Here is a 144,179-nt window from a genome sequence, read left to right on the forward strand (position 1 = left end):
GTCTCTGGTTTGATTTCCAAGTCTTTGATCCATCTTGAATTGACTCTTGTGCAGGGTGAGAACGTGGGATTAATTTCCAATTTTCTGAATATGGTTAACCAGTTTGCCAACACCATTTGTTGAACACCTATGTTTTTTTCAATGTATGTTTTTGGCCCCTTGTCAAAAATCAATTGGCTGTAAGTGTGTGGATTTGTTTCTGCGTCTTCTATTCTGCTCCATTGGTCTATGTATCTGTTTTTGTGCCGGTACCATGCTGTTTTTATTACTATGGCTTTGTAGTATAGTTTAAATTCAGATATTATGATTCCTCCTGGATGGTTTTTGTTGCTGAGAAGTTCTTTGGCTATTCTGGGTTTTTTGTTGTTCCAAATGAATTTAAGGACCAAGTTTTCTATGTCTGTGAGGAATAATCTTGGTAATTTAAGGGGCATTGTGTTAAATCTGTAGATCACTTTTGGAAGGATGGCCATTTTAATGATATTTATTCTGCCTATTCATGAACATGGCAGATCTTTCCATCTTCTAAGATCTTCGATTTATTTTTTCAATGTTTTATAATTTTCTTTATAGAGATCTTTTATGTTCTTGGTTAAGTTTATTCCTACATATTTTATGTGTGTGTGGGGAATCTTGAGTGGAAGTGTTTTCTGAATTTCTTTTTCAGTGGATTTATGGTTGGTTTACAGAAAAGCTTCTGATTTTTTTAGATTGCTTTTGTATCCAGATACTGCTGAATTTGTTGATCAGTTCTATAAGCCTTTTGGTTGAGTTTGTTAGGTTTTCTAAATATAGTATGTCATCTGCAAATAGTGAAAGTTTGAGTTCTTCTTTTCCTATTTATACTCCATTGATTTCCTTTTTGCTCTGGCTAGAGTCTCTAGTACTATACTGAGGAGAAGTGGTGATAATGGACATCCTTGACTTATTCCTGTTTTCAGGGGGAATTCTCAAAGATTTTCCCCATTTAATATGATGTTGGCTTTCGGATTATTGTAGATTACCTTTATGATGTTGAGATATGTTCCTTCTATTCCAATTCTCTGCAGTGCTTTTATCATAAATGGATGTTGGATTTTATCAAATGCTTTTTCAGCATCTATTGAAATGATCATGTGATTTTTGTCTTTGATTCTGTTTATATGATGAATTACATAGGTTGATTTTCATATGTTGAACCAGCCTTGTACCCCTGGGATGAACCCTACCTGGACATGGTGTATGATTTTCTTTATGTGGTTTTGAATGTGTGTTGTTAGTATTTTGTTTAGTAGTTTTGCATCCAAGTTCATCAGAGATATAGGCCTGTAGTTTTCCTTCCTTGAACTATCTTTATTTGGTTTGGTTATTAATGTAATGTTGGCTTCATATAATGTATTTGGGAGCGTCCCACTTTTGTCTATTTCATGAAATAGAAATAGTATGAGTAGTATTGGGGTTAGCTCTTCTATAAAGGTTTTATAGAATTCACTTTGGAAACCATCTGGTCTGGCTTTTTTTTGATGGTAAGCTCTTTATTCCTGTTTCATTCTCTTTGATTGCTATTGGTTGGTTTAAATTTTTTATATCTTCTTGACTCAGTTTAGGAAATTTATATTTATCTAGAAAGTTGTCAGTTTACTCCAGATTTTCCATTTTGTTGAAGTATAGTTTTTCAAAGTAGTTTCTAATAATCCTCTGGATTTCTACACTGTCATTAGTAATGTCTCCTTTTTCATCTCATATCTTCATAATTTGGTTTGATTCTCTCTCTTTTTTTTTTAATTAGGTTGTATCTCTATTTTTGTTTGTTTCTAGAAATTTCTTGATTTCACCTGTTACGTCTTCTATGACCCATTCTTCATTCAGAAGTGTGGTGTTCAGTCTCCACATGTTTATGTGGTTTCTCTGGGTCTTCTTATAGTTGATTTCTTTTTTTTTTTTTTGGTGGTACTGGGGTTCCTGGAAGCCCTTCTACCTCCGGTATACACTCCCACGGGCTACACTCCCAGACCTATTTTTTAACATTTTTATGTGGAAACAGAGTCTCTTAAGCCAGCGAGGCTGGCTCCGAACCAGCGCGATCCTCCTGTCTCCGCCTCCCAAGCGCGGGATTACAAGCGTGCGCCATCACGCCTGGCCTTATAGTTGATTTCTAGTTTCATTCCATTATGGTCTGAAAAGACACAGGGAAGTATGTAATGTTTTTTTTAATTTGCTAGTGATCATTTATTTTGTGGCCCAGGATGTGATCTATTTTGGAGAAAGTTCCATGAGCAGCGGAGAAAAATGTAAACTCCACTGTAGTTGGGTGGAATATTCTTTATGCATCCAACAGGTCCATTTGATTAATGGCATTCTTTAGTTCTGAGGAATCTTTACTGACCTTTTGTCTGGAAGATCAGTGTAATGGTGTGAGAGAGAAGTTGAAGTCTCCTAATATTATTGTACTGGGACTTATGTGTGACTTAATGTCACAAAGGGTTTGTTTTATGAAAGTAGCTGCACCTAGGTTTGGGGCATAGATATTGATTATTGTTATTTCCTCTTACTGGATTGTTCCTTTTACCAGTAAAATATGACCTTCTTTGTCTCTTCTAATAAGTTTGGGCTTGAAGTCTAATTTGTCTGATATCATAGTTGCTTCTCCTGCTTGCCTTCAAGTTCCATTAGCATGGATTACCTTGCTCCAGCCCTTTACCTTAAGTTTGTTATTATCTTTACTTGTAAGGTGTGTTTCTTGCAAGCAGCAGATAAATGGATTCTGTTTTTTAATCCATTTTGCCACTTTATGTCTTCTTATTGGGGAGTTGAGGCCATTTATAGTAAGTGTGATTATTGAGAGAAGATTTTGAATTCCTAACATGTTAATATTTTATTTCTGTTTGAAATACTGTTTATTATTCTTTGCTTAGTTGTCTGCTGGATGGAAATTCTTGTTTCTCTGGTTCTGGCATGTATTATTGCTTCCTTGTGGTTAATCTCTTTGAGTATTTTCTCTAGCACTGGTTTTGAAAACATAATTTCCTTCAGTTTCTCTTTGTCATGGAAGCTTCTTATTTCCCCATCTAATTTGATAGTTTTTCTGGGTAGAAAATTTTTAGCTGGAATTTTTTTTTTTTTCTTTCAGAATTTGGAATATGTTACTCCAAGCCCTGCTGGCTTTCATGACTTGTTTTGGGAAGTCTGGAGTGATTCTAATTGGTTTGCCTCTGAATATCACTTGGCCTTTTGGTTTTGTTGACTTTAAGATTCTCTCCTTGGCTTTTACATTGGTAATTTAATTATTATGTGGCGTGGGGAACCTTTCCTCTGATCCTGTCTAAAGGGAGTTCTATAAGTTTCCTGGACCTGTGTATCGACCTCTTGCTCTATGTTTGGAAATTTTTCTGCTATTACTTCTTTGAAAGATTATTGATCCCTTTGGTTTCACCTTCTTTTCCCTCCTCTATTCCAATTATTCTTAGGTTAGCTTTCTTAAAATAGGCCCATATTTCTTCAATGTCCAATTCCTGCTGTCGAATTGGTTTTTTTCTATGTTATAAACTATGTGTTTATTTTTGGAGTGATCATTTTTTAGGAGCGAGATTCTATTCTCCGTGTGGTCTAATTGATTGTTTATAGTTTGAATTGATGCCTTTACTTCAATGATTGCATCCTTTATTTCTTTTCAGACTCTCTCTAAATTCTTTTTGAAAGTCCTGTATTATTTCTACAGTTACATTCCTGATTTGATCTTCTGGGGAGTCTCTGCATTTCCGTGTTAGCAGGTTCTGATATTGTGATATTGTGGGGTTGTGGGTGCTCATTGCTCCATTGTTTTTCCTACTTCCCGTGATTTCTGAAGTTTGTTCCTTCTCTGGGTTCTTCTCCAGGTCACCACGACTTAACTTATGGTGCTTTGGATCTCTGGGGTTTGTGGTAATCTCAGCCCCCACTACCCCTTTACTGGGTTGTATCACAAAGTCTCAGACCCAGTGAGTTAGCCAAGGCTGCGTGAGACCCTGAGGGGCGCTAGGCTGGGTGTTTTTCCATGGGGAGCTATGACTAGAGTGTGGTATCTCTACCACCACTACTCATTCAGTGGGTTGAACTGTAATATCTCAGACCCAGGGAGTTTTATCAAAGCTGTGCAAGTCCCTGGGGGTGCAGCACTGGGATTTCTCCTGGATGGGCCACAATTTCACTTACGTTTTTAGTGCTCTCTGGTCTGGAATTCTCCACGCATGGTGAACTCACCACCGCTGCTGGCTATTTGGCACTGCCGCCACACCTTTGGCTGTGAGGGTGGCGTATTTCTTTTCTGGGTTTGAGCTCCGCTCTGAATCCCTTGAGGGCGTGATGAGCTTGGTTGCTGTAAGTTTTAGACGGTCTTTGCACTGAAATAACTGCTGAGTTACAACTGACTGATCTGCAGCTACTCACTTCAGCTCCTTTTTTACCTTTTCCTCTCTGAAGCCTGGTACTGTGAGGTAAGATGGCACCGGCATGGCTCTGGCTGCCACAGAGTGGGCCAGTTTCTTTTCTGCTCTCTGGTTGTCCTTCTAGTTTTCTTTTTCTCTTATAGTTTTTATTTCTCTTATAGTTTTTATTTCTCTTATAGTTTTTATTTCTTTACTGATAGTGTTTTCTGGGTATGTAAAGTGCTGATTTTGTGGCAGAAGAGATCGAGTGTTAACAGGACTCGTCAACGCTGCTTTTCTCGGTTGCCTTCTTCCCAAAGTCCCTTGTTTTCCTTATTTAGCTGCAAGATATGTATGCCCTTTAGAAATGTTATGGAATTCACTGAATAATAGTTTCACTTTACATTTGTGAAGCATCATGTAGTTTATCACATTTTATTGTAAGAACTTTGTTATTTAGAAATTATCTCCATTTTATATATGAGCTTACAGGTTTAGGCCAAGTAAGTGACTTTTCCAAAAATCATCAATAATAGGTAGCCAGACTTTGAGTTGAATTTGGAGCTCATCCTATTTCTTAGTTCATCATTCTTTGTACTATACCTTCCTACTTTATTGATAAATTAGTCTTTGACCTCCTTGGGAAGTTGGGACTAGTTAGAGCTGTTTAAAAAGCATCTTAGTGAAAGGTTCGACCCTGTGGTATTCAATGAAGTATCATGGGAATTGTAAAATGAACCATACTAATGATAACAGTAATATCAGCTAACATTGCACACTTTCTATATACCCAGCATTATACTACATATATTACCTTCTGGAAGCTTCCTATATTTTTAAATTAATCTTAATTACTTTCTGTAAGCTTCCTATATTTTGAAATAATTTTATTAGCCACATTTTACATAGGAAATTAAAATTATCAAAGTTAAATATCATGCCAGAGCCTGTCAAACTAACAGAACAGTGCCAGATCCTAGATTAAACTTGATCCAAACTCTTCACCTCTACCTGAAATTACTTTCCAGGGACAACTGAAGTAATCTTGTCTTACTTCGGGATATTCTGATCTTAAGGAGAAATAAAAGTAGCATTCTCTGGAATAGAACCTCCCGATACTGTCTTTCTCAGTGTTGACAAATAAGGCTCCATTTAAAGGGAACACATTCTCAGACCCCTGGGTTGACTTAAAATGTTTTTATTATACTGTTTATAAACAGAAATCTAGGTATAAACTCTTTGTGCATAGAGCTCCTATTCAGCCATTAAATCAAAATAGGTACAAATACAACCACAAAACCAATAAAACTCAAAGTAACAGCATTATAGTGTGACTGCTAATGTTTTACTGAAGCTAAATTGCCTCTCATGATAAACAAGGCAATGACCATCACCAACAGCTTCTTTTGACTTCAGCCCATCTGTGCTGTTGTGTGCTGTGTGTCTGCTCAATTCCCTCACCGCTTCTCTCTATTCAGAATACTGCAGGACCTTTTTTTACTGTGTGCTGTATCCTCAGATGCATCATTTACACATTACATCTGTGCTGCTTGTTGCCAACAAGATCATAAATGCAAACACAGGCACTAAGACCACGTAGCAGTTATACCTGTGCTCCTGTTCATTTCATTTTTAGTTTATGATCATAATAAAAACACAATTAAAAAAAAACTGTCAGAGGACCGTAGTTTGACAAGCCCCGTTTTAAGAGATGTATCCAGTAGGGGACTGTTGCAGAAGCACAAGGGATGATGATTTTTCACATTGACCTGAAGAAAACTGAAATGGGGTGGTGAATGGGAGCCCATAGTTTAGCTTTTGTCAGTGCCAAATGTTTCTCTTCCAAGTGTTTGTGGCATTGTGATTTCAGTCTAGCTGTAAGAGCCTCTCATTCAGAAGCTGTATTTCCTTCTCATTGTTATAGTGTTACTGCTTTTGTTACTAGGAGACATAGGTTAGCAAATAAACTCAGAAGGTCCAATTACTAACCAGTCCTGCCTATCTGTCCCCCTCCCCTTGTTTCAGTTAAACCCAGCATAGGCTTACTTCATGGTCTTCAGTTAAATTTTTCCTCAATTCCACCTGCCCAAAACCCCATAATTTTCTGTCAACCAATTTAGAGCCAATCTAGGTCAACCAAATTATATTTTTGTCCCTAAATTACCAAGTGGTAGAAAGAATTAAGAAAGTTTTTCAGATAGGTTGCTTTTGGTTGCAGAAAATTTAGACTGCTTTATACAGTTAAGGTACTATATTTGCTCAATAACTGGAATAAAAAAAAAAAAAACAGAGGTAGGACTGGTTCAAGTAATTTAATCCACCTTAACAACAACAGGACATAACTTCTTTTTATCTTCCAGATTTCTTTCCTTATAATTGGCTTCATCCAAAATGTGTGCTCTGCCATCCTGAGGCCAAGACCACTCCTGACTCTGGGATGTTTCTTATTATGGACTGATGTGTCCTTTCAAAAGCCCCAACTTCCAATGTGACTGTATTTGGAGGTAGAGCTTCATGGAAGTAATAAGGGTTAAGGAAGGTCATAAGAATGGGGCCCTAACTGAATAGACCTGGTGCCCTTTGAAAAGAAGAGAAACTAGGCATGATGGCACACACCTGTAATCCAGGCTGTTCAGGAGGCTCAGATGGGATGATCATGAGTTGGAGGCCTGCTGGGCAATTTATTAATTCCCTGTCTCAAAAAAGATGGAGAGAGAGGAAAAAGAAGAGATATCAGACCGACCTCTCTTCCTCTCTCCTTCCCTCCCTCTCTCTCTCCCCCACCCTAACACAGAGAGAAAAGACCACATGAAGACATGATGATACAAAGAGAAGGCAGCTATGTACACACCACCAAGAGAGACCTCCCCAGTGACCAACTCAGTACCATAATCTGGGGCTTTGAGCCTCCAGACCTATGAGAAATTTTTTGTTATTTGAGCCATCTAGTCAATGATATTTTGTTATGGCAGCCTGAGATGACTAATACTGTTTTTAAAATATATCATAATCAGATTTCTAGACTTACCTCAATTGAACTCAGAAGATATACAAGACCTAAACCAACGAGCAGCAAGCAAAGAGATAGAAACAGCAATAAAAGAAAAATCCAGGTCCAGACAGATTCCCAGCTGAATTCTACAAAACTTTACGGAAGAACTAAACCCAAGACTTCACAAGTTATTTCATAAATTTGAAAGAGATGGAATCTTTCCATACTCTTCTATGAGGCCAGTATCACTTTAATACCGAAACCTAGTAAAGATTCCTCAAGAAGAGAAAATTACAGACCAATATCCTTGATAAAGATAGATGCAAAAATTTTAAACAAAACACTAGTGATGCACATTCAAAACCACATCAAGAAAATTGTACACCATGACCAAGTTGGTTTTACCCCTGGGGTGCCAGGCTGTTTCAACATATATAAATCAATATACATAATTCACCACATAAATAGAACTAAGGACAAAAATGACATGATCCTCTCAATAGGTGCTGAAAAAAGCATTTGACAAAATTCAGCACTCATGTTAAAAATACTGCAGGAAATCAAAACAGAAGGAACTTACCTCAATATCTTTAAGGTGATATGCAATAAACCCAAAGCCAGCATCATAGTGAATGGGGATAAACTGCAGAAATCCCTTTTACAATCAGGAACAAGCCAGGCGTGGTGGCGCACGCTTGTAATCCCTGCGCTTGGGAGGCTGAGACAGGAGGATCGCGCATGTTCGAAGCCAGCCTCAGTTACTGAGTGAGGCTCTCAGCAACTTAGTAAGACCCTGTTTCCAAATAAAATAAGAAATAGGTCTGGGAGTACAGCCCAGAGGTAGAAAGCCTCTGGGTTCCACCCCCAGGACCACCAAAAAAATAAAAAATAAAATAAAATAAAATAAAATCAGGAACAAGACAAGGGTACCTACTATCACCACTCCTTTTCAATGTAGTCCTTGAGATTCTTGCCAGAGCAACAGGCAAGAAAAGGATACCAAAGGAATCCAAATAAGAGAAGAACTGAAATAGTCTCTTTTTGCAGATAATACAATCCTATATTTAGAATACCCCAAACACTCAACCAAAAGACTTCTAGAGCTGATTAACAAATTCAGCAATGTGTCAGTATACAAAATCAATCCAGAATTGTCAGTAACTTTTTTATATGCCAACCATGAATCCACTGAGAATGAAATCCAGAAAACAATTTTATTAACAATTTCAAAACCAATAAAATACCTAGGAATAAACCTAACCACGGAGGTAATAGACTTCTACAATGAAAATTATAAAACTCTAAAGAAAGAAATTGAAGAAGATCATAGAAGACAGAAAGATCTCCCTTGATCTTGGACAGGCAGAATATATATTATCAAAATGGGCATTCTACCAAAAGTGATACACAGAGTCAGTGCAATTTTTATCAAAATATCAATGTCATTCTTCACAGACCTAGAAAAATAATCATAAATTTCATATGGAGAAACAAAAGACCCAGGGTAGCCAGAGCAATTATCAGTAATAAGAACCATTCAGGAGGTGCCACAATACCTGAACTCAAATTATACTACAGAGCTACCATAGTAAAAACAGCATGGTATTGGCACAAAAAAAATACACATAGAACGATGGAACAGAATAGAAGATACAGAAACAAATCCACACACTTATTGCCAGTTGATTTCAACAAAGGTACCAAACACATTGGAGAAAGGACAGCCTTTTCTTCAAATGGTTCTGGGGAAACTAATTATCCCTTTGTAGAAAAATGGAATTAAATCCTTACCTCTTGTCCTGAATAAGAGTCAACTTGAGATGGATCAAAGACCTGGAAATTAGACCAAAGAACTTGAAGTTACTAGAAGAGGGTATAAGTTCAACAGTTTAATATATAGGTGTAGTGGATAGTGTTGATGTTGAATGATTGAAGTTTCTCAGCCAGGCGTGGTGGCGCATGCTTGTAATTCCAGCATTTCTGAGGCTGAGACAGGAGGGTTGCAATTTGTGGACAGTCTCAGCTATTTAGTGAGGCCCTTTGCAACTCAGTGAGACCCTGTTTCAAAATAATTAAAAAAATAGGCCTGGGGGTGTAGCTTGGAGGTAGAATGCCCCTGGGTTCCATCTCTAATACCTCAAAAAAAAAAAAAAGTCTCTCACATGAATGACAGTGGAGTCATAGTGATATTTAGAGAAAGAAGGCAGCTAGGGAGGAGAAATATCTCTCCTACCTCTCCTTCTACCAGCACTTTGCTTTTATTGAGAGTTTTAACCAAAACATTGTATTTATAGAAGACAGCAAAAAAGTCATGGGGTGAGTCAGGGAAAAACATCAAGGTAATCACAGATGAATCAGGAAATGGAAGGATAAAATTCTGAGAAATAAGGAAGTTGTCAAGGTCTCAGCTTGTCATTAGGAAACCTACTTATCAGTCTCATTTGGTCCTTGAGTGGACAGTTTATGCCTCTCCCAGGCCAACCAAGGTGACCTCAAAGCTGATGACTAAGAAGATTCCCAACATATAGACACAGGTAGAAACTTCCTCAACAAGACCTCCAAAGCTCAGAAAATAAAAAAAATAAAAATAAATGGGATGACATTAAATTCAAAAGTTTCTGCTCATCAATGGAAACCATCAAGGGTCTAAAGAGAGCCTACAGAATGAGAGAAGATCTTTGCCAGCTATTCCTCTGATAGAGGTCTGATAGCTAGAATAAACAAAGAACTTAAAAGACTTTACACTAAAAAAAAAAAAATCAAGAAATGGGCAATTGAATTGAACAGACACTTCACAAAAGAAGAGATACAAATGGCAAATAAATACATGAAAAACTGTTCAACATCATTAGCCATCAGGGAGATGCAAATCAAAACTACATTGGGAGTCCATCTAACCCCAATCAGAATGACAATCATAAAGAAGCCAAACAATAAATGCTGGTGAGGATATAGGGAAATAGGAACTCTTCTACACTGTTGGTTGGATTGCAAATTAGTGCAGCTGCTATGAAAATCAGTGTGGAGATTTCCCAGAAAATTGGAAATGGAGCCACCATATATATAATCCAGCTGTACCACTCCTGGGTATCTTTCCAAAGGGAATGAAATCATGAAATTGGGGTAATATATGCATATCCATGTCCATAGCAGCATAATCTAGGTGTTACAAAATTATGGGAGCCAGGCGTGGTGGCACATGCTTGTAATCCCAGCACTTGGGAGGCTGAGACAGGAGGATTGCACAGGTTCGAAGCCAGCCTTAGCTACTTCATGAGGCTCTCAGCAACTTAGTGAGAGCCTGTTTCTAAATAAAGTATAAAAAATGTCTGGGAGTATAGCCCAGAGGTAAAAAAAAAAAAAAAAGCCCCTGGGTTCCACCCTCAGTAACACACACACACACACACACACACACACACACACACACACACACACATTACCCTTGATTCAAAATTAAGGTATATCTACACAATAGAATTCTACTCGACATTTTCAGGAAAATGGATGGACCTGGAGAACATGGTTAAGTGAGATTAAGGATCATATGTTTTTTCTCATATGTGGAAACTAGGGAATAATTGGGATACAAGAGGGACCTTAGATAGTGGAGGAGAAACTCCAGTGGAGTGAGGAAGGTGGTCTAGGGGAAGGGGTCGGAGAGAAGGAGGCTCACTGCAGGATACCAATGTCAGTATCTTGAATGGGGAAGAGGGGGTAGAGAGGGAGCCCGGAGAAAACTCACCAAGTGTTGTGTGTATGTGTGTCACCATTACCATGAACTGCATTATGATGTGGGACGATGATGCACCAATAAAAGTAAAATAAAATATGGCATCAGATCGTAGATTTCACTTGGCTCAGTCACTTTCTGAGACATTTCTTCTTTTTGATGATCTTTACAGTTTTGAAAAACTAATCAGGTAAGCCGGGCGTGGTGGCGCACGCTTGTAATCCCCGTGCTTGGGAGGCAGAGACAGGAGGATCGCGCAGGTTCGAAACCAGCCATGCGCGCTGGCTTAGGAGACCCTGTTTCCAAATAAAAATGTAAAAATAGGCCTGGGAGTGTAGCCCGGAGGTAGAAGGGCTTCCAGGAACCCCAGTACCACCAAAAAAAAAAAAAAAGAAAAAAGAAAAACTAATCAGATATTATACAGAATGTCCCTCAATTGGGGTTGAATCCAGAATATCTACATAAAACATCTGTAATTCTTTAGCATGGAAGATTTATCTCTTCTTCCTCATTTACTGGTTTGTATCTTTATTTAAATTAGTATGGATACTAGATCTTTATGTTTTTTCTTATAATTCAAAACTGCTTTTTGTTGCTCAAAATGTCCTACTTTGGTTATTGGTAGCTCTTTCAGCTGGTGTGTGTGTGTGTGTGTGTGTGTGTGTGTGTGTGTGTGTGTGTGTATGTGTATGTTTCTGGAGATTGAACCTAGGGATGTTCTATTTCCGAGCATCAACCCTGAGCCCTTTTTTATTTTGGTGGTACTGGGGGTGGAACCCAGAGGCTTTCTACCTCTGGGGTATACTCCCAGACCTATTTTTAGATTTTACTTGGAAACGGGTCTCACTAAGTTGCTGAGAGCCTCACTAAGTAGCTGAGGCTGGCTTCCAACCTGTGCGATCCTCCTGTCTCAGCCTCCCAAGCGCGGGGATTACAATCGTGAGCCACCACGCCCGGCTGCCCTTTTTTATTTTGAAGCAGGGTTTCACTAAGCTGCTAAGGGACTTGCCAAGTTGCAGAGGCTGGCCTCGAACCTGCCACATGTAGTTTTCTCCTCACTTGTCTGTAACTTCTCACTTCAACAATGAGAGAACTGACTACTGCCATCTAATATCTATTTATTAATTGTTCAATTCTAGTTTACGTATATAATGGTTTCAGAATTTATAATATTTTGTCAACTAGAGCACAGATCTTATTACAGTATCTATTACCTTTAGTCCAACAAACTATTCATATCCAGTTACTTAGGTCAGCATCTTTTTCCAAATATTTTTTAAATTTTTCTGAATATTCCATATGTGTTCATACCTCTTTGTCCATATTTGTGCTAATCTCTCTGACATAGAAACTCATTTTTCACCGGGCGTGGTGGTGCACGCTTGTAATCCCCGCACTTGGAAGGTTGAGACAGGAGGATCGCACAGGTTGGAAGCCAGCCTCAGCTACTTAGTGAGGCTCTCAGCAACTTAGTGAGACCCTGTTTCCAAGTAAAATCTAAAAATAGGTCTGGGAGTATACCCCAGAGGTAGAAAGCCTCTGGGTTCCACCCCCAGTATCACAAAAAAAAAAAAGAAAGAAAGAAAGAAACTCATTTTTCTATACCCAGCACCAACATTGTCTCTACCAAAAAGCTTTTCTGAACCATACATCATCCAAAATGCTATAGAATTTGATAGTACTTCCTTAAAAACTTTCACTGTGTCTGTTCTTATGTCGACATTGTACCCTTCCGATGAACTTTACTTTTTCTTTTCTGATTCTTTTCTGGTAATGTGTTGCCTATGATGTGGCAATCAAAAATTTACCTGATGGTACAGTTTGCTTTTTAATTTTTTAAATTATGACTTATTGTAGTTCTTTAAGATAACCTCTGCTTTCCCAAATCCCGTATTATCTTAAGATTATGGAAATATACTTACTTGGGTGCTTTTATTCACTGATGATGTAGTCCTAACATTTTACGTTTAACATCTCTATTTGATTTGAATGTGTCATAATAACCCATTCTCACCCAGGGTAGCCTAGTTGATAACATTAGTTCAAACTCAGCTCAATCCTGCATACAGGTACAATCACCTCCTGCCACCAGTGTACCTAGGGATAGCAGTCTGCAATGAATAGAAAAACAGAAGTTTCAGCAAGGGGAGGACTCCATTTATCTCATCCACGTGAGCTTTTCACCATACTTTTAAGGACTGATAACACGTAAAGTATGAATATAACATAATACCCTTTATTAGCCCATCAAATTTGGTTAATGCCTTCAAAAGTTAGTATTTCACAGGCATATGTAAAATGCCAGGAGGAACCCAGCATGGTGGTGCCTGTCTGTAATCCCAGTACTTGTGAGGCAGAGACAAAAGGATCTCAGGTTCAAAGTCAACCTCAACAACTTACTGAGTCCCTCTGCAACTTAGTAAGACTCTGATTCAAAATAAAAATAATAAAAAGGGCTAGGGGTATAGCTCAGAGGTAGAATTCCCCAGGGTTCAATCCCTAGGAACACAGAGAGAGACAGACACATCAGGAAGATGAGTTAAAACCAATTTCACTGAGGTCCAGCATAATGTATTTGGGGACAACTTCCAAAGTAGAATAATATACCTTTCCTATACTTTGTATTGAGGTGACTTTGAGATGGCCTTACAGGAAATACCCTAAGGAAATAATTTCAGAGTCCCAGTAGCTTCTTTCTGTGTGAGCGTTTTGCAGGGCAGAGCCGCCTTCCAGGGCGGTCCTGGAAAGCAACACTAAGCATGAGATTCCCATTTTGAAGCTGCAGAGTGACTGACGTAATAGTGTGATCAAAGTGCTCTGCAAATACTTACTGTAATTATTGTTGTTGTTCTGTTCTTGCTAATAACCTTATTTATACCCTGAAATTATAATCATCCAAAGACAGATTAAAACAAGATGTGTGAGTTGCCAGAACTGTTTATATCACAGATGGTCACCCTTGGAGTTCTCTGAAATTGCTAGGGTTAATTGAAGCTTCCCTGTTCACTGCAGTGTAGTTGATACTTAAATGTTTCTTACCTGTCCGCTTTCACTCTCCAAAACAGTACAACAATAGCACTTTAATTTGTTCTCATTAATGCTAGCCTCTCAGGTAATGTTTAGTGCAGCTTTATCTAGGTGATGTTTGCTCCTCTGAATGAAACCTTTGTACCAGCTTCCCAGCTGAGAAAAAGAGCTAAACAGTTACAAAAGTAAAGACTTAAGTATCTCACTAATTTATTTATATAAGGATGCTCTGGAGCCAGGAAACACTGAAGGGGAGTTAACTTTTAACTGGTGGGCAAGCATTTAGCATACGATTAACAACATTTTCTTTCCCGGGGACTTCAGTGAGTTGAGACAACTGGGAATCATTCTTAGGGAGTCTTACAAATAGCTTTTGCCCAGAACCAACTAAGTGCTCCAAGAAAGATGGTTGCAGATTCTCACAAACAGCAGCACCACTTGCTCAGGTTTTGGGGTGCTCCGCTAATAGCATTGAAATATAAGAAAACAATCTTAGGATCAAACTTTTTCCAAAAGCAAGGAGCATAAGAAGCCTTCTTTGCATCTACTCCTTGGCTGTCTAAAGACAGCCCAGTGAAAAAGGGATGAGTATGTAAAATATCATATTATTTGGATGATGCAAGAGCCCTTTAGGCCTATATCTTGAAATTCAAGTACTGGAAAGAAAAGGACTGGTACCTCCCAGTGGCATTGCATACTGTTTGATTATGGCCCAAGAGGAAAACAGTGGAGAGAGATGGAGGCAGAGAAGGAATTCTGGGAAACAAATTAGCAACCTCAGTGAAAACTGGAGAATCATTGCTATGATCCCTCTTGTATGTATGGTATACATTAATAGTAGGCAAATGAATGAATTATATGTATGTGAGCAATAAAACTGTTCCATAAAAAAAAAAGGGAGGGAGGGAAGGAGGACTCTTCAGGAAACTATTTGTATTCAAATTGAGGCCTCATCAGTTTTTAGTACACATAGTCTACACATCTGCCTGACCATACCAACAAATGATCCTATCTTCTACTGGAATGGTTAAAATATGTTACACACATGAAAAATGCTTTTTATGTGTGGTATTGGAGATTGAACCTAGGGTTATTCTACCCCTGAGCTATACCCCAGCCCTATTTTTTATTCTTTATTTTGAAACAGGGTCTCACTAAGTTGTGGTGGGCCTCACTGATAAGCTGAGGATGTCCTGGAACTTGTGATCCTCCTGTCTCAGACTCCCAAGTACTGGGATTACAAGCTTGTGCCACCATGCCCAGCTCTTAACTACCTTTTTTAGTAAGGATTTTCTAAAGGAAATATTCCTCAAATATTTTACAAATTAAAAAAATGTAGGAAGTAAAGTGCCAATTTAAATTTTTCTTTCATGTAAATCTCAACTTCATCTTTTATAGATTTTCCCCAAAATAATATTTCTGGACAGGGAAATGGAAGCTAATTAAGATAATATAGTTGGTTTTCCATATCTGCAAGTTTTGCATCCATGGAGTCAACCAACTGCTGATTTAAAGTATTTGTAGAAAAATGTATCTGTACATAACACGTATAAACATTATTTCTTGTCATTATTCCCAAAACAATATAGTATGGCAAATATTTACATAACATTTACATTATATTAGATCCTAGTAATCTAGAGATTGTTTTGGCAGTACTGCAGATTGAACCCAGGGACATTGTAACTCCAAGCTACACCCTCAGCCCTATTTTATTTTATTTTATTTTATTTTATTTTATTTTATTTTATTTTATTTTATTTTATTTTTGGTGGTACTGGGGTTCCTGGAAGGCCTTCAAACTCCGGGCTACACTCCCAGACCTATTTTATACTTTTTTTTTTTTTTTTTGGAAACAGGGTCTCTTAAGCCAGCGGGGCTGGCTTTGAACCAGCGTGATCCTCCTGTCTCTGCCTCCCAAGCATGGGGATTACAAGCGTGCGCCACCACGCCTGGCAGCCCTATTTTTTATTCTTTATTTTGGTAACAGGGTCTCACCAAGTTTCAGAGGGCCTCACTAAGTAACTGAGGCTGTATGTAAACCCTAGATCCTCCTGTCTTGCCTCCCAACTACTGGGATTACAAGCATGTGCCACCAATCCGGCTTAAAGATCGTTTCAGGTATAGAGAAGGATATGCATAAGATATATGGAAATACTATATTTTATATAAAGGGTTTGAGCATCCATGGACTTTGGTATCTACAGGTTTCCTGAAACCAATCCCTCATGCGTTCTAAGGAACAGCAATTCAAAGGTAATAAATACTTTAAAAAATTGAGATTTACATGAAAGATAAATTCAAATTGGCACTTTACTTCCTACATTTTTTATTTGTAAAATATTTGAGGAGCATTTCCTTTAAAAAAAATTCTTATTAAAAAAGGTAGTTAAGAGCTGGGTATGGTGTCACATGCTTGTAATCCCAGTACTTGGGAAGCTGAGATAGGAGGATCGCAAGTTTGAGGACAGCCTTAGGTATTTAGTGAGGCCCACAACTTAGTGAGACCCTGTTTCAAAACAAAGAATAAAAAATAGGGCTGGGGGTATAGCAGGGGGGTAGAATGCCCCTGGGTTAAACCTCCAGTATCATACACAAAAAGTCATTTTTCATGCATGTAACATATTTTACCATTCCAGTAGAAGATAGGATCATTTGTTGGTATGGTCAGGCAGATGTATAGACTATTGTATAAAGGGCAAAGGAACTAAACTGTACAATGCAAAGCAACTAAGCCACGTTTGCAATTTGCTGGTGAGGCAGCGATCTCTTCCTGTAAGCTGTCCTTCTGATGAAGACCTCTTCTTTGCTGCTGAGTTGTGGGGGTTGGCCCTGAAAACTGAGAAGTGTTAAAACCATCTTCTCCTTGTCTTGTCATTCTGTATACTAAAACCAGGTCTTTTCATGCTGCTCTTTCCTTTGCATGCTGAAACAGGCACATACCCACCTACATGTAGAGCCAGCAGAAGGCCTGTCAGCTCTTCACAGCACACCTGTTTACTTGGTAGCATAACAAATACTATTGATAAAGACAGCCTGGCGGTCTGATTCTCGTATGAGTATCAGTTCCTTAGAGACTGCTGCAGCCAATTGACGATTCATGACTGAGTCTTGGCATGGAGATCTGAAAGGGCCATAGCCCTCTACTCATTCTTACTCTGTTTCATTTCGAGCTACTCCTCCAGGATTCAAGAGTCAAACCTTGAATCCTTCCCAGGATTCAAGAGGAGAACCACCGTAGGATGGCGAGGTAGAAGTGGGAACCTTTGGCAAAGGACGTAAAAGGAATAACCACTTGCCTACACAGACTACAGTTAAATAGGACAGAATTAGTTTGAGTCAAGCAAAAGGTCCAGATCACATTTCTCAGGTGTTTGTAATAGTAAATATAAACTCAAGAACCTCACCAGGATCTGTGGAAATTTTTATTGCCTTCTTCATATTTTTCTTCACTGAAACAAAGTAATGCAATATAAAGACAGTCACGTGTCACTTAACAATGGCGATATGTTCTGAGAAAGGTGTCGTTAGGCAGTTTTGTCGTTGTGCAAAATTCATACAGTACTTACACACATCTAGGCGGTACAGCCTGCTCTACACCTAGACTCTATATTGTAGCTTATTGCTCCTATGCTCTAAACTTGGGCAGGTTGTTATTGTACTGATAACTGTAGCCAATAGAAAGCATTCTGTAGTTAAACATAGCAATGATATGGTAAAAATACTAGGCAATAGGAAGTCTTCAGCTCTACTATAATCTTATGGGACTACCATCACTTATACAGTTCATCTTTAACCAGAACATTTCCTACTCAGTGTGTGACTGTATCAATCTTAGCAGTTAAAATATATCAAGACATGCCTTGAAAACTCGTACCACATTTTCTCCTTTTAGAACTCCTCAAATTGTATTCCTGACAAATACTTGATCATTTGAAACTGCAATGGGAAGCACAAAGTCTTTGGGGAAACCTCAACATAAGAAAATGGCCAGAGCCAGGTGTGCTGGCACATGCTTATAATCCTAGTACCTGGGAGGCTGAGACTGGAGGATCACAGTTGACAACCAGCCTCAGCTACATAGTGAGGCACTCCACAACTTAGTAAGAACCTGTTTCAAAATAAAGAATTAAAAATAGGGCTGGAGGGGTAGCTCGGAGGTAGAATGACCCTGGGTTCAATCTCTGGTACCACAAAAAAAAAAAAAAAAAAAATGTGGCTAGACCTGGTTTGTGGCACAGTCCTGTAATTCCAGTTCTTGGGAGGCTGAGATAAGAGGGCTGCAGATTCAAGGCTAGCTTGTGGTAATTTAGAAACACTGTGTTTTGTTTGTTTTTGTGCTACTGGGGATGGGACCCAGGTGCCTTCTACCTCCAGGCTACATTCCCAGACCTCTTTTTATATTTTATTTGGAAGCAGGGTCTTACTAAAGTTGCTGAGAGCCTTACTAAGTTGCCAAGGCTGGCTTCGAACCTGTGCAATCCTCCTGTCTCAGCTATGTTTCAAAATAAAATCAGGCTGGGGGATAGCTCAGAAGTAGAATGCTTCTGGGCCCAATCCCAGGAAGAAAGGAAGAGAAGAAGGAAGGGGGCGAGAGAGAGGGAGAGAAAATGACCAGCACTCAAATCTTTTTTTCACAAAATATACTACTTATCCCAATTAGGACTAGCTTCATAAAAGAAGTTGAGAAGTATTCTCTCTTCTGTTTTAAGATTGTATAAGATTGGTACTGTTTTCTTCCTTAAATGTTTGATTCACTAGTGAGGACATCTGGGCCTGCAGTTTTCTTTGTGGGAAGTTTTTTTGTATGTGTGGTGAAATTTACCATTTGAATCCTTTTTAAGTATGCAGTTCAGTGGTATTCAGTGTGTGCACATTGTTGTGCAAATATCACCACCAGTTTATCTCCAGAATTTTTCCATCTTCCCCAACTGAAACTCGGTACCCGATTTTTTGTCTGTTTGTTTTTGCTTCTTTCTAAATTTGTATATATTAAAGTACAATATGTTTTCCCATCACTGTATGTACACAGTGAGATAGTTACTGTAGTCAAGCAAGTTAACCAAGCCATCATCCCACAGTTACTCTTTTTCTGTATGTGTCAAGAGTGCCTGCTTTTTAAAGGAAAATCTCAAATAAAGCATTATTTCATGTTGTACATTAGATCTCTAGACTTGTCCATCCTACATATATGCAGCTTTATACCACTGACCTACATCTTCCCATTTCCTCTACCACAATCTTTCCCCATTAAACACATTCGCTCCCCATTTTCCTCCACTGGAAACCATCACTCTGCTTTCTTTCTTTCTTTTTTTTCTTTTTGTGGGTGAGGGTTGGAACCCACGGGCATTCGACCTCTGAGCTACACCCCCTGCCCTATTTTTTATTCTTTATTTTGAAAACATGTCACACTGAGTTGCAGAGGGCCTCACTAAGTAGCTGAGGCTGTCGGCGATCCGCCGTCCTCCGGTCTCAGCCTCCTGAATGCTGGGATTACAAGCGTGTGCCACCACGCCCGGCTCCACTCTACTTTCTGTCTCTGTGAATTTATCTTCTCTAGTAACTTCATATAAGAGGAACCATACAATGTTTGTCTTTTTATGAATGACTTAGCACAATGTCTTTAAAATTCATCCATATTGTAGCCTGTGTCAACATTTCCTTCTTAGGGTGGAGATATAACTGAGTGGTAGAGTACTTACCTCATGAAACAAGGCCCTGGGTTCAATCTCCATCACTGAAGGAAAAAAATCATTTTTAAGAGTGAATAATGCCCTTTTATATGTATATATGGTTTCATTGTGTATTCATTCATCTTTTGATGGACACTTGAGTTACTTTTACTTTTTGTCTTTTGTGAATAATACTATTATTAATATGAATATACAAATAACTCAAGTCCCTGCTTTCACTTCTTTTGAATATATACCCAAAAGTGGAATTGATGAATCATGCTAATTCTATGTTTAATTTTTTTTAGGGTTCCCTACTTTTTGTTTTCCACGGCAGCTGCATCATTTTCATTCTGTCAGTAATGTGTACATATTGCAACTGCTCCACATCCTTGCCAACACTTGCGTTTTAATTAGCTTTTTCTTTGCTATGACCAAAATATCTGGCAAGAACAACTTGGAGGTTCACAATGTCAAAGGTTCAGACCATGGCCGACTCCAAGGCAGAAATATCATGGTTTCAGGATGTGACAGAGGAGAGGTGTTCAGCCACAGAAGATAGAAGGAATGGGGACGGGGAGAAAGGGGCCAAGCACAGTATGGTCTTCATTGGCTACACCCTAGTGACCCACCTCCTCCAGCCATATCCCACCTCTGAACCCAGCTATAATGCCTAACACATGAGGTTTGGGGGGGATGTTAAAAATCCCAACCACAACAACTTGTTATTTTCTGTTTTGTTATTATGGTTGTTCTGTACTAGCCATCCTAATGGATATGTTTGTTTTAATTTAAATTACAAATTTAACTAAATAAATTTAGTCCTATTTATATTTCTTTTTTTTTCTTTTTTTTCATTGGTGCACTGTATTCATACATCATAATGGTATAAAGAAAATACTTTTGTAGACATACATGCACACATCATCCAGTTAGCCCCTACCCGATCCCCACCTGAGTCTCTCCCCATCCCTCCTTCCCATGCTTGGCTTAGTGGTTGACATCTAGTTTTATAGCAATTTATCCAATATTAATGATGATAATCTCACATAACAGTTTCATTTGTCTGATACCAAACTTTTGATGACTTAAAGATAACATTTCAATATTTCTTTTTGCTTTCTTACCAGAGAATATTTTTTCTTTTTTTTTTTTTTTAGGTGAAACTATCATACATTTATTTATTTATTTTTCAGAAAAAATCTATCCTGATATGGAATATGGACTCTAGATACCCAAAACAATCTCGAAGAAGAACAAAGCTAGAAGATATATATTTTCTGATTTCAAACCATATAAAGCTACAATAATTGAAACAGTGTAGTACTGTTATAAAGGCAGATATATAAACCATTGGAGTTATATACAAGCCTAGAGATAAATTCTTCCATATATTGTCAAGTTATTTTTGACAAGGTTTCCACGAATATTTGGTAGAGGAAATACTAATCTTTTAACTAAATATTGTTGAAAAATAATAATTACATGGAAAAGAATAAAATTGGACCCTTACCTAACACCATATACAAATATTAACTCAAAATAGATAAAAGACCTAAATATAAATCTTAATACTATAAACTTTTAGAAGAAAATCAGGGTCATATAACCTCACAACCTTGAAATTGGCAGTGATTTCCTGGATATGATTTCAATGGCACAGGCAACAAAAGGGTAAACAAACTCCCTAAAAAAAAAAATAAATAAATATTGTATATCCAAAGACTATGTAAACAGAGTTAAAAGTTACTAATAGAATGGGATAAAATATTTCCAAATGCTATATCTGAAGGTATATTAATATTCCAACTAGAAATACTAAAAATTAGCAACAATAAAAGCAAACAATACAATTTAGAGATAGGCAAAAGACTAAGATAAATAATGAATCTCAGCCGGGCGTGGTGGCGCACGCTTGTAATCCCCGTGCTTGGAAGGCAGAGACAGGAGGAGCGCGCAGGTTCGAAGCCAGCCGCGTGCTGGCTTAGGAGACCCTGTTTCCAAATAAAAATGTAAAAATAGGCCTGGGAGTGTAGCCCGGAGGTAGAAGGGCTTCCAGGAACCCCAGTACCACCAAAAATAATAATAATAACAATAATGAATCTCCACAGATAACCAATCTTAGGTTAGCTCTCTTAAAATGGGCCTATATTTCTTCAATGTCAGATTCCTGCTGTCGGATATTTTTTTTTAAATTAGAAACTATGCATTCTTTTTTTGAATGATCATCTTCTAAGAGTGAGATTCTATTCTCCATGTGGTCTAATTGGTTGTTTGTACTTTGAATTGAGGCCTTTACTTCAATCATTGCATCCTTTATCTCTTTTTGGCTTTCTCTGAATTCTTTTCGAAACACCTCTATTATTTCTACAGTTATTTTCCTGATTTGATCTTCTAGAAATCTCTGAATTTTTGTTTTATCAGGTTCTGATGTTGTGGGGTTGTGGGCATTCACTGCTCCATTGTTATTTCTCTTTCCCATGATTTTGGAAGTTTGTGCCTTCTCTGGGTTCTTCCCTTGGGTCACTATGACTTCACTTAAGGTGCTCTGGCTCTCGAGTCTGTGGTATCTCGGTCCCCTCTACTCCTTTACTGGGTTGTATCACAGAGTCTCAGACCCTGGCAGTCAATCAAGGCTGCTTTAGACCATGGGGGGATGCCAGGTTGGGCGTTCTCCTATGGTGTGACATCTCTGCCACCGCCACTACCCCACTGGGTCACGTTCCTGGGAGTACAGTACTGGGATTTCTCCTCTAGGGGCCACAATTTGACTCACTGTTGTTGAGTGCGCAGATAGAGCTGTAGTGGACTCGGTGAATTCGCTGCTGCTGCCGCCAGTGGCAATATGGCACCGCTGCCACACCCTCTGCCGTGAGGCTGGCGTATTTCTTTTCTGTTTTTGAGCTCTGCTCTGAGTCCCTGCAGGGTGTGCTGAGCCCTGCCTCTGGGAGCTTTAGATGCTCCCTGTGCCGAGAAATCTGCCGAATTCCTCCCAGCTCATCCGCAGCAGCTCGCCTCTGCTCGCTGTCCGCCGCTCCTCTCTGGAGCCTGGTGGGCTGTTGAGTGCGTTGGTCTGGTGCCGTCTGGTGAAGTTGCCACTGCCGCCGGCAGTAAGGTTTTGCTGCCATGTCCTCGGGCGTTAGGCCGGCGCATCTCCTCTCTGGTTCTGAGCTCTGTTATGAGTTCCCCTCCTCTCTGGAGCCTGGTGCTGCAAGGGAAAATGGCGCCCGCTTCTTCGCTCCACAGCTCCGGCTGCAGCACTGCGGTCTGGTTTCTTTCTGGTGTCTCGTTTTTCCAGCCCTCTTTTTCTCTGTCCCTTGTAATTACATTTTTTTGTTTCTCTGCTGATGGTGTTTTCTGGCTATGAAAGGTGCTGATTTTGTGGTAATAGAGACTGGTTGTTAGCGGGGCTCATAAGCCCCGCTTTCCTCCGTCACCATCTTCCCGGAAGTCCCTATTTATATTTCTGTGTTGCTTGTATATGTTATGATTTTATTTATTTTAGTAAAATAAAAATTGTCCACAATGTCCTTTTTTTTTTTGGTGGTACCAGGGATGGAACACAGCGGATTAAACCTCCAAACTACACCTCCGGACCTATTTTTAAGTATTTTTATTTTTGAAACAGGGTCTCACTGAGTTGCAAAGGTCCTTGCTAAGTAGCTGAGGCTGCCTGTGAACCGCGATCCTCCAGTCTTCACCTCCTGAATTCTGGGATTACAAGTGTGAGCCACCACGCCTGACTCAGAATATCTTCTGAATGGCTTTTCAGTAGACGTGGAGTCTTATGGTGGCATACTCTTCTGTTCCTATTGTTATTGATTTGTTTTCTGAAACACAAATGTTTGAGATCTGTCTTCTCAGAAATTTATAGTTTTATTAAACATTTCAAAAAATAAACCTTTGGCCGGGCGTGGTGGCACACGCTTGTAATCCCCGCGCTTGGGAGGCAGAGACAGGAGGATTGCGCAGGTTCGAAGCCAGCCGCGCGCGCTGGCTTAGGAGACCCTGTTTCCAAATAATAAAAAAATGTAAAAATAGGTCTGGGAGTGTAGCCCGGAGGTAGAAGGGCTTCCAGGAACCCCAGTACCACCAAAAATAAAAATAAATAAATAAATAAACCTTTGTCTTTGGTTTTTCCCTATTTTGCCCATTTTCTATTTCATTGCTTCTTGTTTTATTATTTTCTTTCTCTTACTTCTTACAGATCCTGAGCTCATTGATTTAGGATTTTTATCCTTTCTAACAGAGGCATTTGAAAGTATAAATTTCTCTCTAAATACTGCTTTAGTTTTACCCCACTAACTTTAATATTCTGAGATTTCATTATCATTCATTCAGCATATATTTAAAATTTTCCTTAAGACTTAGTCTTAACAAATAGGTTATTTTCAAACATGTTGCTTAGTTTCTAAATATTGGGGAATTTTTCTAGATACTGTTATGGTCAGAAAACATACTCTGTATGATGATTCAAATAATTTTTTATTTTTTAATAAATTTTCAAATATTTTTTTCAATAAAAATTATCATTTTTTTAATTGAAATTGTTTCATAGCCTAGCATGTGTTGCCTATCTTGGTGAATGTTCCAAGTTCACATAATGAAAAGATAATGTCCAAATCTTCTAAATTCTTTTTTTTTTTTTTTTTTTTTTTGCGGTGCTGGAAATGAAACCTGGGGCATCCAACATCTGAGCTATATCCCCCACCCTATTTTTTATTCTTTATCTTTGAAACAGGATCTCACTGAGTTGCAGAGGGCCTCACTAAGTAGCCAAGGCCGTCAGCTAACCACGATCCTCCTGTCTCAGCCTCCCAAATGCTAGGATTACAAGTGTGCACCACCATGCCCAGCTCCCCAGCCCTATTTCTTTTTCCAGTATTGAGGATGGAAGCCAGGGGCATTCTACCTCCAAGCTACACCCTGAGTCCTGTTTTTTGTGGGTTTTTTGGTCTTTTTTTTTTTTCTTCTTTTTATGTGGATCATATTGAAAACGGCATACATTCAGATTGTGCATGATGCCCCCACCCCATTTCCTCTTTCCCCTTCTCTCAACAGTGAGTGTCCAGGTTGACCATGCTACATTTATACTTTTACAAATATATATATATGTATATATATATATATATATATATTTTTTTTTTTTTTTTTTTTTTTTTTTGGTGGTACTGGGGTTCCTGGAAGCCCTTCTACCTCCGGGCTACACTCCCAGACCCATTTTTACATTTTTTTTTTATTTGGAAACAGGGTCTCCTAAGCCAGCGCCCGCGGCTGGCTTCGAACCTGCGCGATCCTCCTGTCTCTGCCTCCCAAGCGCGGGGATTACAAGCGTGCGCCACCACGCCCGGCTACTTTTACAAATATTTGAATGTAGCTCCTCCATTAATCAACCTCAGCCTTCTTCCTCTCCTACTGTTGTTCCATTCTAGCTTTGCTGAGGTTTCCCCTCCATTATCTGGAGTCCCTCTGGTATGCTCAATACTTCCTAGCTTGGGCATATTAGAGAAAACATATGTCTCTTCTCTTTCTGTTCTTGACTGATCTCACTTAACGTAATGTTCTCCAGGTCTTTCCATCTTGCGAATGCCATGATTTTGTTCTTCTTTATTGCTGAGTAGAATTCCATTGTGTGTATTTCCCATAATTTTGCAATCCATTCATCTGTTGATGGAGACCTAGATTGGTTCCATATTTTGGCTATTACAAATTGTGCTGCTATGAACATGGGTATGCATGTGTTACTGTAGTTCTTTGATTTTAACCCCTTTGGAAAAATACCACGGAGTGGTAGAGCTGGATCATATGGAGGATCCATTCCCAGTTTTCTAAGGAATCTTTACACTGATCCCCATAGTGGCTGAACTAGTTTGCACTCCCACCAACAGTGTAAAAGAGTTCCTCTTTCCCCACGTCCTCGCCAGCATTTGTTATTTGATTTCTTATGCTTGCTAGTCTGATTGGGGTTAGATAGAATCTCAGTGTAGTTTTGATTTGCATCTCCCTGATGGCTAATGATGTTGAACATCTTTTCATGTATCTCTTGGCCATTTGTTTCTCTTTTTTTTGTGAAGTGTCTGTTCAGTTCAGTTGCCCATTTCTTGATTGGGTTATTTGTTTTGCTAGTGTAGAGTCTTTTGAGCTCTTTGTATATTCTGGATATTAGTCCTCTATCAGAGTGGTGGCTGGTAAAGATCTTCTCCCATTCTGTAGGCTTTCACTTTAGGTTCTTGATGGTTTCCTTTGATGAGAAGAAACTTTTTAGTTTGATACCATCCCACTTATTAATTCTTGCTTTAATTTCCTGCTCTTTGGAGGTCTTGTTGAGAAAGTTACTGCCTATAGGAGTGTTGAGCCTATGCCCTCCTCTAATAACTTCATAGTCTCTGGCCTAGTTTCTATGTCTTTGATCTGTCTTGAATTGATTCCTGTGCATGGTGAGAGGTAAAGATTTAGTTCCATCTTTCTACAAATGGATAGCCAGTTCTCCCAGCACCATTTGTTGAAATGCTATCTTTTTCCAGCATATGAGTTTGGCCCCTTTATCAAAGATCAATTGACTATAGATGTTGGGTTTGTTTCTGAATCTTCTATTCTGTTCCATTGGTCTGTATGCCTGTTGTTGTGCTAATACCATGCTGCTTTTACTACAGTTGCTCTGTAGTATAATTTGAAGTCAGGGATTGTGATGCCTCCTGCATGGTTCATATTGCTGAGGATTGCTTTGATTATTCTGGGTCATTTCTTTTTCCATATAAAATTCATGACTGATTTTTCTAGGTCTATGAAGAATGTAGTCTTTTTCTTTTTTTTTTTTTTTTTTTTTTAGAAACAGGGTCTCACTGAGTTGCAAAGGGCCTCACTAAGTAGCTTAGGCTGTCCGCAAACTGTGATACTCTGGTATCAGCCTCCCAAATGCTGGGATTATAAGGGTACGCCACCATACCCAGCTGCTGCTGCTGCTGCTACTGCTGTTTCTTCTCTTCCTCCTCCTTTACTTCTTCTTCTTCTTCTTCTTTTTGATAGCTGATTGTTTTGTTGCTGATTGTTTTTCTGTTTATTACTGAGAGAAGTCTATTAAAATCTTCCATATATTACTGTGAGGTTGTTAATTTCTTATTTTAGCAAGTTCTGTTCATTTTTGCTTCATGGACTTTGAAGTTTTATTCAGTTCATATACATTCCAGATTGGTGTATCTCCTTTATAAATTGGCTCTTATCATTAAATACTCCTCTTTAAGTTATGATCTTTTGCTTCAGATCTAATCTGTCTATTAATATAGCTCCATCAGCTTTCTCATGCAGTGTTTTCATGGTATATATTTTTATTTTAATGTATTTCTGTGTTTATGTTTAAAGTACTTCTATTTTAGTCAGTAAATTATTGGTTTTTTTTTATCCAAATTGATAACCTATGTCTTTTTATTGCAGTCCATTTACATTTAATATTATTGATTTAGTGGCTTCAAATATGCCATTTGAAGCCAGGCATGGTGGTGCATGCTTGTAATCCCTGCACTTGAGAGGCGGAGACAGGAGGATTGTGTAGGTTCGAAGCCAGCCTCACTGGCTTAAGAGACCCTGTTTCCAAATAAAAAATATATATAAAAAAAAATAGGTCTGAGATTGTGGCCCTGAGGTATTAGGGGTTTCCAGGAACCCCAGTATCACCAAACAAAAAAAAAAAAAAACCCAAATAAACAAATATGCCATTTTGGAGCTAGGGGAGTAAGTCAGTGGTAGAACTTTTGTTTAGCATGCATGAGGTTTTTTTCTATCTCAAACTCCATTTGGGGCTGGCCCTGCCCTTCTTTCCTTTTTCCATCTCAAAATGGAGCTGTGGCCATGTAAACCGTAAGCTAACGACATAAAGCACATATTTGTAAATGATTGTAATTGGTATAACCAGAGAGCCGCCTGTATGCCAGCACACTCTTCTGTCTCTTCCTTTTCCCGCACCATAAGGACTTTAGGAACCCCCTATGAAATATAAAATAATTTCAAATTAAATTTGTCAGACAATTCTGTTTTTCTATAATCAGTTAATTCATGAGCAGTGTGGTACTGCCTCTAGAATCTTGCAGTTTAATTGAGAAGGCATTTTTATAATTTTATTATGTATTACCTATATTATATATGCTCTATGTAAATTATTATGTACTTTTATAATTAAAAAGTTAAATAGCAACACAATGCCATGTGTGAGTGTTAAAGATAGTAAATAAAGAAATAGATAAAGATGTTTGATTAATGAGAGAAACAGCTGTCTAAGCAAGGAAATTCCGTTAGTAGCTGGCCCCACAGCATTCTCTTCAGCTGCAAGCACACGCTTCTCTGATGTTTCCTAAATTTTTTAATATCTAGCCTGATTATATCGTTTTGTCTCTGACTATCTACAGAGGTGCTTGGTCATTTCTACTGAGAGAAACACTGGCCTTTTTTCCTCTTCTCTCTAGAGATAGATATAGATAAGTATCACATGATTATTTGAAGGATTGAAATTTCCTTTCAATTTCACTTTCCTTGGGTGGGAAACATTTACATCATTTTATACTTTTGAGCATGAATTGCCTCTCTTTCTGGGTGCAATCAGTTTCTACTCTTCAGCATACAGAACATTTTATGCATGACATTCAGTACAGAAAGAGATCTAAAAATAATTTGGCGGGTAGGGTTTTGTTAGTCTTCCGTGAAACACTGGCTAGCAAAAAGAACAAAGGCACATCAGGGTAAAGGTAGCAGTAGGCGGAGCACTGCGTCTCCTTTGCTCCACTAAAGAACATGCATTTGGTGGAGAAAGGAAAACAAATGAGGAGCAGGAGCATCTGCACAAGCAATTGAGTGCTTCTTCTCTCACATTTTGTCGCGTTTGAATGGAACCATTGCAGTCTTTTTTGGTATGCGTAACTAAGCTCCCCCTTTTTCTTCCAAAAGGCAAAATCTTGAATTTTACGTTTTAAGGCAGAGTGAGAGGTTTTTGACATTCTGTGGTTCGTGTGGAATTCGGTCTTAAAGCCCATTCATTTTTAGTAAGGTGGTAAAGGATGTGCCCATGTTGCATTTTTATGCCTAATAGCACCTCCAGTAGCCCCTGTTGCATACTGTGTACACATACCTTTCAGCATCTGTTTCTACCTGACAGCTTACAGTATTCAGCTGAATGTTGTGATGAACAACTTGAAATGCAAACAAAAAGTAAGCTCTTTAGAGCTCCCCTTGTTCCCCATACTGGGTATTGAAACCAGGGTCACTCTACCACTGAGCTATATCCCTAGCCCTTTTTAAAAGATTTTATGTTGAGACAGGGTCTCACTAGGGTGCCCAAGCTGGCTTCAATCTCCCAAGTTGCTGGGACTATAGGTGTGTGCCACCACACCCTGCAATTTTAGCTTTTTTTTTTTTTTTTTTGGTGGTACTGGGGTTCCTGGAAACCCCTTCTACCTCCGGGGTACACTCCCAGACCTAATATATATATATATATATATATATATATATATATATATATATATATATATATATATATTTAAAAAAATTTTTTTTTGGAAACAGAGTCTCTTAAGCCAGAGAGGCTGGCTCCGAACCTGCACGATCCTCCTGTCTCTGCCTGCCAAGCACGGGGATTACAAGCGTGCGCCACCACGCCCGGCAAAATATGTATTTTAAACTAGTGCACCCAACTACCGATTTGAGGCCAGGTCTCAAAATATCACAGGTTTGAGGCCAGCCACAGCAACTTAGCCAGACCTTCAGCAAGTTAGTGAGAACCTGTTTCAAATAAAAACTTTTTTTAAAGGGGCTAGGGATCAGAGGTAGGATCCCCAGAGCTCAATCACTACTACTATTACTACTATTACTACTACTACTACTACTACTACTACTACCACTACTACTAAAATAAACATATATTTATTTATTACTAGTAAAAATTACCAGGATCCTGTCTTAATATAGTATTTTTTTTACTGATTTTTATATTATTCAGTTAGCATGAATGATGAGATTTAATAAAGGCTTATTTTCTTATTCTGTTACTTGGGTTTATTGGTTTAGTGGTTATGAAATATTCTCCAGAAAAATATCACCTAGAATTCCCGAAATGAAACAATAAAACCTGTTTGTTTGTTTGTTTGTTTGTTTGTTTGTTTAAAAAACACTGTCTTTAGCTGGGTGTGGTGGCACACAATTGTAATCCCAGCATTTGGGAGGCTGAGACAGGAGGTTCCGGGTTCACAGCCAGCCTCAGCTATTTAGTGAGGCCCTCCGCAACTTGGTGAGACCCTGTTTCAAAGTAAAGAATTTAAAAAAAAATAGGGCTGGGGGTGTGGCTTGGAGGTAGAATGCCCCTAGATTCCATCTCCAGTACTGCAAAAACAAACAAAAAACCCACTGTCTTTAGTACACAAAATTCAGATTCAGGGCTGGTATTATTTAGCCATCTACTAAAAATTAAATAAGCACATACCCAAGAAAGCAAAGTTGGTCAAGTTGTTTTTTGGGGTTTTTTTTTTGTTTTTTTGGTAGTACTGGGGTTCCTGGAAGCCCTTATACTTCTGGGCTACACTCCCAGACCTATTTTTTTTATTTGGAAACAGGGTCTCCTAAGCCAGCGAGGCTGGCTCCGAACCAGCGCGATCCTCCTGTCTCAGCCTCCCAAGCACGGGGATTACAAGCGTACACCACCACGCCCGGCTAAGACTGTAGTTTGTAAAGAATAGCCAGCCAATGTTTCTGTTAAGATAAAATATGTTACAGTGAAATATGGTTTTGTGGGGAAACTGTTCCCGGGGACCCCTGTTAGGGTCCCAGACACAATTTCCCTCAAACCACAACAAAACCCAAAAAAAACAGAAAACAGAAAAACCGCAGGTTCTTGTCCTGAGCTAAGAATAAGTATACATATCTCCGATACTTGCTGAAGATTTAAAGAAGTTTATTAAAAAGATAGAAATACAGAAGATAGTTACAGCCCCATGCAAATGGCATGGGGGGGGAGGGGTTGGTTCGAGCCAATTCACCACCCAAAGATACAGCACTTGGACCAGACTTTTTATACCCATGACTTCCATCTTGTTTAAGTAATTCTGACATAGTAAATGTCCCTGTAAGGTTCCTCCCCCAGCAAGGTGTGGCAAGGTGTCTCCTTTCATGAAGTTTGACCCCTCCTCCCGTCCTAGCTAGCTTATCTAATCATGTAGATCTGTCTTTAGACAGAGAAAGTCCTAGTTCTCCCCTCTCCTATCGACTTGCTAATTACTTTTAGCTAAGTCAATCTAAGTTTCAATAGCTGTTTGCTTCCTGACCAAAGCCAAGCCTTTCTCTCTCCAGGTCTGCCATTTTGACACAATTATTTCTGAAATATATCTATTAATAATCAGAGCTTTCTCAAATCTTCCTAAGCCATTCCCAATACTGGTACAGTTGCCTGCCCCAAATATTTCTTTCTCTTCTCTCGGTCTGAAAATATTTCAGGAGAGAAACTATCATACCCATTTTCTTTTCTTTTTTATTTTGTGTGTGTGTGGTACTGAGGATTAAACCCAGGTGTGTTCTGCCTCTGAGCTACTCTCCAAGCTCTCTTGTACTCTTTATTTTGAAACAGAGTTTTGCCAAGCTGCTGTGCTTTGGCCTTGAACCTGGGATCCTCCTGTCTCAGCCTTCCAGGTACTGAGATTACAGGCATGCCCCAGGTGCCCTGCTTCATCCCCATCTTTCATTTAAAAATGTTTGGTTTCCATGCTGTTTCTCTGGTTGTAAACATTTTGGAACCAGTTCTATTAAACACCAATATACTTTTTAACCCACATTAGCTACTTAATTATTTTTTATTTTGCAGGTACTGCTTAGGATGAATGTGATTTGGAGAAATTGGATTTGCTGTCTAAGGTTAGGTAAGATGCCACGCAGATGCCAAAGTGGTTACCACCCAATGGCCCCTCTGGGATCGAGGATTTTAACTGACCCAAGCAAAGTTTTTGAACACAACATGTGGTGAGTTTTCTTCCTTAGGTCTGATAATTATGTATATTAAATATCACCAGTGATATTATTTTCATTTAGTACCAAGAAAGTATTTTTAAAGCAGATGACCTTAGATTGTAATGGGTCAAAATCAAGGGTATCCAGTCCTGTCTTAAGTGTTGCCAGTTCTGAATTTCTTTGTAGATGGAATTAGAAAAGCTGAACTTCCCTAGTGATTTTAACTGCTGATTTATTTATTGGTACTAGAGATTGAACCCAGGGTCATTCTACCTCTGAGATACACCCCCAGTCCTTTTTATTATTTTGATACAGGGTCTTGTTAAATTACTGAACACTGGCCTTTAACCTGTGATCCTTCCAGCTCATTTTCCCACATACTGAGATTATAGGTGTGCAGTATTGTGCATAGATTCCTGTTGTGGGGTGTGTGTGTGTGTGTGTGTGTGTGTGTGTGTGTGTGTGGTGCTGGGCATTGAACTCAGGGGCATTCTACCTCTATGCTACATCTCCATCTCTTTTTATTTTTGTGTTTTGTTTTTGTTTTTGTTTTTTTTGTGGTACTGGGGTTCCTGGAAACCCTTCTACCTCCGGGTTTGGAAACAGGGTCTCTTAAGCCAGCGAGGCTGGCTTCGAACCTGCGTGATCCTCCTGTCTCCGCCTCCCAAGCGCTGGATTATAAGCATGCGCCACCATGCTTGGCCTTTATTTTTGTTTTTTAAAACAGAGTCTCCCCTGGCGTGGTGGCATGATGGGGTGTGTCTATACAGCGCCTAAGAAGATTCGGCCTGAGCGGCCTACGGCCTAAGGCAAAACTTTAAGTAAAGTGATTCAGCAAAAAAACGGTCAAGATGGTGCCTGGAGGAAGCTAGGAAGGCGTGGTTTCCCCATTCATTATGGGTGGGGAGACTGAGCGGTTTTTCCCTTTCTACCTTTAAAGGAGCTTTCCGCACACATGAATGGCTCATGTACTGGCCTGGGATTGGCTGTAAACTACGTGCTAGTGATCTTTATCCCGGATAGGCTAGGCTATTTCTCATGGAAATTCCCCTCATGGCTTGGTACTATATAAAGGATGGCTTGGAGGGAGATAAATGAGATCTCGCTTGACTTGACTCCCGGCTCGTGGGTTTGTGTTCGAGTCGTCCGGTACTCATCATCTCGCCAAGCCCCGTCAGCTGTCAGGCTGGATTCCCAACAGTGGCACACTCTTGTAATCCTCTTGCTTGGGAGGCGGAGACAGGAGGATCACGCAGGTTCGAAGCCAGCCTCGCTGGCTTAAGAGACCCTGTTTCCAAACCCGGAGGTAGAAGGGTTTCCAGGAACCCCAGTACCACCAAAAAATAAAAAAAATAAGTAAATAAAAATAAAACAGAGTCTCACTAAGTTACTGAGTTATGTTGCTGAGCCTGTTCTCTAACCTGTGATCCTCCTGTCTCAACCTCCCAAGTACTGAGAGCCCAGGTGTGCCCCATCACACCCAGCTCTCTATTACCTATTATTAGCTTTGGCATTCTTGCAGGCCCTTCCGGCTTACCTCTAATCCTGACTTGCTAGTGTCCTGCTGGGTGAAGGTTGGGAGGCTCTTTTCCAGGTGTGCATGGGGCCCTCCTTGTACCTTACAGGTCCTTCTGCCTTAACAGATAGTTGTCAATGCATGTGTCTTCAATATCTGCTCTTATTGAACATCAGGGAGAATAATTGGTATGACACTAGTCCATGCTTTTGGGAAACTCACACTATTTTGGAAGATAGATATATGGATATTTAGAGGAAACATTGATAATTAGCAATACAAAACAGCAACATTTTAGGGCCTACTGAATGTTACAGACTATATCTTTCAAGAACAATTCAGAAATGTAAAATCACTTCTTTATGAGCACAGTCAAGATTTCTTAAAGTGGGCAAACTAAGAAAGAGACTTTTGGACTTTTAATTTTATTGCAACAAAATATCAGTTTAAAAAGGCAATATATTGATATTTTATTAATTAGGCCTGTACTGTCCAATATGGTAGGTACCAGGTGCTCCAGGGATTTTTTTACTTGAAAAGGATTTAGTAATTTTGATGAGCAGCCAAATTGAGGAACCCTTGATCTAGTCTAGTGACTTTTAGACTCTTTTTTTTTTTTCATCCCAGTGTTGGAAATCAAACCCAAGGATCTACCACTGAGCTATTCCCTGGCTCTTTTCAATTTTATTTCGAGCCAGGGTCTTGCTAAATTACCCAGGCTGGCCTCAAACTTGCAATCCTTCTGTCTCAGCTTTCTGAGTAGCTGAGATTACAGGTGCAACCACAACCAGCTCAGACTTTTCCTTAGCAGCAGAACTTTCTTCAAGTGACATTTTTACATGAAATTTCAATATTTGAAAAGTAAAAGCAAACTCACCTTGAATGAAGCAGAAAAGAAGTGGTGATAATGGACATCCTTGTCTTGTTCCTACTCTATTTATTTTGAAACAGGGTCTCACTGAGTCTCAGAAGGCCTCACTAAGTAGTTGAGGCTTTCCTCAAACCGCGATTCTCCTGTCTCAGCCTCCCGAATGCTGGGATTACAAGCGTTCACCATCATGCCTGGCTCTTATTTTTTATTTTTTAAATTTTACCTTATTCCTTTTTATGGCTGAATAATATTTTATTGGTTATAATATTTGATTTAATTTTTATAATATTTTTATAATATTTATATATATAAACCAAAATTGGTTTTTTCATTCATGTGCTAAAGGACATTAGCAAATGAATGAAAAAACTTTTTGGTTTCAACCTTTTTAGTTTTTGTGCATATTGCTATGAACATGTATGTTACATGAATTCTCAATTTGGAGGGAATATAATTGTAAGGTCATATGGTAATTCTAAATTTAAGTTTTTGAGAAGTTGTCAAAGTTTTTTCAATGGAAGTTAAATTACTTAACATTGAATATTTTAATTACACTTACTATATTTAATCAGTGTAGGGGAGTATTGACCAGAAATGATACTCAAAATGCTTTGGAGACATGACCCAGAGGTCTGTCTATATCAAACAGCTTGCACAGTTACTTGGAAAAAGACTATTCCTCATTCCACACTGTTCTTGGTTTAATTGTATTCTTAGGGGATGCAAGAATTTTTAAGAAGGCAATAAACATTTGTATCATCTCATGAACAAGTCAGCCAGGTTTGTGGCATGAACCACAATAGGAAATACTCTTTACTTTATGGACCAGCACATGTAGACATACTATATATGCCTAGTAAAATAGGAGCAAAAGTTGCCCATACAGTTTTTTACCTTGTGAGATGTGCTCCCTGCTTTCTATCTTTTCAGTTCTACTCTGTTTCTATTTCTTTCTCTTTTTAAGTTGTTTAGATTAAATTGATTTCATGATTCAATAAAAGGTTATAACCTTTAGTTTAAAAAACACTGAGCAAAGCCATTCTCTGTAGCCCCAAGGTAAGACCTGGACATTGCAACATGACTTCTGTTATATAAGCCACTTAAATAATAGACTATCCAGAATCGCGATAGGGTTCTGATGCTAAGAATTCTTTTTAACCATTGTATTTACCATTGATTCTTCTTGCCATGTTTTATATATACTCTGTCAATACAGTTAACCAATAGGTATCTTGTGTGGCTGACTGTACGTGCTGAGAGCACATGCTTAATAGTTACCCTGCCTTGGAAGTCACTTAGCCACTCCCTCATGTTTAAAAATTTATATAACATAATACCATTTTTTAAATGAAAAAGTCAACCAGGCATGGTGGTACACACTTTAATCCCCGTGCTTGGGAGGCTGAGACAGGAGGATTGCCCAGGTTCAAAGTCAGCCTCAGCTACTTAGTGAGGCTCTCAGTAACTTAGTGAGACCCTTTTTCCAAATAAGTATAAAAATAAGTCTGGAAGTATAGCCCAGAGGTAGAAAAAGTCCCTGGGTTCCACCCCTAGTACCACAAAAATAAAAAATAAAAATAAAATGAACAAGTCAGTGGTGTTAATTACATTGCCAATTTTACCTAACCTTGAGATGTTGTTCAGTCCCTTCATGGCTCAGTTTCCTGCTCTGTAAGACTGGATGTAGTAATATCTACCTTATAGGGTGTTGTGAAGATTCAGATATTTAAAATATCAAGTGTCTATATGTAGTAAATAAGCAATATACAGTATTAGAATTAGCTATCTTATTGGCTGGGCGTGGTGGCGCACGATTGTAATCCCCACGCTTGGGAGGCGGAGACAGGAGGATCGCGCAGGTTTGAAGCCAGCCTTGCTGGCTTAAGAGACCCTGTTTCCAAATAAAAATATAAAATAGGTCTGGGAGTGTAGCCCAGAAAAGGGTTTCCAGGAACCCCAGTACCACACACACACACAAAATTAGCTATCTTATTATTACTGTTATTTTATAATTTGTACTTTAGTTATTTATTTATCTGTTTTGTCTTCATTATTAGGCTATTTGATTCTGTAGAGAATAACTTAGTTCATGTCTGTTTCATTGCTATACTCTGTAAAATTATTAATATATATATATATATATATATATATCTGAGTAAGTGACACAATATAGAGAAATATAAGATTCAGTTGCAATCTACTAGAGGTCAACAACTAGACTAAAAATTAATATGATGACTAACTATGGATTTTGAATACAAAAAAGTCCAAATTAAAGCTGGCATCTATCCATGTCCAAGCTATATAAACTTGAGCAAGTTCCTTCATAGGAGTCTTATAAATACTAAAGGAGGTAATACAGAAAGTTTATAATAGTAATAAGTGCTTACTAAAAGGCATTATTACCATTATTAGATGGAGAACGGAGATGCATACTCATGAATAAATACACAGCATAGAGGAGTGTGCAGATCACAGTAGGTGATAAAAATAGAAAAGGTCATAGGAACTCAGAAGAGGGAAAGATTCCAGAGATGGAGCTGAAAGGACAAGAAAGAACTTAATCTGAGCTTCGAAGGAAATGAGTACTTGATAGTGAAGATTATTTGTTTTCTTCAGGTGGCAGTATGAACATCTGGATTTGGGAATAAACACATGAGGTCTATGCTAAAGGATGCGAACAGACTTGCTGGGTTAGAAGTTAGGTTTTATACTTTGAAACTGATGAGTCGCGTCATGAAAGTACTTAGGAGAATTAATTTGGCACTGTTGTCCAGGATACTTAGAGTTAACCATTGTGGAATATAGGATGATGTCCATTCTGCCCAGCAGTTTCTTTTTTAAACAAAATTTTTATTGAACATAAATGGTATACATTTAAACTATATTTGGTGCCCTCTCCCCCCCACCCCCGTCTTTCCTTCCCCCCTCCCACCAATGGTTGTCCAGGTTAACCATGTCATATTCGTAATTTTACACATACTCTGATGTAGACCCTCAATAATCAAGATCAGCCTTCCTCCTCTCCTATCTTTCCATTCAAACTTTGCTGATATTTTCCCTCCATTATCTGGAGATGCCCAGCAGTGTTTGTATGTTGACTTGTGCCTGGTGCTCAGCTAGGTTCTGTGGAGTACCCGAGAGAGGACTGGGAAATGATCAGTGCTCCAGTCTGTTTCATAAAGAAACCAGAGCCTTCCAGGAAAACAAGATGGGATGAATCTGGAGAGTAGAACATTCCTTCTCCAACAAAATGGATAATCAGCAAAAGCAAGCAAACCTGTATCAACAGCCACTTCAAAGAAGGCCATGAGCATGGGCAGCAAAGGAAAGCTGGTTGCCACGTCGTCGGATAGACCCAGCCGCACCCCTCTGAGTGGCACTGAGGAGGAGCTCAGCTAGCAGATGGCAGGATGGCAGGACTTCTCCCAGTATTCATAAGGCAGCAGTTTGGAAATGAATTCTTGAAAAGAGTACCTATCACCACAGACTCAGGGGTCTCAGCAAGGCAGGGAAGCCAGAGGGGCCATTTTTTTCCAAGACGTCATGCTGAATTGAGAGAACTATCCAAAGCCCAAGAGACTCCCTTAGGAATAGAACATATCCTAACTTGGTAAGTAAAACCCAGCACTGGACTTAACCTTTAAAAAAAGAAAAGAAGCCGGGCATTGTGGCACACGCTTGTAATCCCAGCATTTGGGAGGCTGAGACAGGAGGATCGCGGTTCTCCAACAGCCTCAGCTACTTAGTGAGGCCCTCTGCAACTCAGTGAGACCCTGTTTCAAAATAAAGAATAGAAAAAAAAAAATAGGGCTGGGTTGTAGCTCGGAGGTTGAATGCCCCTGGGTTTTATCCCCAGACCCGCCAAAAAAAAAAAAAAAAAAAAAGCCAGGCATGGCGGCACATCTTGTAATTCCCGCCTTTGGGAGGCTGAGAGAGGATCCAGGTTTGTGGACAGACTCAGCTACTTAGTGAAGCCCTTTGCAACTCAGTGGGACCCTGTTTCAAAATAAAGAATAGAAAATAGGGCTGGGGGTGTACCTCGGAGGTTGAATGTCCCTGGGTTCCATCCCCAGTGCCGCTAAATAAATAAATAGAAGAAGGGAGGCTCCATTTTCTTCATTTTTTGGCTATCAGTATGGAGAAGCCCAAGGTACAACTTTCTGCACTTGCACATCCAGGTACAATTGACATCAGCCACCTCTGCTGGGCGTTCCATGATCAACCCGAAGGGAATGAAGCAGAAAGCCTAGGTGCGTCTGCCCTGGATTCCCCAAATCATTTCTGTTGGTCTGCAGAAAAAGCCGATGAGGACATCACCAAGGCAACTAGTGACTGAGAGCCCCTAAAGATTAGTGAAATTGACAGGCCCAGCAGGCCCAGATGAGGCGTGCCCTCTGCCTCCACCCTGATCATCAAGGCCCTCAAGGAACCACTCAGAGACAGGAAAAACAGACAGACAAACAAACAAAAGTAGAAAAACATCAAGCACAACTGAAATATCACTTCTAATTAGATTTTCAACAGATATTTTGCTGATATGCATGACACATAGGTCACCGATTTTTAGCCATAGAGTTTCTTGGAACTATTAAAGCAATCCAAGAGACTGCCTAGTCTTGGGGTGCAGTGTTGAACATTGCCACCCTCTTGACTTTATAAATGACATCAACAGTGGTACACTGGAATGACCACCTACTTAAGAACTATAAAAAATAATTCCAATAACAGATCATTTGACACAGCTATATGAAAGCAAACCCAACTCTTATAAAGGCCACCTACTACTCGGTGAAGTCCATCAGCACCCCTTTTCCTCCCCAGGTTACAGAAACATGAGGAAATACATAACACCCAACATTTGAAATGCTGCTTACAGAGACAGATGAAAAGGTCCCTAGAAAGGCAGAGTGTCATGGCAGTATAAGAGAAAAGAAAGGCCGGGCGTGGTGGTGCACACTTGTAATCCCTGCGCTTGGGAGGCGGAGACAGGAGGATCGCGCAGGTTCAAAGCCAGCTGCCCGCGCTGGCTTAGGAGACCCTGTTTCCAAAATAAAAATGTAAAAATAGGTCTGGGAGTGTAGCCCGGAGGTAGAAGGGCTTTCAGGAACCCCAGTACCACCAAAAACAGAAAAAAAAAAAAAAAAAAAAAGAGAGAGAGAGAAAAGAAAGGAGATAGAAGAATGTGGAGTGCCTTGTGGATTTATTTTTATTTTTCCAAAATCTTAAGTAAAGGGAGCCAAATAACATATATTTTCTTTTTGTTTATGCTCTTTCATTCAGAATAATTATTTTGAGGTTTATCCATGTCATGGAATGTATCAATAGTTTATTCTTTTTGTTGCTAATAATGGCCATTCTGCCGAAACTCATCTACAGATTCATTGCAATTCCTATCAAAATACCAATGGTATTCTTCATAGACCTAGAAAAATCAGTCATGAATTTTATATGGAGAATGAAAAGATCCAATAGCCAAAGCAATCCTCAGCAATAAGAACCATGCAGGAGGCATCACAATCCCTGACTTCAAATTACACTACAGAACAACAGTAATAAAGACAGAATGGTATTGGCACAACAGGCACACAGACCAATGGAACAGAATACAAGATTCAGAAACAAACCCACACACCTGTAGTCAATTGATCTTTGACAAAGGGGCCAAACTCACACACTGGAGAAAAGACAGCTTTTTCAACAAAAGGTGCTGGGAGAACTGGCTATTCATTTGTAGAAAGATGGATCTAAATCTTTACCTCTCACTGTACACAAGAATCAACTTGAGTTGGATCAAAGACATAGAAATTAGGCCAGAGACTGTGTTATTAGAGGAGGGCACAGGCTCAACGTCCCAACATATAGGCACAGGCAGTAACTTTCTCAACAAGACCTTCAAAGCACAGGAAATTAAAGCAAGAATTAACAAGTGGGATGGCATCAAACCAAAAAGTTTCTTCTCATCAAAGGAAACCATCAAGAACCTAAAGAAAAAGCCTACAGAATGGGAGATCTTTACCAGTCACCACTCTGATAGAGGGCTAATATCCAGAATATACAAAGAGCTCAAAAGACTACACTAGCAAAACAACCCAGTCAAGAAATGGGCAATTGAATTGAATAGACACTTCACAAAAGAGATACAAATGGCCAATAGATATATGAAAAAATGTTTAACATCGTTAGCCATCAGGGAGATGCAAATCAAAACTACGCTGAGATTCCATCTAACCCAAATCAGAGTGGCAAGCATAAAGAAATCAAATAACAACAAATGCTGGCAAGGATGTGGGGAAAGAGTAACTCTTTTACACTGTTGGTGGGAGTGCAAAGTAGTTCAGCCACTATGGAGATCAGTGTAGAGATTGCTTAGGAAACTGGGAATGGATCCACCCTATAATCCAGCTGTACCACTCCTGGATATTTTTCCAAAGGGGTTGAAATCAGAGAACTACAGTAACATATGCATACTCATGTTCATAGCAGCACAATTCGGAATAGCCAAAATATGGAACCAACCTAGGTCTCCATTAACAGATGAATGGGGGAAGATGGCGACCAAGAAAAGCGGGGCTTAAGAGCCCCGCTAACAACCAATCTTCATTACCACAAAATCAGCGCCTTTCATAGCCAGAAAACACCATCACCAGAGAAACAAAAAAATCACCAGGCTCCAGAGAGAAAGCGGTCTGAGAACAGAGCTCAGAGCCACAGAGGAGATACACCGGCCTCACGCCCAAGGACGTGGCAGCAGCGCCATATTGCCTGCGGCAGCAGCGAGTTCACCGGACGGCTACAGCAAGCCGAGGTGAGCCGCTGCGGAACAGCCAGGCAGGATTTTTCAGCGCAGGGAACATCTAAAGCTCCCAGTGGCTGAGCTCAGCACACGCTTCGAGGACTCAGAGTGGAATTCAAAACCAAGAAGAAAAAAGCCAGCCTGACGGCTGAGGGCATACCAGCAGCGCCATATTGCCACCGGCGGCAGCAGCAGCAGTGAATTCACCGAGTCCAGTACAGCTACATCTGCGAACTCAAGAACAGTGAGTCAAATTGCAGGCCACAGAGGAGAAATCCCAGTACTGTACTTCCTGGGACTTGACCCAGTGGGGGAGTGGCAGTGGCATGATATCACACCATAGGAGAATGTGCAACCTGGCACCCCCCCATAGTTTAAAGCAGCCTCTATCGACTCCCTGGGTCGGAGACTCTGTGATACAACCCAGTAAAGGAGTAGTGGGGTCTGAGATACTATAGACTCGAGATCCAGAGCACCTTAAGTGAAGTCATAGTGACCCAAGGGAAGAATCCAGAGAAGGCACAAACTTCTGAAATCCTGGGAAAGAGGAATAACAATGGAGCAATGAATGCCCACAACCCCACAACATCAGAACCCGATAAAACAGAAAATCAGAGATTTCTAGAAGATCAAATCAGGAAAATAACTGTAGAAATAATAGAGGTGCTTCGAAAAGAACTCAGAGAGAGCCAAAAAGAGATAAAGGATGCAATTAATGAAGTAAAGGCCTCAATTCAAAGCACGAACAACCGATTAGACCACATGGAGAACAGAATCTCACTCTTAGAAGATGATCATTCTAAAAATGAATGCATAGTTTCTAATCTAGGAAAAAATATCTGACAGCAGGAATCTGACATTGAAGAAATATGGGCCCATTTTAAGAGAGCTAACCTAAGAATAATTGGAATAGAGGAGGGAAAAGAAAGTGATACCAAAGGGATCAACAATCTCTTCAAGGAAATAATAGCAGAAAATTTTCCAAACATAGAGCAAGAGGTTGATACACAGGTCCAAGAAACTTATAGAACTCCCTTTAGACAGGATCGGAGAAGAGGATCCCCACGCCACATAATTGTCAAAATGACCAATGTGGAAGCCAAGCAGAGAATCTTAAAGGCAACAAAAACAAAGGGCCAAGTGACATTCAGAGGCAAACCAATTAGAATCACTCCAGACTTCCCAAACCAAGTCATGAGAGCCAGAAGGGCTTGGAGTAACATATTCCAAACTCTGAAAGAAAACAACTTCCAGCCAAAAATTTCCTATCCAGCAAAACTTTCTATCAAATTAGATGGAGAAATAAGAAGCTTCCATGACAAACAGAAACTGAAGGAATTTATGTCTTCAAAACCAGCGCTAGAGAAAATACTCAAAGAGATTAACTACAAAGAAGAAATAGGTAACACACACCAGAACCAGAGAAACAAGATTTTCCATACAACAGATAACTAAGATTGGTTATCTGTGGAGATTCATTATTTATGTTAGTCTTTTACCTATCTCTAAATTGTATTGTTTGCCTTTATTGTTGTTAATTTTTAGGATTTCTAGTTGGAATATTAATATACCTTCAGATATAGCATTTGGAAATATTTTATCCAATTCTATTAGTAACTTTTAACTCTGTTTACATTGTCTTTGGATATACAATATTTTTTTATTTTTTAGGGAGTTTGTATACTTTTCTGTTGCCTGTGCCATTGAAATCATATCCAAGAAATCACTGCCAATTTCAATGTTGTGAGGTTTTATGACCCAGATTTTCTCCTAAAAGTTTATAGTCTTAAGATTTATATTTAGGTCTTTTATCTATTTTGAGTTAATACTTGTATATGGGATTAGGTAAGGGTCCAATTTTAATATTTTCCATGTAATTATTATTTTTCAACAATATTTAGTTAAAAGAATATTATTTCTACCGCCAAATGTTCGTGGAAACCTTGTCAAAAATAACTTGATAATATAGGGAAGAATTTATCTCTAGGCTTTTATTTAACTCCAATGGTTTATATATCTGCCTTTAGAACAGTACTACACTGTTTCAATTATTGTAGCTTTATATGGTTTGAAATCAGAAAATATATATCTTCTAGCTTTGTTCTTTTTCAAGATCGTTTTGGGTATCTAGAATCCATATTCCATATTAGGATAGATTTTTTTCTGAAAAATAAATATATAAATATATGATAGTTTCACCTAAAAAAAATAGAAAAAAAATATTCTCTGGTAAGAAAGAAAGCAAAAAGAAATATTGAAATGTTATCTTTAAGTCATCAAAAGCTTGGTATCAGACAAATGAAACTGTTATGTGAGATTATCATTTTTAATTTTGGATAAATTGCTATAATACTAGATGTCAACCACTAAGCCAAGCATGGGAAGGAGGGATGGGGAGGGAATGGGGTGGGGATCGGGTGGGGGCTGACTGGGCGATGTGTGCATGTATGTCTACGAAAGTTTGTATCCCACTATGATGTATGAATACAGTGCACCAATAAAATAAATAAATAAATAAATAAAATAAATAAATAAATAAATAAAAAACAGATGAATGGATTGCAAAATTATGGAAAATGCACACAATGGAATTCTACTCAGCCATAAAGAAGAACAAAATCATGTCATATGCAAGAAAATGGAAAGAACTGGAGAACATTATGTTAAGGTGAGATCAGCCAAGCACAGAAAGAGAAGGGACATATGTTTTCTCTAATATGCCCAAACTAGGGAGTATTCAGAGTACCAGAGGGACTCCAGATAATAGAGGGGAAACCTCAGCAGAGCTAGAATGGAAGGATAGGAGAGGAAGAAGGCTGAGGTTGACTAATGGAGGAGCTACATTTGATTATGTGTAAAAGTATGATTGTAGCATGGTCAACCTGGACACTCATTGTTGGAAGGGGGGCAAGGGCACCAAGCACAGTCTGAATATATGCCATTTTCAATATGTTCCACATAAAAATAAAAGATTTATAGTGCTGAGCATGGTGGTTCTTGTTTGTAAACAGAGCATTTGGGAGGCTGAGACCAGAAGATAGCAGTTTTCAGACAGCCTCAGCTACTTAGCAAGGCCCTTCACAACTACATGAGACCCTGTTTCAAAAAGGAAAAAGATGCCAAGTGCGGTGGCGCATGAGGCAGAGACAGAAGGATCACACAGGTTCGAAGCCAGCCTCGCTGGCTTAAGAGACCCTGTTTCCAAATTAAAAATATAAAAAATAGGTCTGGGAGTGTAGCCCAGAGGTAGAAGGGTTTCTAGGAACCCCAGTACTGCAATAGAATGCCCCTGAGTTCCAGCCCCAATACTGCAAAAGAAAGAAAAAAGATTCATAGTCAGAATACATAAAAAAGAACTCTCAAAACTCAATAAGAAAATCTAGTAACAATGAACAAAAGATATCCAAACACTTCACCAAAGAAGTTACACAAAGCGCCATGCATGGTGGCACAGGCTTATAATCCCCGTGCTTGGGAAGCAGAGACAGGAGGATCACGCTGGTTCAGAGCCAGCCTCGCTGGCTTAAGAGACCCTGTTTCCAAATAAAAAAATATAAAATAGGTCTTGTAGCCTGGAGGTAGAAGGGCTTCCAGGAACCCCAGTACCACCAAAGAAAAAAACAAAAGGTACACAAAGATAAATAAGCACTTAAAAAGGTGATCTACATCAATAATCATTAATGAAATGCACATTAAAGTCACAATAAAATTCCACTTCACCCTAACTAGAATAGCTAGAATTCAAAATACTGAGAATACCAAGTGTCGCCAAAGATATGGAACTTTATAAACTGTTAGTGGGAATATAAAGTGACAAAAGCACTTTGGAACACAGCTTGGCAGCTTCTTACAAAGTTAAACATATAGCTACTATTGATATATACAATGACATGGAGGAATTTCGAAATTAAGCAGAGTGAAAGGAACTAGGAATAAAGAATACAGCAAGTCGGACGTGGTGGTGCACGCTTGCAATCCCAGCATTTGGGAAGCTGAGACAAGAGCATCACAGTTCCGGGACAGCCTCAGCTACTTAGTGAAGCCCTGTTTCAAAGTAAAGAATAAAAAATGGGGTTGCAGTGAAGCTCAGAGGTAGAATACCCGAGGGTTCCAACCCCAGTACTTAAAAAAAAATAAAAGAATATAGTGGTCTCCCCTCATCCATAATTTCAGTTAGCCATGGTCAATTGTGATCTAAAATATATGTTTATGCATGTATCATATATATATGTAGTAGGTGTGTATGTATTAATCTTGCAGTGCCATTAAAAAAAAATCTTCCTTAGTAAAAGGATCATTTCTTTACATCTGTGGCCATGTGTATCTCAAGAAAAGTAAATAATTTATTAATTATCTGGTTATAGTTTTCTGTTTAGCAAATATTTATAAAAATACCAACTAACACTTTGTATAACTAAGTTTAAAAATGTACATTCAAAATTAAATTAAAGAAACTTAATAATATTTTGTGATCTAATAAACCTCATACCTAATCAGATTTATTCTTCATTTAAAAAATTATACCTCAAAAGCTATTATAGTTATATCCATACATTGGAAACTAATGTAGCAGTTAGTGAAATTAAGATATCTTTGCACAAGGACCACGTCAGTCTTCTCTGTATCATCCCTTTTTTTTTTTTTTTTCCCCTCAGTATATGTGCTGCTTGGGAAGCAAAGACAGGAGGATTGCAGATTTGAGGCCAGACTCAGCAACTTAGCAAGAATCTATTTCAAAATAAAAAATAAAGTAGGGCTGGGATATAGGTTAGACATAGAACATTTCTGGGTTCAATCCTCAGTACCCCCCCACACACTCAGACACACTCAAAAGAGATCTTTGTATACTAGTATGATGAGGTGGCTATGATATGTCATTATACAGAAAGCCTCTAAGTTGCAAAGAAGTATCTCTAGTAAAACATATTTTTGTTTTGTATATACATAGAGAAAATTCTGGAAAGTTCCACATTATCTAGATAACTGTGCTTATTTCATGGATAGGAATGGGGAGAAGAGAAGCAGGATAGAGATTAAACTATGGGTTTTTTTGTGTGTGTGTGGTACTGGGGTTCCTGGAAGCCCCTCTACCTCCGGGCTACACTCCCAGACCCATTTTTTTTAATATATATTTTTATTTGGAAACAGGGTCTCTTCAGCCAGCGCGGCTGGCTTCGAACCTGCCCGATCCTCCTGTCTCCGCCTCCCAAGCGCGGGGATTACAAGAGTGCGCCACCACATGCGGCTAAACTATGTTCTATATACACTGGTATTTGAAATTTTTTGTGGTACTGGGATTGAACCCAGGGGATTCTACCTCTGGGCTATACTCCCAGCCTATTTTATTTTTTATTTGGAAACAGGGTCTTGCTAAGTCGTTGAGGCTGACTTCAAACCTATGGTCCTCCTGTCTCAGCTTCCGAAGTACTGGGATTACAGGAATATGTCACCACACCTGGGTGTATTGCTTGAATTTTAATTTAAAAAAAGTGATGTCCTTCTTCCTCCTTCCTTACATGTTAGTCACCCTGCTATCTATCTGATAATAAGTTGTATTCTCTAGTATGGATTATAGCTCCTCAGTTTTTAGTCCTCCCAAATCTTCATCTTTGTGACTCCAATTCAAAGCTCAGTGCCTGATCTATAATAAAGGTTCCCAATGAATGCTTAATGAGGGAGGTGGACATTGTTTTCGCTTAGCAGCTGTGATGCCCCATTCCATTGTGTGAAGAAGTGTGAAGGCATTGATTCTTCCTGTCTTTGTGTCTTTTGTTAGTCACTCTTTTCCCAAGAAACTGATTTACTAATAACAATAATCAACAGAAATATTCATTGCTGTCCCCCCCAAAAAAACCCTGGACAACCAGAAGTCAGAAATATACACTGGCATCAAATAGATTGAGCCAGGTGCGGTGGCATACCTGTAACCGCTGATACTCAGGAGGCTGAGGCAGGAGGATCCCAAATTTGAGACCAGCCTGAGCAACTTATTGAGAACCTGTCTCAAAAAAAACAAAAAATTAAAGGGCTGGGGAAGTAGATCAGTGGCAGCATGCCAGTGGTTCAATCTCAAGTACCAAAACAAAAAAAGATTGGATTTTAGTTCAATTATTAGTTGATATTCCTGTAACAACTATATTTCATCCATTGTGAGACTCACATTTTTCACCAATTAACATCTCTAAAACCAACCATGACACTTCTTACAATTGATGACATTTTAAAATTGTAATTGGAATTTTTCTCTTAACTGGTACAGAAATTAATGGCATCTTAGATTTAATGAAATAGGATAATTATAATTTCAGAGCACTTAATCTTAATTTGTACATTGTTTTGAGAACTGTTACTCTTATTTGACTAACATAAAAGCAGAGAGACACAAAATTTAAATTATTTTCCACTGCCATACATCAAGGTTAACATATAGAGTATTTGTTATATTGTTTGAAAAGCATTAAAACCTTTTGCTCTTTGGGTACATGGACAATGTATAGACAGAAAGTGCAACCAAGAGGAACATGCATGTGATTACCAGGGGAAATAGTCAACAATAAAAAAGCACAAGTTAAGCCAGGCATGGTGGCGCACGCTTGTAATCCCTGCGCTTGGGAGGCTGAGACAGGAGGATCACACAGGTTCGAAGCCAGCCTCGGCTACTTAGTGAGGCTCTCAGCAACTTAGTGAGACCCTGTTTCCAAATAAAAAATTATAAAATAGGTCTGGGAGTATAGCCTGGAGGTAGAAAGCCTCTGGGTTCCACCCCCAGTACCACCAAAATAAATAAATAAATAAATTAATTAATTAAAAAGTACAAGTTAAAACAGTGAGGCACCTTTGGAGATCTATTAGATTAACACCAAAAAAGGGGGGGGAGGGGAGGAAGAAGAGAAGAAAGGAGGAGTCTATGGCCATACCACCCTGATCGTACCCAACCTCAGCTGATCTTGGAACCTAAGCAGGGCAGGCCTGGTTAGTACTTGGATGAGAGAAGAAAGGAGGAAGGAAAGAGAAAAAGGAAGGGAAGAGTGGGGGTGGGAGGGGGAAGGAGTATCACACACAGTCCATTCCTGCAAATTAATATGATTTTGTTTGACAAACTTGCTTGCTTGCTTTCTCCTCTCTTTTTTTCCAATCTCTTTTGGATAAATTGGATTTTTAAAATTCCATCCTATTTTCTCTACTGGCTTTGTAGCTGTACAGCTGTACATTATTATTTGTACTGGGAATTGAACCAGGGACATTCTACCTCCGAGCTACACCCTCAGCCATATTTATGTATGTGTGTATTTCTGTGGTACTGGAGATTGAACCCAAGGATGTTCTACCTCTGAGCTACACCTCAGCCCTATTTTATTTTTTATTTTGAAACAGAGTCTCACTAAATTGCTGAAGATGGTCTTGAACCTGCCATCTTTTTTTTGAGCCTCCTGTGTACTCTTTTCTATTTTTTAATCTTAGCATTCCTAAGTTGGTGAGACTGGCCTCAAATCTGCAATCCTCCTGTCTCACCCTCCCACGTACTAGGATTACAGCCATGCACACCAGGCCATGCTCTTTGCATTATCTGTAGTGGTCATTCTAGAGCAATATTTTTTTGTTGTTGTTGTTTGGTTCTTTTGTTTGTTTTGTTTTTTGTTTTGCAGGTCTGGGGATGGAACCCAGGGGCATTTGATCTCCGAGCTACACCCCCTGCCCTATTTTTTATTCTTTATTTTGAAACAGGGTCTCACTAAGTTGCAGAGGGCTTCACTAAGTAGCTGAGGCTGTCCTCGAACAGAGATCCTCAGGTCTCAGCCTCCCGAATGCTGGGATTACAAGCGTGCACAACCATGCCCAGCTTAGAGCAATAGTTTTAAATGTTTTAGTCATAGGATTCCTTTGTACTCTTAAATCACTGAGGACCCCAAAGACCTTTTATTTATGTGGATTATGTCTATTAATATTTTTCATATTAAAAATTAAAACACATTATAGGTAACATATTTAATGAAAATATATATTTCTAAAAAAATGGTGCAAAGAATGGCATTGTTTTAAGTGTTTTTAAGTCTCTCTATAGTATCTGGCTGAATGAATGAAGCTATATTCTCATCTGTGTCTACGTTCAATTTTTATAACGTGTGTTTAAGTTGAATTATATGAAAAATTCAGTCTCACAAATATGTTATTTTAAAAGAGGGGAGTTTTAAACAGCCTTTTCAGAAAATTGTGAAAATTTTTCTTGATATGCAGTTCCTTAGTTGCAGTATGGAATACTGCATAAGTTCATAAAACTTATAAATAGTTAGGCATGGTCATACACACTTGTAATCCCAGTACTTGGGAGGCTAAAATTGGAGGATGCTTCATGGCCAGCCTTAGCAATTTAGTGAGACACTGGTGGGTTTTTTTTTTTGGTTGTTGTTATTACTGTTGTTGTTGTTTATTTATTTTATTATTATTATTATTATTGGTGTTACAGGGTTCCTGGAAACCCTTCTACCTCTGGGCTACACTCCCAGACCTATTTTTTATACTTTTTTGATTTGGAAACAGGGTCTCTTAAGCCAGCGCGGCTGGCTTCGAACCTGCGCAATCCTCCTGTCTCTGCCTCCCAAGCGCGAGGATTATAAGCGTGCACCACCATGCCTGGCTTTGTTGGGGGTTTTTTTGTTTGTTTGTTTTTGCGGTACTGGTAATGGAACCCAGGGCATTCTACCACTGAGCTACACCTCAAGCCTTATTTTTTATTCTTTATTCTTTCTTTCCTTATTTATTTATTTTTATTTTATTGATTGATTGATTGATTTTGGTGTTACTGGGGTTCCTGGAAGCCCTTCTACCTCCAGGCTACACTCCCAGACCTATTCTATATTTTTATTTGGAAACAGGGTCTCTTAAGCCAGCATGGCTGGCTTTGAACCTGCACGATCCTCCTGTCTCGCCTCACAAGCACAGGGATTACAAGCGTGCGCCACCACTCCCGGCTTTTATTCTTTATTTTGAAACAGGGTCTCACTGAGTTGCAAAGGACCTCACTAAGTAGCTGAGTCTGTCTGCAAACCACGATCCTCCTGTCTCAGCCTCCCGAATGCTTCCAGATATACAACCGTATGCCACCATGCCGGACATAGTGAGACCCTGTTTTAAAATAAAATAATAAAATAGGGCCGAAGAATGTAGCACAGAGGCTGAATGCTCTAGAGTTCAATCCTCAATACCCCCCAAAAAAGTATGAATGAGCTTTTCATATTTTGTTATATTATGATACATTGGTGCACCTTGCACTTTTGATGAATCCTTTATCTACATAATATCATGCAAGAGTAATTTGGAAGAGATTGGTTCTGTTTTATGTAGATCTTTCAAATGTTGACACATTTCATTATACAATGTTTAAAAATCATGTTTGTTAATACCACCACTGGTCTCATCAAAAAAATCTGTAACTATTATCAAACTCATGGTGGCAGACACAACTTTTCCAAAGTTGTAATTTTTCTGCGAAAGCCCCAGATTTATCTTTGGCAACAAATACTGTCATTTGTTTTTCTTGAAATGATAGGCTTTTTCATTTACTTTTGAGAAAATATGTGTCAAATACCGAAGTTTAAATAACTATAGTCTTATCTGCATTTCTCCTTTCTATTTAAAGCAGCATTCTATGAGGCCAGTATGTTGGTACATGCCTGTAATCACAGTACTTAGAAGTCCAAGACTGGAGGATCGTAGGTTTCAACACAGTCTCAACAATTTAGGGATAACCTGTTTCAAAATAAAAAAATAAAATAGAGCTAGTGATATAGCTCAGAGGTAGAACGTCTGTGGGTTCAGTATTCAGTGACACACACACACATACACTCATACACAGCATTTCATGAAAAAAGCAAGTTCAGTTAACCATTCATGCACAGAAGAAAACAACTGGCTCACTTCACAATACATAGGAGTGCTTTTTCTCAAGTCAGCTTTACTTCAGAATGCAGCAAAAGTGCTTTGTGTATTCTGATATGTACCCACATATGTATCACCTCTTGTTTCTTTATTCCACCCCGTAGATCTCTGAGTCTCTATCTGGTACAATTTTCTTTTAGCTTGTAGAATTTCAACCAACCTACATTTCTCTCTCTCTCTCTCTCTCTCTCTCTCTCTCTCTCTCTCTCTCTCTCTCTCTCTCTCTCCTTTCTTTTTGTGTTTTACTGGGGATTGAACCTCGGACTACCTCCGAGCTACACTCCCAGCTCTGTTTTATTTATATTTTGAAACAGGATCTTGCTCGGTTGGTGAGAGTCTCACTACTCATTGAGGCTGTCCTTGAAACTGCAGTCCTCCTGCTCAACCTCCAAAGTACTAGAATTAAAGGCGTGCCCCACCACACCTGGCTTCAACATTTCCTATAGTTTATGTTTAGCTGTTTGGTAACAAATTCTCTCAGATTTTGTTCTCTAAATTTATATTGTATGAATTTTGGTATGTTTCCTGAATCTGTTAATCATTTCTTTTTTTTATTTCAATCAAATTGGGAAGAGTTTTAGCCTTTATTTATTTATTTATTTACTTACTTATTTATTTATTGTGTATGTGCGTGTTACCGGGGAGTGAACCCAAGGGTGTTCCGCCACTGAGCAACACTCCTGTCTCTATTATTATTTTTTTTATTTTGAAACAGTCTTGCTAAGTTACTGCACTGCTAGCCTTGAACCTGTGATCCTTCTAAGTCTCCCATGCACTGGAATTGTAGGTGTACAACACCACACCTGGCTTTCTTGTTTGTTTTTCTTTTGTTTGCAGTGCTGGTGATAAAACCCAGGTCCTTGTGCATGCATGCCTTGTGCCTAAGTCATTCTCTCCCTCACTCTCTCTCCTCTATTTCTGGGACTTCAAATTATATGTTTTATAGACAGATTGGTATTTGTATTCATCTGTTTTTCACTACTATAATGACATGTCTGAGGCTGAGTAATTTTATATAGAAAAGAGGTTTATTTACCACACAGTTTTTAAGGTTCAAAAGCCTGGCACTGGCCTCAGCTTGGCTGTGATAAAGGCCTCATGATAGATGGCCGGAGCACATAGATCACATGGCCAGAGGAAGCCAGAGAGGAGGTTGGGGACAGGCTCACCTTTATGGCAACTCACTCGTATGAGATCTCACTCACTGTGTCATGAGGAAGACTTTAATCCCTTCTGAGTGCAGTGATTAACTCCCACTTGGCCCCACCTCTTAAGGTCTGCTGCCTCCCCAAACCACACCCAAATATAGCAGTATTATCCCACAGGTTCCCAAGACTCATGCTTTTTCCCCCCAGTCTCCTTTCTTTCTGTTCTTCAGTTTGAATAGTTTCTATACCTGTCTTTAAGTTTATTGACCCTTCTGCAATATTCATTAGCTTTTAAGTCTACCTAATGATTTTTTAATTTCAGGTTTATGTATGAGTTTGTTGTAGAATTTCCTTTTAATTTTTAATTATTTCTTTATTGTTGGTACTGGGGATTGAAGTCAGGGGCATTCTACCTTCGAGCTACACCTCCAGCCCTATTTATTTGATCTTGAAACAAGGTCTCACTAACTTACTGAGAGTCTCACTAAGTTGCTGAGGTTAGCCCCAAACCTGCAATTCTCTTATTTCAGCCTCCTAAATACTGGAATTACAGGTATGCATCACCATGCCTGGCAGAATTTCCTTTTTTAAAAAAATAGCTCGTCGGGCGTGGTAGCACACGCTTGTAATCCCTGCACTTGAGAGGTGGAGACAGGTGGATCATGTAGGTTCAAAGCCAGCCTTGCTGACTTAAGAGACCCTGTTTCCAAATAAAATATATATATAAAATAGGTCTGGGAGTGTAGCCCGGAGTTAGAAGGGTTTCTAGGAACCCCAGTGCCACCAAAAAAAAAAAAAAATAGCTCCAATTTCTTTGCTGAAATAGCCTGATATTCAGTCCATTCACCTTTTTCTTTAAAATCTTTAAATATACTTTTTAGAGCTGTTTTAAAGGCCTTATGTATATTTGGTTTTCTCAAAGACTATATTTATTGACTTTTTATCTTGATTTTTAAAATTATATGATAGATATTATGGATATTATCTTGTATGGAGTCTAGATACTAGCTACTATTTATAAGATATACTAAAAGATTATAGAGTCTTACTCTATGTTGCCTTCCTTTATTTATGTATTTATTTATTTTTGGTGGTACTGGGGTTCCTGGAAACCCTTCTAACTCTGGGCTACACTCCCAGATCTATTTTATATTTTTATTTGGAAACAGGGTCTTTTAAGCCAGCAAGGCTGGCTTCGAACTTGCAAGATCATCCTGTCTCCGCCTCCCAAGCACAGGGATTACAAGCGCCACCACGCCTGGCTGTTGCCTTCCTTTAAAGATGTTGGGGTTTTTTGTTTGTTTTTCCCTGGCAAGTGATTAATTTACTTCTGGATCTTGCTTGGGATTGAGTTAATTTTAGGTTATTAGTATGGGGCTGTTTGATATTGTCTTGAGTCTAATATGGTTCCTATTCCCATGGCATGGCACTTCTAGGGTTCAGGGAGATCTCTCAACTCCAGTGTCTCCAAGCACCAGCACCACCTATTTGCAGTGAATTCTTTTGGCAGTACCCTCATCTCCAAAATTGTGTTTCTACTAGTTTTTCTGGGGTCTCACCCTGTGAATGAGCTGCAAGCATTCACTAAAACCCTGGGAAAACTGTCCTAAGGCTTCAGGGGTGCTCCTCTGTGTCCAACACTCTCTTCCATATTCTGCTACACAAACCCTCACCATCTCAGCAATGCTCAGCACTAATCTTTGCCTTTTTAACTCACAGAACCACCATTCAGTGAGACACCACTTTCCTTGGGTTCCACTTCTCTGTGCCACAGTCTAGCAATATGTCCCCAGACAAAAAGATTGATCTTTTGTGTTTCTCTTCTCCTAAGGATCACAGTCCTGCACTGTCTGAATTGTTGTTCAGTGCCTAAAAGGAGCTTCTTCATATATTGTATCCATTTCCATAATTTTTTTTTTTTTTTTTTTTTTTGCGGGTCTAGGGCTGGAACCCAGAGGCATTTGACCTCTGAATTACAACCCCTGCCCATTTTTTTTTTTTTTTTGAAACAGGGTCTCACTGAGTTGCGGAGAGCCTCACTAAGTAGCTGAGGTTGCCCGTGAACTGTGATCCTCCTGTCTCAGCCTCCCTAATGCTGGGATTACAAGCGTGTGCCACCACGCCCGGCTTCCATAATATTTTATAGTAGAAAGCTAAGGCCATTACCCAGTACTCTGTTGTGCCAAAGCCAAGTCCTGTGTAGCACTTTTAAGTCATAATTATGATGATTTTGTAGCTATATAGAAAAATATTTTTGTATATACTAATAAATATATGACTTTGTTATGTGATTAGGATTTACTGAAATGGTTTTAAGCCCAAACTAGTAAACACTATTTCTTTCTCTAACCTAACAATAAATATTTTATTTTTAATTCCTTAGCCACCTAATATATTTGTCATATTTGTCTTTAAATTATGTTCTGGGCTATGGCTGTAACTCAGTGGTAAGACTGCCTGCATAGCATGTGTGAGCCTCTGGGCTCAATCCCCAGTACCACCAACTAGATAAATATGTACATACATACATACATTTGTACTGTGGGGTGACTTTACACACATAGTAAATAACAAAGATAGGAAAACAGTTCATCCACATGCTTTACACTGGGTGCTTTGGTTTATATCTGATTATTTAAAGTTAAAGCATGAAACAGTACCATATTCAGCAGAATTTTCTACCATTAGAACTTCCAAAAACCTTATTACCCAAGTTAAACAGTTGGAGTGTATGCATTTTAACTTTTCCAAACCAAACCAAATTGACAATTAGACTATCATTGTCATCAGCTGATAGCTAAAACAAAGAATCATCTGTCAATTGTACTATAAGATATAGATGAGATGGGAAATATTTTCATGTAAAATATGTATATGAACTGAGAAAGTAGGACTGAGGACTACCACAGAATTATAAGATAAATTCTACTATTCCATGTTGTGATTTTTGTCTTCCTCAAAAATTCTTTTGAGTGTTCTTTTTCTCAATTCAGATTTTTATAAAAGTTTCAGTATATTTTGCATTTTATTTATTTCTCTTTTTGACTTTTGTCTTTTTCTAAGCAAATATAATTTCCTTTTTATCCTAAGGATTATGCCCCTCTCAAGGGATCTGCTTTTTTTAGCCTCATGTTACTTCCCAAATACTTTTTCATATTGTTACATAGTAGTGACATTTTTATTTTAAATGTCTGCATAATATTCCTTTGAGTTACTATAATTTTTTTCATTCCCCTATCACTGAGTTTGCTTCCAATTTTTTGCTATTTAGTGTTCCAGTGAATATCTTTGTACAGGTTTTTTTCTGAAGCACCTCATTGTTAAGTCAGGTGTGGTGGTGCGTGCTTATAATCTCAGTCCTTGGGAGGCTGAAACAGGAGGATTGCAAATCCATGGCCAGTCTCAGCCTCTTAGTGAAGCTCTCTATAACTTAGCAAGACCCTCTTTTAAAAAAATAAAACTGGGATGTAGCTCAGGTGTAGAATGCCCCTGAGTTCAATCCCCAAAATCATGCACACAAAAAAAGAACCTCATTGTTCTTTTAAGTTACTTTGTTAAAATAAATTCCAGGAAGGACAATTCACAAGCCAAACAGTATAATCATTTTTTCCTTTTTAAAAAAAAATTTTTGTTGCTGGGTGTGGTGGTGCAGGTTTGTAATCCCAGCACTTGGGAGACTGAGACAGGAGGATCACAGGTTCAAAGCCAGCCTCAGCTACTGAGTGAGGCCCTCAGCAACTTAGTGAGACCCTGTTTCCAAATAAAGTATAAAATAAGTCTGGGAGTATAGCCCAGAGGTAGAAAAGCCCCTGGGTTCCACCCCCAGTACCACATACACACAAAAAAAAATTATTGTTGAAGCCGGGCATGGTGGCGCACGCTTGTAATCCCAACATTTGGGAGGCTGAGAGAGGATCCAGGTTTGTGGACAGCCTCAGCTACTTAGTGAGGCCCTTTGCAACTCAGTAAGACCCTGTCTCAAAATAAAGAATAAAAAATAGGGCTGGGGCTGTAGCTCGGAGATAGAATCCCCCTGGGCTCCATCCCCAGTACTGCAAAAAAAAAAAAAAAAAAAAAAAAAATGTTGCTGTTAAATGCCTAATCATTTTCAGTGTGTTTATTAGATATTTGTCTCTGTGCTTAAATTCTATTGTTATATTTATTACTTTAAAAAATGTAAAAAAATGTAAATGATTTTTAGTACTGACTGTTGAGTTTTGGTATATGTGAGCCAGACTTCAGAGCTGCCGTAAAGCAACAGGTCTGGAGGAAGTCCCCATAAATACAGTAGGAACATTTTATAGGTTTCTGTGGGGGTTCTGTAACTGTATAGTGGAAAAATCTGTTCTTTGGGAGCTTAGGGTATAATATTCCTTTGGCAGTTAAAAAAATGAAGCAATACAATGAATAGTATAAGGAAGTTAAGGCAATTTAAGAAATAACCAAATCTACTAAATACTTAAGAAGTAGGAAGTTAAACTAACATTAAAGCACATGCTAAAAGCTGAGACCACATGTTTTCATTGTCTCATACTTGCCTCTGTACAGAGAAATAAATTGTTCTATTTTCTTTCCTATATGTGTAAAAATTTGTAGATGAAAAACTTATCTCCAGCCTTAGTTATCTTAGTAATACTGTGTGTGTGTGTGTGTGTGTGTGTGTGTGTGTGTGTGTGTGTGTGTGTGTGTTTACTGGAGATGGGACCCAGGGGCTTTCAACCTCTGGGCTATACTCCCAGACCTATTTTATATTTTATTTGGAAACAGGGTCTCATTAAGTTGCTGAGAGCCTCACTAAGTACCTGAGGATGACTTCGAACCTGTGCGATCCTCCTGTCTCAGCCTCCCAAGCACTGGGATTACATGCATGCACCACCACCCCTGGCCTTAGTAATACTATTTTTAAATAAATTACTTCTTGCTTTTAGTGTCATAACTTTCATGTAATAGTATCTATATATTTATATTTATAAAACAAAGTATAATTGCCAGCCCCAGTTCATATGTGATTACCCTCATATATTAAAATAAGTCATAACAAAAATCTATTCTAATTTATTAATTAAAGCAAATGACAAAGTTGTTTATTTGGTTAATTGGGTTGTGGTTGGGGTTTACTTAATATTGGTGGTTAAGTTTCCATCTTATAAAACTCTGATTTTTACATTCTCACTTGCATTTCCTAGAGATCCAAAATACCAGTTTTAAGAGAAACCTTTTTTTAATTGTGAAACAGGTCTCACTGAGTTGCAAAGGGCCTCGCTAAGTAGTAGCTGAGGCTGTCCACAAACCACAATCCTCCTCTTCCAGCCTCCCAAATGCTGGGATTACAAGCATGCGCCACCACGCACGGCTTACCTTTTTAGAAGTTTCTTACCTTTCAGTGGTATATTTATAGCTAGGTCACTGGAATATACTTGCTCATATCTGATTGCATAAACATGACTTAAACCAACCTACTCATATTTCCACTCAAAACAATACCTTACTCCGTCATATTACGCCTACTTTCCTAAATACTCAGAGTTAAGACCCTGGAACCACTTCTGGCTCGTGTTCTTCTGCTCCATCGTGTAGTTCATCTCCAGGTCACCAGTGTGATTGTGTGTCTCCCCCTCCACTCTTCCTTTCTGCTGTCCATCGTCACTGCCATGGTCCTGGGACTTATTAGTCCTAGACCACTACTACAAGAGCCTAATTGGCCTTTTCCCAATCCCTCTCCAAGTCATTGTATCTTGCACACTACTTAAAATCTTCTGAAATCTGGCCATTACCCAGCTCCCAACTTCAACTGCAGTTACCCGAGAGAATCAATCAGAATGTGTTTTTGTTTTCTGGATATGCTGTCTGTATTTCCAGCTTCCTAATGACAAGAGTAATTACCCTACTACCTTTCCCCCAACCTCACCCCGAACCCCAGTTTAACTAGCCCAAGCTAGTTAATTTGGTACACTCTCACTCATGTATGCACCATTGTATTATCTTTTTTTTTACCTGCCTGTATTGAGAGAATATATGCCCTGATGGGCAAGGATTGAGTTTTCAATTCCTTAGCACCCCACCACCACCACTGTGTTGATAGACGACAGTAGGTTAATGGGTGAGAAAATTGACCTTGACATGACACAAACCTGGATTTTAATTCTGGTTCTGCCACTTTGGCTATAGGACCTGGAGTAAGTAACTAAACTTCTATTTCCTCATATGCAAAATGAGCATAATTATAACTCCTTCATAGGATTTTGAATGGACTAAATAAGATGAATATATATATATATATATATATATATATATATATATATGAAATATGCTTAGCACAGTACCTGATATGTAATAATAATAAATGGTAGTAGTTATTATAGTAATTATGATCAAACTAACTGCCCAGTTAATGTTTGTCAGGCACTATAATGATATACCTCCAAGAATTTTATAATTCACCCTTCTCATCAGTAATAAGGCTACAAATATCATATAATAACTCTGTCATCTGGGCATGGTGGCACATGCCTGTAATCCCAGTACTCGGAAGGCTGAAACAGGAGAATCACAGTTTTTCAAAATAAAATAGGGCTGAGCTGAGGGGTATAGTTCAGAGGTAGAATGCCCCTGGGTTGAATCCCCAGTACTGGAAAAAAAATTAAAAAAGCTAAAGTGTAGCTCAGAAGTAGACACCCCTAGGTTCAATCCCTAGTGCCATACACACATACACACATAAACAACAACAACATGGAAACAGTGAGGGTCTTTTTTATAGTTATCAATAGGCAATATGGAACTTTGGGGGTTTTTCTTTTGTTGTTTAGAAAAAAATGTCTTATTTCAAAAAATTATTTCACTCACTCATAGTCCAAAAAGGAAATGCAAATTTGTAGAAACCAAAATCACATCACCTTTTTTATATATAGATGACATTTCCATTTTAAGAAAACTCCCCCACCCCCTCAGTGCTGGGGATTGAACTAGGGCCCCAGGCATGCTATGCAACAAGAAAGACATTTTTATAGTACCAATTAGTATCTTCTCATATAGAGAGAATAAAATCTGACACTAAAAGTACTTATAGAAAGTGCCAGATCTTAGAAAAATAACCTTTTGTATGCTTTATTAAGTAGTCTGTCATTTAAATGTAGGTGAATCGATTTTCAGAAATTAAGGCCGATTAAAAAAAAACAACCTGAAGTTGCTACAAAAATTACAGGGTAGACTGGCATGGTGGTGCATACTTACAATCCTACTACTTGGGAGGCTGAGATATGCGACTCACTGGTTCACAGCCAGTCTTAGCAACTTAGGCTCTTCACATCTTAGTGAGACTGTTACAAAATAAAATAAGACTAGGGTAGCCCAAAGGTAGAATGCCCCTGGGTTCAATCCCCATTCCCACAAAAATAAAAATAAAATAACAACAACAGAATTACAGCATAAGTACTACATATTTTAAAACTTGAATCTCTGGCAGTAGAGTAACAGAATATATGTTGTAAAAGGAGCATTAAAATACTATTAAAGGCCGGGCATGGCAGCACATGCTTGTAATCCCAGCACTTGGGAGGCTGAGACAGGAGGATTACAGTTCGAGGACAGTCTAAGCTATTACATAATGAGGCCCTTTACAACTCAGTGGCACCCTGTTTCAAAATAAGGAATAAAAAATAGGGCCACGGGTGTAGATCAGAGGTAGAATATCCCTGGATTCCATTCCCAGTACTGGGGGGGGGGGGAGCTGTCAAGGCTGGGTGTGGTGGCACAGGCTTGTAATCCCAACATTTGGGAGGCTAAGACAGGAGGATCTGGGTTCAAGGACAGCCTCAGCTACTTAGTGGGACCCTTTGCAACTCAGTGAGACCCTGTTTCAAAATAAAGAATAAAAAAAATTAGGGCTAGGTGGTGTCTCTCAGAGGTAGAATGCCTCTGGGTTCCATCCATAGTACCGCCAAAAAAAAAAAAAAAAAAAAATTCCCTATTCATAAATTAGCAAAAAGGTACAAATAAACTTAGTCATAGAGTAAAAAACACAAACCATCTCAGTACCCTATAGTCATGCACCAGAGTGTTCTGGGGACAGGACTTCAGCAATCATTTCCCAAAGGTGGCTGAGGCTGGCAGCAGGGCCAGATTGAAGCAGAAGAACCGTAGGAGGTGCAAGGTCGCACCAACACCATCAGAAGGAGCATCTGACACAGAACTTACTCATTCAACATGGAATTAGACTGCATCACTGGCGCTTGCCTAATTTAGAATGATAGATGGAGTCCCTGGTTGCCTTTTTACTGCTGCTTTAATCAGAAAGCCTGGTTTATAATCTTTTTGTTTTTAACAGGGATCACATGCAGTGGTCTAAAGAAGAAGAAGCAGCCGCTAGAAAAAAAGTAGAGGAAAACTCAGCCGTGCGAGTCATTCTGGAGGAGCAAGGTAGCTAGGACCTGTGGCCCCTGGAGCCTGGCTTCTAGGTTGGACCCTCCCGTGGCTCAGTGCACATCTTTCCTCCTCTTTGTGTCATTGCTTTTGAGATTTCTTAGCTTCTACCTACGCCAGTCAATCCACTCGCTCCCTTTGGTAGAATTCCCAGTTCTTCCAGCATAGTGGGACCCAAATTAATGAAATAAATTATGTATTCACCCTATAATTGGTCTTTTGGTAGTCATATTACTTTTTCTGGGAGATACACATATGGGTGGCATTTTAAACAAGATATGAAAATATAACTTTAAAATTTTCCTCTTACTGTGCCGCTTTCAGCATGCTATTGCACATTTATTTCACTTGCTAGGAGCTTTGAACAAGTTTCTTGAACTTTGAGTAAAGAAGATAAAATCTTATCAAAATGTTACTGATCTTTTAAGGTAAAGTCTTATTAAAGATCAAAAGCACTTTTCTTGGAGGTCTTTGTATATAGTTTTATTTAGGTAAGGCTTTGTCAACCTTCATAGCTTTTTAAAAGTTACTCTGTGCCACTGTCAAAAAACAGAAAATGATAATTATTGACAAAGATGTAGAAAAAATAGTAGCCCTTGTATACTACTGGTGGGATAGGAAAATGGTGTGTACACTGGGGAAAACAATGTGAAGATTCCTCAAAAAATTACAAATAGACATCCCATATGACCCAGCAGTTTACTTCTGGGTTATCCAAAAAAAAAAAAAATTAGAAGAATAATCTCAGAGATATTTACATTTCTCTGTTTATAGCAGCATTATTAATGATAGATAGGCAAAAGGTGGAAGCAGCATGAATATCCACCCCTGGTGGGATGGAATAAAATATATGGTATATTTATAAAGTAAAATATTATTCTACCTTAAAAAGGAAAGAAATCCTTTTGCATACTATACCATGGATGAGCCTTGAGGACAACATGTTAAATGAAATAACCAATCACAAATAGATAAATATTATAAGCTTCTCCCCACCCAAGATATCTAAAGTAGCCAGAGTCATAGAAACAGGAGAATGGTGGTTACCAAGGGCTGGGAGAGGAGGGCAAGGGTACTTATTTATTGGGATTATGTTATAGTTTGGCAAAAAGGAAACATTCCAGAGATCTCTTTCATAGCAATGTGAATATATGTTATACTGCTGAACTATATATACACTTAATAATGGTTAAAAATTTGCATGCTTGTAATCCCTGTGCTGGGAGGCTGAGACAGGAGGATCACGCAGGTTCGAAGCCAGCCACGCTGGCTTAAGAGACCCTGTTTCCAAATAAAAAGTGTAAACTAGGTCTGGGAGTGTAGCCCGGAAGTAGAAGGGTTTCCAGAACCCCAGTACCACCAAAAATATATATATATTTTTACATTTTATATTATGTGTTTTTATATTACATTTTTTTAAAGCATGCCAAAAGAAAAAAAGAAAAGAAATTATCTTATGTCCTTCTCCTTGAGTACCTGGGGATCCATATACACTTGACCTAACGCCTACATTACCTATATGGGATTTTCCACTCTATTTTTCTTAAAAATTACTTCTTCTTTAAAATATATTGTTTTTAATAGTATATTAAGATATCAGAAAGATACAGAAATGTATATAATTTATAAATGAATTTTCACAAAGTTCAGTGAATTTCCAAAAAGTGAATTCATTTATGTAAACAGTACCCACATCAAGAAACATGATATTGAGCTGGGCGTGGTGGCGCACGCTTGTAATCCCAGCATTTGTGAGGCTGAGACAGGAGGATCACAGTTCGTGGCCAGCCTCAGCTACTACTTAGTGAAGCCCTTTGCAACTCAGACCCTGTTTCAAAATAAAGAATTAAAAAGTAATGGGGCTTGGGGTGTAGCTCGGAGGTCGAATGCCCATGGGTTCCATCCCCAGTACCAAAGAAAAGAAAAGAAACATGATATTGCCAGACATGGTGGCGCATGCTTGTAATCCCAGTATTTGGGAGGCGGAGACAGGAGGATTGCAGTTCATGGACAGCCTCAGCTACTTAGGCCCTTTGCAACTCAATGAGACCCTGTTTCAAAAATAAAGAACAAAAAAATAGGGCTGGGGGCATAGCTCGGAGGTAGAATACTTCTGGCTTCCACCCCCAGTACTGCAAGAGAGAGAGAGAGAGAGAGAGAGAGAGAGAGAGAGAGAGAGAGAGAGAGAGAGAGAGAAGGAGAGAGAAACAGAATAGTACTATCAACTTAGCAGCTTCCTCATGCTCCCAATTACAGTATTCCCTGCAACCCCTCGCACCTCACAAAGACCAACTAGTATTCTAGCTCTAATACCTTGTAGTAGTTTTGCCAGAACACCTTGCTCTGGTCATCGTGCTTTCTTGGTCACTTTTATAGCAACATCAGTACAACTCAGTGGTAGAGCAAGAGTCAGGAAACTGTGGCCTATAGGCCAAACGCAGCCCTCTGTCTGTTTTTATGAATAAAGTTTTATTAGAACACAGATACACTCATCTGTTGACGTATTGTCTATGGCTGCTTTTGAGCTATAATTAGAGTTGAGTTGTTGCAACAGAGACTGTAAATGTCTCACAAAGACTAAAAGATTATCTGGTCCTTTATAGAAAATATTCTCCAAACTCTAGGGTAAAATTTTGCTCCTAGATTGAGCAGCTTTTCTGAAATTCCCAGAGAAAAATATCTGTATTTCTTTGGTTAAGCTAAGCATAGTGAAAATCACCAATCCTGTTATAGTTAACCATTATTGTACTGACCTTAGTCTACAGTCGAGGCCCGAGTTTGAAGCAAAGGTAGTTATGTAGACTAGTGAGACAGCCCTCACTAGCTGCCCTTAATCAGTGCTGGGGGCAATGCTAATGCCCCCTGCCCTCTGGCAACTTTATAACCTATTTTACCTTGGCATTGGTTACTGTGCCTTATGGGTAGATCTTCCTTCTTTTAAGTATTAATGTGTCCTGGGGGATGGACAAGAAAGAAGAACACCTGACCCATAGTGGAATTGTTCTATTTTTATAAGTTTCAACTGTGGAACCCCAGAGTGGAATATGGCCAGGACTGTCAGGGTTAGATTTGAGGGTGCCTACCGGTGGCCATGCTGCCCACAAACTAGCCAACATTGCATCCCTTCGCAGGAACTCTGTCACGCTGTTTCTGAGGACGTATAACTGCTTCTTTGCCAGCAGCTGCACAGACATATTTTCCACATTACTCAAGCTTCTGCTAGTGGCCGCCTGGATGTGACAGCGTCAAGCCCAAACTGAATGAAAAGTTACCAGTCATTTTAATCCATTTCCAGGAAGTTACAAATTATTCACAGTATATTTCCTGATAATATGAAAAACCAAGAATTTTTTTCACTCTCTTTTGAATATATCTTTTCAGAACATAAAGAGATGAGCAGGGCTGATAATGTCCCCTTAACGTGCTCTGTACACGGCCGCCTATTTTGTCCTATTTATGTTAACAATGAACTTGAGTGAAGCTAATGAGGTTATTTTAGGGCCTCAGAAACTGCAGTAAAGGAAAATGACAGCTCCCACAGAACCATAGCGTGACCAAAATAGAAAGGTGGTGACTGGCCTCCCTCTAGGAACAGGAAAGGCAGGCAGGAGAGGGCTGATGGTCCACTTTGAGGCATTTGATTTGCTTATTAGTATGTCCAGTCTCTTTCTGAGGAAGTTTTCTGGCTGCTGTGGAGACACAGAACAAAAGATTCAGTTTCAGAATGACTCAAAGAGGTATGTAGGTTTCTGCTGGGTCCCCTCTGTGCACCCCTCGTAGCATTACTCAGTGCAGTGGGCTTCATATATGTCAAGGGAGCACTACAGGGAGGAACGCATTCGAGGTGACTTTATCACACGTAAAGCAAGTTTGCACAGAACAGCAGCTAAGGCTGCCAGGAGGATAGCAAAGGAGGACGACTTGAGTTCTGAGGAACTGTATTGAGTGACAGGACTTTATAATGAGAGCCACCCAGTGCAGTTTCTGCTAGAGATCACAGACCTGCCAGTCTGGGTGAGTCTTCTGATTATATTCTCTGATGAATATGGGTCAATGTGAACAGATTGTTTTAAAGCTCAGTTCCCAAACTTTGTGAGAACCCCAAAGAAGTCTTGACCTGACTCTTCTACCAGTTCCTTTGTTAACCTTTTTTTTTTTTTTTTTTTTTTTTTTTGTCCTTCCTACATGCATGCCTGCCTGCCTGCCTGGCTCCCTTTCTTCTTCTCCTTCTCTTTCTCCTCCTCTTCACCTGCTCCTCGTCCTCCTCCTTCTCCTCCTCTTTCTCTTCATCCTCCTCCTTCTCCTCCTCCTTCTCTTCCTCCTTTTGTGTGTATGTATGTTATATTACGGATTGAACCAAAGCAATATTCCCAGCCCTATATTTATTTACTTTTTGTTTTGAAACAGGGGCTTGCTAGATTGCAGAAGCTGGTCTTGAAACTGCAATCCTCCTGTCTCAGCTTCCCATGTACTAGGATTACAGGTGTGTACCACCATGCCAGGCGAACCATGATTTTTTTTTTAACCTACTAGAGTCTCAAGTCTGTGGAAAAGCCAATTTTCTCCCATTATAAATTATTTCATATGCAGATCATTATACAGCAGGAACACTATCTGTTGATCTTATCTCACTTTATTTATGCCACTGAGAGGAAATACTGGTTGTTCTCCCATGCTGGCCAACGCTGGCACATTTCTTTTGGTCTCTGTGTGTCACCTTCTTCTGTCACTCCCATCTCCCATTTCTCACCTATCATCTCCCCTGTTGCTGAGAATTAATGTCAGGAAACACCTTCACAATCTGAAAATAGTAACTTATGCATCAAAAAAAATTTTTTTATGTAGGATGGCTGATGAGCTCATTTCTGTGATTAAAATGTATAGCATAGCATCCAGGCTTTCATTAGCAATATTTCTTTCAATTAGATTTCCCAGATTAATGTTTTTTAATTCCACATTTGCTTTTGTAATTACTTTTCAATTTTATTATAGCTCATATTTCTTTTAAAAGCAGGTTAACGTGGAGAAATGAGAAAGATACATTTGGCAGTTTTTGAGTTAACATGATTATATTTTATAATTTCCTAAAAAGATCTCCAGTGTGTTATATCTCAGCTGGTTATATAGCAAATGTAATGGGTTTTTAAAACTTAATAACAAAAGCCAGCTGCTATTCCCACTTTAAAATATCTTTGTAAATAACTACTTACCTAGGGTAAGTTATCTATGTCAAATAAAATAATAAGTCTCACTATACCTTACCCTGTGATTACCTTACCTTAAGAAAATGTTGTGTATGAACAAAGAAATAGAGTAACTGAAAGTTTTATGCTGGTAAATATAGGGCACTTATTTTATAAGATGGTTTCGGCTGTTTAAAATTTCATGCAGTGCTCTCAGATATACACTTTTAATTTTGTAATTTTAAGAGTTCGCTTTTATTAGACAATGAACTTCATCAGTGACATGTGGAAATTTCCAACTTTGAGAGCTCAGGTATTTGCGTAATTGATGTGCAAAAATAACTTTAAATTGCTTTTTGTTACATGGCAACTTAGAATAAATTTTCATAATTCATATTAATTATATCATACATGCCAAATGCATAAATGGTTTAATTCAGTTTTTTAGTTATGATGTTCAGGGTGATTCAGAGTGAATTCTGAATATTTAAGTAGAGCTAGTATGCCATATCCCTTCTTCCCCTCAGCAGTATTGAATTTAATAAGTGAATAATTGAGAAGTTGCTTCATCTGGCTGTGTTAAATAGATCACTATATCCCTTTTACTGCCATTGGCAGAGAGCAATTATCTCTGAATTGGCAACTTAGAAAAGCAAAAAGAAAAAATGTTCCTCCAAGAACATCAATTAATGATTCATACACCAGTTAGGAGACCTTTAGACAAGATCAAGACAGTGCATATTTCTCCCCACGATACTGTCTTATTGACCCGGAGATGCAGTGAGATAACAGCAGGCTGAGACTAAGTTTTTGACTCATGGTCAGAGAGTAACTCCTCCAATTCCCCTGTTAGCACAGTTATTCGTGCCCTTCAGGAAATTAAATCATACACCAAAGGTGTTTGTTGTCTCATGCTTATCATTATGGTGAGTTTTATTAAGCTTCTCTGGGGTCTCAGAAGCTGTCACATATTACTGGGAACTCTGGAGTTGCCGACATTGATTGGAGATATTGCTGAAAGCACAGATTTAAAAGGCCAAGCATGTTCAAGCCCATTGGTGCCTGTTTTGCTTCCGTCTCGCAAACCCATCTATTCTTACAGAGCATTTTATGTGCCTATTGCTCATCATAATTTTATCATGCAACCTTGCATGATTTATATTTTACATAATTCAAAGAATATAATTTTAATTAATTCTGTTCTTCTGATCTATTTTAATGAAGGTTAACTCCAGCATGAATTATTTTTATAATTTTCTTATAACTGACTATAAGTCACATGAGGTTTTCATTTTATCTTGATATTTTATAGTAGAGAGGAAAGCAAGAGCCACAAAAACATTATTTTCAGAGACATTTTGGAGGGGATTGATACTGATGGTGCTGTGTAACAGTTAAAAGTGCAGGATTCAGAGCTTAACAGATTTGGTTTAAGGCCTGACTGCTCGGTGGGTGATCTCGGGGAACATTTGTATCCCCTCTGACCTTGAATCTTCTTATCCAAAAATTGTCTGATAGATATTATTAGAATTAAATGAGGAGGAGTCCAAGTAAAATATTTGATACAATGCCTAACATTATAAACACCCATACTTGTTGTTATTTTGTGTAGTCATTCATATTTCAATTCATAAATATATTAATTTGACCTCAGACATTTGTTCAGTATATTACAGATAGTAGGAAACCCAAACCAACATGAATCTCTCTAAGGACATCTATGTTCATCTGTAATTCATTCATTCAAAAACATGACTGGCTAACTGGAAACTCCACTGTCTACTTGAAAATGGTGGGAAAAGTCAAGTAACTTCTTAGTGTCATTATGACAAATTTTGACTTTATAGGCCCTTTGAAAAGTCTCTGGTGTATCTTCTTCTTTGGGGGTAGGAGGTATTGCCAATTGAACCCAAGACTTCTGAAATATACCCCAGTCCTCTTAAAGGCCTTACATTCTTAATAGAATTGTCTACGTCTAATGCCTTCTTGAATTCCCTGTAAATTTAAATGGACACCTGCCCAAGTTAATAACCTGTTAGGTCACAGGCTATGGTGTGAATCTGGGGTAAAATGAGAATTTTCATTTCTAACCAATTCTCACATGATTTCAGAATCTCTTTTATTTAAATGACAATTTTTTAAGAAAACAAATGCACCCAAATATATGCCAAAGAGTTTCAAACCCTCTGTTCAAAAAATTTTTCAATCAGTCTTATCAATTCTCTCTACTAATTAAAGGGCTACAAATTAAGTATTAGATCAATGGCCAAAAGACAAGTATGGCTCCTCTTTGCTCCCCAAATAAATGTTATTTGGAATCTTGAGTGAATTCAAAGTGAAGTAGAGAGCCGGGCGTGGTGGCGTACACTTGTAATCCCAGCATTTGGGAGGCTGAGACCAGAGGATCACGGTTCGCAGACAGCCTCAGCTACTTAGTGAGACTCTCTGTAACTTAGTGAGACCCTGTTTCAAAATAAAGAATAAAAAATTGGGCAGGGGGTGTAGCTCGGAGGTCAATTGCCTTTGGGTTCCATCTCCAGACCTTAAAAAAACAAAAACAAAAAACAAAGTGAAGTAGAGAAAAGTAGTAGCTTTTCTCCAAAAGTTATTATTGTGTTTAGTGCTGCTGTTATTGGTGTAAAAATTTATGTAACTGCTTTATTTTTCTTAAATTTTGAGTTGGAAATACTTGAAAAAAAGGTTGAAATTATAGATATACTAGCAAACCTTGATTGTCCTAATAGTAATCAAGTCCTTGTTAAAGATTGCATTACCTGTAATACCATTGCTGGGGAGGCTGAGAGAAGGAAGATTATAGGTTTAAAGCCAGCCTCAGCAAATTAGTGAGACCGTCAATAACCTAGTGAGAACCTATTTTAAAAGAACATAAAAAGGGCTGGTGATATAGCCCAGTGATAGAATGCTCCTGGATTCAAATAAGAGAGGGAGGGAGGAAAAGAGGGAAACAAGAAGAAGGAGGAGGAGGAGGGAGAAAGAAAAGAGAGAGAGAGGGAGGGAGGGAGAGAAGGAAGGAAGGAAGGAAGGGGGGGCTAGGGTTAAATTTAAATGCCTGATATGTTGTTGTTATCTGAACCAGATTGCAATAACATCACTCCAGACTGAAATTATTAAAACTAAAGAACGGCAATCAGATTCAAGATTGTGTAATTTGTGGAACTGATATTGTTTGTTCTTCATAAATTCATGGGGTTTAATAGAAAAATACACTGAATTTTTACAGCTTAAACAGATTTTATTCTTTATTTTGTGGTACCGGGGGTGGAACCCAGGGGCTTTTCTACCTCTGGACTATACTCCCAGACCTATTTTTTATACTTTATTTGGAAACAGGGTCTAAGTTGCTGAGAGCCTCACTAAGTAGCTGAGGCTGGCTTCAAACCTGTGTGATCCTCTTATCTCAGCCTCCCAATCGAGCCCGGCTTAAACAGACTTTAGAGGACTCTAATTCAGCCACCTCCCAGATGAGGAAATTACAGGCAAGATGAATGAAGAATTCAGCTAAGATTGTTCATCTTTGTGTCTGTCAGCTGTACAGATACAGCTTTGCAAAGGAGAGAATAGCATACCTATAATCATTAAAATGTTACTTCCATTGCTTCTAATTTTCATATGGTTATTATGAATGAAGGTAAAATAATTTTAGAGTTGTCACCAGTGGATTTACCATTATGTGAATGTTTTAATATTACTATCCCTTATTTTTAAATTGGCACACAAGTTGCCCATGTTTGATCTGCATGGTCATTCCCATGTCATTGGACAGTTGAGTTAATTTCCACTTTTTTCTATTATAAATTTGTTCTCTATATAAATATGCTGTGCATATATTTTTAATCAGAATATTGTCCTGCACTCCATACTCTACCCCCAATTAATTCCTAGGGAATAGAGCCACAAATTAATCAAGGTATAATATTAAATTCTCGTTGCTAGTAATTAGACTCAAAATCACTTCACATGGCCGAGCGTGGTGGCTCACGCTTGTAATCCCCGCGCTTGGGAGGCAGAGACAGGAGGATCGCGCAGGTTCGAAGCCAGCCGCGTGCGCTGGCTTAGGAGACCCTGTTTCCAAATAAAAATGTTAAAATAGGTCTGGGAGTGTAGCCCGGAGGTAGAAGGGCTTCCAGGAACCCCAGTACCACAAAAAAAAAACAAAACAAAACAAAAAAAAAATCACTTCACATGTAGCTTGATATTCGAAACCCAAATACTAGAGATGTGATTAAATGTAGGTTTTCTTGGCTTTAAAGGTAGGTCCTTTGGTTGCTTTTTATTAGGCAGAAAACCTTTTACCTGCAAAGAGTAAGTTACAAAGAGAGTTTTTAAGGTAAAGGAAGAAAAAAGGCTCAAAAAGACTCTTGGGAAATGTGGTAGTTTTCCAATCTCTCCTGAGTCTAATTTTCAGAATGTTGTTTTGTTTTCTTACACAGTATATCAAGTGCACTCCAGTTGTTAAAAAGTGGAGATAGAACTACTTTCAAGATAAATAACATCTTTAGATAAACTATAAAGAGACTTCCTCCATTAGCACAGATGTGAGCATGTTTTGGACTTAACATCACATAATGCTTTTGTTATAGAGACCCATTTTCATTTCTCAGACCTTAAATACAGATGGGAGTTTCTGACTTTATAGCAGTCCTGCTGCCAGATATAATCTAGTCTTGATGAGAAGGAAGTCTGTGGCTAGAAGGGTGGAGATCCATGGTATAAAAAATAAAGATAAAAATGGAAAGAAGGAAAGGAAAACTCTTAAGGGCTCAAGACTGGACTCTATGGTGAGCCTTACTACAGGCCATTGCTTGTGCTGAGGGTAGGGGCTACTTTAAAATTGTGAAGGAAGTGAGTTCTTAATCCTTATTTTTAGATTAATTTATTTTTGGAATAGATAGTAAATTTACATAGATGAAATTCAAATGAAAATTCTTCTCCAAACCATTGTGCCCAGCCATTCTATTCCCCTCCTGAAAGGCAACTAGTGTGTGTGTACTAATTTTATGACTATCCTTTTAGAAATATCTTGTGCCTATATAAGTCAGAATGTGCATAGATTTATATGCATGTTTCTGTATGTACCCACATATGTATTTTTTCTCCTCCATCTCTTTAATGAATCGTTATTTAATATATACACTGTACCTTGATTTTCCCCCCTAACACTAAATCTTGGAAATTATTCTATGTCTATAAGAAAGCTTCTTTGAAAGTATGGTTTTGTTTTGGTTTTTATTGTTTTTTGTTGAGTTATCGTTGTTGTTGTTGTTGTTGTTGTTGTTGTTGTTGTTGTTGTTTGCAGTACTGGGGATGGAACTCAGAGCATTCTACCTTTGAACTATACCCCCAGCCCTATTTTTTATTCTTTATTTTGAAACAGGTTCTCATAAATAGCTGAGGCTGTCTACGAACTGCGATCCTCCTGTCTCAGCCTCTCAATGATTGGGATTACAAGCGTGCACCAGCATGCCCGGCTCTTTGAAGGTATTTTTAAAATAGCATGCTGTTCACATTGGATGGAAGTAATTCTTAATTCATGGATTAGGCAGAGAGATTATCGTGTTACGTAACAGAAGTCAAGAAATGTTCGTTGGATGAATAAGGGAGGGAGTGCCTTATTGAATGAATGAAAGGTACATCTAGGAAGAAGCAAAAGGCTAAGAATTGTCTGAAGCTTTGAGACCACCAAGCTAACCCTGGCCCTTGGCCCAGGGATTACATCACAAAGTGCATATGTTTTAAGAAAGCATCAATAATCTCTTAAGATTTCATGCTAGGAGATTTCAGTATTGAGATGCCTCTAGAAGTCAAAGAAGAATAGGAATTATAGGATGGCCTCTAGATTTCCAAGAGTAAGGAAACGTGGTTCTGTTGTGGTTCTGTTGTGATTGGGGCTCTCAGACCTAGAACAAATGAGCCAAGTTCTTTCTTTGTAAGTGAAATGGGGGGTGGAGTATTTCAGTGAATTTTCTAACTAAAATGTATCATTTTTAATTCCACAGTTTAGCCGGGCGTGGTGGTGCACGCTTGTAATCCCCACGCTTGGGAGGCTGAGACAGGAGGATCGCACAGGTTCAAAGCCAGCCTCAGCTACTTAGTGAGACCCTGTTTCCAAATAAAATATAAAAATAGGTCTGGGAGTATAGCCCAGAGGTAGGAAGCCTCTGGGTTCCACTCCCAGTAACACAAATAAATAAATAAATAAATAAATACACAGTTTCCTTTCTGATCACCAGTTTGAACATTTGTCATTTGAAACTGTATTCATAGGGACATAAATCCTTAGTACTTTCTCTAAAATAATAAAAAGCCATATGGATTACTGGTAAAAATGTCATTGTTAATTCTAAGATTAGACTATAGAAATTAGTTGTCAATGGTTTATTCTTTACAAATATTGATTGACCAAACTACTAAAATAAAAGCAAATTTAAGAGGGGGATTAAATGTTTCACACATTGACATTTTGAAGGGAATTGAGTAAACCTCTAGTTTTAACCTTTTATCAGTTAAATTAAATAATTATAGTAATATTAAAGGTATGCAATAGTAAATATAATAGTTGATAATGTATATATTTAATAATATATTTGATAGTTAAGTTATATTAAAATATTTTAATGTATTTGATAGCATTTAATTCTTAAATATATTTAGTTATCAAAATTGTAGCTAATAATTTATAGTAAAACAAATCTTTTTTTTCTCTTTATTTTAGTCAAGTATGAAAATGAAGCTAGTAACTACTGGGACATATTTTATAAGATTCATAAGAATAAGTTTTTCAAGAATCGTAATTGGCTGTTGAGGGAATTTCCTGAAATTCTTCCAGTTGATCAAAAAACTAAAGAAAAGTCAGGAGAATCATCATGGGACCATGTAAAAACTGATGCTGCAAATTGTTTCTCAAGAATGCATGAAGGAAAAAACCATTACGAGAGGAATTCGGGCTCATCATATGGTCAGAGCAAAGCAGGATCTGATTTTTCCGACCCAGACTTTGAAAAACACGGGCAAGGACCTCTGAAGACTGAATTGTTCCCTGGTAGCAATGCCACTTTCAGAATACTAGAGGTACTGTACTCAAGGGACTAAGATGGAAAGTGACAAATTTTTTAAATATATGTTCTTTTTTGAGTGTGTGTGGTACTGGGGATGGAACCCAGGAGCATTCTACCTCCAAACTATACCCCCAGCCCTATTTTTTATTCTTTATTTTGGAACAGGGTCTCACTGAGTTGCAAAGGGCCTCACTAAGTAGCTGAGGCTGGTCACGAACCTGGATCCTCCTGTCTCAGCCTCCCGAATGCTGGGATTACAAGTGTGCACCACGATGCCCAGCTAAAATATATTTTATTACTTTCTTAATGGTCTAGATTGTTTGGGTGCAAAATGATGAAATATAATTGAGTGCTGCTGAATATACCTTTTGCATAAATAATATTTAAGAGACATCTTTAATCAGTCAAGTTTTAAGATTATGGCTATAATTTCATTTTTGTTGTTTTTTCTTTTGTCTGTTTTCATTTCTGCCTTGAGGACAATTTTAAGTACTGATAAAGTTTTGATTTTATTTTTACTCTTTCTCTCTTATTGCTTCTTTTTAGGTGAAATAGAAGTGAGTGAGATATATAATTTACTATAATCCAACATTGACCTTCTATTTTTTACTAAACCTTGTCTTTCTGATTTAAAAGGTAACATGTTGATTACAGAGAATTTGTTAAAGAGCAAATAAGAGAAATAAAATTACTCACAATGCCACAAAGGATTTAACCATTTTTAACATTTTAACTTTCCTTTTGCTTATACAAGTACATGCATTTTAGGGGTTTGCTTTGTTTCTATTGAATATTATAAGCAGTTTTCTCTGTCTTTAAAAATTCCCTTTACTGCTGGGCAGAGTGGCACATGCTTGTAATCCCAGTACTTAGGAGGCTGAGACAGGAGGATCACAATTCTTAGAAGGCCTCAGCTACTTGGTGAGGCCTTGTACAACTTAGAAGGCCTTCTACAACTTTGTGAGACCCTGTTTCAAAATAAAAAAAAAAATAGGGCTGGTGGTGTAGCTCAGAGGTAGGATGCCATCCTACCAGTATCACAAAAATAAAATTCCCTGTAAAAATTTTTATGGCTGCAAAATATTTTACCATGTGAAAGACTATAATTGTACATATGTATTTTCATACTGCTGGGCATTTAAATTGTTTTCAGGTTTCTACAGCAAATGTCTTCGGTTTTAGACGTTAGCTACATTTTATTTTGTTGTATTGGGTTAGATTTACTGGTTTATACATTATGAAAAATTTAATACTATTAAAGCATATTGCCAAATCACTTTCCAAAAACTTAAGAGTAATACCAGTTCCCTAGCAGTAAATACCTTTTTCATTATACCCTAATTAGTTGAGGTAATATTATTTTATTTTAGATATTTCCACTTTGTTAGACAAAATTGAACCTTGTTTTAATTTGTACTTCTTTGACTATTAAATAGGTCACATACTTTTTCAAATGTTTAGAAATGTTTAGAATGTTTACTTCCTTTATGTTCTGTTCATTTATTTCCATTGATTTTTTATTTTTATTTATTTTTTTTTTTTTTTCGGGTCTGGGGATGGAACCCAGGGGCATTCAACCTCCGAGCTACACCTCCTACCCTATTTTTTATTCTTTATTTTGAAACCGGGTCTCACTGAGTTGCAAAGAGCCTCACTAAGTAGCTGAGGCTGTTCGCGAACCGCGAACCTCCGGTCTCAGCCTCCCAAATGCTGGGATTACAAGCATGCGCCACCACGCCCGGCTTCTGTTGATTTTTTAAATGAGCCCTGCCCTTTAACATTTGTATTACAAATTTCTTTTTCGTATGGAGGTTACCTCTTAATTTGGTTTGAGTTTTTGTATGCAAATTTTAAATATTTTCATGGTCAAATTTTTAGTGTTATTTTTGTTATTTATTTATTGATTTTTGATATAGAAATCTCTACCATACCCAAAATCTAGTAAACTTCTTATTTTGTTTTTAAATGAAAAAGTTGACATTGTGGGGAAATCTAATGCATTTATGATATTTGTTTATTCTTTTTATTTTAGGTTGGCTGTGGTGCTGGAAATAGTGTTTTTCCGATTCTGAATACTTTGCAGTAAGTTTTAGTGTTCTCCTACAGCATTTTACATATTTATGAGATTTTGAGAAATTCTGGAAAAATGTTATGTATATGCCAGTAGTGTTCTTAATTTCCATATAAACAATGACTAAAAATTTTCAAAAGTGTTGTCAGGGATGGTGGTGCATGCTTGTAATCCCAGCATTCGGGAGGCAGAGACCTGAGGATTCAGGTTTGTGGACAGTCTCAGCTACTTAGCAAGGCCCTTTGCAACTCGGTGAGACCCTGTTTAAAAAATTTTTTAAAAATTAAAAAAAAAAAAAAGACTAGCCAGGCGTGGTGACACATGCTTGTAATCACCGCGCTTGGGAGGCAGAGACAGAAGGATTGCACAGGTTCGAAGCCAGCCGCGTAGGCTTAAGAGACTCTGTTTCCAAATATAAATATAAAATAGGTCTGGGAGTGTAGCCCAGAGGTAGAAGGGTTCCATCCCCAGTACCACCAAAAAGAAAAAAAAAAAAAAGACTAAAAAATAGGGCTGGGGGTTTATTTCCAAAGTCGAATGTCCCTGGGTTCCATCGCCGGTACCACAAAAAAAAAGAAAAAATTTTTAAATGTCTTAGTGTTAGTCCCAGTGACTAATTTTATGTGAACTAAGAATTGCTCTGAAAATGGTCTTTCACAGCCATGTCTTGTCCACCATTCATTTGTTTTATTTTATTTTATTTTATTTTATTTTATTTGCGGGTCTGGGGATGGAACCCAAGGTCATTTGACCTCTGAGCTGCACCCACTGCCCTATTTTTTATTCTTTATTTTGAAACCGGGTCTCACTGAGTTGCAGAGGTCCTCACTAAGTAGCTGAGGCTGTCCACAAACCGTGATCCTCCTGTCTCAGCCTCCTGAATGCTGGGATTACAAGCGTGCGCCACCATGCCCGGCTCCCACCATTCATTTGAAGTAATTTTTTAAGTCTATGTTTTCATGGATGAGATCATTTAAAAAAAAAGAGCAAAAGATGTCATCCTTTCATTAAGCTTTGGATTGCTCAACTTCAGAGATTATTTGCTCCTCCTGGATACTGAGACATCGTTTTACACAGAGAAAACTAAGCTTAAGCCTATACCTTAATCCTCATTTTATTTTGTCATCCTTTCTAGAGCGAAATCCAGTAGAAGACCTTTGCCTATCAGGTCATTGTGTCTAGGCTTAAAATTGTTTGGAAGGGGCAACAACTTACCCTAAAATTCAAAAAAGCAGAAGTAGATGATGGAGACAGAGATATTCTTTTAACCTGCCCTTCTGGTTCACCACCTCACTTCTGGGTTTTAATATTTTCATGGTAAAGAAGAAACATGTTATAAAACTCTAAGTACCTCTTACCTATTTCAGTATGTCAAGTCCTTCCTTTTTTTTTTAAGTTTACACAATAGCTTTCACATGATTTTTCCATGATCAAATCAGCATAAGCACATCGCAGAACATTCCCATTAGAGGAAGGGGAGAATCACCCATCACCCTAACACAGCCACTGGTGGAATTTTTATTCTCCATGCATATTTTTAATTTAGCAATGTGATCTTTTATACTTTTAATTATGAAAAATGTAAAAGCATTTGGAAAAGCAAAGAGGAGTACAATGAATTTTTATAAAACTACCACCTTGATTCAATAATTATTAACATAGTGCCAACATCATGACACTTCATCTTTGATTATTCAGGGTACATCTCCAAAAAATCAAGCAATTCTCCGATACTTCTACAAACCTAACAAAACAAATAGCAATTCTTTTATGTTACCTAATGATGAGTTAAAGTGACCAGGCACAGGTAATGCTGGTAAATTTAGAGTTCTGGCCAGGCATGGTGGCACACGCTTGTGATCTCAGCATTTGGGAGGCTGAGAAAAAAGGATCTTGGTTCAAGGACATCCTTAGCTACTTAGTGAGGCCCTTTGCAACTCAGTGAGACCCTGTTTCAAAATAAAGAATAAAAAATAGAGCTGGGGTAAAATACCCCTGAAAAAGAAATATTAGAGATCTCTCTCTCTCTCTCTCTCTCTCTCTCTCTCTCTCTCTCTCTCTCTCTCTGTCTCTCTCTCTCTCTCTCTCTCTCTGTCTCTCTCTCTCTCTCTCTCTCTCTCTCTCTCTTTTGCGGTACTAGGGATGGAACCCAGGGGCATTCTACCTTCAAGCTATACCCCCATCCCTATTTTTTATTCTTTATTTTGAAACAGGGTCTAACTGAGTTGCAAAGGGCCTCACGAAGTAGCTGAGGCTGTCCACAAACCATGATCTTCCTGTTTCAGCTTTCCAAATGTTGGGATTACAAGCAGCCATCACTACACCCAGCTGGTCTTTCTAATTTTGTGTTTATTATTTTTTTCCTTTTCCAGTTTCTGGGCTGAATTTTTCTGTTTCCTAATACCATATATCCAGATTCCTTCACCAAGTGATACCTGAACTTCTGTTACACATAAATCATTTACATTGGCAATTGGTTTATATGTTATGTTATGGCTAATTGCAAGGTATCATTTTATATTTCCTTTTTTAAATTTCTTTTTTATTTTTATGTGAAACATATTGAAAATGGCATACATTCAGACTGTGCTTGGTGCCCTTTTCCCCCCTCCCAACAATGAATGTCCAGGTTGACCATGCTACATTCATACTTTTACACATATTTGAATGTAGCTCCTCCATTAATCAACCTCAGCCTTCTTCCTCTCCTGTTCTTCCAGTCTAGCTTTGCTGAGGTTTCCTCTCCATTATCTGGTGTCCCTGTAGTATTCCGAATACTCCCTAGTTTGAGCATATTAGAAGAATCATATGTCACTTCTCTTTCTGTGCTTGGCTGATCTCACTTAACATAATGTTCTCCAGGTCTTTCCATCTTATGATTTTGTTCTTCTTTATTGCTGAGTAGAATTCCATTGTGTGTATTTCCCATAATTTTTCAACCCATTCATCTGTTGATGGAGACCTAGGTTGGTTCCATATTTTGGCTATTACGAATTGTGCTGCTATGAACATGGGTATGCATATGTTACTGTAGTTCTCTAATTTCAACCCCTTTAGATAAATACCCAGGAATGGTATAAGCCGGATCATATAGTGGATCTATTTCCAGTTTTCTAAGCAATCTCTACACTGATCTCCATAGCGGCTGCATTTTTTTTTATTCCTTGTCTTTCCAACCATTTTTTATATTCCTTGAGGTAGAGAGCATATTGCACCCTACTCAGATCTTCCAGGTAGGTTGTCTAACAGAGCGATATGGATCATTATAGCTCAGTATCCACTCATTGACTGTTAAATCTCGGAGTCTCTACTTATTATTTGTTATTTATTTTTCCCTTTCTCCTTCACCCTCCAGCTAATAATGTGAGTCATTGGCCCCTTACTTCTTGGCTCTGTTTTTCTTTGCTTCAGACCCATGTTTTAGAAATCATACTAGCTCACTAACTTGAGGTAATAATTCATCTTTAAAAGGCAACTAATGATTAGCCTTCCAAAAGAAGGAATGACTTTCCCTCCACAACTAAGAAAGTGTGTTTATTATTCTTGAAGAGCATATGATTAATGTTTTACACTTGCAGAATAGTTTACCATAATTAGAGCTCTGGAATTGTGAGGTCAGGTCATTCTCAAAGGATCATTTGATTCCTATCCTCCCTGCCAAGAGAGTGCTTGGTGGTGTACTGGTAGTAGTGATATTTTACACCTGCTTGCTGGAATAAGGGCCAGGGAACTCAGCTGGTTTTACAGAAGGCTCTGGAAAGTCATTGGGTGGTCATAAGACTTCAACTTGGGCTGCTGATGTAGTGAGAATTCTGTCTCAAAGGTCATGCTGCTGCCTGGTAGGACACATGGCCAACGGCACACACTTTTCTTTGGCTCCTACACTGTTCTGTATCTTGTGGTACTCAGTAAATACACAGAGGTAGACTGCAAACCTTTCATAATGAGCTAAATGTGCCAGAGTTCAAAAATGGATTTTGAGTTATAAAGACATTTTTAGAAGACCGTACTAGTTTTTAAGTTCCTGAAAGACAAATGTAGATCTCCTTTTGTTTTGTTTTGTTTTGTTTTGTTGGTATGTGTATGTACGTTGCTGATTGAATCCAGGGGCATTCTACCTCTGAGCTATACCCCAGACCCAGTTTATTTTTAATTTTTAAACAGAATCTCACTAAGTTCCTGAGGCTGGCTTCGAACCTATGATACTCTTGTCTCAGCTGCCCAAGTACTGGGATTGTAAGCCTGTGCCACCAAGCCTGGTTCCAGCTCTCCTTTAATAATAATAGAAAAAAATAATAGCAAAAACAATAATGAATAACATTTATTGTGTGCTTACCCTGAGTCAGGCACCCTTCCAGAAACTTTACTATGTGAATCCATTCAGTCCTGGCAACCACCTTAGATGCCATATTTACTCTCTTTCAAAAATGAGGAGACAGAGATACTGAGTGATTAAGTAACTATCCCTTGGTCACACAACTAAATGGTAGAGCCAGGAATCAAATCGTCTGCAGTCCAGTTCTAGAGCCTTGTCCACAGCCATTATATTACATAGTAAATAGGTGTCTGAGTGGTTACAGAGACCATTTCAAATACATATGGCCACCCAGCAAATTACAAGTCACTTATATGGATTTCACAAGAAACAGGAGTGTGCTGTAATGAAGTGCCAATTTTACACAAGATGGATTAAAAAAAAAGATGAAGCAGTACAGACTCTAACTTTGATTCAGTACTGGTTAACTTTTTATAACCAACTCCCATTTATCATACTCTAACTTGTTTTGGACAGAACTTAAATTGAATGCAATTTCCTAGTGCCACAGAATGGATGAATTATATGTGAACATAGTGTTCACCAATGAGTAATATTTATGCCTGCAAACTCAGCCCAGGTGAGAATTTGCTAAACTCCTAGTTGTGCTTATATTTGATGTTTATTTAGAAGTTCATCTTGCCTGAAATGCTTCTTGAGTCAAATTGGAGGTCTCTCCACATTCCAGTTTGGGCTCTCAGGCTCAGCCTGTCTCTCAGCTCTATACCCTATAACATTACTTCTTCTCCTTACTTAGCGATGCTATCTCCCCCCTCAAAACTTTTGAGACTTACACCTCAGGGTGCTGGCCTTCTCTACACCCCTATATAAGTTATACAAAGCCAGGCATATCCCCAACTAGACCATAAAATCTATGAGAGCCAGAACCACATTTACAATTACTGTTTAATAACATAGTAATCCCTTTCTGTGATTCAGACATGGTTCTGTACAACATGACTCAAGGATTACCAGCATACAGAGGAGATCATGAAGGGCACTGGCCCACAAAATTCACAGCATATGCCGACCATAAATAACCAGGGTCCAGCCATTATTACTGAATTTTGAATAAAAGCCAAACAGAATGTATTAAGTTCAGAAGAAGCCAATTAAAATTAGTTAAGATTTTCTTTTTTTTTAATTAATTTATTTTTTTATTGGTGCACTGTATTCATACATCATAGCGGGATACAAACTTTTGTAGACATACATGCACACATCGCCCAGTCAGCCCCCACCCAATCCCCACCTCATTCTCTCCCCAATCCTCCTTCCCATGCTTGGGTTAGTGATTGACATCTAGTATTATAGCAATTTATCCAAAATTAAAAATGATAATTTCACATAACAGTTTCATTTGTCTGATACCAAGCTTTTGATGACTTAAAGATAACATTTCAATATTTCTTTTAACTTTCTTTCTTACCAGAGAATATTTTTTTTCTATTTTTTAGGTGAAACTATCATATATTTATATATTTATTTTTCAGAAAAAAAATCTATCTTAATATGGAATATGAACTCTAGATACCCAAAACGATCTTGAAAATGAACAAAGCTAAAAGATATATATTTTCTGATTTCAAATCATATAAAGCTACAATAATTGAAACAGTGTAGTACTGTTCTAAAGGCAGATATATAAACCATTGGAGTTAAATAAAAGCCTAGAGCTAAATTCTTCCCTATATTGTCAAGTTATTTTTGACAAGGTTTCCATGAATATTTGGTGTGGAAATAATAATCTTTTAACTAAATATTGTTGAAAAATAATACTTACATGGAAAAGAATAAAATTGGACCCTTACCTAATCCCATATACAAATATTAACTCAAAATAGATAAAAGACCTAAATATAAATCTTAAGACTATAAACTTTTAGAAGAAAATCTGGGTCATAAAACCTCACAACATTGAAATTGGCAGTGATTTCTTGGTTATGATTTCAATGGCACAGGCAACAGAAGAGTATACAAACTCCCTAAAAAATAAAAAAAATATTGTATATCCAAAGACAATGTAAACAGAGTTAAAAGTTACTAATAGAATGGGATAAAATATTTCCAAATGCTATATCATCTGAAGGTATATTAATATTCCAACTAGAAATCCTAAAAATTAACAACAATAAAGGCAAACAATACAATTTAGAGATAGGTAAAAGACTAACATAAATAATGAATCTCCACAGATAACCAATCTTAGTTATCTGTTGTATGGAAAATCTTGTTTCTCTGGTTCTGGTGTGTGTTACCTATTTCTTCTTTGTAGTTAATCTCTTTGAGTATTTTCTCTAGCGCTGGTTTTGAAGACATAAATTCCTTCAGTTTCTGTTTGTCATGGAAGCTTCTTATTTTCCCATCTAATTTGATAGAAAGTTTTGCTGGGTAGGAAATTTTTGGCTGGAAGATGTTTTCTTTCAGAGTTTGGAATATGTTACTCCAAGACCTTCTGGCTCTCATGACTTGTTTTGGGAAGTCTGGAGTGATTCTAATTGGTTTGCCTCTGAATGTCACTTGGCCCTTTGTTTTTGTTGCCTTTAAGATTCTCTGCTTGGCTTCCACATTGGTCATTTTGACAATTATGTGGCGTGTGGATCCTCTTCTCCGATCCTGTCTAAAGGGAGTTCTATAAGTTTCCTGGACCTGTGTATCGACCTCTTGCTCTATGTTTGGAAAATTTTCTGCTATTACTTCCTTGAAGAGATTGTTGATCCCTTTGGTTTCACTTTCTTTTCCCTCCTCTATTCCAATTATTCTTAGGTTAGCTCTCTTAAAATGGGCCCATATTCCTTCAATGTCAGATTCCTGCTGTCGGATATTTTTTTCTAGATTAGAAACTATGCGTTCATTTTTGGAATGATCATCTTCTAAGAGTGAGATTCTGTTCTCCATGTGGTCTAATCGGTTGTTCATGCTTTGAATTGAGGCCTTTACTTTATTAATTGCATCCTTTATCTCTTTTTGGCTCTCTCTGAATTCTTTTCGTAGCAACTCTATTATTTCTACAGTTATTTTCCTGATTTGATCTTCTAGAAATCTCTGATTTTCTGTTTTATTGGGTTCTGATGTTGTGGGGTTGTGGGCATTCATTGCTCCAGTGTTATTCCTCTTTCCCATGATTTCGGAAGTTTGTGCCTTCTCTGGGTTCTTCCCTTGGGTCACTATGACTTCGCTTAAGGTGCTCTGGATCTCGAGTCTGTGGTATCTCAGACCCCACTACTCCTTTACTGGGTTGTATCACAGAGTCTCCGACCCAGGGAGTCGATAGAGGCTGCTTTAGACTATGGGGGGTGCCAGGTTGCACGTTCTCCTATGGTGTGATATCTCTGCCACCGCCACTCCCCCACTGGGTCAAGTCCCAGGGAGTACAGTACTGGGATTTCTCCTCTGTGGCCCGCAATTTGACTCACTGTTTTTGAGTACGCAGATGTAGCTGTACTGGACTCGGTGAATTCGCTGCTGCTGCCGCCGGTGGCAATATGGCACTGCTGCCACGCCCTTGGCCATGAGGCTGGCGTATTTTTTCTTCTCTGGTTTTGAGTTCCACTCTGAGTCCCTGCAGCATGTGCTGAGCTCAGCCACTGGGAGCTTTAGATGCTCCTTGCACCGAAAGATCCCGCCTGGCTGTTCCGCAGCGGCTCACCTCGGTTTGCTGTGGCCGTCCGGTGAATTCGCCACTGCCGCCGGCAGTATGGCGCTGCTGCCGCGTCCCCGGGCGTGAGGCCAGGCCGGTGTATCTCTTCTGTGGCTCTGAGCTCTGTTCTCAGTCCGCTTTCTCTCTGGAGCCTGGTGATTTTTTTGTTTCTCTGGTGATGGTGTTTTCTGGCTATGAAAGGCGCTGATTTTGTGGTACTGGAGATTGGTTGTTAGCGGGGCTCTTAAACCCCGCTTTTCTCGGTCGCCATCTTCCCGGAAGTCCAGTTAAGATTTTCATATGGGTAAATACTGCCCTGTCAAAACAAGTTTGAATTTTTGCCAGGTGTGGTGATGCACATTTGTAATCCCAGTATTTGGGAGGCTGAGACAGGAAGATTGTGCAAGTTCGAAGCCAGCCTCAGCTACATAATGAGGCCCTTTGCAACTCAGTGAGACTCTCTTTCAAAATAAAGAATAAAATAAATAAGGCTGGGAATGTAGCTCAGAGTTAGAATGTCTGTGGATTCAAACCCCAGTGCCACGAATAAAAAAAGTTTAGATAATTTATTTACATACTGTAAATAAAACAACTGAATCATACAGAAGTTAAATTATAGCATTAAAAAGTATCAGATTCCAGCACAACAGGTCTGTTTAGTACCAAATACTCTATTTTATGATAATTCCATTTATTATATTGTACTTTATTGCTTAGTACATACATGAAATTCAATCAGTGTTTGACAACTTGAAAAGATATCTAAGAATTGACATATGATGATTTTACTGTATTTTAGGACTGTATTTATATGCTGTTAAAAATACATGTAGGTTGGTGCAGTGGTGCATACTTAGCTGCTTGGGAGGCTAAGGCAAGAGAATTGCTAGAGCCAGGCTTTGTGGCACACACTTGTAATCCGAGCATTTGGGAGGCTGATACAGAAGGATTGCGGTTGGAGGACAGCCTCAGCTACTTAGTGAGGCCCTTTGCAACTCACTGAGACCCTGTTTCAAAGTAAAGATTAAAAAATAGGGCTGGGGGTGTAGTTTGGAGGTAGAATCTTCCTGGGTTCCATCTCCAATATTGCAGGGGGGGGAGGGGAGAGAGAGAGAGAGAGAGAGAGAGAGAGAGAGAGAGAGAGAGAGAGAGAGAGAGAGAGAGAGAGGAGGGAGGGAATTGCTTGAGCCTAGGGTACAAATAAACAAGTGGTGTGTGTGTGTGTGTGTGTGTGTGTGTGTGTGTGTGTGTGTGTGTGTTTCTACCCTATCAGGGCATCAGAGCCTCCGTGAGAGGCCCAAGACCTAGATGAATTATACAGAAAAGAAGAATGAAGGGGCACAGGAGACTAGGAGTCCTTGGAGAAGAGTAGAACTTGGCTAAGCTAAGAGGAGCTGCAGGACAGGGAAAGGAGGAAGAAGTACAATGTGGGCTGTTGACCTTGGAGATTTCCCATGTGGGAGTATGATGAGCTAGAAAGCAGACAGGCCCACATAATGGAGGGCCTTAACGAGGACGGGAGTTTGAAAGTTACCCTGTTACATTAGGAAGTGTTTGAGACAGTGCTGATTCAGAAGCAATGTGAAGGAACTCATTCATCAGTACAGGAAGCGATATTCACCAAGAAGAAACAACAAGCCAGCTCTGTGAAGAGCTTGCCAACAAGCCAAACCTACCGTCTCCTTTCTTCTAGCTTGAGCATATCTGGACTCCAGATTTAAATCTTTCTTCCATTTTCATAGGAACACTCCAGGATCTTTTCTTTATTGTTGTGATTTTGCCTCTGGAGCTGTGGAGCTAGTAAAGGTATGCCTTATATTTTCTTTAAAAAGAACTCATTTAATAAGAAATACTATATTTGCCTTTGAAGTAATTCTTTTGAAATGTTTCTGTATCAAATTATGTCTATGACTGTTTTTAACTAAACTTTTACATTTTTGGGGAATCGTATCACCAATTGATGCCTAAGATATTAATTACCCTAAAATAAAAGTTCTTTTGAATTTTAGATAGGTCTCAAAGGACTAATAACCTAGAAAGGCCAGTGACATACAGGGAGACCAGAAGATACTGACCTACAAAGTTTAGACTCTATGCCTGCTCATGAATAACTTGTTTAAGTTCTGAGGAGACCAATTAAAATTAGTCAAGATTTGTATATGGATAGACAACTTCCCATCCACCAAAATTGAATTTTTCAGTTAAATTCTATAAGAAGATTGTATTCATATTTATGTCCCTAAATCCTACACACAGTGTGACACATAGTAGATACTCAATAAATTTTTTGAAATTAAAAAAATCTTCAAAAGCATTTGATGCAAATATAAAATTTTCTAGACTATGAGGAAAACCTGGGGAGCCTAGGTTTATTGCATAAGTCTATGAATGTAAAACCCTATCTCAAAATAAAAATTAAGAAAGGCTGGGGATATAGCTCAGTGGTACAGTACTTGCTTAGCAAGTATAAGGCCCTGGGTTCGATTCCCGGTACTGAAAAGAAATTGAAATGAAAACCAAATTCTTGATAATAAGATAAATACTTATTAATTGCATACATTCTCTAAAGTAATACAAATCCCAAAGGAGAAGGAAAAATACACCTGTAATCACATGTCTTATGATGAATCAATATTAATGTGTTCATATATTTACTTATGACCATGTTTTTGTAGAAAAATTGCTGTGTGTGTGTGTGTGTGTGTGTGTGTGTGTGTGTGTGTGTAAGAGAGAGAGAGTCTAATGTAGCTTTTTATTTATTTATTTATTTTACTGGGGATGGAACCCAGGGGCCTTCTACCTCTAGGCTATACCCCCAGACCTATTTTATATTTTTATTTGGAAACAGGGTCTCACCAAGTTGCTGAGAGCCTCACTAAGTAGCTGAGGCTGGCTTCGAATCTGTGTGATCCTCCTGTCTTAGCATCCTAAGCACTGGGATTACAAATGTGCGCCACCACGCCCAGCTAATGTAGCTTTTTTAAATTACAGCTTTATTGAAATATAGTCCACACACTGTCCCATTTGGAAATATATAATGCAGTGTTTTTTAATATATTTGGAGTTGTGCAATCATCATAATTATCTGATTTTAATTATATACCATTTTATGCCAAAGGAAAGAGCGGTAGGGAGTTGAGGACTGTCTCAGTGCCTCTGAAACAGCACAGGGTAGCACAGGGCAGGTCTCCAGCAACAATGCCCACTGACTCACAAGGCTTCCCTACTCTACTTTTAAATTCAAAGGGGGATTATGAGAAATATTTGTTATCAAGTCTGAGTGCTGAACTTAATTGTTAGGGCAGCTTGAAATAAACTAACAGTTGAATGAACTGGAAATAAAGTGCATTCGTATTTACAGAGGAAACATTCCTGGGGGAAAAGGTAAAAATGTGATCATTTTATTTAAAAAGGAAAAAGTCTGGGAAGTGTGCTAACTTCTCCCCTTTTTCGTCCTTTCTCCTGACAGTCGCATTCATCCTACAGAGCATCCCAGTGCTGTGCCTTTGTTCACGATGTGTGTGAGGGTGGCTCGCCCTACCCCTTTCCAGATGGGATCCTGGATGTCATCCTCCTCGTCTTTGTGCTCTCGTCTATTCATCCTGACAGGTAAATGAAGACGAAAGGGCAAAGCAAATGTGTAAAGCTCCTTTATCAGTCGTGGTTTTTAGAACTATCAAAGAAAAAAAATGACAATTCTTGAATTTATTATTTAGTGAACTACATCATGTATAATATGCTGCCTTTTAAATGAAGTTTTTCCTTTCTTCAGACTGTAAGAAAGAAACTGGTCAAACTACTTCATTAGTGAGCTTTCTGTCACTGTCAGAATGAAATGAACATATTCTGACAAGACACATACCTATTAAAAGTGACAGTGCTTCAAGGAAATTACAAATTCAGAACAGCCTAATAGACTCCCAAGAGGGAAATTGTACTTGGTGATCAGAAACAAACATCTTTGATTTAGCATCTCCCTGAGTGTTCGTAAAGAGATGGGCTGTGGATCTGTTTGGCTTCACACAGGTCTATTGGTGGGGTTTTAAAATTTCATTTCAAAGAAGCCCACTAAGGAATTAGGGGTTATAACAATTTGCCAGATTATCCTTGGACCTTTATGATCTAAGGTGAGCCTGGTGCCGTCCCCTACATATGTATTATATATACATATATATGGATTTTTCAGAGCTGGGGATCAAACCCAGAACCTTGAGCATGCTAGAAAAGTGTTCTACCTCTGAGCTATATCTCCAGCCCCCTAAATATTTATATGGGAGATCTGCAAAACTCAGCAAACTAGTATTTTTCAAATAACACATCCATGATAATAAAAGTTATACATAGCCGGGCGGTACACGCTTGTGATTCCAATACTTGGGAGGCTGGGACAGGAGGATCATGGTTCTTGGCCTGCCAGAGAAAAAACATAAAGAGATATTCCCAGCAATTAAAGTGATCACCTTTCTTAAAATCTTGCCACTTTCTAAAGATTAAAGCATGTGTGGGGCAAGTGTCAGGACTTGTGCTTTTTAAAGATTTGTTCAAATTGGGTTATCACAACACCCTGGTAAGGGACACAGGCCTGGATCAACTGGTTTTTGTTGTTGAACGTGACCCCTTCCCATGGAAACTGAGGCTCCATGTGCTTCTCTCTGCAATTATGAGATCACTAGAATGCTGTAAAGTCATTTTACCCACTCAGAGATGAGCACTTTACTTACAGAGGACAAATTAGATTTTAAATAAATCCAAAAGAAGATTATATCTGTACCTGATTTGTACATCAGGTTCCATGAAGCTACTTTTTCCTCTCAGTTTCTATACCTTATTTCTTTTCTGTTAATATTTTAATCTATTGGCATTGTTCAGATACTAGTAGAAAAACCTCATCTATGTATTTTGTTTCTTTACATTAATAGTTAAAAGGAAGGTGTAAGTAGATAAAGAACAAGGTTTTCGATTAGGCACCATAACAGGAAACATGAATTCTAAATAAGACTGCAAAAAGACTATTTGAAATTAGTTTAGATTATGTATTTTCTCATTACTTGAACTGAACACTACAGAGAAGGGAAAGCAGATGTCTTGGGAAGATGGCTTTTAGAGTATAGTACTGCATTCTGTTTATTATAAAACAAACTCAGATGTATCATGTTAGTACCAACTTCTTTTGTACATGTAAGTGACCTAAAACTAAGGTGTATGAGCTGTGTGATGGCACACACCTGAAGTCCAAGATACTCAAGAAGCTAAGGCAGGAGGATCACTTGAGCCCAGGAGTTCAAGAACAGCCTGGCAGACAGGTGTGGTGGCGCATGCTTGTAATCCCAGTACTTGGGAGGCTGAATCAGGAGGATCTCACTTCGAAGACAGCTTCAGCTCCTTCTTAGTGAGGCCCTTAGCAACTCAGTGAGATCCTATTTCAGAATAAAGAATAAAATATAGGGCTGGGGGTGTAGTTTAGAGGTAGAATGCCCCTGGATTCAATCCCCAGTACCACACACACACACACACACACACACACACACACACACACACACACAAATTATTTGGTGTCCTCAGTCCTCAGCCTGGACAACGTAGTGAGACCCTGTCTCAAAATAAGGCAATTAAATTAAAATGAATTAAATTAAATTAAAATGAATTAAATTAAAATGAATAAATAAAAGGAAGCAATAGTAAGTGAAAGGGAAGACAATGTTTTTAGGATAATTTAGGCCCATAGTAGTGGATGGACCCCTGCCCCCCAGGAAAAGTGGAGAAGAGTAGCTTCCTGACAGCTTGGAAAGTTCAGACACAAATAAATGGCAAGCAATTCAGCTTGACTCTGAGTCCAGGGGTTACAGCCTAAATGGAAATAAATTGTAGGAGGCTACAAAAGAAAAGCCAATTGTCCTTCTTGTCACTGAAATGAAAGTACAAGATACTATGGATCCAAGAATAGAGTAGGCAGTCAGTACTCATTGTTTTAATCTCTTCTTTTCCTCTTCCTCTCCCTCCATCCAGAAATAGGTGAGGGCAGCAGAGGCTACTTAAGAGGGAGGGGCGGGGAGGGGAGGACTGGCTGTGCCCTGCCTTGTCTTGTCCATCCTCTGTCCTGTTGAGTGCACCTGCAGTCCTCAGGAACTCTGAAGTGCGTTCTGAACCAAGCCAGGGATAACCAAGCAAAGCAGCTCCCGACACCTTGCCTTTGTTCCACAAGCCCCGGTGACAAAGGTCAATGGGAGGAACGGATTTGCAGAAGGCTACATTTTGAAGTACTTGGTTCTTTAGTTTTTGCATTTTGGTTTCATTCTTGTTTTATTAGTAATTACAGAGATTCTGCTCTATGCATAAAACATTTATCCTGAAATAAGTATCTTAAGATTTAGATACAACTTTCTTTCATCACCAGAGCCTAAGAAGATAAGCAGTGTGAAAATTAGCTGTAATGAACAAGGAAAAGATAGTTTTCCTCTTTTGTGCATTATATTCCAGTTTGTAAAAGGAACTCTTCACCTGATCATACTATCTCTGTCCTATTTCTCTTTTCATAGTAGCTTTCATTTCCTCACTATCTACTTCCTTTATAATATGATGTAATCTGACTTTTACCCCACTATTGCACTGAACATTGTTTTAATTGGAAGGAGTTGATAGATTTTCTAAAGTCCTCATTTTATTTATTTATTTATTTATTTATTTATTTATTTATTTATTCATTCATTCATTTATTTTGGTGGTACTGGGTTCCTGGAAACCCTTCTACTTCCAGGCTACACTCCCAGGCCTATTTTTTTATTTTTATTTGGAAATAGGGTCTTCTAAGCCCGTGCGGCTGGCTTCGAACCTGAGTGATCCTCCTGTCTCCACCTCCCAAGCACGGGGATTACAAGCGTGCGCCACCACGCCCGGCCTCTAAAGTCCTCATTTTCAAAGTAAGAAAAGCTCAGCTGTTTTAAGTAGCTCGGCTACAGCAGAGATAGCAAAGACTTAGCACCCAAGTTGCCATTTACCACTTTTTGCCCTTGGCAGACATTGATAATCAACGTTGTGCTCTGATTCTCATTCCCAATGGGCTCCTTCTCAGCAGAGCTCTGCAGGCAGCCAATGCCAGTCACTCAGCATTGCCATGAGACCTGACTCTGCCATCTCTGGTTCATAGTAACACATACAACCATGAACATGTAACTAAAAACACTACATCAGGAGCAGTTAGAAGTGGTTATATTTAACTACATGCCACATGAGTAGAATAAATAGGAAAGAGAAGAAAGCAAAGGCTTCCTAGTACTGAGCTGGGAATTGGGGTGTGAATAAAATTTAAATAGGCAGAGAGTTTTGCATCTCTCTGATGGCTAGTGATGTTGAACATCTTTTCATGTATCTATTGGCCATTTGTATCTCTTCTTTTGTGAAGTGTCTATTCAGTTCAGTTGCCCATTTCTTGATTGGGTTGTTTGTTTTGCTAGTGTAGAGTCTTTTGAGCTCTTTGTATATTCCGGATTGCCCCCTATCAGAGTGGTGACTGGTAAAGATCTTCTCCCATTCTGTAGGCTTCCTCTTTAGGTTCTTGATGGTTTCCTTTGATGAGAAGAAACTTTTTAGTTTGATGCCATCCCACTTATTAATTCTTGCTTTAATTTCTTGTGCTTTGGATTTCTTGTTGAGAAAGTTACTGCCTGTGCCTATATGTTGGAGTGTTGATCCTGTGCCTTTCTCTAATAACTTCACAGTCTCTGGCCTAGTTTCTAAGTCTTTGATCCATCTCCAGTTGATTCTATGCATAGTGAGAAGTAAGGATTCAGATCCAACTTTCTTCAAATGGATTGCCAGTTCTCCCAGCACCATTTGTTGAAAAGGCTGTCTTTTCTCCAGCGTATGAGTTTGGCCCCTTTGTCCAAGATCAATTGACTATAGATGTGTGGGTTTGTTTCTGTATCTTCTATTCTGTTCCACTGGTCAGTCTGCCTACTGTTGTGCCAATACCATGTTGATTTTACTACTATTGCTCTATAGTATAATTTGAAGTCCAGGATTGTGATGCCTCCTGCCCGATTCTTGTTGCTGAGAATTGCTTTGGCTATTCTGGGTCTTTTCTTTCTCCATACAAAATTCATAACTGATTTTTCCAGGTCTATGAGAAATGTTATTGGTATTTTAATGGGAATTGCATTGAATATATAGATCACTTTTGGCAGAATGGCCATTTTGATGATATTTATTCTGCCTATCCATGAGCAAAGGAGATCTTTCCATCTTCCAAGGTCTTCTTCAATTTTTTTCTTTAATGTTTTGTAGTTTTCTCTATAGAAGTCTTTTACATCTTTGGTTAGGTTTATTCCTAGGCATTTTATTGATTTAGAGGTTATAGTAAATGGAATAGTTTTCTTTTATTTCTTTCGTTGTGGATTTTTTGTTGACATAAAGAAAAGCAACTGATTTCTTAAGGTTGATTTTGTATCCTGCAAGTTTACTGAATTGGTTAATCAGCTCCAGAAGTCTTTTGGTTGAGTTAATTGGATCTTCTAGATAAAGAATCATATCATCTGCAAATAAGGATAGTTTTAGCTCCTCTCTTCCTATTTGAATTCCTTTGATTTCCTTCTCTTGTCTTATTGCTGTGGCAAGAGTCTCAAGATTCTATCTAACCCCAATCAGAGTGGCAAGCATAAAGAAATCAAATAACAAAAAATGCTGGCAAGGATGTGGAGAAAGAGAAACTCTTTTACACTGTTAGTGGGAGTGCAAAGTAGTTCAGCCACTATGTAGATCAGTGTGTAGATTCCTTAGAAAACTGGGAATAGATCTACCATTTGATGTGGCTATATCACTCCTGGGTATCTTTCCAAAGGGGTTGAAATCAGAGAACTACATTAACATATGCATACCCATGTTCATAGAAGCACAGTTTGTAATAGCCAAATATGGAACCAACCTAGATCTCCATCAACAGATGAATGGATTGCAAAAGTATGGGAAATACGCACAATGGAATTCTATTCAGCTATAAAGAAGAATAAAATAATAGCATTTGCGAGAAGATGGAAGGAACTGGAGAAAATTATGTTAAGTGAGATTAGTCAAGCACAGAAAGAGAAGGGACATATGTTTTCTCTAATATGCCCAAGCTAGGGAGCAGTGGTAATACCAGAGGGACTCCAGACGATGGAGGGAAAATCTCAGCAAAGCTAGAATGGAAGGAGAGGAGAGGAAGAAAGCTGAGGTTGTTCAATGGAGGAGCTACATATGAATGTGTGTAATAGTATAAATATAACATGGTTAACCTGGACACTCTTTATTAGGAGGGGGGAAGGGAAATGGGGGGGAGGGCACGAAGCACAATCTAAATGTACACCATTTTCAATATGTTCCACTTATAAATAAAATAAAATATGGGAAAAGTCTATATAGTCAGTTTTCATAGCATCATTTGTTGAATTATATGTTATTTTTACCAATGACATGTGAAGATACAGTCTTTATAAATACATTTGTGTATTTACAGGCTCATAAAAAAAATAGGCAGAGAATAAGATTTCCTTGAGAGTAAACCACATAAGCACAGGCATAGGCTGTTTAGAGCCACACATGCAACCATTTGGGAAGAAGGAGGGACTTCAGATTGCAAAGTAGTGGGAAATATATTGGAAGGATTCATTGAGGTCAGTAGTAGGAAATCTTAAGAGCTCCAATAAGAAATAAAATTTTGCTGGGTGTGGTGGTGCACACTTGTAATCCCAGCGCTTGGGAGGCTGAGACAGGAGGATCGCACAGGTTCGAAGCCAGTCTCAGCTACTGAGTGAGGCTCTCAGCAACTTAGTGAGACCCTGTTTCCAAATAAAATGGTCTGGAGTATAGCCCGGAGGTAGAAAAGCCCCTGGGCCCCACCCCCAGTATGAAGAAGAAGAAGAAGAAGGAGAAGGAGAAGGAGAAGGAGAAGGAGAAGGAGAAGGAGAAGGAGAAGTAAAATGTTGCCCTATGGATTAAAATGACAAAAGTTTTAAGAGTAAGGAGATGATTTGACAGAACTATCATTCGAAGCAGAATAACTCATCAATAATGTGCAGGAAAAATTGACGGGAGAATAATAAATTATGTTAGGAATCTGTTCTATTTCTAGGCTTAAGGAGGTAGGGATTTGTACTAATGGAGTACCAATGGGAATAAAAAAGAAAAATATCAAAGGTATCATTTTAAAAAAGAGAGAGGACAGAATTTGAAGACCACATGGAGAGGATAGTGGAAGAAAGGAAAAATAATCTCTCCTGTATGCAGTGAATGAGGGTACCTTTGAACTAAATAAGTCAGAAGAAGAATGAGCTAATTTAGAAGAAAGGTATACGGTTTAGGATTGCTCTGACATATTTTTATTTTGCAAGGAAAATGAAGCACCTTCGCTTTTTTGTCTCCCTCAGAACTACTTTTCTTTGCTGCTTTTCTGTAAATATCATCACTGTGGTTTTGCAGCTTAGTTTTTGAATCACACATCAAGCTCTGGTGAAGTGCTCACCCCAGTCACATGGGTGGTTTTCTTTCTTTAACTGTAGGTCGTGTGTGTGTGTGTGTGTGTGTGTGTGTGTGTGTGTAGTTGTGTATTACTAGGGATGGAACCCAGAGGCATTCTACCTCTGAGCTACACCCCCCAGCCCTATTTGTATTCTTTATTTTGAAACAGGGTCTAACTAAGTTGCAGAGGGCCTCATGAGTAGCTGAGGCTAGTTGTGAACCCTGATCCTCCTGTCTCAGCCTCCCAAGTACTGGGGTTACAAGCGTTTGCCACCACGCCTTGCTAAACTGTAGGTCTTTTGATTCTGGCCATTCAGCAAGTTGATGTCTATTTTTCCTTCTCTACAAAACATTTTTGTTTTTATTGCACTTAAATTTATGGTTTGGATTTCTTTGTCATTATTGAGCTTTTCTTACTTTGTCTTCAAGAAGGTTAAATCTGGCATATAAAACAAGATTTCTACAAACAGTATCTTACTTTGTTTTCAAAGGATGCAAGGTGTTGTCAACCGACTGGCTAAGTTACTGAAGCCTGGGGGAATGCTGTTATTCCGGGACTATGGAAGATATGATAATACTCAACTTCGTTTTAAAAAGGGTAATAATAGTATATTCAATTTGGGGTTATTTTCCTGTGTTTTAGATAATTCCCTGTTTATATTTCATGTCAATTTTTTTAAAGAAATACCAAGTTTTTCTTTCCACTATTTTTTTAGGGCATTGTTTATCTGAAAATTTTTATGTGCGGGGAGATGGCACCAGAGCCTATTTCTTTACAAAAGGTATGCTAATCTACCAGAGGAAATAATTAGCTGTGAACACTCTCTTTGGTTATTATGTGCAGGGAGAAACTCAAAAGCTATAAAAACGGGCTTCAGCTGTGATTAAACAATGGATGTCTTCATACTTTGGTTCTTGTAATCTACATAAAAACTTGAAAGTGGCCTTTTGCCTTTTCATCTTTTTCCAGTTATAACTTGCTTTAGGCGGTCACCTGTTTCCCCCTCATATGCAAGTGAAAGTGCACTATGTAGTTTTGGAGATATTAGCATGAATTTGAAAAAACTAATAATATGCCATAGCCAAAAAAAAGAGGTTTTTATTTTAAAAGTCTATTAAAGATTAATTCTCTTTAGCAAATTTCTCATTTTAAAAGAGCATTTCCTAAATGATAGAACATCTGAGGATTTCCCCAAACTTATATAAGTACTTTTATAATGTGCTATTTGGGCTCTCTGTAAACCAACAAAAACTCAGAAAGAAGATAGCTTCCAGAATATTGAAAGCTGCCACCAATAGTTTTGTGTCGCCCTTTTATGCTTGCTTTGTACTTGGTATATTTTTGTGAAGTAAATGAAACCCACTTGGAGTCGGGCACAGTGGCACACGCCTCTCATCACAGTCATTGGGAGGCTGAAACATGAAGGTCACAGATTCACGGCCAGCCTCAGCAACTCAGTGAGGCTCTCAGCAGCGTAGTGAGACCCTGTTTCAAAATAAAAATAAAATAAGTCTGGGGATGTAGCTCGGAGGTAGAAATACATATGCACGCGCGTGCACATGCACGTGCACACACACACACAACTCACTTGGTTTCACAGGTTTCCTTCACCTAGTTGTATTAGTGTTTCTTGGTATGCTCAACCATTTGGATGGCCATTCATCCTCAGTGTTCCATTTCTCCATATCTCCCCCTTCCCCTGTCACAAGTCATGTCTTTAATTGCCATTTCTGTCTCAAAGGGGAAGTCCACCATCTGTTCTGCAAAGCCGGGTTAGATGAAAAACAAAATCTGGTTGATCGTCGCTTACAAGTTAATAGGAAAAAACAAGTGAAAATGCACCGAGTGTGGGTTCAAGGAAAATTCCAGAAACCATTGCATTGGACTCAGAATAGCTCTGAACTGACATTTTCACTCCTTTCTCGTGACTGAACTATGTACCATGTTAAAATACAAACCGGAGGACGATACTACTCAAAGACTCCTGCAAATCTTTCATTTCTCAAAAGACAATGAGAAGAAAAGAAGAGAATGTACATTTCTTGCTGTTTTATCACGGGTGAGCTCTCTACAGATGCATGCACGGCTGATTTGGAAGGCACATCACTTTCTTTGTTTTCAAAACTTGATATGCACAGGCTCGTTTGCTTAATTATATCTAGCCCTTTCATTTGTTCCTTGAGGCTTTTGTTCGGTTTTGTTATTTTTGGTGGTATTGAGAATTGAACTCAGAAGCGTTCTACCTCTGAGCTACACCCCATCCCTATTTTGTTTTATTTTATTTTTTATTTTGAAACAGGGTCTCACTAAGTTGTAGAAGACCTCATAAGGTTGCTGAGGCTGACCGCAAACCGGTGATCCTCCTGTCTCAACCTCTCGAGTACTGGGATTACATGTGTGTGCTACCATGCTCAGATGAAAACTACTTTGTAAACCTGGGCGTGGTGGCGCACACTTGTAATCCCTGCGCTTGGGAGGCAGAGACAGGAGGATCACGCATGTTCGAAGCCAGCCGCGTGCGCTGGCTTAAGAGACCCTGTTTCCAAATAAAAAAGTATAAAAATAGGTCTGGGAGTATAACCCGGAGGTAGAAAGGTTTCCAGGAACCCCAGTACCACCAAAAAAAACCCCACTACTTTGTAAAAATGGAGTTCCTAAAATTGGCCCTTTATTACATAATGTTTACTGAGTGCTTTATATTGTACTTAATTATATAAAATAATATAATCAATAAAGACCCAGCCCTGTCTTTAGTAAACATATAGAGTATAACTATCAAAGCCCAATGTGAATATCCTTAACCTCTAAGATTAAGATAATATATGAATAAATACTCAAATGAAGAACGTACTAGCTGTAGTGAACTTGGAATTGTGAGTCCTAGAAATCTGGAAGAAATGGGCAGTCTTTTGAAAGGACTACCATTGGAATAATTCAGTTCCAACTGTTTTTCCTTCTTGAATCACTTGAAGTTCAATTTCCTGGGAAAATGTAATTGGTCCAGCTTGGGTCATGGGTTAATCTCTTTACAGGCTGGGGCAAAACAGCTTAATTTTTGCCACTAGAATGTAAGGAGAAGAAGAAACTTCCTCAAGGAAAATCAGTCATGGTTATCAAAAAAGAAGAGGGGGTGCTGCCCCATACCATCAGCACATCCATGGTGGTAGCAATAGTCAGTTTTAAAGAGAGATCAGCTGGAAAAGGAAAAGAAGCACCAGGCTTCAGGAGGAGGTAGGCCTCAGACTGGTATAGAGTGAGGAGACAAGTCTGGTGTGGGATGAGGAAAGTAGAGAAAAGATGGGCTGAGAGAGTCAGTTATGATGAGCCTAGAAAGTCAGGTGTGTTGACTTGTGGTCTTGGCTGGAGCCTCCTGAGGTTGATTCTTTTTTTTTTTTTTTTTTTTTTTTTTTTTTGCCATAGTGGTTTTTGTTTGTTTTTGTTGTTGTTGAACCCAGGGACATTCTACCTCCAAGCTACACCCCCAGCCCTATTTTCTATTCTTTGTTTTGAAACAGGGTCTCACTGTGAATGTTCTGGGAGATCTGTTGAGGAGTTGTCTATAGGATGCAAAGGAGTGAGGTCTGAGAGGAGTGGCAGGAAAGACCACAGAAGGTGCTCGCATAAGCTTGCCTTGGGGGCCAAGTCCCGGGAAATACAGTTAGCAAGGTTCCTGCTTGAAAATGCATACATCAGTAAATATAAAAGCCAAAATTTGCCTGACACTCTTAACTCAGTTGCACTTTATAATTAAAGTGTGCATTTAAAGCCAAACTAGTCAAGAAAGTATTACATACAAGGGCAGTTTAGATAAGTTAATGTTGCTATGGGAACCCCCACAGATCTTCTTGTGTCTCCATTTAAAAATCATGGCCCAAGGTGGTTTTAAAAACAACAGAAGGTAAAATTATTCTCACATTCTCACACATGTAAATTGTACTGTCTCTCTCAGTTCTAAATAGCAGATTCAAGCCAGCCTCTTGACTGGCACAGTAAAATTCAGCTTCATGTCTTTCTGTAATGTATTACAGCATGCGAGTTAACCTTTAGAAGCTTCAAAAATACAGCAACCAAATTTGGACTGTGAGACACAAACTGGGCTGTCTTGGTCTCTGTCCAGCATAGACCTCCTATTCCACATGGCTCCACACAGGGCCTTTCCCCCATGTCTTCTTGGTTGTCTTGGGCCATCTTTCTCCCTCTGAGCCTACCTGTATCCTTGAGGTTTGCTGGTGGACAAAAATGTGGATTATGGTAGAGGATGAAAAGGAAAAGACTGAAATTTCACTTATAGATACTGAGAAATGAAGTGTTGCAAGTGTTATCTACTTGGATATTAGCTTAAAATATTTGATAACTGCATGAAATTCTCATTTTCCCTCACATCCATAAAGCTAGGACCAGTTGGTTAGGCAGAGTTTGCTGTTTAAAAACTTATCTTCTGCTGGGCGTGGTGGCGCACGCTTATAATCCCTGTGCTTGGGAGGTTGAGACAGGAGGATCGCACAGGTTCGAAGCCAGCCACACTGGCTTAAGAGACCCTGTTTCCAAATAAAAATATATATATAAATAGATCTGGGAGTGTAACCCGGAGGTAGAAGGGTTTCCAGGAACCCCAGTACCACAAAAAAAAAAAAAAAAGAAAAACAAAAAACAAAAAAACCTTATCTCTGAGGGAGCTGAATTTTTTTTTTTTTTCCCCAGTACTGGGGATGGGACCCAGGGGCATTCTACCTACATCTGCATCTCCAGTCCTATTTCTTAGTCTCTTTTTTTTTTAAACAGGGTCTCACTGAGTGGCAAAGGGGCTCACTAAGTAGCTAAGGCTGTCCACAAACCGCAATCCTCCTGTCTTAGCTTCCTGAATGCTGGCATTACAAATGTGTGCCACCACACCTGGCTGAAGGAGCTGAATTTTCTTTCTTTCTTTCTTTCTTTCTTTCTTTCTTTCTTTCTTTCTTTTTTTTTTTTTTTTGCGGCACTGGGGTTCCTGGAAACCCTTCTATCTCCAGGCTACACTCCCAGACCTATTTTATATATTTTTTAAATTTGGAAACAGGGTCTCTTAAACCAGAAAGTCTGGCTTTGAACCTCTATGATCCTCCTGTCTCCACCTCCCAAGTGCAGGGATTACAAGTGTGTGCCACCACGCCCGGCAGGAGCTGAATTTTAACAGGACCATTTTCTTTCTAATAGAAAAAGGTATATAGCCTATCTTCTCAAACTAAAGAAATGATGAAATATATTTTAAAATGCACCCTCCGTATTCTGTCCATTTCTAAAAATTCATTTTTGAGCACTGTCTACATGTAAAACTTCTCACATGAAGAACTGCTTCGGAAGGTTGTGAGTGTCAAGACAGCAGTTTCTATTATTACAAGTTTTGCATTCCGTGTCACATTTGTCTGCACTGAGACACCCAGTTCACATCGACTTCTGAGAACTTATTTGCTTTGCTTGTTTCAGTTCCATATGTTTTGTCTCTGAATTGTGAACACATCCTGATTTCTACCATTATGAAATTCTAAATCATCGCCCCTACTCTAGTTTGTACAAAAAAAGAAAAAAGAAAGAAGTTGGCCCACATGCAAATAGCTGCCCTCCTGGGGGCAAAACTTAAAGCCATCCGAACCATCTGGATGGCTAAATTCAGGTGAGTTAAGGCTTGCCTTGAAACTCCTACACCCTATTTCTCTCATCAGAGTCCTGAAGGCTGAATCTACCAGGCACTGTTACTTCCATGGGCTCTGTGTTTATTATGCTCCTCACAAGTACAGATGACTTCACATTTGCATCGCTAATCGGCCTCTTTCAGAGCCTCTGCTCCTCCTCCTCTCCAGTCATCAGTACACTGCGTGTTGTCCTGGGTATTTTTGTCTCGGGTATTTTCCCCACTTGTGAAAGCGCATTGTAAATTCTAGAGCACTGAATATATGAAAGGTATTGTTAGTAATAACAGCATTTACAACCTACAAGGCGGCACACACAGTGCTCAACAGATACTTTTTCATTGGTTTTATGAGACATTGTGAGAAACAGTATCATGCTGTGGAAAAAGTATTGCCTAGGAGTCAGACGGGACAGCATAGGCCCTAGTTCCTACTGAACCACCCGGCCACTCTTCATTTAGCTCTGAGGACTAAGTTTTGGATATTCTGTACATGGTACTTCATTTAATCCTCAACTCCTATGAGGTAGCTTTTATGATAGCCATTTAACAGATGAGAGTGGGGCTCTGAGCTTATTAGGTAATTTGCCCAGGATATCAGAACTATCAAGTGGCAGCGGCAGAAGGTGGACTCGGAGCTCTCTGATTCCAAAACCTCTGCTCTCATCCTGTACTTTTAATTGATTGGCTCAAGTGCTGCTGGGAATGGTGCTGGAGAAGAGGGAGTTCCTCAGTCAAGTAGGCAGCTACAGCAATGGACAGGGAGTTAGATCAGCCGAACTTCAAGGTCACAGCTCATTCTAGATCCAGTCATTCTGTGATACAAGTAGGTTGCCCTTGTCCACAGTTGAAATTAGGAAGGAAAGGAACAGAGAGGAATGACAAGGCAAAAAGCTTTCAATCAGTTCTGTTCAGCATTCTGCATATGTTCTCTGCTGGCTCGCCCCACCCCCTCGGGCTCAGCCCAGCACTCCTCATCCCTCCTAGCAGAGCACTCCTCACTCTCATGCTCTGCACTTAAAGAAAACCTGTTCTATGCTGAAGGGCGGGGAGGGGGGGCTTAAAATGTCTTCAGAGGCATTCGGCTCTATCATCATCTAAAATATGTGAAATCGGGAGGTGTCAATAACAAAGCATGGGTGAAACATCTTTATTTAAAATCTTGTATGTACATTAATGCCAATTCAAGCATGAAATGTTAAGCATTCTTAGAATATGGTCTGGGATTTGAGAGGCACAAAGGTACCTGCAAGATGGCTTTGGTGTAGTTATAAATATAAATAGAAGTAAAATAACAGTTGTATCTTCATTTATAATGAATCAGTATTGTGGCCTCAGAGCTACAGAGGGGAGTAGATGCCAAAATCTGTCTCTCATTAACATATGCCTTAAATGACAGGGAAGAGGTGTTGAAGACAAGATTACTTTTTCCTATGCGTATGAATCAGCAGCATGCACTAACAAGCAAGTAATAATAGTTCTGCGGGTGAATGCCTCCAGAGGGTAAGAAAAATAGCATCAAACCGAAAAAGCAAGTGCACCTGCAGGAGGAGCCCGGGAGGCCGAAGAGCAGAGCTCCCTTGAGCACCATCTCAGGGACTTCAAGTACAGTGACCCTGGCTCTGGCAAATCAAGTTGGCATGAGATAGATGGAACACATTAAAACTTCCAGATGGTCTAAGACAGCACACCCTCAGCTGCCGCTGGAGCTCGTGAAAGGCAAGTTACTAGACATGACTACTTGGCCAAGAGCTTAAAACAACAGCCTTCAATTCTCCAGTGCCTGTGGTTTCACATCCACTTGACCTTTAGGAAGGAACAGCTAGAAGCAGGTGAATGAATAAATACATCTTAACATTACATAAAGAGGGAAAATAATCGATACTTTGGGAGCACCCGTGACTTCAAGCACTCACAGATAGCATGCAGGTAGCATTGTCCTTGGCATCCCAGTGATCTATGTCTTTAACTTTGATTTTCTCCGGCAGGTGGGCACTAAGGCAAACCTGGGCTCCAGCATGAGGGAAGATGCTTTTCTATCAGATATTACCTACCCAAAAAATGAGCCATTGATTGCCTCCTAATGAACCCCAAGCATCATTTCTGTTTGGGCTGATGAGGTTTGGTCCAGGGAAAATAGAAAATTTGTGATGTTTATTTAAAAAAAAAATCTGGCAGTCTTTTCTTTTTCTTTCTTTTTTTTTTTTTCTTTTCTTTTGATACTGAATGTTGAACCCAGGGACTTCTACCTTCAAGCTACACCCCCAGTCCCTTTTATTTGTTATTTTGAAACAGGGTTTTGCTAAGTTGCTAAGGCTGCCTTTGAACCTGCAATCCTCCTGTCCCAGCCTCCCAGGTTCTGGGATTGCAGGCATGTGCCACCACACCTTGCTCCAGACTGGTCTTGGACCAGTGAGCTCAAGTGATCCACCTCAGCCCTCCTGTCAGTATTTGCAACCCATTGCTCCTTTTTGTGACATTTTCTAGTTCATTAGAGAAATTAATTTGGTCCTCAGTTAATCTTTCTATATCAAGCATTGTTTTAAAAAAAAAAACAATGGAGAAGAACAGCCACCCTTCCAGCCTTTAAGGCTTTGTCATTGGGAAAAAGCACTGAAATCATGTGATTTCCTAAAATTACTGATGAGATACTGTTGAGTCTATTGCATTAGTAGGTTTTTAAAAAAATTCTTTTTAATGCTATGTACTTAGCACAAGCAGCACCATGCAATTGCCACTTCATTTCTCTCGGTTCCTGCCTCCCAAGAGAAACTTGTCTCCCTCCTGAGGCTGTCCTGCTGAACAGAAGGCTCCCTCTCCACACCTCTCAGTCGTGCCTTGCTGCCTCAGGTAGACAGCAGCCCCCCAAGCCGCATTTGGAATGCACACTGAAAATCACCTGAAAGAAAATGGCTGAAATTGCCAGCAGCACACGCTACACTGAAGCAGGAGAGAAATGTCTGCTTCCAAGGATAATTGCTTTTCTCATTGCTTGTATTTCTTCCTTCACAGCCCGCATTTATCTCAATACACATATTCCACTTTGACTTCCTAGAAAGTATTTTAAAAGGTTAAAAAAAAAAAACAGGCATCCATGTGAAAAATAAAATTCAGGATCTGGGAAAGTATTTATCTATTCATTCTTCCCCTGAACACATCCTTAATCAGCCCGTCTCAGAGCGTCATTTGCAGTTTTGTTTCCTATTAGAACACCGGGGCTCTGGAGATTAGCGAGACAGAGCCTCGTCGTAACAGTCCTTGTGTTAGTCCTTTTCTCTATGCTTTCCCTTCCTAACTCATTCTCCAGGTGCTTCTTTCCTTTGCCAAATGGTGCAAGGAAATACTTTTGCAGCTCTTTTGTTTACTTTAGGAAGAACATTGATCCAGGCTTTCCCGCTCGCTCGGGAGTGCTGCTCACTTCCTGACTGGCCTTTCAAGTTTGGCTCCGCAGCATTTGTTTGCTACCCAGAGAGAAAGGAGCTGAGGGCCCAGCAGCCCTGGGCTGAGATGAAAATGAGGTGCTGCCGAGTCCCTGCATGAGCAAGCTGATGCTTTCCTCATAGATTGCCTTTTTTTTTTTTTTCCTTTATCTATTCCTTAAAGCTTTGATGTGTGGTCATTTAGCTTTGACTTTTAAAAAAATTAATGTATATTTATAGTTTTTATTTTGAATCAACACACAGTCATTGTACCATGTATGGGGTATAGCTTTGGCTTTTTTATTTTGGGACTTTTGTTGTTGCTGTTACTGTGGGTTGAACCGAGTGGCACTCTACCTCCAATCTATACCTCCAGCCCTCTTTTAGTCTTTGTTTTGAATCAAAGGTTCTCACTAGGTTGCCGCAAGTCTCAGTACATTGCTGAGGCTGTCCTCAAACCTGCGACCGTCCCAACTACTGGGATTACAAGTGTTTACCACCACACTCCACTTAGCTTTGAATTTTAATTTAAAATAAATTTTAAAATTTTTATTTTTATTGGTGCACAACACTATACAGAATAGTGGTTTTCATTGTGGCATCTCCTTTGTATATGCACATAACATAAAAAAGACATTTTAATGGGATTGTTTCTCTTCCCAGGGCACACAGACATTAATCATGCACACAAGGAATTCGCAAGAATAAAGAACTACCTCTTTGCTATTTTTCACCTACTCAATGACCTGCCACACAGCACATGCCAGACTTGCCCCTGCTCCAGTCCCATTACCAGTTGCCTGGACTAGTAGAGGAGGAACTGTAACACAAGAGCCATTTGACTTGGGCTACCTCACGTTCTCAGTGCCCAAGACTGTTGAGTTAACGAAGCCTTGATTATTGTGTGCTTGAACATTTCCTTAACTTCATATAACTTTTTGTTTTTGCTTTTGCGCTTTGCTTTTTGCCATCTTGGGAATTGAACCCTGAGCATCCTAGGCAAGTCCTCTGCCACTGAGCTACATCCCCAGCTCCCTCATATATATATTTTTATATATTTTTAAATCTTCTGTGCTTTCTTCTCTTTGTCACATTTGCATGAAGTTTTATCCTAGTTATGCAACTGTATACTATAATTATGTTTACATATGAATATAAATTACTCAGTTCATCCTACTTTGGAGAATTTATTCATAGTTCAATATGAGGTCGGTAACTTTCCAAAGAGACAGACTAGAGCCTATACTTTCATATAATATTTTTTTTAAACATTAAAAGATATTTGGGTTAGGACGGTTGAATGATAAATAGAATAAAAGTAGAAAACACTGACTGGCAAAATCAGAGACCTGGGCTATATCAGGTGTGAGGTTGCCTTTCTTAATGACTTAATCTCTAATATGCAACAGTATAGCAAATAAAATATTATATTTGGGGAGGTACAAAGACAAGGCTGTTGGCATAGACAAGCTTCAGCTAAGGAAGCATGCCATAAAATAAAATGACAAGGAGTCCAGGCTCAGTCGTTCCTCTGGAGCACAGTCAGTCACCACTAGGACGTGGTGGCTGCAAAAGCCAGCAGCACCATGGCCTAAGAGAGTGTTCACAGTCTTCATGGGCACCTTAGCCAAATACTGCTCCCATGGCCCAAAGAAAACCACAAGGTCAGGGAAGGTTGAAGCAAGAGTGGCTTTGACCAAATCTCAGCAAACTGGACTATGTGCTTAAATACTGCCTGCCTGTGCTCAGAAGAGCCAAAGAAAGAGCTCTAGCCGAGCGATGGAAATAGGAAGGCTGAAGAGGCACTGAGCTTTTTTTCTGCTTACCTGAATTACAGTTCTACCACAGAAAGGGCTAGGAAGGTGTTTTGTTCGTGATATTTTTAGAAGAACAAAGGTTCACCTTTATCTGATTCTTCTTTTGATTACAGAGCCCTTGGACTTTGTGTTTGTTTTCTACCATGACATGTCACACGCCAGAGTTTATTGATCTGTCATAAACCTGGAAAGATGGGAGACAGCCTTAGGAGAAATATGCTCAGAGAGGTGCGGGAGGAAAACCCATTGGCCCAGCCAGATACCCTCATTCCCGGGGCAGAGAAGGAGAGTCTGGCTCTCACTTTGCAGAAGTGAACTGGTTGATGAAGTCACCAAGCGATTCAAGATTTTCTGTACGTGCCGAGCAGAGCATCCCCGACGCGCTCCGAGCCTCGCGCAGTGTGGAGTGGACCCCACTTTGTGACTTTGTCGCTTGCTGAGTAGTCTGCTGAGAGAGATACACTGTCACTTTCCTCGGCATTTACCTGGGAGCCTGCGGCAGCTCATCTGGCCTATAAACATCTGCCTTAGTGATGGATGGGATCTGCAGGGTACGGGCTGACACGGGACATGATTAGAATACGGGGAACTGAAAACAAAATGAATTTCCAGAGTTATAACCAGTGACTTATTCTAGGAACCCTACTACACTTAAATCTTTACTAGGCTGCTAAATAAATGGCCAGGAGGCCTAGCAGCTCCGCCTTGCACCATTCCCACACTGACTCTGAATGAACAGCCGACTCTAGATCAGTGCTTCTCAAACAGAGGTAATGACCAGTTGTGTTTTGTTTCATTTTATTAATTTCTGATTTGTCACACACCAGTACTTTCTGTAAAGCACAGTAAAGATGAATTACTAGGAAGGAAAAAAAGCATATACTCCAGTTTCTGCCATTTTGCTTCTTCATCTCTGCCCTCCCCCGACAATCCCTCTTTATTACCATCCAGGCAGCCAGGGAAGTGTCAGGCTCTGTTCTAGATTTGAGAAAGGAAGGGATAACCAGGAAAAAAAGTAAAGACAGACAAAATAGAAAGCCAAGCTATTTATTAGATGCAAGAGATGTAAAACCATTTCTACCCATACCTCGTCACAGACTGGTAATAAACAATTCACTGTCCAGAACCCACCCATAATTTGAGCGGATTTGGCTCTAAATCACAGACATTAGACTAAAAATCTCTTACATCATGCTATTGCTTCTTCTTGGCCTCCTGAGCTCTCTTCTTGCCTCAGGGTCTGCAGGATGGGTTCTTGCACTTAGAAAATATTTGGTCCACATGTTCAGTTGCTTTTTCCTGGTATTCTTTCTACAAAATGGCTATTAAGCACACAAAACCATACCTCACCACCTAGCTTCCACCAGACTGCTATTCTCTACCTTTTACTTGTTCTACTTTTTAGAAATTTAATGCCTTTTCAATCTAAGAATGTGCAAAATAGTTGCTATGCTGACTTGAAATGGAGATGTTTTCATGTTGTCGTATAATCAAATTGTGAATGCTGGGTTGGTAGAAACTAAAGGAACATGGAGAACTTGGGGAAAGTCCAAAAATAAATGGAATATTATTAATAGTTTATTTTGGGGGGGGGCTATGACTAAAGACTAAAGAAAATGTATCTGTTTATCTTAAAATAAAAGTGTGCTAAGAATTGAGAGTGATGGCTCCAAGTAGAAAGAGATAAAGAGTCCTTGGAGAAGAACCAGGGGACCCACTCTGCATATAAATCCTAGATTCACTACTGCTGTTGTGTGACCTTAAGCAACACACTTATTATCTCTAAGCCTCAATGTCAACAATGAAATGAAGATAATGCTTACCTGCAGGTGTTGGCAAAAACTAAATATAATGCACAAATGCTGGGCATGGCCTGGAGATGACTAGTGCTTAATAACTGTTCATTTACACCATCATTAATAGGGGCTTTTGTTTTGTTTTTAAAGAGGATGGTGTGAACCAGGTATGGTGGTACATACCTGTAATCCCAGTACTTGGGAGTCTGAGACAGGAGGATCGCAGGTTCGAGGACTGCCTCAGCAAGTGGTGAAACTCTCATCAACCTACTGAGACCCTGTTTCAAAATAAAAATAAAATAGGGCTGGGGGGTGTGACTCAGAGGTAGGAAACCCCTGGGTTCAATCCATAGTACCACACACAGAAATAAATAAATAAATATATTAGTAAAAAGGATGGTGTGATGGTTCATTTAGGTTTCAACTTGACAAATTAAGGGATACTTAGATAGCTGGCAAGGCCTTATTTCTTGACGTGATTATGACACTGTTTCCAGATGAGACTGACTTGTGAGTCAATGTACTGAGTGTTGAAGATAGACTCTCAGTTTGAGCAGGCATCATCCAATTGGCTGGGGACCGAATGGGACAAAAAGGCTACTTCTAATGCTGGTATACCCAGTTCCTCTAATAAGTCTGTGTGTGTGTATGTGTGTGTGTGTGTGTGTGTGTGTGTGTGTGTGTGTGTGTCTGTCTGTCTGTCTAGTATTGGTTCTGTTTTTCCCAGCCCTGTTTTATTTTTTGTTTTGAAACAGGGTCTCACTAAGTTACTGAGGGCCCGATAAGATGCTGAGGATGGCCTTGATCCTGTGATCCTTTTGTCTCAGCCTCCCAAGTACTTAATTTTTAAGTATTTAATTTTTAGTTTGAAAGAGGATCTCACTAAATTGCTGGGGCTGGCCACAACCTGAGATCCTCCTGTCTCAGCCTCCCACGTAACTGAGATTACAAGCATGTACCACCATATTCAGCAGCACTTTTTTTTTTTTTCCCAATACAGGGGCATTTACTTCTGAGCCACATCCCCGGCCCTATTTTTTATTCTTTTTTATTTTGAAACAGGGTCTCACTAAGTTGCAGAGGGCTTCACTAAGTATCTGAGGCTGTCTGGGAACCTGTGATCCTCCTGTCTCAGCCTCCCAAGTGCTGGGATTACAAGCACGTGCCACCATACCCAGCTCCAGCTGCACTTTTCATTTTAAAGTGTCATTATTTTGTTACTTCTTATTTTTCTGCACACTATATTCTGGAATTTATCACCTGTCTTAATTTTCCTAAATCCTTTCTACAGTTAAATGTGGTTTGCAGACTATAGCATCATCTTTACCAAGAGAGGTTGTTAACAGTTTAGCATCTCAGGTCTGAACCGGACCTACCAACTCAGGATCTGAATTTTAACAAGATCCCCAGGTGACTCACTTACACATTAAAGTTAGAATTCTTGTAGAAAGCTTCTAACTGTTCTTGTTGCAATGGATCTCTACCTTGGTGCTCATTAGAAGCACCTAGGAAGCTTTTAAAACACTCTGATGCCTGGCTCCTACTGCTGGGTTCTGACTTCATCTATCTATGGGGGTCTAGACATTGGTGTTTGTTAGTCTCTAGGTGACTTTGTTGTTTAGTCAAGGTTGAGAACCACTGAGTTGTGATTTAAAGGAAAATATCATAAAGAATTCTATAGATTACGAACTGGTTTACAGTTGTGAAAAACAGAGTGAGATAATTAAATTTGGATGGGTCTTCACCTAAACATATAACTAGTTATGTGAGGCTACAGATTATAGTAGAAGTGATTTCTCCCCCCCAAAAAAAATCTTCCTTATTTCTTTATATGTGTGTGGTGGGGAGGTTAGCGGGTAGGATACTGGGGATTGAACTCAGGAGTGTTATACCTCTGAGCTATACCCCCAGCCCTATTTTTGTTTATTTATTTTTTGTTGTTGTTTTGAAACAGGATCTCACTAGGTTGCTGAAAGTCTTGCTAAGTTGCTGTGGCTAGTCTCAAGCCTGCAATTCTTCTATCTCAGCCTCCCAAGTACTGGGATTACAGGTGAGCACTACCACATCTGGCTTTTTTTTTTTTTTTTTTTCTGATTTTTTATTACTTTAGTATCCAGAGTGTCTCAACAGCTTTCTTAACCTCTTTATTCAGTTATGTCCAGAGCCTCCCACCAGGCCCAGTGAGATTCCTCCTACCCCAGTGCCCAAGGCTGGTGCTGCTTGGTGCTCTGCCAAGGGCGAGGTGCAAAGTCTGGGGGTCAGCCACCACTAGCATTTTGTCTGCTGGTGTTACATGTGGCTAATGCCCCGAGACTCCCTGTGCTAAAGCTACCTACCGAGGCATGTTGCCATCCCACTGGTAAGCACATGGTACTCGTTGAAAACCAGTTTTGTGCCCTTGATGCCCCCCAACTTGGAGCCACTTTGGTATTCTTACCAATATAGCTTTCAAATTTTCCTTATTCTCTTTCCATGGTTTTTTTTTGTTTTGTTTTTTCTTCTTTTTTTTTTTTTTTTTAATCTGTCCTTCTAGAGCCCAGTCAGAGTCTGTCCCACTCAAAAGTGAATTTAGAAGTAGAGAGCCTTACTACCGTGGGCCTCAGTTTTCCTGGGGATGTCTTTTCTTTTTGTGGCTGTGTAAACATTTATATTCTTCTTCCATATTCTTCATTTCTATCCCACAGTTTAGTTTCTAAGACTAAAGTTTAAGTAGGGTTTTTAGTCAGTTGGTATTAGAAAAGCTTTTATTGTTTATAGGTGAAATTCAGCTTAATTGATTTATCAAATCTTAATTGAATTTCTCCTGTCTCTGTCACTGGAAAATGACTAGCAACTTCCCCATTGTTATTGAAATATTCATCATCTTTATAAATATTTTGACATTTTTTGAAATGCCAAAATATTCATGATGTGCACTACGTAGTCAGGAATTAGACAGGACTCTTGTTTTAGCATAAATCTATTTCAAGTTGGGAAAGGAGGTGCTTGATATTGCAGATAGGAAAAGTTGAATTAGGCTAGAATAGTCACTTTTATTAACATGATGTACTTTAAGATAGTGTTCTAACAACCCAATTTTCATGCTGGAAATGGACCCTAAATGATTGTGAGTCATTTTTGGAGTTGTAAGTTCTGGCTCCTCATTAAATGTGTGTCATCGAGCAAGTCAATCTTTTTCTTGCCTCAGAGTATTTATCTATAAAATTAGGAAGTTGCACCCAGAGTCTGACAACATCTCTTTCCAGCTCTAAAAGTCAAAGTCTCTGAATCCTCGGCAAAATCATGTATTACCAAAAAGCAGAAACAGCATCTTCTATTTTTTTCTCAGCTCCTGATTTTGCCATCATATGGAAAACAACAAAAATAAAGGTAATTAAACATAGGGGAAAAAATGGACCGAGCATGATGCCATCTGAAGTCTCAAGTGTTTTCACTTTATGTTCCGTTCTGGTCCTTGAACATATGTGTACATAAATTTACACAGTTGTGATCATAAAAGGTAAAATGTTGTAATTGCCATACTTCACTTGATTTATGTTAACTTTTTTATATTACTGCTAATCACTCATAATTATAGTTTCAGTGGTTACATGGTATTCCATTTCATTAAGGTTCCATGTTTACTTAAATATTCCCTATATTTGGAACTTAAGATTGTTTTCAACATTTAGTAGCATAAAATGCAGCAGCACATTTTTTATTCATATGGCTCTTTCTTTTGAATAACTTTCTAATCATAAATTTCTAGGAGGCTTTTTACCATCTCTTATAACTACTAGCAAATGACTTTTTGAAAGCTTACACTGATTGACATTGTCGGCACCGTATCTTAGAGTGACAGCTTAACTAAACTGCCCCAAAGGTGTGGTATGAAATGATACTTACTGTCTTAATTTACATTTCTTTCATTACCATCAATCTTGAACAGCTTTCCATTTGAGATTATACATTATATCCTATGAATTTTCTGGTTGTACCCTTTCTAATTCATCTGGCTGTGAAACACTGGTTGAGATTTTTTAACCTCTATGCATTTCAGGGTTTTCATCTTTAAACAAGATGTTTAAAGATGTGAATAGTTCCTATTTCGCAGTTATTGGAAGGATTAAATGGACTTCTCAAGGCAAAGTGTATAGAATAGTACCTTGTATATAGAGAACATTTTCAAAAATATTAATACTAGTAATAGTAATAATGAGGATATTAAATGATTTTATTATAAATTATGATTTCCTCTAATTTATGATCTAATTTATGATCTAAAACTTGTATAAATGTGTAAATATCTTTGATTAACTTTTTATATATATATTTTTTGTAATCATACATCACTTTGGAATACAAGACTTGAGAGGATATACAAGCACATATCATCCAATAAGCCCTCATCCAATTCCCTCCCCCTCCGTCGATCCCATGCTTAATTGGTGATTATCTTTGATATATTTGTTTAAGCACCTCATGAGTTTTAAAGAGATTCCATCCTTCCCCAACCCACCCCTCTGATTGGTCACCTTAATTGCTTCTCAATAGGGCCTTTTCTACTACTCGACCTCCTCCTGTTATCCCTTTCCTCCTAGTTCTTACTAATTAAGGGAAGCATCTGGATTTTATTTTCTGTGCTATTTCTATGTGCATGCCGCATTGCAAGTTCCGATCCCACTCTCGAGGGCCCCAGTAGTGGCCTGGCCACCCAGAGGACTCTTATCCTGACCTCACTGGCTCCAGCATTGGCCTTGCCTCATGGAAGGCCCCGATTCTGGCCTCGCTGGCCCCCGCACAGAACTAACCCCTCGGCTGGCTCCGTTCCCGGCCTCAGAGGCCCCAGCACCTGCCTAGCCTCATGACAGGCTCCAATCCCGGCCTCACTGACACTGGCACTGGCCTAACCGCTCGGCAGGCTCCTATCCTGGTCTCACATGTCCCAGCTCCATCATTGCCTCATGGCAGTTTCCAATCCCAACCTCCCTAGCCCTGGCACCGGTCTTACCCCTCAGCAGATTCCGATCCCAGCTTTGGAGGTCCCAGCACCAGTCTTGCCTCACAGCAGGCTCCAATCCCGACCTTGCTGGCCCCGGCACTGGCCAACCCCCTTGGCTGGCGCCGATCCCTGCCACAGAGGCCTCAGTAGTGGCCTTGCCTCACGGCAGGCTCCGAACCTGGCCTGGTTGGCCCCAGCACTGACCTCACCCCTTGGCAGGCTCCGATCCCAGCCTTGGAGGCCCCAGCACCGGCCATACCTCAAGGCAGGTGCCAATCCCGGCCTCGCTGGCCCTGGCACCAGTCTAACCCCTCGGCAGGCTCCTATCCAGGCCTCGGAGGCCCTAGCACCGGCCCTGCCTCACAGCAGGCTCCAATCCCTGCCTCAATGGCCCTGGCATTGGCCTAACCCCTCAGCAGGCTCCGATCCCAGCCTCAGAGACCTCAGCACCGGCCTTGCCTCGCAGCAGGCTTCGATCCCGGCCTTACTGGCTCCAGCACTGGCCTAACGCATCAGCTGGCTCCGATCCCAACCTTGTAGGCCCCAGCACCAGCCTTGTCTCACGGCAGGCTCTGATCCCGGCCTCGCTGGCTCCAGCACCAGCCTAACCCCTTGACAGGCTCCGAACCTGGCCTCGGAGGCCCCAGCACTGGCCTTGCCTTACGGCATGCTCTGATCCTGGCCTCGCTGGCCCCGGCACCGACCTAACCCCTCGGCAGGCTCCGATCCAGCCTCGGAGGCCCCATCACCTGCCTTGCCTCATGGCAGGCTCCCATCTGAGCCCCCTCTTCACCCAGCAGATTGTCCCACGTTACCGAGGTGCGTGGTGATAGTATTCTACCTCTGAGGTAAATTCTTCAAAAGTTCCAGGTGTATTATGTCAGATCTCTGCCTTCCCTGAGTACTTGCCGCTGCCAATACGACTGTCTCCACCATTTCAAAGCTTTCCCAAGCTCTTTTCCCATACCACACAATGTCCAGTGTTCCAAAGCATGTGTGACGGTAGCATTCGACCTTTGGAGTAATTTCTTCAGAGGATCAGGGTGGGTTGGATCAGATGTCTGCCTCTCCCAAAGTCTCCACCGCCATCTTGGCCACTGCTGCTGCCACCGCCTTCCTCCTAGGTCTCCACTAGACTCTTTCCTTATAGGTGATATCCAGGATTCTTAAAGATGTAGAGAAGCCTCAGTCCTCCTTCGCGGGGAATTTTTCCAAAAGTTCCAGTTCAGATGTATATGTTTTGTCTGCATCTCCAATATTCTAGCTGCTGCCTCGGTCATCTTAACCCCTCTCAAATATTTTTCTTTTTCCTTTTCCCTTTTTTTTTTTTTTTTTTTTAAAGAGAAGAGAGTATGTGTAATTTGGGGAGGATGTGGGTTCAGGCACTCAGTAGTGATGAAAATTTTTTTTCATTCCAAGTGTGTGGGGTGGGGATCGCCTAAGAGTGCCCCGCCCATGCCCGCCCACGCATCCAGGGTCGGGGCCTGGCGGCCCGGACCTCAGGGTCCTTCCGGGTGGGGAGGGGGTCGCCTAAGGGTGCCCCGCCAGCACCTGCCCATCTGCCCAGGGTTGGGGCCAGGCTGCCCGGACCCTTTGATTAACTTTTTAAGACAGGTCTTTATACAGTATAGATGTTACTCCTTCAATCTAAGTTTGGAAAAACATGGAGGAAGTGTTGTTTTAATTTCTGTATTAATTTTGCATGTGTGCACGGCCGTGTACATGCAAGTGTATGGGTAGGTATTTTCTCACAGTTCCAGAAATGCAGTATCTATGCAAGGGAAACAAAAACAGCTCATAACAATTTCTGACAATGCTCAGAATGGCACACCCAGCTCTGTTGAAGACCTGTTCAACCAAGTCATTTAGAAAAATAAATAATAAAAGAAAGCCAAAATAAACTGCATATACATACACTTACAATGCAGGAAAAGGGATGGAATAAAAGAATATTATGCTAAGTGAGATCAGCCAATCTCTGGTTATGTTTTTTTTTTTTTAATGTGGAAGCTAGAGAAAAAATAGAAAACAAAAGGGACTTCAAGTAAATGAGGAAAGTAGTGAACAGGGAGAAAAGTGGGGAGGAGGAAAAGAAAGCTTGATGAAGGAAGCAGTTCAACCAATGTTATGTCCATCTAATGTTATGCCATCTATGAAGGTATCATTACCAATCTCACTAGCATGTTATGGGGAGGGAGGAAGAGGGAGTAGGGTGAGATCCAGAAGGAATCACGTCAAGGGCTGAGTGCGAGTATGTTTGTATCATACTGAACCTCACTATGATGAGTAGTTATAAGGCACCAATAAAGTATATTTTAAAAGCAGAGACAGGAGGATCACACAGGTTTGAAACCAGCCTTGCTGGCTTAAGAGACCCTGTTTCCAAATAAAAATATAAAATAGGTCTGGGAGTGTAGCCCGGAGGTAGAAGGGTTCCATCCCCAGTACCAGAAAAAATAAAAATAAAAATAAAAACCCAAACCTTTTACACACACACACACACACACACACACACACACACACACACACACAAATTGTGGATGTTTCAAACCAGAGAGATGAAAAAACTTGTTAACCATAGGAAATTTTCTTGAAGAGCATTTTGTTCTTTGTGTACAAATCTAACATGGACCCTGTGGAAGAAAAACAAAAAGGTAGCACCAGAGCAAAAGAGTCTTTTTCAGCCCACAGTATTATGAATGGAAAAGGATCATTAGGGAGAGCATGACACCACTCAGAATGGCAAAGTTAGCAATGTTCAAGACCAATGTTAATCATCTACACAGAGAGCGAATTGAAAGAAAAGGATTAAAAGCAATAAAAAATAATGTGAGTAATGGGAAGAAGTGATGAAGCCCGCCGCCCAGATGAGGATTGGAAACTATTTGAGCTGGATAACACAGTATGTGTTTTGGCTCTGAGAAAACAGAAGTTGAACTTTTGAGTAGTAATCAAGGACTCGGTCTCAAAGTATTTGCAAATAGTGCTGGTATGGAGAACAGATGCTGACATTATTGCCAATGGGAATCGCAATGTGATAGTTGCAGTGAGAGACTAAGAGAAACCACAGGGAATTTTTGTGGAAAGCTCAGCATTGGAAATGATTTATGGTTGATTTAAGAAGGAGACAAGAAAAATAAGGCTGCAGTGTATACCATCTGACTGCTGCAGACAAAGGATGTAAACAGTTAGCCGCAGCTCTCCAACCTCCTGGAAATCAGAATTCTGCTCATACAGAAAGGCGCCAGAATGTTTGTCTGAATTAAGTGCATACTTCTCTCCTAGCATCTAAGAATAGTCATCCTCCTTTCCTCTTCCATTACTGCTCGTGTATCCTTAAAAATCCTCACCAGCTATTAAGTGCTATGGAGTCATCTAAAGAGATTTGCAGGGAACTTGATTACTTCCTAAAGAGAATCAGAGGAACCTCCATGCAGCCCTAGGGTCAAAGGATGGGCAGCACTACCTCATGATTATTTTATGTGTGAGCTACTTTTGTTAGAAAACTGAACTTTGCAGAATTCAGGACACTCCAGTGAGTCTTCTAAAAGTATTTAACAAAGTTTGTTTGAAAGGTAAGTTGAAGCAACAAAGATGTGACCGTTTCTTGTCTTGAGATCATTAAGTGATATTCTCCCTTTGATGCAAAAAGAACTAGCAGGACCTCTCAGACAGAAATAAGAAATCCTTGGAATATCATCAGAGGGTATGGGAGTTTTGAAATGGGAAAAGACAAGCATATTTGACCAAAAGTAGTAGGATTTTCTTATGAGAGAGTCAGAGTTACAGGGATGTTGATGTTGGTTCTTAAGTTATTCAAGACCACTAGGAAAATGAGGCTCATATTAGGGGAAAAGAGGAAAAACAACAAAAGCTTTGCCGAAGGATAGAACAATGGGCTTTAATACCTGGCCAGTGACAGTACTTATTAAATAACAAAGAAAACAAGATGCAGTGAGGGGAAAAAATAAGGCTGGGCTTTGTGCCCAGCGACCCAAGTCAACTAAGCCAATCAGTGACCAGAGTTATATTATTTAGGAAAATGAATACTTTTTGTGTGTGTGTGTGTGTGTGTGTGTGTGTGTGTGTGTGTGTGTGAGTGAGTCTGGGGGTGGAACCCAGGAGCATTTGACCTCTGAGCTACACCCCCTGCCCTATTTTTTATTCTTTATTTTGAAACAGGGTCTCACTAAATTACAGAGGCCCTCACTAAGTAGCTGAGGCTGTCCGCAAACCGAGATCTTCTGGTCTCAGCCTCCCGAATGCTGGGATTACACATGTGCACCACCACACCCGGCTCTTTTATTTTATTTTATTTTATTTTTTCAGTACTGGGGATGGAGACCAGGGGCATTCTACCTCCAAGCTACACCTCTAGCCCCATTTGTTTATTCTTTATTTTGAAACAGGTTCTCACTAAGTTGCAGAGGGCCGCATTAAGTACCTGAGGCTGGCTGCGAACCTGTGATGTTCCTGTCTCAGTCTCCCAAGTACTGGGATTACAAGCGTGTGCCACCACTCCCAGCTTAATCCTGGTTCTTTTAATAACAATGTTTATAGGCATTCTCCCCCCCACCCCACCCCCACACACACACAGAGGTATCACACCATCCTCTTTATTTCCTTTTTGAGTCTCCTTTGAAAACTTCTAATCCTGAAGGCTGGGCTAAGACTACAGAGGTCCATCCAAACCTAAACATAAAAATCCAAGACTAGAATAACCAGAGAGATCCCTGGATAGACAGAGTGTCCACGTCAGGTGTATCCTTAGAGAGGAGCTGGTATAGTGAAGGCTGATGAAACAGGGAAGAGTCTATCCGCTTGTACTGCCCTCTCCATCCTCTTGTTTTCGTGACAGAATTCTCTAGTATTCAGGATCTATTCAAGCATGATGCATCATCTCCTCTCTCTAAATTCCAGTGGTAGGAAGAGCTCTATTCCCATAGCATCTTGGGCATGGCACTAATTGTTCATTTGCTGAGTTGTTTTGCAGTGTTTGCTTGTTCACCTTTCTTACTGGACCATCAATGCCATGATGGTAGGGACAGTACCTTTCACATCTGTGTCTCCAACCCTAACACAGTAGCTAGAATTACACCACCCAGTCTGGTAGCCACCAGCAACATGTGGCCATTGAGCACCTGAAATATGCTACAAGTTTAAGATATACATCAGAATTATGAAAAAAATAATGTAAAATATTTTTATAATAATTACACCTTTAGGTAATATCTTAGATGAATGGAGCTGAGTAAACTTATTATTAAAATTTCTATATCTATTTCATCTTATTTTATTGTGGCACTGAGTATTGAACCCAGGGATATTCCACCTCAGAGCTACACCCCCAGACCTTTTTTGTTTTTATTTGATATTTATTTATGTATGTATTTCTTTATTTAATAATGGTACTAGGGATTGAACCCAGGAGTGTTCTGTTTCAGAGCTACACCCTTAAACCTATTTTTTTAAAGGGTCTAACTACATTGCTGAGGACCTTGCTACGTTGCTGAGGCTGGCCTTAAACCTGCAATCTTCCTATCTCAGCCCTCCCAAGTGCTGAGATTACAGACATGTCCCAGCATACCTAGCTGCTTTTTAGTTTTTTACATGACTACTAAAATGTATAAAATTATAGATGTGGCTCCCATTATGTTTTGATTGGACAGAACAGGTATAGAACATAGTAGAAGCTTGTTCAAATTAGGTCTTAGCAGGAAAAGAAAGTACACTCAGCTTAGATTTTGAAGTACTGTGAATAAAGGGACCATTTATAGAAGTGTGAGCAAGGTTAAAAAAAAAACCACAAAGATGCAGAAATACCAAGGGACTAGCAGAAAGGGGAGCAGTTAACAAGCCTAGAAGGGGAGGGGTGATGTTTCTAGAGCTGGTGGAACTAGAGATTCACTAGAGGAGCTGGGCACAGTGACCCGTGCCTGTAATCTCAGTGCTTGGGAGGCTGAGACAGGAAGATCATAGGTTTGAGGACAGCCTCGGTAATGTAACGAGAGCCTCAGCAACCTAGCAAAAGACCCTGTTTCAAAAACAGAAAATAAGCCGGGCGTGGTGGCTCACGCTTGTAATCCCAGCATTTGGGAGGCTGAGACAGGAGGATCGGAGCTCGTGGACTGCCTCAGCTACTACTTAGTGAGGCCCTTTGCAACTCAGTGAGACCCTGTTTTAAAATAAAGAATAAAAAATAGGGCTGGAGGTGTGGCTCAGGGGCAGAATGCCCCTGGTTCAATCCCCAATAGCATGCGCATACACACACGATGCACTAAAGGGTCATCCCACAGGAGCCCTCTGTCCACTCAAGGCCAAGCCAAGGAAGCAGAGCAAGGACACCCCACCCCCGGGCCTGTGCGCAGTCTCCCACCTTGCTCCCACCAGCTGTAGGGAACTGAAAGCCAAAGGGTAAAGGATTTGAGAGATGTACCCTTAGGGGTCACCTGCCACCTCCCTGGGCGCTACTCAGTGCCAAGAAGGGTAGAGAATAGATAAGAGCAGGAAGATGGGAAGGAGAGTAAGGAGCACGGTGCTCAAGACGTTTGTTAAGTGAATGAATGAAATGAAACTGGCCCCTAGGGAGCGAACGAGGGCAGGGGGAAGGTCACTTTGTCTCACTTTCTGCAGAAGTGCTCTCCACACTCTTCCGGGACACTTAAGAGTATGGATGGGGTCCTGCAGACACTGCGTCCTGGATTTTAAAGATGTTTATTTCTAGCTATTGAAAACACTCCACTAAAACACAACATGCACACCCACATGTGTTATACATCAAAATGTTTAACACATGGAAACGAGTCACGCATCCACTGGTGCTGCCAGGTAAATCTGGCTTTGTACAAGCCTAAAAATAAGGGTCCCTCCTGCCTCTTCTGTATTTTATTTTAATATACTGCATGCATCATTAATTAGAAGAGTTTAGGTTTGATTAATCTTTTAGAAAAACTCAGGTCTACAAGGGCCCACTCACATAAACCTGAATATCTTAGGATGCCATCGCAGTACCCCTGCCAGCTCAATTAAATGTTGAGCAAAGTCCGTGCATCTCTATTTGGCACATGTGCTCATGTCTCCTGTCTCATCATATGTTTATAGCATGTCTATATAAACATGATATGTCCATGTTAAGGAATTCTGCAGTTGCCATCATTGTTAGGAATGCTTTTTTTTTTTTTTTTTTTTTTTTTTTGCGGGTCTGGGGATGGAACCCAGGGGCATTTGACCTCTGAGCTACACCCCCCCTGCCCTGTTTTTTATTCTTTATTTTGAAACAGGGCCTCAGTAAGTTGCAGAGGGCCTCATTAAGTAGCTGAGGCTGGCCACGAACTGTGATCCTCCGCTCTCAGCCTCCCAAATGCTGGGATTACAAGTGTGCGCCACCACGCCGAGCTTTAGGAATGAATGCAATTTGAAATGCACTGCTGGCCATTTGTATCTGCTGTTCCCTATGTTATGAAAGTTTATCCTTCAGTTCTTGGTAAGGTCGATATGAAGATATTCCTTCCTTTATTCTGTGTGTGTGTGTGTGTGTGTGTGTGTGTGTGTGTGTGGTGCTAGGGATTGAACTCAGGGGCATTCTACCTCCAAGCTACACCTCAAGCCCTATTTTTTATTCTTTATTTGAAAACAGAGTCTCACTGAGGTGCAGAGGGCCTCACTAAGTAGCTGAGGCTGGCCACAAACCTGGATCCTCCCATCTCAGCCTCACACATACTGGGATTACAAGCCTGTGCCTGGCTCCTTTATCCTTTTCATCCTTTTATCTTTTAGCTCTCAGCTCTATGTTTCTTTCTCAGGAAAGGCTCCCCTGGCCATTTAATATAGTGTGTGTGTGTGTGTGTGTGTGTGTGTGTGTGTGCGCTGATACTAGGGATTGAACTACAGGCATTATACCTTTGAGCCCCACACCTCCAGCCCTTTTTTTTTTTTTTTTTTTTTTTTTTTTGTGGTACTGGGGGTGGAACCCAGGGGCTTTCTACCTCCAGGCTATACTCCAAGACCTATTTTTTTTATATATTTTATTTGGAAACAGGGTCTCACTAAGTTGCTGAGAGCCTCACTAAGTAGCTGAAGCTGGCTTTGAACCTTTGCGATCCTCCTGTCTCAGCCTCCCAAGTGTAGGGATTACAAGTGTGCGCCACCACATCCGGCCAGCCCTATTTTATTTTTTATTTGGAAACAGGGTCCTCCTAAATTGCTGAGGCTGGCTTCAACCCTGCAATCTTCCTGCAATCAACCTCCCAAGTACTGGAATTATAGGCGTGCACCACCAAACCTGGTTCCCTGGCCACCTAATATCTTAATTATCTTCCCCTCTCTTTTCTCTCAGCCTTATTTTGTCATCTTCATAGTATTGATGTATTGTTGCCATGTTGATCAAATTATAACTATTTTGCTTAATTGTCTCTATTGGTTTTTATCTCCAAAGCAAAACAAGAATTTAGATGTCATCAGTGTAGGAGCTAGGCCCCATCTTAGCATGGGTGGGAGACCATTGCAAGAGCTTTACCCATGTGAGTTCATCTACTCATATTAACCTATAATAGCCTCTGACTCTCCTTTGAGAGAAGAGGACAGTGAATCACAGAGAGGTTAAGAGACTTGGTTAGGCTGGGCGTGGTGGTGCACATTTGTAATCCCTGTGCTTGGGAGGCGGAGACAAGAGGATTGCACAGGTTCAATCAAAGCCAGCCGTGCTGGCTTAAGAAACCCTGTTTCCAAATAAAAATATAAAAAAATAGGTCTGGGAGTGTAGCCTGGAGGTAGAAGGGCTTCCAGGAACCCCAGTACCACAAAAAAAAAAAAAAAAAAGAAAAATGAAATAAATTTAAAAAATTTTTTTAAAAAGAGACATGGTCAGGGTTGTATAGCTATCATAGGAGAGAGCCATAATTCAAACCCAGAAATCATTGGGGCCCATGAATACAGCTGCATATTTGATAATAAAAACTTATTATCAAATATGCAGCTTATCCCAAAGTGCTAACATGAATATTGGCTAACGTTCATTAAAAGTTTCTAATGTATTGGTGTGGTAGTGTACACCTGTAATCCCAGTACCTAGAAGGTTGAGACGGGAGAATTGCAAGTTCAAGGAACTCAATAACTTGGAAGACCCTGTTTCGAAACAAAAATGGGGCTGAGAGTGTAGCTAGAAGGTAGAATGCCCCTGGGTTCAATCCTTAGTATGGCAGAAGAAGAAAGAGGAGGAGGAGGAGGAGGAGGAGGAGGAGGAGGAGGAGGAGGAGGAGGAGGAGGAGGAGGAGGAGGAGGAGGAAGAGGAAGAGGAAAAAGAAATCAAAAGAGAAATCAGAAAATACTTTCAGATGAATGAAAATTATGAAGACACAGTGTTCTAATACCTGTGAGATATATCTGTACACACATCTGTATACATATATACATATGTCTATGGGTATCTGTGTACTGAACACATGTGCATTTAACTTATTTCTATTCTATTCTCTCCTTTCCTTGACTCACTTTTTTAGAAAATCGGTTTAAGCGACACTTACTGAAGGCCATCTCTGGGCCAGGCAGCGTGCTGAGGTTTAGAGACACGGAGGACAAGAAGACAGCCAAGGCCAGCTGGGGGTGAGCTAGGGGATGGAGAGCCAGTCAGCAAGACCAGAAGAGGAATGCTAGCTTTCTGGCCTGTTACTCTCTGATTTTGTCTTTTACCTTACTCTCTTCCGGCTTTCCTTTTGTCTAGAAGACTTAATTTCTGGTTATTTCATGTTTCTTTTTCTTATTTATACAGCTAATTCAGATTATCTCTCTTATGGATTTTGTACAACTAATGTGTGCACCCTGACTCCTGGAATCTGAAATGAATCCTCCCCCCTCCCCTGCGCCTCAGTGATGACTGCTCAGGGAACAGGGATTAGCTGTAACATTAGCCTAGGGAAAGTTGGAGCAGGCAGTCATTAGCTCTTCACCACTCCCTGTTCCTCTACTCGCCACAAAATTTAGGATCTCTTTCCAAGCAACATAGGAGTGATTTTTTTTTCATCCTTTTCTCCTCCATTGGCACAAATACAAATACTACAAATAGATGTCTTCTGACTTCTGTCCCTAGAGTTGTGAAATGTTATTTTGAAATTCTTCTTTGGATTTGTGTATCCCCAATTCTTAGCATACAGTTGGTGCATAATCAATGTCCAATAAGTGTATGTGAAAATAAACCCAAAGTGGAAAGTGGGGAGAAAAAAAAGCCAGTAGGTCATTTTTGCACAAATATGTCAGTTTTGTCCATACATCGTTTGGTCCTCAAGAATAGAGTGAATCGTCTTTGCTCTTCTTTGTACCCTATGCTAAAATCAATATCTACTCCAGAACAAAATAAATCTTTTTTTTTTCTTCTCAGTAGTGGGGATTGAACCTTGCAGGTGGGGAATGAGCCTTGTGCATGCTAGGCCACTACTCTACCACTGAGATACAGCTCCAGCCCTTTTTATTTTTATTTATTTATTTTTTTGGTACTGGAGGCGCAACCCAGGGGTATTCTATCTCTGAGCTACACCCCCAGTCCTGTTTTTTTTTTTTTATTCTTTATTTTGAAACAGGGTCTCACTGAGTTGCAGAGGGCCTCACAAAGTAGCTGAGGCTGGCCACAAACTGCAATCGTCCTGTCTCAGCCTCCCAAATGCTGAGATTACAAGCGTGGGCCACCACGCCAGGCTCCTTTTTAATTTTTACTTAAGATAGGGTCTCACTAATTTGCCAGACTGGCCTCAAACTATCAGCCCTCCTGCCTCAGCTTTCCAAGTAGCAAAATCTTTTAATCTGTTTGTTGAATAAAACACAAATAAATACTACATGCTCAGCCAATCTCTGTGGTGGATGTGGAAGAGGATTTATACCAATAAAGTTATCGTAAATTTTTTCTGGAACATGATATAAATAACTTGGGTAAATATACTACAAATACTACGAGAAAAATGTGAAGAGAAGAAGAAACCAGAGTAGTATAACTCAGGCCCAGGGAACCCATCTCATAAAGTGGATAGATCCTCTTGGTTTTTCCCCTGGAGAGAAACTGGAACCAAACTTTGGAGATGTCTTCACACATGGAGCGGGAGGATAAGAGTGTGAGCACGTGACTTGTGGGATTTTTGTTAACGTAGCCACTATTTTCTTCCAAACACTTGAAAAATACTTTTATAATTCCATTCTATTGCCTCTGCCTCTGTTCTTTCTTCTCATTTTGCATTAAAATCCTCTAACCCATCCAGTTAATGTGGACACGCATAATAAGTAGACCCAGATCTGATTCTAAATGGGAGCGAGAGCCAGTGTCCAGACGCTAGGAACGCATAATTATCCCAAAAGCAGAATCGTGTTTTCTGGGAGGGCTTTTATCAGTGTCTGTGGAGCCCCAGATGTACGTTTCAACATTAGACAAGGAAAAAGATTTATGAAACACATTTCTCCTCTTTCCTGGGAGAAAAAAAAATCTCTTTTGCAAACAGATAGTATGTGAGTACATCCCAACCCTTAAGGGAAAGAAAGGAAGAAAATTATATCAGAAATCTATGCTAAAATAAAATTCACTCAAAATGGGGAATGATTGATTATTTCCATATGCTCTTATCCTATTTCAATTTAAATTAATTTGCAGGAGTCATTAACCATCTCTGCAATATGTGCTAAGTTTCCTCCCAATGCTGGCTTTGGCACACCTGCAGCCAGGGCATGTCTTTATGGTTAATCTGTATGAACCAAAATTAATTTCAGTGAGAAAGCAAAATGGTTCTCGAGAGTCCTAACTCACATGTCTGGTTAACATCCACCAGGGACGGTAAACACAACCCGACAAGGGTGATAGAAATGTTTCAAGGGCTCTCTTCCAAGCTCTGTCTGTATCTTTTTTTTTTTTTTAATTTGCAGGTGCAAAAATTCCATTTGTAATTCTTTAATTCCAAAGGCAATGGGCGTCTTGGGGTCTTAGAATCCAGGACAAGTGGCCAGCTGGGAGGCAATATTCCATTTGCAAGTCATGGCAGGTGCAGAAGGAGGGCAAGTGGTTAAAAGTTTGGCCCGCTCTCCTTTCCTCTCTCTTTGTGCTTCCTTTTCCTCTTCTGGACGGGTATACAATTACATGAGCTGAATTAGTTATCTCCCAAAGCTGTGCTGTTGTACATCCAGGAAAAGGACTTGATTACTCAACCCATGATTCTAGGAGCCTTATTTGGTGTGTGTGTGTGTGTGTGTGTGTGTGTGTGTGTGTGTGTAGCAGAAGAAAAAGTGCTGAGCGTATCCTCTATTTGTTTTGCGATTTGCCTGCTGGGCACATTACATGCTATCACTCTGCTTTCAATAGATGGTCTTTCCACTAAGGTTGGAGAATGTCTATTTTTAGAAAACAACACAAGATGTAAAAGATGGAAAGATTGGGGGGGAAGCAAAAGTGCATTGAGGAGGAGAGAGGAGAGCAAGAAACAATCACAGATCCCTTTTAATGAAGGCACTGTCTGTCCCTGGCACCCAGGCTTGATTTCTTTCTTACCTTGCCAAGCGTTCCACTGTGAAATGTAAAGTTATTAAGTGTGAAGATGAGGAGAGTAACAATAGCCAAGAAAAACATGGCTCCTCCAGACAGTGTGAGAATCCAGGAAGGGACAGACGGTTGTGTCAGCCAAAAAAAAAAAAAAAAAAAAAAGGCATATCCGTGTGGCTACTATGGCTACACATAATCTCCTTTGTTGGGGCTTTGTCAGCACAGGAGCTGCAGATGAGCTCAATGACTTCTTCCCCGACCAGGAGGAGTTTGTGTGGCTTTTCTGCAAACCATGGCTGGAAGTTTAGGATTGAAAGTTCCTGGACTAAATGGGATCAGAACTGGCTCTGGTTTCTTTCACTCAAATTTTGATGCTCTGTAAAGATAAGCAGGCAAAATACTCAGAGATAAAATACAAACTGAAAAAGAAAGGAAGTATGGGAAGTGTGGACGCAAGGAAGGAAAGACATTGATGTGGTCTGGAACCTTGGTCCGCGATGCTATCAATACTCCCTTGTTCATTATTTCACATGGAAGTAGATCTGTTTGGTTGTCTGGAAGCTTGGGATCTGTTTGGACTTTTTTTGTGTGTATGGTACTGGGGATTGAACTGAAGGGCATTCTATTGTCAAACTACACCCCCAGACCTATTTTATTTTTCATTTTGAAAGAGGGTCTCACTAAATTCCTGAGAGCTTGTGAAGTTGCTGAGGCTGATCTTGAACCTGTGATCCTTCTTTCTCTGCCTCCCAAGTACTGGGATTTCAGGTGTGTGCCACTATGTCTGGTCTGCTTGGTCATTTTTACATGATCACTTTAGTGCTGTGTAGAGTATTGTAAACTCTTACTTATTCAATTATGCATATATTTACTTATTACAGTATGCCTACCATAGGGATACATCCAGTTTTATACTTAATAAATAGATATATGAGTTGCCATAGTTACTAATTTACATTAACAGTAGGATATATGGGGCCCTTCTCTTCTATATTAAAAATTAAATGAAAAAGGGGGAAAGAAAAAGTCTATTTGGGGAAAAACTCAAGATGCCTGTATTCCTTAAGATGTTTAATTGAACACAGATCTCTTTCTCAGAATGAGAACGCCCGTGAGTATTTTCAGTAATATGACCAAGAGAAATCCAACTGTGTGATGAAGTAGCCCCCATCAGGTGGCACCGGCCTGGCTAGCCCCAGGACAAGCCTGATCTCACTCACTAGCAGATTCTAGAGTCATGAATAGGAAAGGAACTTGAATTTTCTACCTTTCTTTCAGGAGACACAACTTTCCTCCAGCATCAAGCTGGCTGTCTTTGGTTTCCAGGTGGAAAGTCCTTGGATATAACTCTCTCTTAACCGTTTCTCTCCAGTCCTCTGGTTTTTATAGGAAAAGGAAATGAGCGACAGTTTATCTCTGCCTCATGGTCAAAATACTATTAGGTATCTGGACCCTTGAGTTCTAGGCTCAATTCAGCTACTCTTATTAGCCTTAGGAAAATTAATTTCATCTCCCTGGACCTCAGTTCCTCATGGGAGTAAAGAGGTGATTACTTCATCTTCAGAAGACCATTCCATGTAGTAACAGGTGACGTCAGGGAAAGGCCAAAAGCTTTGAAGCGTGTTTGTTCCTCTTCCTTCTTCAACGTGTATTTATTTAGCATCTACTCTGTCAGGCACCGTTCTTGGTGCCAGAAAGGCTTGCCCTGTGAAGCTCATACTTTCATGGGGGTCGAGGAACAGTTTGTGGCTTTAGACAAATCCTTTAGTACCACCATTTTTTTTTGTGTGTGTGGTACTAGAGACAAACCTCAGGGGCATTCTACTCTGGGCTATCTCAAAGCCCTATTTTATTTTTTATTTTGGTTTTCTGTTTGGTTTGGTTTGGTTTAGTACCAGGGATTGAACCCAAGGGCATTCTACCTATGAGCTACATCCCCAGCCCTGTTTTTTATTCTTATATTTTGAAACAGGGTCTCACTAAGTAGGTGAGGCTGGCCTTGAACCTGTGATCCTCCTGTCTCAACATCCTAAGTACTGGGATTACAGATAAGCACCACTATGCCCGGCTATCCCCCTTTAAGTGTATTTTGCCCGCCTATAAAGTAAACATTATAATACCATGTTAAAATTTGTTGTCAGGATTAGACACAGTAACACTTAAAGCAACTTTTATATACTAAGGGTCCAATTCATGCTATGGAAGTAATGCTATCTAATATGTGATGAGACACTTTTCCAATCGTGTGATTCAATCCAGATATGTGAAAATTATACTGTAGACTTCATAAACTTCTTCCTTTTCTTTTTTCTTTTCTTCTCTTTTTTCTTTTCTTTTTTTGTTTTGTTTTGTTTTGCGGGTCTGGGGATGGAACTCAGGGGCATTCTACCTCTGAGCTACACCCCCTGCCCTATTTATTATTCTTTATTTTGAAACTGGGTCTCACTAAGTTGCGGAGGGCCTAAGTAGCTGAGGCTGTCCACAAACTGCAATCCTCCGGTTTCAGCCTCCTGAATGCTGGGAACAAGCATGCGCCACCAGCCTGGCCCCTTTTATTTTCTTAAAGGCAACTTCATAGCCGGGTGTGGTGGCACACGCTTGTAATCTCAGTACTTGGGAGGCTGAGACAGGAGGATCACAGTTCACGGACAGCCTCAGCTACTTAGTGAGGCCCTTTGCAACTCACTGAGACCCTGTTTCAAAAAAAGAATAAAAAATAGGGGTGGGGTATAGCTCAGAGGTAGAATGTCCCCTGGGTTCAATCCATAGAACCACGGGGGGGGGGAGCAACTTCATTTATTAAAGAAATACTTTCTGAGTATCTACTGTGCATTAACTAGCTACCAGGCTGGCTCTGGGCATAGTGATATAAATGAGACTTTCCTTAAGCTCATAAAAACAAAAGCTTGGGTTTCACCAGGGTCCTCACTCCTAGAGGACTTATTTTTCTGAAGTAATGCTTGCTGTTGACTGTTTTGAAACAAAGAAAGCAAGAAAGGAGAAGAGCCTTCTACTTGGCAAGTGCATCAAGCTAAAGTTTTACCAGAGACCTATAGCTTTGTCTAGAAGATGCTGAGAAATCTCACACCATTTGAGAAAAAAACAGATGGTGGAACACATTTCCTGTATCTGCCCCAGAGGTAACAGTTCAATCTATCAATCTCATTTGCAACTAGGGAAAAATCAGTCAGGTTATTTACTATACTCGGCCATGTGACCAGGGTTGTCACAGCTATTTTAGAGGATATAAATAAAAATATAAAGATATTCTAGGGGACATAGGTCAATATAAAATATGATGCCTACCCTTGAGGCAGGGGCTGGGATGTGTTCATTTATTTATTCAGGGAAAATGGTTTGTAACCATGACCCCAGAAGACTGCATTGAGCTCTGGGTCTACTAAGAGACAGAATCTAAACAGTAGAAAAATATGTATTGATCAGCTATTATGTACCAGCACTATTTATCACTCGGATCATCTCAATTTATTTTTTCATTAACTTCTTAAAAAGGTTGTAATCTTGAGCCTCAGGGAGCTCATTGGGGTGTGACAGGACTGAGATCAACTATACGCATCGTTACGTCATGGAGGGTCCAGTCCAGAGGGGCGAGCTCAGCAGGGGAGGGAATGGCTTCTGTCCCCAGAGCTGGTGGCATTCTAGTGTTCAAATAGGAACAACACGTGAGAGAGGTCACTACCAGACAGGGATACAGGTGACAGGGACTGATGGCACAGACTGCAAGCACCACCAGGAGCTGGGGAAACCTCAGGCCCTCTGAACACTCAGTGAACAGTCTCCCAAGCAGTCACCTAGAGCAGTGGCCTCAAGTGAAAGCCTTGATGTCCCTAAGATAAGGACCCCGGGCCTCGGGCTTCTAGCCCGGTTCATGGCGCACTTGTGGCCTCCCTTATTACTCATTCTTCCTCTTATAAACATAGCGTTTCCCTTCTGCTCTGGACTCGACTTGGGTCGTCAGCTGGCCTTTGTGCTGATGCCATGCCAAGTCTTCTCTTGTTTTGCACTGATGAGACTGAAGGAAAGAAATGGACCCTCTTTAGGTCCCACTACTATTTTGTGGCTGTCATTTGTTTTTTGTCTTGGTACTAGGGATTAAACCCAGGGGCATTCAACCCCTGAGCTACATCCCCCAAGCCCTATTTTATTCTTTATTTTGAAACAGGGTCTTCACTGAGTTGCCAAGGGCCTCACTAAGTTGCTGAGACTGGTCTCCAACCTGTGATCCTCCTGTCCCAGCCTCCCAAGTACTGGGATTACAAATAAGTCCCACCACACCTCAGTGTTTGTTTGGTTTTGTTTGTTTGTTTGGTTGGTTGGTTAGTATTTGTAGAACTGGGCATTGAACCCAGAGGCATTCTACCTCTGAGCTATACTCTCAGCCCTATTTTTTATTTTTGATTTTGAAACAGGGTCTCACTAAGTTGCAGAGGCCTCACTAAGTAGCTGAGGCTGGCAGCAAACCTTCCTCCTAACATTTCTAAATAGGAGAGTCAGAAGCTAAACTTATATTAGATTTTAAATAAATGTGTTTGAAACCAGTAAAGACAGACTGTTTTATTATTTTAGGTTGAAACAGGGTCTCACTAAGTTGCTGAGGACCTCGCTAAATTTCTGAGGCTCTCCTCAAACCTGTGACCCTCCTGTTTCAACCTCTCAAGTACCGGGATTATAGGTGTACATCACCATGTTTTATATGTTTTATATTATTTTCTTTCTCCTGAAGGGCTTCCCTGAACATGTCAGATCTGATAGCAAAAAAAAATTTTAGCTTTTGTATGTCTGAAGAAGTTTTCATTTGGCCTTCCATTTTTATTATTATTATTATTATTATTATTATTATTTTGTGGTACTGGAAGTGGAACCCAGAGGCTTTTACCTCTGGGCTGTACTCCCAGACCTATTTTATATTGTATTTGGAAACAGGGTCTCACTAAGTTGCTGAGAGCCTCACTAAGTAGCTGAGGCTGGCTTCGAACCTGCACGATCCTCCTGTCTCAGCCTCCCAAGCGCGGGGATTACAAGCATGCGCCACTACGCCCGGCTTTTGAAGGACATTTTTGCTAGGTATAAAGTTCCAAATTGGTGTCTCTTTTTTTTAATCAAAACTTTAAGCCAGGCATGGTGGCACATGCTTGTAATCCCAGACTTGGGAGGCTGAGACAGGAGGATCACAGGATTGAGACCAGCCTCAGCAATTTACCAATACTCTTAGTAACCTGAAGACCTTATTTCAAAACAAAAGCTAAAAAGGGCAGGAGGTATAGCTTAGAGATAGAAAACCTCTGAGTTCAATCCCCAACACCCCAGAAAACAAGAAACAAAGCTAAAGGTATTGCTTTACTGTGGTTCTGGCCTGCATTGTTTCTGAACACAAGTCTATTGGTCTATTCTCAGTCTCTCATTAATCATCTTCATTTACTTCATACATAATCAAAATATGCCTTTTTACCCAGTTGCTTTTAAATTTTTTTCTCTTTAGCACTGGGTTTCAACAATTCTTGTTTTTCCATGGTATAGTTTTTTTGTTGTTGTTGTTTCTTGTGCTTGAGGTTATATATCTGTGGGCTTGGGAATCTCATCAAATTTGGAAAGTTTTTTTTTTTAGCATTATTCCTTATTTTTTGTGTGGGTATAGGGATGGAACCCAGGGGCATTCAACCTCTGAGCTACACCCCCTGCCCCATTTTGTATTTTTATTTTGAAACAGGGTCTCACTAAGTAGCTGAGGCTGTCCATGAACCGCAATCCTCCTGTCTCCGTCTTCCGAATCACACCCAGCTGCATTATTTCTTAAAAAAAAATTTGTGTTCTCCTTTTCTGTCATGAATTAAATTGCATCTCACTAAAATTATGTATTGAAGCTAATCCCCCAGTAGGACTATTTGAAGATTTAGCCTTTAAACAAGTAATTAAGGTTAAATACAGTTATAAGCATGGAGCCCTGATCCAACATGATCAGCATGTATTTAAGAAGAGGAAGACGCATCAGGGACGTGCACACCATGAACAGTTCATAAGTGGGCACAGTAACCGGGAATGGTGGTACACACCTGTGATCCCAGTTCTCCAAAGGCTGGGACAGGAGGATTGAAGGTTTGAGGGCAGCCTCTGAAACACCATAGTGAGACCATAGTGTGTGGGGGTACTGGGGATGGAACCCAGGGGACTTCTCCTCCGGGCTACACTCCCAGACCTATTTTATATTTTATTTGGAAACAGGGTCTCACTAAGTTGCCGAGAGCCTCACTAAGTAGCTGAGGCTGGATTCGAACCTGTGCGATCCTCCTGTCTCAGCCTCCCAAGGGTGGGGTGTAGCTCAGAGGTAGAATGCCTCTCGGTTCAATTCCCAGTACCATACACAAAAAAGGGTGAGCCCAGTAAGAAGGTGGCTATCTGCAAACGAAGAAGAGACCTCACCTCAAGAGGAACAAAACCTGTCAGCATGTTGACCTTAGACTTCCAGTTTCCTGTGAAAAAAATAGTTTGCCTTAAACCTTCAAGTCTGTGGCATTTTTTTATGGCCGCCCTAGCAAACTAAAACACTCTTTCTGGGTTCCGATAATGCCTATATTAGACTTCTTACAGTTATTCCATTGCCCATTGGATGCTTTCTATTGCTATCTTCAGCATCGTTTCGTCTATCGTTACGCCCAGTAAGTGCATTTTCCTCTCAGATGTTATATTTTTATTCTAGAATAAATTGATTTGGTATCTAAATTTTTATTAATATACTTTCTTTTTTGTTTTAGAACTGTTGTAGATTTATAGAAAATCTGAGAAGACCGTTTTTATGAACTGACTTTTGTCTCCTCAACATCCTTATGTTGAAACCCTAGCACAACTGGTTTTGGAGGTAGGGCCGTTAGGGAGACAAATGAGGTTAAATGAGGTCACAAGGGTGGGCCCTTTATTCTATAAAACAGGGGTCCTTACAAAAAGGGGTTGAGAGCTGGGTGTGGTGGCACATGCTTGTAATCCTAGTACTTGAGAGGCTGAGACAGGAGGATCGAGGTTTGTGGCCAGCCTCAGCTATATAGTGAGGCTCTCCACAACTTGGTGAGAACCTGTTTTAAAATAAAGAATAAGCCGGGTGTGGTGGCGCACGCTTGTAATCCCCGCGCTTTGGAGGCAGAGACAAGAGGATCGCACAGGTTCAGAGCCAGCCGCACTGGCTTAGGAGACCCTGTTTCCAAATAAAAATAAAATAGGTCTGGGAGTGTAGCCCGGAGGTAGACAGGCTTCCAGGAACCCCAGTACCACCAAAATAAAGAAAAAGAAAGAAAGAAAGAAAGAAAGAAAGAAAGAAAGAAAGAAAGAAAGGAAGGAAGGAAGGAAGGAAGGAAGAAAGAAAGAAAGAAAGAAAGAAAGAAAGAAAGAAAGAAAGAAAGAAAGAAAGAAAGAAAGAGAGAGAAGTAGGGCTAGAGGTATAGCTCAGAGGTAGAATGCCCCTGAGTTCAATCTCCAGTACTACAAAAAAAGGGGGGTAGAGACATCAGAGCTCATTCTCCCCATGTTCATGCATAGAGAAGCCATGTTATGAGTAGTGAGAAAGAGCTGAGTTCATTATACAGTATTCAAATATCTGTCCATGTCCTTGCTTCCACTTATTTTGAGTATAATCTAGAAGCAGAATTACAATAGTTCAAAGTTTAATTTTTCCAATAATTACCATTCTGTTTTCCATAGTATGTAAGTACACTTTGTGTGTGTGGGGGGTTACTGGGGATGGAACCCAGGGGACTTCTCCAGGCTACACTCCCAGACTTATATTTTATTTGGAAACAGGGTCTCACTAAGTTGCTGAGAGCCTCACTAAGTAGCTGAGGCTGGCTTTGAACCCGTGTGATCCTCCTGTCTCAGTCTCCCAAGCGTGGGGATTATAAGTCACCATGCCCAGCTCATAATTATCTTTTAATCATCTATTTATCTTTTAGAATGTTAGTTCTGGTAGAATGTAAATTCTGGAAGAACAGATTAAATCTGTCTTACATATAGAGTACATAGCACACAGTAAATGCTAAGTAAATGTTAACTATGAAAAAGCTCATGAACTTTTGCATCTGAGAATTGATTGTTAGTATTGATTATGAGTATTGATTATTATGGAAACTTCAGGAAGTATGTTTTAAAAACAAAACATAAAACTAGAATTTTAGTCATACCTTTGCTGCCAACTCATTGTATGACACTGGCAAAATATTAACTCTCTTGGGGCCAGGTGTCCTTGTCTGAGCATTAAAGAGTTGTGCTGAATGAGCCCATGGTTATTTCAGCACTGATATGTCTTATTTCTATGATTCTAGGTACTGGAATTCCTTATATCACTAGCTGTGCATGTTTGAAAGTGCTACCGTGTTTCAAACTACTGCTATTATGTCTGAGACAGAACAGAGACTCTGTTAGGCTGAATTGGGTGTGAAAATGGCCAAAGGCTTCAAGTCCATCAGCGATCCAACATCAGAACAATGAGAATAATACCCGTCATCAAAACTAAGGGTGAGCCGGGCGTGGTGGCACATGCTTGTAATCCCCGCTTGGGAGGCGGAGACAGGAGGATCATGCAGGTTCGAAGCCAGCCGCGCTGGTTTAAGAGACCCTGTTTCCAAAAATAAAATAGGTCTGGGAGTGTAGCCCGGAGGTAGACAGGCTTCCAGGAACCCCAGTACCACCAAAAAACAAAAACAAAAAACAAAAAACTAAGGGTGAGATGGATGTGATGGTGCACGCTTTTAATCCCAGCATTTGGGAGGCTGAGACAGGAGGATCCGATTTCGAGGACAGCCTCAGCTACTTAGGCCCTTTGTAACTCTGTGAGACCCTGTTTCAAAAAAAAGAATAAAAAAAATATATAGGGTTAGGTAGAGGTGTAGCTCAGAGGTAGGATGTCCCTGGGTTCCATCCCCAGTACAAAAAACAAAAACAAAACCCTAAAAGTGAAGCCCTAGGGCTTTAGGTAGAAGTCTGGGATCCCAGGAAGAGGTCAGGAAGCTGCAGAGTAGACTACAGTCCAGTGGTGTGACATTGATATAGGCAGTGATGGCCCCAGAGCTCTGTTCCAGGCTTCCCTGTATCTCAGTCTTCCTAGCTATAAAATGGTGGGACAAATTGTTTTTTTCTCTCTAGTTAAACTACTTATATGAAAATAAAAATTTTGAAAAGTGTGAAGCATGTGTGAGGCCCTGGATTCTATCCCTAAGCACCATACAAAAACAAAACAGACCATTCAGGAGTGGTGACATACACCTGTAATCCCAGTACTTGTGAGGCTAATACAGGAACATCTCAAGTTCAAGGCCAGTCTTCACAATTTAGCAAGTCTCTCAGCAACATAGGGAGATCCTGTTTCAAAATAAAAATAAGTAAAAAAGGGTTAGGAGTATAGCTCAGAGGTAGAATGACTCAGAGTTCAATCCTCTGTACCACAAAAACAAAAGAAAAAAACAGACCTTAGCTATTGGGGTTTTTTCTCAAATCCAAAATTGTAAGTTGGGATAAAATTTTAAATTGGTTATTTGAGCAAAGAGTATATGGAATCCCTTGTATTATTCTTGCCACTCTCCTCTAAATTTGAAATTATATAAAAATTAGTGGTATGTGCATATAGGAATCACTATGAATCTCACAATCATATACAATTACAATGCACCAATAAAAGATTACAAAAACGTTCAAAGAAATATTTTCTACTGTTAAAAAAAATTGCAGCAGGGCGTGGTGGCTCACGATTGTAATCCCAGTGCTTGGGAGGCTGAGACAGGAGAATCGCACAAGTTCGAAACCAGCCTCAGCTACTTAGTGAGGCTCTCAGCAACTTAGTGAGACCCTGTTTCAAAATAAAATATAAAATAGGTCTAGGAGTATGGCCCAGAGGTAGAAAAGCCCCTGGGTTTTACCCCCAGTACCACCAAAAAAAAAAAAAGAAAAAGAAATTACAGATTGCTGGGTGAAGTGACATATGTCTGTAATCCCAGCACTTGAGAGGCTGAAAAAAGGGGATTGCAGGTGCAAGACAAATCTCAGCAATTTAGTGAGACCCTGTTTCAAAATAAATAGTAAAAAGGCTGGGGGTATAGTTCAGAGGTAGAATGCCCCTGAGTCCAATCTCCAGTACCAAAAAGAAAATAAACTAAAAGTTAATGAAGAAACAGAAGAAAAACCTATTTAAGAAGGAGAGTGAGACAGAGAGTGGGAAAGGATGCACGAGGACTTGCCTACTCGTGTGCCCCTCACCAACCTCTCTTCCTGGAGTATTTCCTACTTCTCTCAGATTTGCAACAACTTAAACCCATCCTGTTGTAGGGGAGGAAGGGACGTACTGCACCCTGGAGACAGTAAATATGGGATATGTACTCACACCTTGGAATCTGTTCTGCACACATAGATGAACTGCTTCTGATAGGAAGGTCTGTGGACACCGACCCTGAACTACAAAATACCAATGTATCAATAGCAGGATCTCTAATTTATCATTAGAAATTCAAGCAGACACACTTTGGAATTTATCTGCTGATCAAAAATCTTCTGATTGTACACTTAAATTTTTGTCAATTTTAATTTTATTGTATATCAGTTATACTTTAATAATGTTGATTAAAAAAAAAAAGAAAACTTTAAAAATAAGCCTGGTGTGGTAGTGCATGCTTGTAATCCCAGTACTTGGGAGGCTGAGACAGGAGGATCTTGGTTCGAGGCCAGCCTCAGCTACTTAGTGAGGCCCTCCAGAACTTAGTGAGACCTTGTTTCAAAATGAAGAATAAAAAATAGGGCTGGGGGTGTAGCTCAGAGGTAGAATGCTCCTGGGCTCCATCCCCAGTACTGTGTAAAAAAAAAAAAAAAAAAAAAAAGAAAAAGAAAAAGAAAAAGAAAAAAAGAAAGAAAGAAAAAAAACTTTAAGAATAATTTTTTTAGGGGACACTAAGGATTGAATCTAAGGGCACTCTATACCCAAGCTACATCCCCAGCCCTTTTTTTGTTTTGGTTTTTTGGTTTTTTGGTTTTTGGACATTTGGACACAGGCTTTGCTAAATTGCTGAGACTGGCCTTGAACCTGTGATCTTCTTAGCTCAGCCTCCCAAATACTGGGTTACCAAGCATGTGCCACCACACCTGGATTCTTTTTTGGGGGGAGGGTACTGAGAATTAACCCAGAATTAACTCTGAGCTATACTACTGGCTAACCCTTTTAATTTTTATTTTGAAACAGGGTCTTACTAAGTTGCTGAGGTCTCACTAACTTGCTGAGGCTGCCCTCAAACCTACCATGTTTCTATCTCAACCTCCCAAGAACTGAGATTACAAGTCTGCACCTTCACGCCTGGCTTAAATAAATCATTCTTTTTTATTGCCCTGATATTTTTATCCCACTTGATATCTGGTATTAGTATCAGAGTAACTGCTATTGGAAATAAATAATAAATAATAGTGATTGACAACTGTTTAACATGGTGTACTGGGAATGACTTAAATTAGAACTTTCCCTTTTGCCCGGACAAATTGAAAATCAGAAATCGTGTGTGGTTATTATAATGGAGTTTGCTTCACCAGAAGGTTGCTATGGTAAATTATTTGATCTGAAATGTAAAGGTGATAACTATGGGGGTCATTTTAGTTCAGATGTATCAACTCTCCTTTTTATTCCAGAGCAAATATTAGAAGGTTGAGTGAATCTCAAGCTGTAGATATTTCTCAGGTCTATTTTTAAATTCACACTGGCTCTTTCCCAGAAAGAAGAGAAACAAAAATCTACTGGCAGTAAAGCCTTTACCTTTTTCCATTGAATTTTCCAAAGAGATTTTTTTTTAAATCTTCTGAAAGCCCAGAACAGATGGAGCATTATGAAGAACGCTGCAAAACAGAATACTTTTCAAAGTACTTAGGAGAAAATAAAGTGCTCAAAAAGACCTTGTCTTTAAAAAAACTCAGTTGACTAGAGACAAAGTATCAGATGGAGTAAATATTTGCCTTCTTTTGAAGGAACTGAAAACAATAAAAGCACAGTCACAGGAAATTGTTCTCAGGGTTGGTGTGTAAGGCCGGAGTCCAAAGGATTTCCACCCGGCGAAGAGTTGGTAGAATTCTTCCTAGCGGTAAGATAGTTGAGTGATTTGGGTGATGCTCAAGAGAACTGATAAAAAATGTTGCTCATCAACCTCCACTCTCTTTTCTTAATCATACAACTATTCTTTCAATATCAGGAAAGTTCAATTTAAAACAGTGTAAGCTCTCTACGGGAGGCTGCAGATAAAGCAGCCGTTCTGTGCTCACAAAGACTTCATGATTTCTCCTTGTAGGTGGATGAGTCAGGTACGCGGCTCTGTGTAACAGGGAGAGGCTGTGGGGCCACCAGCGCACGGGCAGCGCTCTCAGTGTTGACCCTGCTTCCCGGCTCCCTGCGAATTCCTATCAGACCATCGGGCATGAGCCTGCCCAAAGGAACACGTTAGAGCAGCCAGCGGAGTAGACCAAGAAACCGTCAGTCCCGGGAAAAGGACTGGAGGGAGAATCACAAACCAGGCAGCGACTCTTTGCCAAACAGATACAGTGTTGGTTTTCTTTCTTTCTTTCTTTTTTACATCACACTTGACAAATCCTTCGCAAATTTCAGGGGGAAAAAAGAGACAAATCACCTCCCATTTGTTATCAATAAAGGTAGCAGGTTTCAAAGGATTTAACCACCTTCCTAAGAATAAAATATAGATGGGATGTGGCAAGCTATTGTATGGTAAGAAAGAATATAAAGAAAGAGAGGCCAGTGAAAAATAATAGAAGTAAAATCTTCCTTGAAGGGAGGCTGAGAGCACATTTCCTTGGCTGAAGATCCCACAAGAATCAAAGGGAAGAAAAAAATCACACCTTGATTTGGCCCAAATGAAATGTTCCACCCACTGTCAGCGCCAATGAGATGTCAAGGTGGGTGACTGGGAGTGCTGGCCTCCCAACACCTGAGGCTGTTTACCAGGCTTAAAGGAATTGCCAAAAGCCTCAAAACACTTCCAAAATCACTTCATGATGATTCTCTTTACTTCAAGAAAATCAGCTAGATGCCTATAGCTCTTAGATGACAGGGACTTAAAAAGCATAAATGTGGCATTGTAATGAATCCAAAGTGTTTTGAAACCATTTGTCTGTGACTTTAAATGCTTGGAATTGCAGAATGTTTTGAAAGATGGTGATCTAAAAGTGAGTGGCCAGGCCCTGCCTGGTGTCACGCTCTTGTTATCCCAGTACTTGGGAGACTGAGGTGGGAAGATTGGGAGGCTTGAAGGTTCAGGCCAGACTCAGCAACTATGTGAAACTCTCAGCAACCCAGCAAGACCCTGTTTCAGAAGAACAAATAAATAAATACATAGGACTGGGGATATAGATCAGAGGTAGAACGTCTCTAGGTTCAATTCATAGTACCATAAAACTAATTAAAAGTGGATGGCCAGGCTGCTGTGGTGTCACACACCTGTAACCCCAGTGCTTGGGAGGCTGAGATAGGAGGACCACAGGTTCAAGGCCAACCTCAGCAACTTAATGAGACCCTTAGCAACGTAGCCAGACTCTATTTCAAAATAAAAAATAAAAAAAAAAGAGAGATGGTAGTATAGCTTGGAGGTAGAATGCCCCTGGGTTAAATTCTTAGTGGAAAAAAAAAAAAAGGTGAATGGTCAGGTGTGGCTGCAAATGGCTCCTGAAAGAAAATGAGGATCCTGGGAAGCCAATCGCAAACCCCCTTGGACTCCAGAACCAGCATGGTTTAATTATGTCACTGTCTCAAAGAGAGTGCAGGGGATTTATTGTTTTGATCCCTTGGCAGGCATGCCTCCTCTAGGGACAGGGTGTGATTCAAGATGCCAAGTCTATTCCAGGGCATGGATCAAATGTCTGTCCCCAAAAATTTGGGAGTTAGACCTGGGTTCTCATGGCAAAGACTTCTTAAGGAAATTATGTTTTCTTTTTGGCTAATGAGACACTCAAGATAATTCTCTCTTCTTTTGGGGCCATTGGGTTGAATAGGTCATCTATCTATCTACCCACAGAAAAATAAAACAATATGTTTTATTATAGCTAATAATTATTTTCATAGTACCTATGCACCAGGCACCGTGATAGGTGCAAGGGATAAAATGGTTAATGAAATCCCTCATGGAATTTAAATTTCAATAACAGAGCCCTGAGTAAATAAGTAAACAAAAAATAAATATTTTAGATTATAAAATAAGCTCTGAAGCTGGGCGTGGTGGCACACACTTGTAATCCCTGCACTTGGGAGGCTGAGACAGGAGGATTGTGCAGGTTCAAAGCCAGCCTCAGCTACTTAGTGAGGCTCTCAGCAACTGAGTGAGACCCTGTTTCTAAATAAAATATAAAAAATAGGGCTGGGAAGAAAGCCTCTGGGTTCCACCCCAGTACCACCAAAGAAAGAAAGAAAGAAAGAATTAAAAATAGAGCTTTAAAAAAAAATAAAGGATAAAAAAAAAGGCTGGAGTGTAGCTCAGAGGTGGAATGCCCCAAGTTCAATCCCCAGTACCACAAAAACAAAGACAACAAAATAAAATAAAATGAGCTCTGAATAAAATAAACAAGGTGAGAAAAGAGTGAATTAAAAAAATGACTAAAGCAAATAAAAGTCACCTTGGTGGTCAGTCACATGAAGCTAAGTCCTGCCCATGAGCAAGAGCTAGGCATGGGAGGGGCAAGAAGCCACTGAGAAGGAAGCAGACAGGATTCAAGTGGGAGGATGGTGAGTGCAAAGCCCATGACGCAGGGGTGGGGGTGAGCTTCCAGTGTGGTGAGGATGTCAGGAGTCCAGAGGAGAGTGCTACTGGACGAGGCTGGAGGAACAAGAAAATGACCAGACCACCTTGGTACCACTGGACTGATGTCATCCTTCCATACCTTCCCATCATCAAGTTTCCTTTACAAGAAGAACCCTGAACCCTCAAAATGTGTGTCTCTCACTCTGGAAATGGCCTACATTCTCCCTTGAATATGTATATCCTGCCTTCCTAAATAAATCTCTGTCTATGTCTCCGACTGGCTCATGCTAAAATTCTTTTCCATCTCAAAAGCTAAGGACCTTGCTAGTCCTTCTCTGTCCCCAACGGGGAACTCCTCCAGACCCTTCACGAAACCATCTCTTCTGCCACGACATTACCCGAGAGGAACCAACTGGTGGGGAGGGAGGTGGGAAAGCGAGGAGGAAGGAGCCCAGGCGGTCAGAAGGAACCAGGGAGCCAAGAGCCTCCTTTGCCATGCAGGACTGTCCTCTTCATCCTGAAGGGGGCGGGGCACTGAACTACTTGCAAAAGGAAGTCACAGCACTGTTCTTATTCATGGAAGATGGACTCAGACTTCTCTTAGCTTTGTAAAATGCCTTGATCTTTGCACACAAAGAAAAAACGCTGCCTGTGGCGGATGCTCCAGTTGCACCAATGATCCTCGCTCATTCTCTTGTAGGGAGATACTCATGGGCCACTTGAACGGAATGGAGAATCAGAAAGGGACCATCCAGAAAAAGGATTGAATTAGCTTTCCATGCTTTCTATTAAAAAAAAAAAAAATGATGTCAGTGTCATATGAAGCTGCGATTAAAGAGTACAAAAGAAAAAAAGTAGGGAAAAAACTAGTAAAGAAATGTGATTAATGTGATGATGTTATTGTCTAGATTTTATGAGATTTTCCATATTTGCGTTTTATAAATTTGAGACTAGATATGCTTGCTTCATCGTTCTGAAAGCATTTTTGTACCTCCTATTTATTGTAATGGTAATTTTGCATTCTTTTTCTTAAAGAAGGTTCTAAAAACTGAGTATGCTTTAAATCTCACAAAACCTGGATAAGCTGCTGAGTACTTGTCCTTTATTGGTTCCCTAAACCTGCCTGCAACTCTGTAAATAGTCATGTTAAATTCTCTTCGATTTCACAGTTTGAGCATGCCATCTGTTCCCAGGACCGTGACGGAAGCAACAACGTTCCTATTAGTCAAAATCTTTGTTCATCACTTAAGACATTATGGTCCTTTGTATGTCTGAAGAAATTCATATAATAAAATAGATATGGGAAGACATGTATACAAATTATATATAGACATACATATATTTATAATGTGCGTATGCGTGTGTGTATAAATTGCATGTGTCATACTGTGTATAGAGAGCTACTTGAGTAACTGTTAGCAATGCTCCCTGGGGTGAAGAAGGGACAGAGATTAAATGAGGAATTACAGCCAGGAGTGGTGGCTCATGCCTGTAATCCCAGTACTTGGGAGGCTGAGAAAGATTGCAGGTTCGAGGACAGCTTTAGAAACTTTATGAGACTCTTAACCACCCAGTGAGATCCTGTTTCAAAAACATAAAAAGGGGTGGGAGTGTAACTTGGAGGTAGAATGCCCCTGGGTTCAATTGCCTATACCACAAAAAAAAGAAAGGAATTATTTTCATTATATTCTCCTTTATTGCTGAATATTTTTATTTTTATTTAAGGAACATGTATTTTTTCCTCAAATTAAATTTTTATTTAATTTTTGTGCAAATTGACCAAGGTGTGTGGACGGGGGGGGGGGGCGACCCAGGATTGAACATAGGGGCATTCTACCTTTGAGCTATACCACAATCCTTTTTTATTTTAAAACAGAGCCTCACTAAGTTGCTGAGGCTGTCCTGGAACCTTCAATTCTCTTGTCTCAGCCTCTCAAGTACTGGGATTACAGACATGTGCCACTATGCTCTGCAACGAGGTTCTTTAGAGAGTGGATGAAACTAAGGGTTAGGTTTCACTTACAGTTTATTGATATGGTTTATTTTTATTTTGAACCAGTCTTATTATGTTCTTCAGGCTGAACTTGAACCCCTGGGCTTGAGGGCTCCTCCTACCTCACCTTCTCAAGAAGCTTAAACTATAGGCTCCATGTTTAGGCATGATGCCACACCAGGCAACATGGTTTATTTTTATATTCTATAATGTTAGGGCTTAGAACACGATACCCCAAAATATGACACCTTGGAGACCTAAATTATTATTTTATTTTTGGTAGTACTGGGGGTGGAACCCAGAGGCTTTCTACCTTCGGGCTATATTCCCAGACCCATTTTTTATATTTTATTTGGAAACAGGGTCTCACTAAGTTACTGAGAGCCTCACTAAGTAGCTGAGGCTGGCTTCGAACCTGTGTGAATCTCCTGTCTCAGCCTCCCAAGCGCGGGGATTACAAGCATGCGCCACCACGCCCGGCCTTGGAGACCTAAATTATTGAACTAAAACTTGCAAAGGCATTAGAAGCAAGGTCCCCTGCCTTTGCCTCCCCTCCTGTCTCCCCCTGCTGAGATTTAGAGGACCCAGAATTACTTTTTCCCAAGGTGAGTCATAGAAATTAAAGCCTCTCTCCCCCAAAGCAAGCCATAAAACTTTGAAAGGTCACTCTCCACCTTCTCCCTACTCCTTTGAAGACCCTCATTCCAGGTGGGTCCTGCTCTTCTCCAGGAGGAAGGAGTACCACACAGGGAAGCTGAGAAGAATCTGGACAAGACCTGCTGGGTCCCCTTAGCCTGTTTCCAGTAGGTCGTCCCCTTTGTCTAGTCCTCACTGAACCCAAGCATCAGAGGAGACAGCTTTCTCTTGGCCTTCGGATCTTCATTTCTGAAAGCTCCGGCGTCATGCAAAGCTTCCACAAGACAAACATACTTTTCTCCATCATTTGTTACAGGCCTGTCAGCTGTGGCCCTCGAGGGGGTGAGGCGAGAGACCACACCTTTCCAGCCCTACAATGACGACTCAGTGCTTTCTTGTATTTGGAGGATTTCTGGGGCTGGTGCTCAAGCGGTAGGGAGTAAAACAGCCTAATGCTGCCCATCCAGTAATGGGGATTAAAGGAACGCTTTTCACTTTACTCAGATCTTACCTTTGCTTGCAAATATTCTCCTAGGTGTTACCTCTGAGGAGACCTCGCATTACTAAAGGATGGCTTTTATTGTTATTCTTTTGAGGCTCTCCCTGGTGTAGGCATTTTTATTTTTTATTTTTATTTTTTGGTGGTACTGGGGTTCCTGGAAGCCCTTCTACCTTAGAGCCACACTCCCAGACCTATTTTATATTTTTATTTGCAAACAGGGCCTCTTAAAGCCAGCGCAGCTGGCTTCGAACCTGCGCGATCCTCCTGTCTCCGCCTCCCAAGCGCGGGGATTACAAGCGTGCCCACGCCCGGCCGGTGTCGGCATTTTTAGCATCACACAGAATGTCCACATGATACTTCCTCAGCCAATCAGCAGAACCTGGGTATCTCACCGTCAAGAAACAGGAACATATGACCTGGGGAACTGGGAGTGCAAAACAGATCACAGCTTTGTCCCGCTGACTGAGCGGGGCAACTGGCTAGGCGTAGGGGCTCAGTGCTGAGTGCCTTCCCCGGAAGGCTTCCTGGCACACACTCTGCTGCGCGGGAGACTTAGACAGAGGCCAGAATCGGCAGAAAGCCGGGCAGGACCGGTGAGTGGGAACCTTTGAACACCCACACATCACATTGCTGAGCATTTCTTCTGGGCCTGCGGGGCGTGGAGACACTGAGACCCAGGAGACTGAGGTCTGGAAGGTTTTATTTGGAGAAAAAAGGGAAACAGAGGCACCACGCACTGGGCAAATATAAGCTCACAACCCAGAGCAGAAGAAATGAAGAAATCGGGTTGAATCCATTGTCACTTTTGGTTCTTGCAGTCATCTGCCTGCAGCTTCCCTCTTGTCATCAAATGTGTTAGGAAAGCCAGTGCTTTCTGGAATGTGTTAGCTGAGCGTGCTTTACATGGGATGACGTTCGGTTTCTTCCCCACACAAATAATTCCATGAAGGCCAAGGAAGTCTGCAAATTGTGACTTCACCCCCTACCACCCAAAATACTTTCCATTCTTCCCAAGCCTCAGATTCTTTTAATAAGACAAAGCCCTTTTCCCACAATTAGAAGTAAAGAGGCTACCCTGGGAGGTGGAGCATCCTGGCTTAAATACAGAGTAAGGTTGTCATGGAAAGACCCTCTGACACCTCATTGTACCCTTCTTTCTTCTCTTGGGAAGCCTACAGAATTAACAGGCTGTGACATTGCCTATTGTTCATAAGCAAGGCACATACTAATCTCTTTGTCCTTTTTTAGAAGATAGGCTTTATATCTGCATCAAGGGACAGGAACATCTGCACCTACTTTGTTTAGGAATCATGCTCACCCTTTATGTTTCTATAAAATAAAACAAAGAAACCTGCCCCATCTTGGCTCAATTTGATTTTTTAAAAAAAATCGAGATGGAAAAACCTCAAAGGTCTTTCATTTCTGCCTTGGAGAAAGAAAAAAAAAAAAAAAAAAGCTCGATGTTGCTCCGCCACACACACACCCTTCACACCACCTTACATGGTTTACAAAGACTCAGCTATCTGAGTTCAGGCCCTCATCTGTTCCAAAACTCTACAAAAGAACTACCGATGCCTGGGCCCAAACCATTCTGGTGACGGAAAAATCTCCGAAATCAGAAGGTCAGACACAGTGTTGGTAACGCCGAACACTGATTTTTTGTGGAGGAGGGTACTGGGGATTGAACCCAGAGGCATGCTAAACCCCTAGCCCTATTTTATTATTTTTTTAAATTTTGAAACAGGATTTCACTAAGTTACTATTGGTCTTGTACCTACCATCCTCCTCTCTTAGCCTCCCAAGTACTGTGATTACAGGTGTGCCACCCACTTGCTCAACTATAGGCCAGCTTTCAGTTTCATTGATTTTTCTCCATTTATAATCTGTTTTGTGTTTGGATATCTTCCATTGCTGTCTTTAGGTTCACTAATCTTCTTCTGCCATTAATCCCATCAGTATGATTTTCAGTATGGTTTTCACCTCAGATATTAGTTTTTATCTCTGGACATTTGATTTTCTTAACATCTTTCATGTTTCTGCTTAACTTTTCAAATATCTGGAGTGCAGTAATAACAACTGTTTTGATATTCTCACCACTAATTCCTATAGCTGTATCATTTTTTATCAATTTCAATTAGTTGACTTGAAGGTTGTTTTGGATGCATGATATTATGAATTTTAATCCACTAGGTACCAGATATTTTCATGTTCCTATAAATATTCTTTGTTTATTCGTGTGTGTGTGTGTGTGTGTGTGTGTGTGTGTTTGTGTTGCTAGAGACTGAATCCAGGACGTTGTGCATGCTGTGCTCCACAAGTGCTCTGCCGCTGAGCTACACCCCAGCCCTCTCTAAATATTATTCTTGAGTTTTATTCTGAGAGGCAGTTAAATTACTTGAAAACACTGAACATTTTGCACCTTGTTTTTATAATTTATTAGTGGGACCAAACCAGCATTTATCCCCCACTAGTAAGGCAATATGTTAGTATTCTTAAAAATAGATTTACTTAGCCGGGCGTGGTGGCGCACGCTTGTAAACCCCACACTTGGGAGGCTAAGACAGGAGGATCACACAGGTTTGAAGCCAGCCTCAGCTGTTTAGGATCTCAGCAACTTAGTGAGATCCTGTTTCTAAATAAAGTATAAAATAGGTCTGAGGGTGTAGCCCGAAGGTAGAAAAGCCCCTGGGTTCCACCCCCAGTACCACAAAAGAATTTTAAAAAATAAATAGATCTATTTATGGTGTGTGTGTGTGTGTGTGTGTGTGTGTGTGTGTGTGTGTGTGTATTGGGTATTAAACACAGGACTACTCACTGGCCTTGAACATGCAATCCTCCTGTCTCAGCCTCCCAAGTACT

At 39.8% G+C, this 144,179-nt stretch overlaps 1 protein-coding gene across 1 annotated transcript; it reads left to right on the forward strand.

Moving 5' to 3' along the window:
• Positions 1–31,651: 31,651 nt before the first annotated feature.
• METTL8 (methyltransferase 8, tRNA N3-cytidine) lies at positions 31,652–86,365 on the forward strand (the record flags this gene model as incomplete). The annotated part of the gene is made up of 6 exons (XM_080689559.1): positions 31,652–31,794; positions 60,373–60,464; positions 72,384–72,739; positions 74,759–74,808; positions 84,495–84,558; positions 86,222–86,365. The coding sequence occupies 6 exons, from the start codon at positions 31,652–31,654 to the stop codon at positions 86,363–86,365; spliced, it is 849 nt and encodes a 282-aa protein (XP_080545685.1).
• Between the last annotated feature and the right edge of the window lie 57,814 nt (positions 86,366–144,179).

The sequence above is a fragment of the Muscardinus avellanarius genome (assembly GCF_963383645.1).
Source record: "Muscardinus avellanarius genome assembly, chromosome: 2".
Lineage (NCBI taxonomy): Eukaryota > Metazoa > Chordata > Mammalia > Rodentia > Gliridae > Muscardinus > Muscardinus avellanarius.